This window comes from Elephas maximus, chromosome 18, assembly GCF_024166365.1.
Source record: "Elephas maximus indicus isolate mEleMax1 chromosome 18, mEleMax1 primary haplotype, whole genome shotgun sequence".
NCBI lineage: Eukaryota > Metazoa > Chordata > Mammalia > Proboscidea > Elephantidae > Elephas > Elephas maximus.
In genome coordinates, this window is record NC_064836.1 from 27,438,144 (window position 1) to 27,582,322 (window position 144,179).

The 144,179-nt window shown below is 43.8% G+C and overlaps 2 protein-coding genes across 3 annotated transcripts; both read right to left on the reverse strand.

Moving 5' to 3' along the window:
- Positions 1-49,314: 49,314 nt before the first annotated feature.
- Positions 49,315-118,047, reverse strand: MRPS6 (mitochondrial ribosomal protein S6). The gene is made up of 4 exons (XM_049858490.1): positions 117,997-118,047; positions 117,554-117,784; positions 66,594-66,733; positions 49,315-49,891 (listed from the first exon to the last, which is right to left on the reverse strand). The coding sequence occupies exons 1-4, from the start codon at positions 118,045-118,047 to the stop codon at positions 49,702-49,704; spliced, it is 612 nt and encodes a 203-aa protein (XP_049714447.1). The 3' UTR covers positions 49,315-49,701.
- SLC5A3 (solute carrier family 5 member 3) lies at positions 77,747-117,643 on the reverse strand. Of its 2 annotated transcripts, none has more exons than XM_049857813.1 (2): positions 117,104-117,193; positions 77,747-98,427 (listed from the first exon to the last, which is right to left on the reverse strand). In XM_049857813.1, exon 2 carries the CDS (start codon positions 98,085-98,087, stop codon positions 95,931-95,933), a length of 2,157 nt encoding a protein of 718 aa, XP_049713770.1. In that variant the 5' UTR covers positions 98,088-98,427; positions 117,104-117,193; the 3' UTR covers positions 77,747-95,930. The 2 variants fall into 2 exon arrangements, with proteins under 2 accessions (XP_049713770.1, XP_049713769.1); XM_049857812.1 differs by lacking the exon at positions 117,104-117,193 and adding an exon at positions 117,554-117,643 and having other exon boundaries at positions 86,964-98,427.
- Positions 118,048-144,179: the final 26,132 nt, after the last annotated feature.

Below are 144,179 nucleotides of genomic sequence, written 5' to 3' on the forward strand. Positions count from 1 at the left end.
TTTTAAAAGCAGCCAGGGAGAAAAGAAAGGTTTCCTTCAAGGGAGAATCAGTAAGAATATGTTCTGACTACTCAGCAGAAACCATGCAGGCAAGAAGGGAATGGGACGACGTATACAGAACACTGAAGGAGAAAAACTGCCAGCCAAGGATCATATATCCAGCAAAACTCTCTCTGAAATATGAAGGCGAAATTAAGATATTTACAGACAAACACAAGTTTAGAGAATTTGCAAAAACCAAACCAAAGCTACAAGAAATACTAAAGGATATTGTTTGGTCAGAGAACCAATAATATCAGATATCAGCACAACACAAGGTCACAAAACAGAACGTCCTGATATCAACTCAAATAGGGAAATCACAAAAACAAATTAAGATTAATTAAAAAAAAAATACACATAACAGGGAATCATGGAAGTCAATAGGTAAAAGATCACAATAATCAAAAAGAGGGACTAAATACAGGAGGCATTGAACGGCCATATGAAGAGTGATACAAGGCGATATAGAACAATACAAGTTAGGTTTTTACTTAGAAAAATAGGGGTAAATAATAAGGTAACCACAAAAAGGTATAACAATTCTATAACTCAAGATAAAAACCAAGAAAAACGTAACGACTCAACTAACGTAAAGTCAAGCACTATGAAAATGAGGATCTCACAATTTACTAAGAAAAACGCCTCAGCACAAAAAAGTATGTGGAAAAATGAAATTGTCAACAACACACATAAAAAGGCATCAAAATGACAGCACTAAAAACTTATTTATCTATAATTACCCTGAATGTAAATGGACTAAATGCACCAATAAAGAGACAGAGAGTCACAGACTGGATAAAGAAACACGATCCATCTATATGCTGCCTACAAGAGACACACCTTAGACTTAGAGACACAAACAAACTAAAACTCAAAGGATGGAAAAAAGTATATCAAGCAAACAATAAGCAAAAAAGAAGAGGAGTAGCAATATTAATTTCTGACAAAATAGACTTTAGACTTAAATCCACCACAAAGGATAAAGAAGGCCACTATATAATGATAAAAGGGACAATTGATCAGGAAGACATAACCATATTAAATATTTATGCACCCAATGACAGGGCTGCAAGATACATAAATCAAATTTTAACAGAATTGAAAAGCGAGATAGATACCTCCACAATTATAGTAGGAGACTTCAACACACCACTTTCGGAGAAGGACAGGACATCCAGTAAGAAGCTCAACAGAGACACGGAAGATCTAATTACAACAATCAACCAACTTGACCTCATTGACTTATACAGAACTCTCCACCCAACTGCTGCAAAGTATACTTTTTTTTCTAGCGCACATGGAACATTCTCTAGAATAGACCACATATTAGGTCATAAAACAAACCTTTGCAGAGTCCAAAATATCGAAATATTACAAAGCATCTTCTCAGACCACAAGGCAATAAAACTAGAGATCAATAACAGAAAAACTAGGGAAAAGAAATCAAATACTTGGAAAATGAACAACACCCTTCTGAAAAAAGACTGGGTTATAGAAGACATCAAGGAGGAAATAAGGAAATTCATAGAAAGCAACGAGAATGAAAATACTTCCTATCAAAACCTCTGGGACACAGCAAAAGCAGTGCTCAGAGGCCAATTTATACCAATAAATGCACACATACAAAAAGAAGAAAGAGCCAAAATCAGAGAACTGTCCCTACAACTTGAACAAATAGAAACTGAGCAACAAAAGAATCCATCAGGCACCAGAAGAAAACAAATAATAAAAATTAGAGCTGAACTAAATGAATTAGAGAACAGAAAAACAATTGAAAGAATTAACAAAGCCAAAAGCTGGTTCTTTGAAAAAATTAACAAAATTGATAAACCATTGGCTAGACTGACAAAAGAAATACAAGAAAGGAAACAAATAACCCGAATAAGAAATGAGAAGGACCACATCACAACAGAACCAGATGAAATTAAAAGAATCATTTCAGATTATTATGAAAAATTGTACTCTAACAAATTTGAAAACCTAGAAGAAATGGATGAATTCCTGGAAAAACACTACCTACCTAAACTAACACATTCAGAAGTAGAACAACTAAATAGACCCATAACAAAAAAAGAGATTGAAACGGTAATCAAAAAACTCCCAACAAAAAAAAGCCCTGGCCCGGACGGCTTCACTGCAGAGTTCTACCAAACTTTCAGAGAAGAGTTAACACCACTACTTCTGAAGGTATTCCAAAGCATAGAAAATGACGGAATACTACCCAACTCATTCTATGAAGCCACCATCTCCCTGATACCAAAACCAGGTAAAGACATTACAAAAAAAGAAAATTATAGACCTATATCCCTCATGAACATTGATGCAAAAATCCTCAACAAAATTCTAGCCAATAGAATCCAACAACACATCAAAAAAATAATTCACCCTGATCAAGTGGGATTTATACCAGGTATGCAAGGCTGGTTTAATATCAGAAAAACCATTAATGTAATCCATCACATAAATAAAACAAAAGACAAAAACCACATGATCTTATCAATTGATGCAGAAAAGGCATTTGACAAAGTCCAACACCCATTCATGATAAAAACTCTTACCAAAATAGGAATTGAAGGAAAATTCCTCAACATAATAAAGGGCATCTATGCAAAGCCAACAGCCAATATCACTCTAAATGGAGAGAACCTGAAAGCATTTCCCTTGAGAACGGGAACCAGACAAGGATGCCCTTTATCACCGCTCTTATTCAACATCGTGTTGGAAGTCTTAGCCAGGGCAATTAGGCTAGACAAAGAAATAAAAGGTATCCGGATTGGCGAGGAAGAAGTAAAGTTATCACTATTTGCAGATGACATGATTATATACACAGAAAACCCTAAGGAATCCTCCAGAAAACTACTGAAACTAATAGAAGAGTTTGGCAGAGTCTCAGGTTATAAAATAAACATACAAAAATCACTTGGATTCCTCTACATCAACAAAAAGAACACCGAAGAGGAAATAACCAAATCAATACCATTCACAGTAGCCCCCAAGAAGATAAGATACTTAGGAATAAATCTTACCAAGGATGTAAAAGACCTATACAAAGAAAACTACAAAGCTCTACTACAAGAAATTCAAAAGGACATGCTTAAGTGGAAAAACATACCCTGCTCGTGGATAGGAAGACTTAACATAGTAAAAATGTCTATTCTACCAAAAGCCATCTATACATTTAACGCACTTCCGATCCAAATTCCAATGTCATATTTTAAGGGGATAGAGAAACAAATCACCAATTTCATATGGAAGGGAAAGAAGCCCCGGATAAGCAAAGCACTACTGAAAAAGAAGAAGAAAGTGGGAGGCCTCACCTTACCTGACTTCAGAACCTATTATACAGCCACAGTAGTCAAAACAGCCTGGTATTGGTACAACAACAGACACACAGACCAATGGAACAGAATTGAGAACCCAGACATAGATCCATCCACGTATGAGCAGCTGATATTTGACAAAGGACCAGTGTCAATTAACTGGGGAAAAGATAGTCTTTTTAACAAATGGTGCTGGCATAACTGGATATCCATTTGCAAAAAAATGAAACAGGACCCATACCTCACACCATGCACAAAAACTAACTCCAAGTGGATCAAAGACCTAAACATAAAGACTAAAACGATAAAGATCATGGAAGAAAAAATTGGGACAACCCTAGGAGCCCTAATACAAGGTATAAACAGAATACAAAACATTACCAAAAATGATGAAGAGAAACCGGATAACTGGGAGCTCCTAAAAATCAAACACCTATGCTCATCTAAAGACTTCTCCAAAAGAGTAAAAAGACCACCTACAGACTGGGAAAGAATTTTCAGCTATGACATCTCCGACCAGCGCCTGATCTCTAAAATCTACATGATTCTGTCAAAACTCAACCACAAAAAGACAAACAACCCAATCAAGAAGTGGGCAAAGGATATGAACACACATTTCACTAAAGAAGATATTCAGGCAGCCAACAGATACATGAGAAAATGCTCTCGATCATTAGCCATTAGAGAAATGCAAATTAAAACTACGATGAGATTCCATCTCACACCAGCAAGGCTGGCATTAATCCAAAAAACACAAAATAATAAATGTTGGAGAGGCTGCGGAGAGATTGGAACTCTCATACACTGCTGGTGGGAATGTAAAATGGTACAACCACTTTGGAAATCTATCTGGCGTTATCTTAAACAGTTAGAAATAGAACTACCATACAACCCAGAAATCCCACTCCTAGGAATATACCCTAGAGATACAAGAGCCTTCATACAAACAGATACATGCACACCCATGTTTATTGCAGCTCTGTTTACAATAGCAAAAAGTTGGAAGCAACCACGGTGTCCATCAACGGATGAATGGGTAAATAAATTGTGGTATATTCACACAATGGAATACTACGCATCGATAAAGAACAGTGACGAATCTCTGAACCATTTCATAACATGGAGGAACCTGGAAGGCATTATGCTGAGTGAAATGAGTCAGAGGCAAAAGGACAAATATTGTATAAGACCACTATTATAAGATCTTGAGAAATAGTAAACCTGAGAAGAACACATACTTTTGTGGTTACGAGGGGGGGAGGGAGGGAGGGTGGGAGAGGGGTTTTTATTGATTAATCAGTAGATAAGAACTGCTTTAGGTGAAGGGAAAGACAACACTCAATACATGGGAGGTCAGCTCAATTGGACTGGACCAAAAACAAAGAAGTTTCCGGGATAAAATGAATGTTTCAAAGGTCAGCGGAGCAAGTGCGGGGGTCTGGGGAACACGGTTTGCGGGGACTTCTAAGTCAATTGGCAAAATAATTCTATTATGAAATCATTCTGCATCCCACTTTGAAATGTGGCGTCTGGGGTCTTAAATGCTAACAAGCGGCCATCTAAGATGCAGCAATTGGTCTCAACCCACCTGGAGCAAAGGAAAAATGAAGAACACCAAGGCCACACGACAACTAAGAGCCCAAGAGACAGAAAGGGCCACATGAACCAGAGACCTATATCATCCTGAGACCAGAAGAACTAGTTGGTGCCCGGCCACAATCGATGACTGCCCTGACAGGGAGCACAGCAGAGGACCCCTGAGGGAGCAGGAGATCAGTGGGATACAGACCCCAAATTCCCATAAAAAGACCAAACTTAATGGTCTGACTGAGACTGGAGGAATCCCGGCGGCCATGCTCCCCAGACCTTCAGTTGACACAGGACAGGAACCATCCCCGAAGACAACTCATCAGAAATGAAAGGGACTGGTCAGCGGGTGGGAGAGAGACGCTGATGAAGAGTGAGCTAATTATATCAGGTGGACACTTGAGATTGTGTTGGCAACTCTTGTCTGGAGAGGGGATGGGAGGATAGAGAGAGAGGGAAGCCGGCAAAATTGTCAAGAAAGAAGAGACTGAAAGGGCTGACTCAAGAGGGGGAGAGCAAGTGGGAGTAGGGAGTGAGATGTACGTAAACTTATATGTGACAGACTGATTGGATTTGTAAACGTTCACTTGAAGCTTAATAAAAGTTATTAAAAAAAAAAAAATCAGTTGGATTCCTATACACCAATAAAGAGAATGATGAAAAGGAAATTAGGAAAACAATACCATTTATAAAAACCCCTAAAAAAAAAAATACTGAGGAATAAATCTAACCAGGGATGTAAAAGTCCTATACAAAGAAAACTGCAAAACACTACTGCAAGAAACCAAAAGAAATCTACATAAATGGAAAATCATACAATGCTCATGGACAGGTAGACTCAACATTGTAAAAATGTCAATTCTACCCAAAGAAATCTACAAATACAATGCAATCCCGATTCATATACCAACGGCATTCTTTAAAGAGATGGAAGAACTAATCATGGAAAGGGAAGAGGCCCTGGATAAGTAAAGCACTATTGAAGAAGAAGAATAAAGTGGGAGGACTTATACTACCTGACCTCAGAACCTACTATATAGTCAAAAGAGCCTGGTACTGGTACAATGACAGATACATTGACCAATGGAACAGAATCGAGAACCCAGATGTAAACCCATCCACCTACAGTCACCTGGTCTTTGATAAGGGCCCAAAGTCCATCAAGTGTGGAAAAGGCAGTATTTTTAACCAATGGTGCTGGCAAAACTGGATGTCCATCTGCAAAAAAATGAAACAGGACCCATACCTCACGCCTACACAAAAACTAATTCGAAAAAAGGCCTAAATATAAAACCAAAAACTATAAAAATCATAGAATCAAAAATACAATTAATGCTAGAGGCCCTAATACACAGCATTAACAGGATATGAACTATAACTAACAACACACAAACTCTAGAAGATAAGCTGTATAGCTGGGGTGTTCTAAAAATTTAACACTTATGCTCATCAAAAGACTTCACCAAAAGAGTAAAAAGAGAACCTACAGACTGGGAAAAAAATTTTGGCTGTGAAAAATAGGAAAATGGTCTAATCTCTGAAATCTATGGGAAAATCCAACACCTCTATAACAAAAAAGACAAATAATCCAATTAAGAAAAGGGCAAAGGAAATGAACAGACACCACCAAAGAAGACATTCAAGCAGCTAACAGACACGTGAGGAAATACTGGCAATCACTAGCCATTAAAAAAAAAAAAAATTTTTTTTTTTTTTTTTGAGCCATTAGAGAAATGCAAATCAAAACCACAATTGGATACCATCTCACCCAGGCATTACTGGCACGAATAAAAAAAAAAAAAACAATAACAAGCGTTGGAGAAGCTGCGGGGAGATTGGAACTCTTATGCCCTGCTGGTGGAAATGCAAAATGATACAACCATATTGGAAAATAATATGGCGCTTCCTTAGAAAGCTGGAAATAGAAATACCATATGATCCAGCAATCTCACTCCTAGGAATACATCCTAGAGAAATAAGAGTCGTCACACGTGTAGACATATGCACACCCATGTTCATTGCAGAATTATTTACAAGAGCCAAAAGATGGAAACAACCGAGATGCCCATCAACAGATGAGTGGATAAACAAGCTTTGGTGCAAACACAAACACACAATGGAGTACTAAAGAACAATGATGAATCTGTGAAGCATCTCACAACGTGGATGAATCTGGAGGGCATTATGCTGAGTGAAATAAGTCAATCACAAAAGGAAAAATATTGTATGAGGCCACCACTATGAAAACTCATGAAAACGTTTACACACAAAAAGAAACAATCTTTGATGGTTACGAGGGGTGAGGATGGAAAAACACTGAATGGACAATAGATAACTGGTAACATTGGTGAAGTGTAAGATAGTACACAATACTAGGAGAGCCAGCACAACCTGTCTAAGGCAAGGTCATGCAAGAAAACATATGTGTGCTAATTGTTTAACGAGAAGCTAGTTTGTTCTCTAGACCTTCAACCAAAGTACAATAAAAAAAAAAAAAAGACTCTGAGAAAAATGGACAAAATGTCATCGTACAGGCTTATGTGGAACTTGCACATAGACCAAGAGGCAGTTGTTTGAACAGACAGGGGGATACGACATGGTTTAAAATCAGGAAAGGTGTGTGTCAGTTTTGTATCCTTTCACCATACTTAGTCTGTACGCTGCCAAGAAACAGGACTATATGAATAAGAACATGGCATTAGGATTGGAGGAAGACTCATTAACAACCTGCCTGCGATATGCAGATGACACAACTTTACTTGGCGAAAGTGAATTGGACTTGAAGCACTTACTAATGAAGATCAAAGACTATGGCCTTCAGTATGTATTACACCCCAATATAAAGAAAACACAAATCCTCACAACTGGATCAATAAGCAACATCATGAAAAATGGAGAAAAGACTGAAGCCGTCCGGGACTTCTTTTTTCTTGGATGCACAATCAACACCCATGGAAGCAGCAGTCAAGAAATCAAACGACGTATTGCATTGGACAAATCTGCTCCAAAAGACCACTTTAAAGTGTTAAAAAGCAAAGATGTCACCTTGAGGACTAAGGTGCGCCTGACCCAAGCCATGGTATTTTCTATCACCTCACATACATGTGAAAGCTGGACAGTGAATAAGGAAGACCGAAGAAGAATTGCTTCATTTGAATTATGGTGATGACGAGGAATGTTGAATATACCATGGACTGCCAGAAGAACAAATAAACCTGTCTTGGAAGAGGTAGAACCAGAATTCTCCTTAGAAGCGAGCATGATGAGACTTCATCTCATGTACTTTGGACATGTTATTAAGAGGGACCAGTCCCTGGAGAAGGACATCATGCTTGGTAAACTTAAAGGTCATCAAAAAAGAGGAAGACTCTCGACAAGATGGATTGACACAGTGCTACAACAATGGGGCCAAACAGCAACTACTATGAGGATGGTGCAGGACGAGGCAGTGTTTCGTTCTGTTGTACACCGGGTCACTATGAGTCAGAACCGACTCGACAAAGGCACCTAACAACAATAACAACATTCCTTTATTCACCAAATAACTGAGTGCCTATTATATGCTGTCCACCCTACTAGGTGCAGGGCATAGAAGGATGAACATAAAAGGCATAATTACTACATAGTACATAGCACAGGTAGTGCAGAAGGTTAATGACTCGGCTGCTAGCCGAAAGGGGCAATTTAAGTCACCCAGAGGTGCCTCAGAAGAAAAGCCTGCCTATCTACTTTTGAAAAATCAGCCATTGAAAACTCTATGGAGCACAGTTCTACTATGACACACGTGGAGTCGCCATCAGTCAGACCGACTCTATAGCAACTCTTTTTTTTAATATTACATAGAGAGGGGTTTTAATCTCAGACCCACAGATCCCTACTCATAATTAGAACTCCGGGGACCATGAACTTGGATGGAAAAAAAATTACAATTTTGTTTTCATTAACCTTAACCCCTGGAAACCATCGATTTGTTCTCCATCAGTAGAGTTTCATATTTTTACGATTTCACATAAATGGAATCATACAGAATGTAGAACTTTAGAGACTGGCTCCTTTAACTGAGAATAACGCCTTTGAGATCCAGGTTGTTGAGTGCGTCAACAGTTCCTTTCTTTTCATTGCCGAGTTGAGCGGTATTCCACCGTAGGGCTGTTCTGCACTGTATTCACCCATTCGCTGACTGAGGGACGTTTGGGTTGTTGCCAGTTACTGGTGTTTGTGAATAAAGCTACTATAAACATTCACGTACAGGTTTTTGTGTAAACATAAGTTTTCAATTCACTTGGGCAAATACCTAGGAGTGGGATTGCTAGGTCATATGGTAAGTGTATGTTTAACTTTATAAAAAACTGTCAAATGGCTTTCCACAGTGGCTGTGCAATTTTGCATTCTCACTAGCAATGTAGAGAGTTCCAATGACTTCACATTATCATGAGAGCTTGGTTTTGTCAGTATTTTTTATTGTAGCCATTCCCATAGGTGTATCATTACATGTCAGAGGGTTTTAATTTGCATTTTTCTAGTGGACAGTGGGAAACCCTGGTGGCGTAGTGGTTAAATGCTAGGGCTGCTAACCAAAGGGTCGGCAGGTTCAAATTCGCCAGGCTCTCCTCGGAAACTGTATGGGGCAGTTCTACTCTGTCCTATAGGGTCGCTATGAGTCGGAATCGACTCTACAGCACTGAGTTTGTTTTTTTGGTTTAGTGGACAATGATGCCAACAGTGTGCTTGTTCGCCATCTGAGTATTCACTTTGTTCAAGTGTGTCTGTTCAAGTCTTTTGCCCACTTTTTAATATTACAATATTGTCTCCAGGTACAGTGGTTAACAGCTTGGCTGCAGCTGGAATGCACCAGCCTCTCTGTTGAAACTTTATGGGGCAGTTCTACTCTGTCCTGTAGGGTTGCTATGAGTCAGAATTGACTCAAGAGCATCAGGTAATCTCTGTTGTTGTTGCTAAAAAAATAAAATAAAATAAAGCTGCCATCAAGTCGATCCCGACTCAAAGCCACCCCATGTGTGCAGAGTAGAACTGCTCCATAAATTTTCAAAACTGTGATCTTTCAGAAGCAGATCGCCAGTCATATCTTCCGAGGCACCTCTGAATAGGTTCAAACCACCAATCTTTCGGCTAGTAGTCAAGCACTTAACCCTTTGCTCCACCCAGGGACCCCTAACCCCTCTAACATCTTTTTAATTAGGCTGTTTGTTTTCTTTGTGTTAAATTTTGAGAGTTCTCTGTATATTCCGGTCTTTTGGTCAGATATATGATTTGCAAAATTTCTCCCCCAGTCTGCGGTTTGTCTTTTCATTCTCTTATCACAGTGTCTTTTGAAGAACGGAAGATGTTAATTTTTATGAAATCCGATTTACCATTTTTTTTTTTTTTGGTGTCATGTCGAAGGACTCTTTGCCTAACCCCCAAAAAAACGAATATTTCTCCTATGTTTTCTTCTAGAAGTATTATAGCTTAGCATCTCATATTTAGATCTATGATCTATTTCAAGTTCATGTTTGCAAAAGTTACAAGTCTTAGGTCAAGTTAATACACACACGTTGAAGTTATCATTTTTGCTTTCAACCATCAACTTTGATTTAAAGAACTCAAGTGGAGAATAGTCGGTAATAATTACCCAGGTATTTACCATTTCTGTTGCTTTCCTTCTTGCTCGATGCTTTCTTCTGGTGTCATTTCTAGAGTATTTGAAGAACTTTCTTTGGCAATAGGATTGGCGACAACGAAGAGCCTAAATTTTCCTTCACCTGAGGATGTCTTTTTTCCATCTTCGTTCTTGAAGGATATTTTTACTGGATATAGAATTGTGGGTTGACAGTTCTTTTCTCTCAGCGTTTTAAAATGTTCCATTTCCTTCCAGAGAAATCTGCGTTCATTTGACTCATGTGCTCCTACAAGTAGTGTGTTCTTTTTCTCTGCTTTCAAGACTTTTTCTTATTCTTTAGTTTTTATCACTTTGATAATGGGCATGGATTTCTTTGAGTCCTTCCTGTCTGGGGTTTCCTGGACTTCTTGAATCTGTAGTTTTATGTCTTTCTTCAAATTTGGGGAGTTTTCATCCATTATTTCTTTTAGAAAAAAAAAATTTTGTGTGTGCTTTAGGTGAAAGTTTACACTGAAAATTAGTTTTCTGTTCAATAATTTATACACAAATTGTTCCGTGACATTAATTGCAATCCCTGAAGTGTGTCAGCGCTCTCCTCATTTCCACCTTGGGTTCCCTGTTTCCACTTGTCCTGTTTCCCTGCCCCTCCCTGCCTTGTCACCTTTGCTTTGGGGTGAATGTTGCCCTTTGGGTCTCATGTAGTTGATCGTTCTATGGAGCGCATTCATCATGGGTGTTATTGTTTATTCTTAGGCCAGTCTATTATTCAGCTGAAAGGTGGCCTCCAGGAGTGGCTTCAGTTCCAAGTTAGAAGGGTGTCTTAGGGCAATGTCTCAGGGGTTCCTCCAGTCTCTATCAGACCAGTAAGTCTGGTCTTTTTACGGATTTGAATTTTGTCCTACATTTTTCGCCCATTCTAACAAAAACCTTCTACTGTGTTCCTAGTCAGAGCAGTCAGTAGGGGTAGCTGGGCACCGTCTAGTTCTTCTGGTCTCAGTTTAGATGAGGCTGTGATTTATGTGGGCCATTAGTCCTTTGGACTACTTGCTTCCTTGGGTCTTTGGTTTTATAATTTCTCTTTGCTCCAGACAGGAAGAGACCAATAGTTGTATCTTAGATGGCCACCACAAGCTTTTAAGACCTCAGACTCTACTCACCAATCTAGGTTGTAGAACTATCTTTATGAACTATGTTATGCCACTTGGCCTAGATGTCCCCTGAGACTATGGTCCTTAGCCTTCAAGCCCAGTAGCTCAGTCACCAGAAGGTATTTGGTTATGTCAAAAGTTCCCATAATTGTTCCCTCTATGTGCTCTATTTCAGCCATTATTTCTTCAAATATTTTTTTGCACCACACTCTTTCTAGGACTATTAGGACAAGATTGATAGATTTTTTGGTATTTTTCCACAGATATCTCAAATGCTGTTCTTCTTATTTTTTTTTTAATCTTTTTCTTTATATTATTCATAATTGATAATTCCTTTTGATCTATCTGGAAACTCTGGAGCCTACTGGTTAAGTGCTATGGCCGCTAATCAAAAGGTCAGCAGTTTGAATCCATCAGACTCTCCTTGGAAACTCAATGGGGCAGTTCTACTCTGTCCTATCAGGTCGCTATGAGTTGGAATTGACTTGATGGCAACAGGTTTTTTTTTTTTTTTTTTGGTTTTATTGATCTAATCTATCTAGAAGTTAACTGGCTCCTTCCTCTGTCATCTCCATTCTGCTATTGAGCCCATTCAGTGAGATTTTTATTTGGGTTATAGTATTTTTCAGCTCTAAAATTTCCTCTTGGTTCTATTTTTTTATCTTTTTTTTTTTTTTGAAGCATTCTATCCCATTCAAGAACATTTATTCTCACATGTTGGAGTGTTGTTATAACCCACCCAGTGCCATCAAGTTTTAAACTCTGTGTCACCACAGCATCGGCACTGGTTGATTGCATTTTTCTGTGCAAATTGAGAGTTTCCTGATTCTTCACATGTGCGAGTAACTTTTAATTGTATCCTGGACATTTTGATGATTATGTTAAGAGGCTTTACATCCTAACTCCTGTGGAGAAAGTTGACGTTTCTGGTTTAGCAGGTGTGTTAGTTTCTTAGTGCTGCTGTAACAGAAATACCACAAGCTGGTGGTTTAAAGAAATTTGTTTTCTCACAGCTCAGGAGGCTAGAAGTCCAAATTCAGGGCACTGGCTCTAGGAGAAGGCCCTCTATCAGTTCTGGGGGAAGATCTTGATCTCTTTGAGCTTTTGTTCCCTGGTTCCTTGGCATCTTCACATGGCATCTATACCCCCCCACTCCCCACCCCCCTACCCCCTGTTTGTCCTTGCTTGTTTCTGGGTCTAATCTGCTCTTTTTATATCTCAAAAATGATTGGTTTAAGATACATGCTGCACTGATATGACCTCATTAACACAGCAAAGAAAACTCTATTCCCAAATGGAATTATATCCACAGGTATCAAAACTAAAAACCAAACCAACCGCTGTCAAGTCAATTCCAACTCATAGTGGCCCTGTAGGACAGGGTAGAACTGCCCCATAGGGTTTCCAAGGCTGTCATCTTTATGGAAGCAGGCTGCCACATCTTTCTCCTGCAGAGCAGCTGGTGAACTCGAACTGTTGACCTTCTGATTAGCAGCCAAGTGCTTAACCACAGGTACGGGGCTAAGATTTACAACATATTTTTGGAGGACACAATTCAATCCATAACAGAAGGGAATCAACCTGGTTGAGTTCAGGTCCGAAGTTCCTATCAGTCTTCTGTGGGTTTTGGTTCCAATGTCAGTTCTGTTTTCAAAGCCTCAGAGCTGCCCTGTGTATGTGTTACCAGTCTGGGACCTGGGTGATTTTCTCTTTTGTAGTTTGGTCCTCATCGTCTATAGCGTGCTGTTTAGAGTCAGCTCCAAGCTTTGCATCTCAGGGGTGGGCCCAGAAATTCATAAACAACTTTACGGGGTTGTTTTCTCTAGCTCTCCCCTCTCTCTGGTACTTTCCAGTTCCCAGGGGCTCAACTTTTTGGTTCTATACCAGGAAGCTGGGCTTTATTTAGCCTGCTCTGCCATGCACGTCCCACAATTTCACTTGATTCCAGGGCCTGGTGGTAGGAGGACAGAGAGGAACAAAGAAGAGTGCCTCACACTCTTGGAATTACAGCTCCTCTGATCAGAAGGAAGATTCTCCTCCCTCAGAGCCTTAAGCTCCTTCAGGCTGTTCTGCCATCACTACCACAGGATTGCCTAGGGGCTAGGGAACAATAGAATGCAAAAAAGAAAGAAAAGGGGATTCCTCCACTCCCCCTGAGCATTAGGGGACCTACTTCCTGCTCCCTTGAGCCAGAAAGAGAGCACTCCTGGCTTCTCTGTCAGCACTGACACCCACTTCTGGGTTTTGGGCTATGTCGAAACCAGGCCAGGTGATTCTGGAGGGGGGAAATGGTAACTCACCACCAGCTGGGTGGAACTTCACATTCTCTCTCCTTTCCCAACCCACTGGCTACTGTTTGCTTTTCAGGGTCCTCAGACGGCTGCCCATGCATTCTGTCCAGGGTTCACAGCAGCATTCAGGATGGAGAGTGCTTACTCCATCTTGCCCAGAACTAGAATTCTATATGTCTTATTTTATGCGTTAAAAAACATGATTCTGAGATAAGATTCACAGGTTTCATCAGCTTCCAAAGAGGTTCATGGCACAGAAAGAGCCCTCAGCCTGAAGGGAGGGAAAAACATATGTTATGGATTGAATTATGTCCCCCCAAAACATGTGTTGGAATCCTAACCCCTATACCTGTGGTTGTAATGCCATTTAGGAATAGGGTTTTCTTTGGCATGTTAATGAGACCCTATCAGAGTAGGGTGTGTCCTCAGTCTAATCACTTCTGAGTTATAAGGAGCAACATAAGGCACAGAGACAAGAGAGCACAAACGGGAGAAGACAGATGCCCGTGAGGATCACCAAGGAAGGGAGGAATCTTCCCCCACAGACGAATGAAAGGCAGTGCCCTGAATTCAGACTTCTAGCCTCCTGAAGTATGAGAAAATAAATTTCTGTTCTTTAAAATCACCCACCTGTGGAATCTCTTCTAAGGCAGCACTAGGTATCTATAATACCTCAGCAGTCGCTGGCAAACCAGCAACAGGTACTCAACAAGAGCAGCTGAGGTCTTTAAAAGCCCTTGGAGAGCACCGAGGGTAGGCTGGGGTCAGGGGAGGCTACCAAGAAAGCGGGGTGGTGGGGTGGGGGGTGGAATGGGCGGGGAACGGGGGACAGAGTGTCCTAGGCAGAGGGAAGGGCGTGTCCAGAATACGAAAAGTAGTTCAGGGTGGCAGGGATATGAAATTCTCTTGGCTCCTGAGACTATAACATACAAACAGAAGACAGTCACGCTGTATTATTAGATAGCATTGGTGAACTATTCGATTCATTCTAAGTCCACCGGGAGCTGTCATATTGGCAATCGCCACTGCAGAATCCAACTCCAGACCCCCATCTCTGTTCTATACAGACTTTGCTCTATGAAGACCCTATGGCCCTGGTGGCACAGTGGTTAAGCACTTGGCTGCTAACCAAAAGGTCAGCAGTACGAGCCCACCAGCCCCTCCACAGGAGAAAGATGTGGCAGTCTGCTTCCACAAAGATTTACAGCTATGGGGCAGTTCTACTCTGTCCTACAGGGTCATTAAGAGTCAGAATCAACTTAATAGCAGCATGTTTGTTTTTTGTTTTTCTTACAGCGATTTAACTTTTGAATAAGTAACCCATTCATTTTGTGCTCGGCAACAAACTCTGTTATGGATACGCCTGCAAACCGTATAGCCATTTTAAACTATTTCAGAGACAGAAAATTTAATGAGGAAGGTGGAAGAAAAATACAAAAATAAAGAATACAAAGGGATAAAACAGCTAGAGGAAAATTTTAATTCCGTATTTTCATTATCGGAAACTAGAAGAGCAAGAGAAACTAGCTGATATAATCAGTACAATGTATTTCTCCGCGTTTTTTGATAAAGTCAAATTCGCAGAACTTGGGGCAGAACACAGAACTGAATACAACAAAAAAGAGAAAGTGCGTTAACAAATAAAAAAAGGAGCTACGTTCCCACGGAAGGTAAACCCAACATGCAATAGCATAGGTTCAATCCCCACAGACAACCACAGAGGCTCACCTGAGAGACCTGGTGGCTTCTGCATACAGAACGTGGACGGGGGACACATTTGCTCACCCCTCAACAGGAGGTTATGAGTATTTAGGGAAAAGACCACGTATTCCTGCCACGATCGTTACAGCTGTTTACAAAAACCAGAACTGGCTAAGCATGAACTAGACACTAAAGAGAGAATTCATGTAATTTATCTTAGGAAAGCACTTGGTTCCCTCCCATGCAACATAATAAAAAACCAAACCCGTTGCAGTCAATTCCTACTCATAGCGGCCCTACAGGACAGAGTAGAACTGCCCCATAGGGTTTCCAGGGAGTAGCTGGTAGATTCGAACTGCCAACCTTTTGGTTAGCAGCCGAGCTCTTAAACACTGCGCCACCGGGGCTCCCACGCAACATAGTCGGCTTGAAGATCAAACGGTGGGAGGAGAATAAATTGAGGGCATTCAACAGTCCTTTACTGAGCACCTGCTATGGGCCACACCTCCACCTAGTCCTGGTCCTCGGATAAAAAAACCAAACCCAAACCCACTGCCGTCTAGTCAATTCCAACTCATAGCAACCCTGTAGGACAGAGTAGAACTGCCCCATAGGGTTTCCAAGGCTGTAACCTTTACAGAAGCATATTGTCACATCTTTGTCCCGCGGAGCGGCTGGTGGGTTCGAACCACGAACCTTTCAGTTAGCAGCCGAGCATTTAGCCACTGCACCACCAGAGACCTTGGTGCTAGGATCAGAGGCTAATAGGCTTGTGAGGAAACAACCTACGGGCAAATAATAACACTCAGAGCACATGGTGGGCTGATGAGCAAGAGTGCAGGCTTGTGAATGGAGCACAGAGACGAGAGGTGATTCCAGGAGGTGACGAAGATGGCCAAGTTCAAAGACCATCCACACTGCTGCCGCCTTGAGAAACTGGATTCACCCTGGGATTCTGTGAGATTGACAATACCATCTGGGGTTGGCCTTGAGGTCTGAAGCTGCCCTTTTACAATCAAGGTGTTTGGATCCTCTTGCTTTCTGGGCATAAGCCATGCCCGAGAAATGAGCACAAAAAGTATGGGGTGCTAACCACATACATCCATTCCTCAGCCTTGAACTTATTCATGATTGTGTAAGTGTTGTTGCTGTTAGGTGCCGTCCTGTCGGTGCTGACTCATAGCGACCCGGTGTACCACAGAACGATATACTGCCTCATTCTCACAATCGTTGCTATGCTTGAGCCCATTGTTGCAGCCACTGCGTCAATCCATCTCATTGAGGGTCTTCCTCTTTTTTGCTGACCCTCTACTTTACTTGCATGATACCCTTCTCCAGGGACTGGTCCCTCCTGATAACATGTGCTAAGTACATGAGATGAAGTCTCACCATCCTCTCTTCTAAGGAACATTCTGGCTGTACTTCTTCCAAGACAGATTTGTTCATTCTTCTTAACATGGTATATTCAATATTCTTTGCCAACACCATAATTCAAAAGCATCAGTTCTTCTTCAGTCTTCCTTATTCATTGTCCAGCTTTCGCATGCATACAAGGTGACTGAAAACACCATGGCTTGGGTTAGGTGCACCGCAGTCCTCAAAATGACATCTTTGGTTTTAATACTTTAAAGAGGTCTTTTGCAGCAGATTTGCCCAATGCAATGCGTCTTTGGATTTCTTGGCTGCTTTATAAGTAAACTACTTGACTACTTGTGTAAGTAAATGAGCTGAATGCCAAGGGTAATTTGTATTAAGGTCTGAGGGAAGGAGCTGCCAGATCACCATAACATCATAATATTACCAGACTCTAGACATTAAGTGGCAGATTTTGCTTACTATTATTGTTACCCTAAGACTTGACCAGACCTAAGTAAAGAAGATGGGGGCAGCGGTGGGTCAGTGGTAGAATTTTCGCCTTCCATGCAGGAGACCTGAGTTCCATTCTGGGCCAATGCACTTCATGCACGGTCACCACCCATCAGTCAGTGGAGGCTTACATGTCGCTATTACGCAGAACAGGTTTCAGTGGAGCTTCTGGACTAAGATACACTAGGAAGAAAGGCCTGGAGATCTACTTCCAAAAAATCATCACTGAAAACTCTATGCATCACAAGGTCAGATCTGCAACCAATCATGGGGATGGCGCAGGACCGGGCAGCGTTTCGTTCTGTCATGCACGGGGTTGCCATGAATCAGGGGCTGAGACAACTGTAGCTAACAACAACAACAGCAAGTAAAGCAGAGAAAAGAGTAAACAAAAGCTTCAGAAGGAAATTAGGGAAATTTGTGAATGTTTCCCACAGTTGAAATACACAGTTTGTTCCCAAAACAGACACCTGCTTTGATAGTCATAGAAACATGTACAAGAAAATCGTTATCGTTTTATGGCAGGTACGATTTATTTTCGTCAACTCATCAAATACTTACAGAGTGTCTGTGCTGCACTGAAGGGAGAATACTGATGTTCCAAGTGCAGATTCTGGGGCCAGGGCTCTGGGTTAACATCCCAGCTCTATCGGCTCTTTGATCTTGAACCATGCTGGAAACTAATTGCAGTGTACACAATTTGCTAATCATGGGGCTTTACTGTGTAGTTGTAATATTTTTTCCCAAACCCACTGGATCACCTTACCCCCCACCCCTGGAAGACCACAGGTGGAAGACGTTGGTCAATATCTTGGTGGGCTTGCCCCTCCTGGCCTGCTGCTGTGACTGGTTGTTGGTCAGAAGCCCATTGGTCACCCAAGTGCTCCTGCTTGTTAAATGGCATCTTCCCAAGGGATCCAAGATCTCCTTCCTCCCAGACTTCTTGTGGCACCCACATATCTTTTCTCTTTGAAGTCCGGAAACCTTCCAGGGGTTGCCTGGAGTCCTCTAAGGTGGTGGTAGCAGAAAGTATCCCTAAGAAGGCCATCCTAAAGCCAGGCAACCTTCTGTCATACCTTGAAATAGGGTACAGGTTCATCAGCACAAAATTCTCCCTTCTCAAAAGCTGAAGTTCAGAGCAGAGTTCTCAAACTTCAGTGTGCACACAGATTCTGATTCACTAGGTCTAAGATAGGGCCTGAGATTCTGCATTTCTGACTAGAGCCCAGATGATGCTCCTGGTCCCAACCACTTGTTGAGTGGCATGTTGAATGCTGAGGGTATGGAGCTCACCAGTACACCCTGGAATTCAAGTCAGATGCAGAGAGGCTCAGCAAGGTCTCCCTATACCCACATGGGGCACACAGGGCCTCATGATTCTATGAGCACAGTGTTCTGGGTTCCCCATAGGACCCAGAAGTCAACTTGCAAAGAAATTGTGATGGTTAAGGTTATGTGTCAACTTGGCTGGGCCATGATTCTCAGTGGTTTGGCAGTTATGATGTAACTAGGCAGTAATGTAGTGATGTAGTCAACTCAATGATGAGATCTGCCATGAGCAGCCAATCAGTTGAAAGCGAGTTTCCTTGGGGGTGTGGCCTGCCTCCAGTATATAAATGGATGTGTCAGCAAGGCTCTCTCTCTGGACCTTGTGTCTAACTGATCATCATCTGACCTCAGGTTCTTGGGACTTGAGTTAGCAGCTTACCTGCCAATCTTGGGCTCATCAGCCCCTGCAGCTACGAGTAGCTGGAGAAGCCTCCAACCATATGCCTGACCCACAGGCTTGGAACTTACCAGCCTCTACAATCACATGAGCCATTTCCTTGAGATAAATCTCTCTCTCACTCCGTATACATAGGCGTGTGTGTGTGTTGTAAAAACCCTGGTGGTGCAGTGGTTAAGAGCTCGGCTGCTAACCAAAAGGTCAGCAGTTTGAATCCACAAGGTGCTCCTTGGAAACCCTATGGGGCAGTTCTACTCTGTCCTACATGGTTGCTATGAGTTGGAATCGACTCAACGGTAACATACATATGTATATCACACACGTATGTGCCTCACTGGTTTTGCTTCTCTAAAGAACCCAGCTAAGATAGGAATCCAGCAATTTATTTGTAGTTCAGCATTATATTTACAAATACATCAATTGGAGCCTAAATTATTCATCAGTCCAATATCGTTTTGTGCACATTAGTAAACTAATTTGGTTATCTTTCATATTAACCTGTCTTGGACTTTTGTTCTTAATTGTTTAACCTGCTCATCCCTCAGATTTTTTATCACAGACACATAGTTCACATTCAGACACGTTACCTGATAACAGTAGTGAGTAGAGGTGGTGGAGGTGGCCTTTGCCTTAAATCAGTAGTCCCCAACTCTGGCCACACCTTAGGATAACCTGAGAGAATTAAAAAACAAAACTATGTCCAGACCCCCACCCCAGAGATGAGGTTTAATTGTTCTAGGTTTTGGTACATTTTCCAAATCCCCAAGGTGATCCTAATTTACATGAATTTACATTTACAACCAGGGTTGAGAACTACTTTCTGCCCAGAATTACCATTTCTCACAACCCAAAGGCAGAGGAGGGAAAGGCGGAGCACGGTCATTGTCCCTGCCTCCCACCTGTGTGGAGAACACAGCACCAGGCATCTGGCTGCTGTGCACCTTCGGAAAGGATCTGGGAAAGGTCTGCCACAAGAAGGGCCAGGGGGAGGACTGACTGCTCACCCCTGCTCGTCTGACAACACACAATAGAGTTGCTGGGGTCATTTCCTCAGACCTGCACCTTTGAGAACCCAGACAGGCAGACAAAAAAAAAAAATTAAGGCTGGGCAAATCTGGGCTAAGTTTGTTGTTGTTAGTTGCCATCCATTCAGCTCTGACTCAAGGCGACCTTATGTATAACACAATGAGACGTTGCCCGGTCCTGGCTCACCTTCACGATTGCTGGTGTGTGAGTCCATTGTTGTGGCTCTTGCGTCCATCCATCTTGCTGAGAGTCTCCCTCATTTTTGCTGAGCCTCTAGTTTACCAATTATGAGGTGCTTTTCTAGCTTCTGGTCTCTCCTGATGACACGTCCAAAGTAAGTGAGCTGAAGTCTAGCTATCTTCCTTCTCAGGGGCATTCTGGTTGTGTTTCTTCTAAGACCGAGTTGTTCGTTCTTTTGGCAGTCCATGGTATATTCAGTGGAACCTCAATAATTGTTTGTTGGATTGAATTCAATTAAGTGGCCCCCAAATGGATGGACACCAAATGAATCAAATCTGGAGCTTGTCGCCTCTGCCTTCCATGGCTGTCCCCTGGTTTCCATTGCTATCCTTACCCTGTCTGCTCCCAAAACCTCTGGAAAAAAATTCACATACGATCCAGTGATGTGCACCATACAACCTAGAGTGCTTTGCCAAACACTTTGCTGGCCCCACCCCCAGACTTTCAGATTCTTGAGGTCTGCCATGGGGCTCAGAAATTCGCATTTCTAACAAGCTCCCAGGTGCTGCTGAAGCTGCTGGTACAGGGACCCCACTTTGAGGACCATGCTCTATGTATCATTGAGATTAATGATAACTTTCAAAAAGGACTAAGGAAAAAGCAATATGTAAAGCAGAGGAAAATTACAACAGTGATAATGCAATCATGAGGAAAGAGCCCATTTTCAGGGGGACCTTGGGGAAGCCCACCACGCATGGATTAACTAAGTGACTTTAGACCCTTATTTGCCATTTCTGAATTTCGGTTTCCTCACCTATGAAGCAGGGAGGGGAGGATGCTGAGAAGATGGTGACCTGAGCCCACATTGTTTGTTGTTGGTGGTGGCCGTCAAGTCAATTCCGACTCGTGGCCACCCCATGTGTGCTGGAAGCCTGGTCTTCTTGGTGCAGAGGGGACCATACTTGATCACATGGAGGAAAAGTAGCATTGTAGTTCATTTAAGGGAAATTAGAAAGTCCCCAGGTGGTGCAAATAGCTAATGCACTCAGCTGCTAACTGAAAGCCTGGAAGTTCAAGTTACCCAGAGGTACCTCAGAAGAAAGGCCTGGAGATCTTCTGAAAAATCAGCCATTGAAAACCCTATGGAGGAGAGTTCTACTCTGACACAGCGGGGTCGCCATGAGTCAGTGTCACCATGAGCCACTGGTACTTGCAGGAGGGTGGCCAAGATTAAAGCTGCCGTTGACATAGAATGAGTGGTTGAAACAGAATTTTTCTAAAGTAATGAGAATTGTTAAGGAGATCTGAGAAGATATTTCAAAGGTACCATCACATAATTAAAACAAAGTTAGGTTACAAATTTTAAAATTCAATTGATGAAAGGAATGAGAGGATGGATACTGCTGAAAATCAATTTTCTGATCTGAATGATCAAAGACAGAAACTGTCCCAGAACATGGAGCGAAACTTCAAAGCAAAGAAAATATGAGAGCCAGGGAGTACAGATTCAAGATGATTAGATATTAGGAGAATACTGACTAATGAGTATTGAATATTAGGAGTTCCAGAAAAAGAGGGGGGAGAAAAGATATGAAGAAGCAAAGCTGAAAAACAAATGGAAGAAAACTCTCCTTAAACCAAATAAAGACCAATTTTTGGACCAGAAAGTAAACTGCAAGTACTAAACAAAGTTAATAATAATAACTAAAAAAAAAAAAAAAAATCTCATTTGGACATAATCCAGGGAAATTCACAAACTTCAGCTACCAGAGAACTAGAACAAATTATTTCCAAAAAAAGAGAATTGCAAACCAGATTCCTCACCAGAAACATTTGAAACTCCAAGACAGTAGAGCCAGGTTTGAGGCTTTTGAGAGATAAAAAACTCTGATCCAAGAGCCCCGCCCACCCTTTTTTAAACTATTTTATTTTTATCATTTGGAATATACACAGCAAAATATAAACCAATTTAACAAATTCCACATGTACATTTCGGTGACATTGATTACGTTCTTCGAGTTGTACAACCATTCTCACCCTCCTTTTCCAAAATGTTCCTCCCTCATTAACATAAACTCACTGCTCCCTAAGCTTCCTCTCTAACCTTTCCAGGTGCTGTCGTCAATTTGATATTGTATAGATAGTTCTTTAAAACAGCACAATGCTTAAGGGTAAACTATTGTTTGCTTTAAAGAAGGCTTCAGGGGATATTTCTGGTTTAAGGTTTAAAGATTATCTCAGGACTATAGTTTTGTGGGTTCATCCAGCTTCAATGGCTCCAGAAAGTCTAGATTTCATGACACTTTGAAATTCTGTTCTCCATTTTTCCCCCTTTTGATCAGGATTCTTCTATAGAATCTTTTGATCCAAGAGTTCTTTGCTTGGCCAATGTCATCCCATGGGAGGACAGGGAAGGTGCTTTGGGACTTGCAAAGACATGCAAGAACACCACCCACATTCCATTTTTAAGAAAATGACTCAGGAGTATTCTCACCCATGGAAAGTCAAATCAGAAAAAGACACACAGGTGAACTTCCACTTAACCGTGAGGGTGGGGACAAGGTGGGAAAGAAGAATTAAAAATAAAATACTTGGCCAATCCAGGAAAACATATGAAAAGTGAAAAAGAGGAAGAAAGAAGAAAATTTAATAAATAATAAACAAACGATAAAGTGAAAAAATAAGATCAATTCTTGTCAGTTGCCTCAATAAATTTGACTACATTCAACTCCTCCATTAAATGACAAATATTTTGAAATAGCTTGAAAACAGTATTTGTTATATGCAATTTATGAAAAACATATGCAAAGAAAATTACAAAGAAAGCTTGAAAAGAAATGGATGGAAAATACATCAGACAACAGTAAACAAAATGAAATCACGGAGGCAATGTTAGTATCAGGTCAAGCGAAATTTTTAAGACCAATAGGTTGAAGTGGGAGTCTCTGGGTGAAACAAACAGTTAAGCACAGACTATTAATGGAATGGCTATTGGTTTGAACCCACTAAGAAGCCCTTCAGAAGAGAGGCCTGGCAATCTACTTCCAAAAGGTCACAGCCTTGAAAACCTTATGGAGCACAGTTCTACTCTGCCCATATGGGGTCGCCATGAATTGGAATAACGGCTACTGGTAGTTTTCAATGGAACAAAAAGGGGATATTTTATAACGATAAACAGTACTCTCCAAAGAGAAAATGAGTCATGAACCATTATATATTCCTTAATGACATAGTTTCTCAGTACCAGAATCTTTCAAAAATGAAAGAAGAAACTGACAAATCAACAATCATTGTAGAGTCCTTTAGCAAAGCTGTTTCAAAATTGACAGATTAAGTTGTCAAAGAAGTAGGATTTGGAGAAAATGAGTAACAAATAACAAGCTGACTCTGATAGATTTATACAGAACTTTGGACTAAACTTAGAAAACAAGTTCTCTTCAAACATTCACATATGATTTTTCAAAAATTGACTGTGATGGGGCCACAAAGAAAATGGTAAAAATATAGACATTCTAGCCCATGTGGAAGACTGAGATGGTAAGGAAAGAGGTCCTGCTCCAAAGAGATGGAAATGCTGAGTAAAATACAGCAACTTGTTTGTGTTACATAGCTGATCTCAAAACCAAACAGGGGGAGCTCAAGGACAAACGGGTAACGCAAAGCAACTAAAGTCTCAAGACAGGCCGAAGCCCCAGGAGGGTCAAATATAGGCTGACATCTGGGTGGGGTCCTGGCTGGGTCACGCGAGGCTGGGAGCTGGATCGGAGCCATCTACGTGAAACCAGGAGTCACATAGAGCAGCCTGGCTCCTAAAGCCAAGGCTTGACAATGCCAGCGCCAGCCCAGAAAGGTTGCCTGTGTCCAGCCTGAGCTGTGGATGGAAAAAGAGTTACCAGTAAAAAAAAACAAAAACAGTTGCCACTGAGTTGACTCCAACTGCCTGTGCTCTGTAGGGTTTTCAGAGGCTGTGGTCTTTCAAAAGTAGATCACCAGGTCAGCTGAGTTCTTAACTGTTTGTACCCACCGCTGTTTCAGCACCCCCTCCCCAGCCGCCCCAGGATTTCTATAATATACACCGTCGTTGTTGAGCAGTGGTGTGCCATCAAGTCAATTCCAACTCATAGTGACCCTGTATGACAAGCAGAGCTGCCCCATAGGGTTTCCTAGGCTGTAATCTTTATGGGCCAAATCTCCGAGTCTTTTCTCCCATGGAGCCACTCATGGGTTCAAACCACCGACATTTTGGTTAGCAGCTGAGCGCTTAACCATTGCACCACCAAGACTTTTTGGAAAAAGAGTTGTTGTCAGGTGCCGTCAAGTTGGTTCCGACTCACAGTGACTCTGTGTACAACAGAACAAAACACTGCCTGGTCCTGTGCCATCCTCACAAAGTAGAACTGCTCCATACGGTTTTCTTGGCTGTTAACTTCACAGAAGCAGATAACCAGGCCCTTCTTCCACAGCACCTCTGGGTGGGTTCAAACCACCAACCTTTAGGTTAGCAGTCTAGTGCAAACCATGCTGGCCACCCAGGGAACTAAAATATTTGAGTTCTGTTTATTACAGTGGAAAAAGAGTTATCCGTGAGCAATTAGAATGATGAATGAATATATCGCAGTCTCTGAGGGATCCCCCAGTTTCTTCCTCTCAGTGAACTCAGAGCCCCCTGTCTTCAGTATGAGAGCACAGGTACAAGACCTCTTCCACCTGGATCTGGTACTAAGTTCCCACGTTAGAACTACAGAGAACTGTGACTGTTTGCACAACCTGCTTCCTCACCTCGGAAAGCTAGCTGGAGAAAAACACAGCCACTTGTAGCTGGCCCTTTTCCCAGTCAGCCCTGCCCTGCCCTGCCAGCTTCAGCTCAAGTGCACCCCACAGGACATGACCTGCTTCTGAAAATACCACCACCGCCCAACTTCAAGGTGGGCACCGCACGTCTCAGAAACCAGAAGCAGGCGACTCAGTCTCGTGAAAAAGGCCGGGCTTTGGAGACAGAAGAGTTGGGGTTTTTTTTGAAAGTATTGCACTTTTTGGAACCTCATTTTCCTCATCTGAACAAGAAGGTGAGGATAACTGCTTTTGTAGGCTCTCCAGAGAGTTGAATGAGAAACATAGAACATAACTGTAATAAACTGGGGGTAGGGGGGTGGGGCAGGGAAACAGTTGCCATCTGTTGACTCTGACTCTTGGCAACCTCGTGTGTGTCAGAGTAGAACTGCGCCCCAAAGGGTTTTCAGTGGCTGATTTTTCAGGAGATCACCAGGTCTTTCTTCCAAGGGTTCAAACTACTAACCTTTCAGTTAGCAGACCAGTGCTTAACTGTTCGTGCCACCCAGGGACTGCTCTGTAATAAACAGGTTTTACTTTATTTCAGTTCCCCGGGTGGTGAAAATGGTTTGCACTTGACTACTAAAGGTCAGTGGTTCAAACCCACTCAGTGGCCATGGAAGAAAGGTCTGGCTGTCTGCTTCTGTAAAGATAACAGCCAAGAAAATCCTGTGGAGCAGTTCTACTCTGCAACACACGGGGTTGCTATGAGTTAGAATTCACTCCATGGCAACGGGTTTATATTATTACAATACAGGATGTTTAGGTACAAATAGTCTCCTTGTTTTGAAGTTTAAAAAAAAAAAAAAAAATGCCCCAATGGCTTTCTTAAAACTTTTGGTTTAAATATCTTGCTAGAATTCCTGACAAGATTTGTAATCTACAGACAACAGCTCAGTGCCTCGGAATGAAGAGGAAACATGTCTGGTGGCCTTTAAGCCTGTGGCCTTGTGGCTACAGAAGCGAAGGATTCCATAAGGCAGATATGCACGGCCAGCTCCACCCTGCCTGGAACTATAAACCTGTAGAGCCAGCCAAGGTGTCCATGGGTGGTGCAGAAGGTTAACGTGCTTGTCTGCTAACCGAAAGGTTGGAGGTTCAAATCCACTCAGAAGAAAGACCAGGCAATCCACTTGCAACAAGTCAGCCATTAAAAACCTTACGGAGCTCAGTTCTAGTCTGGCACACGTGGGGCACCGTGAGTCAGAATCGACTCGACAACAGGGGTTTTGGTTTAGAGACAGCCAGGGTGCAGTCTGAGGCAAGTTCTAGGTGGGCAGCAAGCCTGTTGGCAGAAGTGAACAGATATCCATCTGAAGTACAGGCACCTTCTCCTGCCCTCAGAAACACAAACACCTCGGCCTGTCTGGCAGGATCGCAATAGAGGGTCCCACACAGAGCGGGAGAAAAATGTAGAGCAAAATTAAATTCACAGAAAAGACCAGACTTACTGGCCTGACAGAGACTGGAGGAAACCCCCAAGTTATGGCCCCAGGACACCCTGCTAACTCAGAGCTGAAGCCACGCCCGAAGCTGACGTTTCAGCCAAAGATTAGACAGGTCTATAAAACAAACAGTAACAAGCGTGAGGAGCGTGCTTCTTAGTTCAATCAAGTATATGAGACCAATGAGCAACACCTGCCCAAAAACAAAGACAGGAAGGCAGGAAGGGACAGGAAAACTAAACGAATGGACATGGGGAACTCGGGGTGGAAAGGGGGAGAGTACTGACACATCACAGGGAATACAACCAATGTCACAAAACAATTGTGTATAAACTGTAAACTTCCACCTAAAGCACAATAAAAATTAAAAAATGCAACCCCCTCCAAAGACCTGTGCTGCAGGGAGAGGTCCCGGCAGCCTTGAGCCCCCACACACCTGTATTCCCTCAGGAGAGCTACGGTCAGCGGTCCAGGCAGCAGGCCGAGATGGCTTCCAGGCCCTCCCGTCATCTACCACATTAGCGTCATCAGCTCTAGGACTTGCCCTTTTATTTATTTTATTTTTTTAAATAACAGCTTACAATTCACCCATTCAAAGTGTACAGTTTGCATACCGTACAATTTACCCATTTAAAGTGTAGAATTCAATGGCTTTTAGTATATTCATAGAGTTGTGCAATCATCACCACAACTAATTTTGGAACATTTTCATCATCCCAAAAAGAAACCTTGAACCCAGTAGCAGTCGCTCCCCATTCTCTATTCCCCTTAGCCCCTAACCTACTTTCTGTCTTTATAGATTCGACTATTCTGGACGTTTTATACATTGTTATTAGGTGCCGTCAAATCGATTCCAACTCATGGCAACCCCACGTGTGCAGAGTAAAACTGCTCCATAGGGTTTTCAAGGCTGTGACCTCTTGAAAGCTGATTGCCAGGCCTGTTTTCCAAGTAGCCTCTGGGTGTGTTTGAATGCCCACCTATTGGGCTAGTAGTCCAGCACGTAACCGTTTCTGCTACCCAGGGACTCCATATGAACGGAATCATACATCATGTGGTCCTTTGTGGCTGGCTTCCTTCAGTTAGCGTAACGGTCACAGGTTTATCCATGTTGTGGCATGTATCAGAACTTCGTTCCTTTTTATGGTCAAATAATATTGTTATACAGATATATGACATTTTATTTATGGGCATTTGGGCTGCAACTACTTTCTGGCTATCATGAATAAAGTTGCAATGTACATTCATACACAAGTTTTTGTAGAGACATGTTTTCATTTGTCTTGGTTATATACCTAAGAGCGGAATTGCTGGGTTATACGGTAACTCAGCCCTGGTGGCTCAATGGTTAAAGCAAGTGACTGCTTTAACCGGAAGTTGGAAACCACCAGTGGCTCTGTGGAAGAAAGATGTGGCAGTCTGCCTCCACAGAGATTTATAGCCTTGGAAACTCTCTGGGGTCGCTATGAGTCAGAATCGACTCGACGGCAGTGGGTTTGGTTTCGGTGTGGTAACTCCACGTTTAAACTTTGGAGGAACTGTCAGGCTGTTTTCTGAAGTTGCTGCACCACTTCAGACTCCCACGAGCAATGTCAAAGAATTCTAGTCTCTCCCCATCTTCAGGAAGTTTTTTAAGCAAGCTGGTGAGCAATGAGCTGCAGAAGAATGGGATGTCCAGCGTCCCTGCCCCTCCTCTGCTGCTGCTTGTCTGCTAAAGATCTATCTGCCTTTGTTTCTAAAGATCTCTTTATCTGTACAAATTGAACTGGAAACCATAGAGTTGAACTAAAGTCCTGCTCCTGAGTTGTGGGGATTTCAGACAAGACGTTCAACCTCCCTGGGATTCCATTTCCTCTCCTAAAAATACAGACAAGGGCTGCAGGCCTTATTAAAGGGTCTAGTTAGCCAAACGGGGTAGAAAACACACTTCAGAAGTGAGGATTCAAATCTAAGTACTTAGGACATGGAACAAAACTTCAGAGCTCCTGGGTGGTGTGAACAGTTAATGCAGTCGGCTGCTCACTGAAAGGCTGGAGGTTCGGCTTCACCCGGAGACACTTCAAAAGAAAGGCCTGGTGATCTACCTCCAAAAAATCAGCCACTGAAAACCGTATGGAACACTGTTCTACTCTGAAACATATGGGGTTGCCATGAGTCAGAATTGACTCAATGGCAACTAGTTTAGGGGCAGTGGTGGTTCGGTGGTAGAATTCTCGGCTTCCATGCAGGAGACACAGGGTCGACTCCCAGCCAATGCACCTCACGTGCAGCCACCACCCGCCTGTCAGTGGAGGCTTGCCTGCTGCTATGATGCTAAACAGGTTTCTGCACAGCTTCCAGACTAAGACAGACTAGGAAGAAAGGCCTGGCTACCCACTTATGAAAATCAGGCAGCAAAAATCCTATGGATCACAGTGGTGCAATCCACAACTGATCTTGGTGATGGTGCAGGATCGGGCAGCATTTTGTTCTGTTGTGCAGGGGGTCACCATGAGTTGGGGCCCAAACTGGTGGCAGCTAAAACAACAACAAAACTTCACATAAAATACAACCAAGTCTTTTTCAAATCTGCTTGAACAATTAGGGAATCCCCTGGGATCTAAGAAGAGGAGTTTCCTTGTCCTCTTTCCAGGACTAAGAGAGTAAAGACCAGGGGAGCCAAGGAGGCTGGATGAACGACTCTAACCAGAATCCCTGGAGTGAAGCAGTGCTTTCAGCTGGTTTGGGTAGAGAGACAGAAGACAACCAAGTGAAGAGCACGCTCAGACTTCTCTCCCAAGCAATCACACTCTGCCCCGTTTGCCGCCTTGGAAAGATTTGTCAAGAATGAAAGAAATGGGCTTTGGTGTAATGCCTGAGGTTGGCTGTATTTTGAATCTTGCGTCCACTTCTGTTGAATTGAAAGAGTTCATACAGAGAGCTCTTCCAAGTGCGTAATGTAATTCTGTTGGTCACAGGAAAATACAACATCCTGGTACAGAACGACAAATAGGATGTACGTTGTTTATTCCCCACAGTTAACTACAAAGGAAAAAAACCAATGGGGTTTCTTTTATATGTTGCGTCCCCTCTGCAATTCAAAATGCAAGGCTGCAGAGCAATAAAATTAAATATGCCATAATGGAAAAAAAAAATGCCATGATAAATAAGTTTTATTACTCCATTTGAGCAAGAAAAAAAGGGAGCTGGGTGGTGTGTGCCACTTCCCTTTCAAAACCAAAGCATAATCAAAGGCAAACAGACTCAGAAACACAGCAGAGATAAAACTGGAATTTTCAGCTGTAATGGAGAGATACGTGGAGTGAATAGCCCCCCACAGAAAGTACGGAGAAGTGCGGTGTCTTGTTTTATTTGGGGCGATTATGAGAAGTTCAGGGCATTGCGGAAGCCCCTGGAATGGGGACCCGATAGTCTACAGCTGGGACCAGCACCTTGTCATGAGCAGGGGCCACGTTAGAAGCCCAGGGTGGGAGGGAGGAAAGGGGTTTAATCATCTGCCGATCTCCATTTGGATTATTAATTTCCTGTCACTAGTGTAAAAAAGGACCACACACTGGGTGGCTTAAAACAACAGAAATTTATCCTCTCACAGCTCTGGAGGCCAGAAGTCCAAAATCAAGGTGTTGGCAGGGCCACGCTCGCTCCAAAGGGTCTGTGGTACGATCCTTCCTTGCCTCTTCCTGGTGAGATGTCAACACCGTACCAGCTAGTTGCTGGCAATCCTTGTTCCTTGGCTTGTCCTGACATCACCCCAATCTCTGCCTCCATTTTCACCTGAGCCTCTTCCCTCTGTGTTTGTGGCTCTGTGTCCACATTTTTCTCTAGTCATTGCATTAGAGCCCACCCTAATCCAGTATGATCTCATCTTAACTTGGTTACCTCTGCAAAGACCCTGTCTGAGTCATCCAGTGCTGCTGGAACAGAAGTACCACACGTGGGTGATATCTCAGTTACTTAGTGCTGCTGTAACAGAAATACCGCACGTGGGTGATGTCTCAGTTACCTAGTACCGCTGTAACAGAAATACCACACGTGGGTGATGTCTCAGTTACCTAGTACTGCTGTAACAGAAATACCACACGTGGGTGATGTCTCAGTTACCTAGTGGTGCTGTAACAGAAATACCACACGTGGGTGATGTCTCAGTTACCTAGTGCTGCTGTAACAGAAATACCACACGTGGGTGATGTCTCAGGTACCTAGTGCTGCTGTAACAGAAATACCACACGTGGGTGATGTCTCAGTTACCTAGTGCTGCTGTAACAGAAACACCACACGTGGGTGATGTCTCAGTTACCTAGTGCTGCTGTAACAGAAACACCACACGTGGGTGATGTCTCAGTTACCTAGTGCTGCTGTAACAGAAACACCACACGTGGGTGATGTCTCAGTTACCTAGTGCTGCTGTAACAGAAACACCACACGTGGGTGATGTCTCAGTTACCTAGTGCTGCTGTAACAGAAACACCACACGTGGGTGATGTCTCAGTTACCTAGTGCTGCTGTAACAGAAACACCACACGTGGGTGATGTCTCAGTTACCTAGTGCTGCTGTAACAGAAATACCACACGTGGGTGATGTCTCAGTTACCTAGTGCTGTTGTAACAGAAATACCGAATGTGGGTGATGTCTCAGTTACCTAGTGCTGCTGTAACAGAAATACCACACGTGGGTGATGTCTTAGTAACCTAGTGCTGCTGTGACAGAAATACCACACGTGGGTGATGTCTCAGTTACCTAGTGCTGTTGTAACAGAAATACCAAATGTGGGTGATGTCTCAGTTACCTAGTGCTGCTGTAACAGAAATACCACACGTGGGTGATGTCTCAGTTACCTAGCGCTGCTCTAACAGAAATACCACACGTCAGTGATGGCTTTGATACCTAGTGCTGCTGCAACAGAAATACCACAAGTGGATGGCTTTAACAAACAGAAATATCTTTTCTCATACTTCAGGAGGCTAGAAGTCCGAATTCAGGGCACCGGCTCTAGGGGAAATCTTTGTCCGTCTGTCAGCTCTAGGGGAAGGTCCTTGTCTCTTTTCAGCTTCTGTTTCTTGGTTCCTTGGAGATTTTACATGGCATGGCGTCTATCTTCCCCCAACTGTGCTTGCTTGATTGCTTAACTGGCTCTTTTATATCTCAAAGAGATTAATTTAAGACACATCCTACACTAATCCTGCCTCATTGGCATAACAAAGACAAACCATTACCACATGGGATTATAGCCTCAGGTATAGTGGTTGGGATTTACAACACATTTTGGGGGGCACACACTTCAATCCATAATAGATCATATTTTCCAAATATGGTCACCTTCTGAGGTTCTGGGTAGACATGAATTTTGGGGGGACACTATTCAACCTGGAGTCCCTGGATGGTGAAAACTGCTATTGGCTGCTAATCAAAAGGTTGAAGGTTGAGTCCACACAGAAGTGCCTGGGAAGAAAGGCCTGGTGATCTAGTTAAAAAAAAAGCCATTGGAAACCCTATGGAGCACAGTTCTTCTCTGACACACATGAGGGTGCCATGAGTTGGAACCGATTCATCAACCTGGAAAAACAATTTTTTTAAAGTACCCCATCCAAGAGTAAAGCACAGCCCTGCAGGTCCAGAGGCCTCTGGCACTGTGTGTTGCATTCCAAGTCTTAAGAAGGTGATCACTTCCTCCTCAGGCTTCCACATCTGTAGACCCTGGATGGGGGGGTGGGGGGCTGTGTTCTGAGAAAGGCCTGGAATGAGATGCCAAACCCTTACCAGTTAGTGTCTGAGGTGTGCCTGTGTCCCACTGGCCGGGGTGGGGTAGGCGGTGAACTGCCCAGACACTGCCCGTTATGTCACCAGAATACTTTTAAGATGGGTGGGCCTCTCACAGCTGGTTACTTCCTGCATTGGTGCCTCTTATCCCAAGAATCGTTGGGCACGTTCAAAGTGCTGGCCTTCTTGTCACCAGTCCTCACCTCGTCACTCATTCCCACTGCAGCTCTGTGGCATCCCATGGAAAGTTCTCCCACTGCTGCCACTCCTTGCCCCTATTTCACTCTAAATCCTTTCTCTGTCATCCTCTGCCCACCTCTGACCATGGTGAGGCCTGGTTTTGCTCCTTCCTAGCAAACTAGAAGGACTGTTCCATCATGGAGGAGTCAGCGTTCCCAGGGGCAGCACCTCCAGCTCCCCATCCTCCCTTCCTGACTCCTCTCCTCCAACGAGCGTCACACCTCTACTTTACCCCCTTCTCACATAATCTTGCTGGGGATCTTGTCTTGCCTAGGAGTCCTCTGCCTCTGAAATCTTCATCTCCAGCTTGCCTTTTGCATCCATCAGGGTTCTGGTTTTTGGGCCCTAATTGTTATACCAGTCAGAGGTCCCTCCTTTCCACCCTGTCGCCTGGCTTCACTCACACCCTCACCGTAGACCTTGTTTTCAGCCAGCTGTAAATGTTGAGGAAAAAAAACAGTTACCTCCTGCTCACCAAGGGGTTGGCTAATCATGGGTTACATGAGACTTTCAATGACCGTATGTTTGTCTTATACAGATGAGAATCTATGTCATGCTCTTAAACCTATTCCCCTCAGTTTATCTCTGCTTTCTGTCAAAGTATTACTATTCAAAAGTTAAACATGGTGAACATGTGTCAAAAATTTATTTAACTCATTGATGAACAAACCAGTAGGATAGCTAGTGGTTAAGCATCAGCATAAATCCAAGCCCCCAAATGTGAAGATTAATCAAATCCTTGTTTTCCCACTTCTCCATCTTCTCTGACACCAGCTGCCCCCGTGGTTCTCTCTCTCCCCCTGCCTCTAGCCACCCAGAGCTGCTGGGTCAGAGCTTATAAGTTAAAAGGACACTGTCCTTCAGACTGCCAAATAGGCAGACGCCAGCTGCAAACTCGGGAGTCCACGTGACACCCTTACTTCTGGACTGCTGCCTGCAAACTTGGGGTTTTCCCACTGCCCCTTCACATGCCAGCTGCCAGCTCGGGGGCCTCCCCAGGGCTCCCTCATTTTCACCTGCTAGCTCCCACTACTCTGTTGGGCTCAATAATTCGTTGAAACAATACAGAGAATTCACAGAAAGCACTATACTTATCATTACAGATTTATTATAGCCAAAGGATACAAATCAAGATCATCATATGGAAGAGACCCAAGGGTGAGGTCTGGGAGGGTTCCCAGCGCAGAGCTTCCATATCCCAAAGAGGGTGCATCACCCTCAGTTCACCAACCAGAAAGCTCTCAGACCTTACTGTGTAGAACCTTTATTGGCTTCCTTACATAGTCCAGATTGAGGCTTCATTACATATACATGACAGGTTAAATCATGTCTCCTGCGGTTAGCTGATTATCAGGCTACCAAGTGGTCTTCCTGGTCTGACCAGCCCCCATTCATTAGCACAAATCCTCAGGTGTGGTCTGTAGGTTTTGGATAACAAAGTCACATCAATTACTCAGGAAATTCTAAGGATTATCTCTCAGGAACCAAGTACAAAGGTCAAATTGTTTTTTGTTTTTGTAAGGTGATTCCATTTTTGCAGCCACTGTGTCAATCCAGATCACTGAGGGTCTTTCTCTTTTTTGCTGGCCCTCTACTTTACCAAGTATAATGTCCTTCTCCAGGGACTGATCCCTTCTGACAACATGTCCAAAGTATGTGAGACATAGTCTCACCATCCTTGCTTTTAAGGGGCATTCTGGTTGTACAACGATTAACAACAATTGTGTGCATGGTACAGGACCAGGCAGTTTTTGTTCTGTTGTACATAGGGTCGCTATGAGTCGGAACCAACTCGATGCCACCTAACAAAAACAACAAGGTGATTCCTTACTACATAGATAGGAAAGATGATTCAACGAGGATTTGTGGAATTGGGTACTTGAAGACATTTAAAAACAAAATGCTAGAGTGGGGCTTCTAGGTTAGATACAAAACTGGTTAATGTCCTACAGGGGAATAAAACCATAAACTTTGCAGTCAACTTTTCTAAGAGATAGAAATCAACAGGTTAACATGTGCCTTTACTGTGTCTGGGCTTATCAACCAGTAAATAGTAAAGTCAAACATGCATGTTGTTACGGATTGATTTGTGCCTCCTCAAAAATACGTGTTGGAATCCTAACCCCTCAACTTATGAATGTAATCTAGTCTAATATAATGTAATCACTTTCCATAATGCAATCTAATGTAATATAATCAATCGGTTGAGGTTGCACCATTGTAGCGTGGCTTCTATATCTAGTCATTTATGAGTTACACAAACAGCAGCATAGATACAGAAATAGACACACACTGTGGAAGAAAGACGCTGTCTTCGTCGCCTAGTGTTATTCTAACAGAAATACCACAAGCAGATGGCTTTAACAAAGAGAAGTTTATTGTCTCACAGTCTAGGAGGCTCAAAGTCCAAATTCAGAGTGCCAGCTCCAGGGCAAGACTTTCTCTCTCTGTTGGCTGTGGGGGACAGTCCTTATCATCAATATTTCCCGGTCAAGGAGCTTCTCAGCGCAGGGACCCTGGGTCCAAAGGACACGCTATTCTCCTGGCTCTTGTTTCTTGGTGGTATGAGGTCCCCCTGTCTCTGCTCACTTCTCTCTTTTATATCTCAAAGGAGATTGGCTGAAGACGCAATCTAATCTTGTAGATTGAGTCCTGCTTCATTAACACAACTGCCACTAATTCCATCTCATTAACATCATAGAGACAGCATTTATGACACATAGGGAAATTACATCCGATAACAAAAGGGTGGACAATCACATAATACTGGGAATCATTGCCTAGCCAAGTTGACAGCAAGTTGACAGACAATTTGAGGGGGACACAATTCAATCCATGACAGACGCCATGTGAGAACTGCCGAGCAACCAAGAAACATCGAGGCTACTGACAAAGAAGTAATCGACACTGACTTGGACCTTTAGCCTTCAGAACCGTGAGAAAATAGATTTCTGTCCTTTCTAGCCAGCCACTTGTGGTATTTGTGTTGTAGCAGCACTAGGAAACTAAAACAGGTGTGTTCCCTTGGAGAGTTAAACAATCCTTGGGTGAGCCTGTAAGACAATGCCCTAGTATGACATTGAAAGGACATGGTCCTTTGTCTTAGTTCTAAGTTTAGACTAATTTTTCTTAATAATCTCTAAAAAAAAAACTCTAAACAAATGGTCTCAAAGTCTCTAAACTCATATCCTCCTGACCTTAACAACAAAAAAAGAAAACCATCACTCACACTCCCTTGGACTTTTGATGACCGAAGAGCAATTGTCACCTGATAGGGTTTCCAGCAGTGTGACGTGACACGGCAGTAGGAATGGGGCTTTGGCACCTGTTCAGTCATACAGCTGGCAACGAGTCCTAGACAAGAACACAGACACTTTGGGTTCCAGAATAGGTCATTCAGAAATGATTTAGGTGAGCTTACACCTTCATCAAAACATCATAGGTCTGTTAACCCAGAACTGAAACCATTCCCAAAGCCTACTCTTAGACAAAAATTGGACAGGACTATAAAAAATAATATACATGAGGAACGTGCTTCTTAGTTCAATCAGGTACATGAAACCAAATGGTTGGCTCCTGTCTGGAGGCAGGATGAGAAGGCAGGAAGGGATAGGAACTGGTTAAACAGACACAGGGAAACTGGGCTGGAAAGGGGGAGTGTGCTGTCACATTGTGGGGATTGCAACTGTCACAAAACAATATGTGTATATACTATCACAGCCTCCACCAGACTGAGTCCAGTAGAACTAGATGGTGCCCAGCTACCCCCACTGACTGCTCTGACAGGGATCACAATAGAGGGTCCTGGACAGAGCTAGAGAAAAATGTAGAACAAAATTCTAACTCACAGAAAAAGAGCAGACTTACCGGCCTGACAGAGACAGGAGAAATCCTGAGAGTATGGCTCTTGGATACCCTTTTAGCTCAGTAATGAAGTCATTCCTGAGGTTCACCTTTCAGCCGAAGATTAGACAGGCCCATAAAACAAAACAAGACTAAAGGGACACACCAGCCCCAGAGCAAGGACTAGAAGGCAGGAGGGGACAGGGAAGCTGGTAACAGGGAGCCCAAGGTCAAGAACTGAGAGCGTTGACATGTCATGGGGTTGTTAACCAATGTCATAAAACAATATGTGTACTAGCTGTGTAATGAGAAGGTAATTTGTTCTGTAAACAATGAAAAAACAATGTGTATAAAATTTTGTATGAGAAATTAACTTGAGCTGTAAACTTTCACCTAAAACACAATTAAAAAAAAAAGTCATAGGTTTGGAATGTCAAAGAACCTTCTAGCCAGCCGTCTCAGTAAAGTCTGTGCAAAATCTACTAAGACAGATGATGTCTCAGATCTCAACTCCTCCCAGGACTGAGAGAGTCCACTGCCAGCCCATGCCAGGGCTCCATCAGTCTGCCAATAGTCTCTTCTTCAAGTTCTCTTTTGATCAGTTAGGGTCATTTCTTCCTGTTCTGTCCTCTGTGAAAATGGTTAACAATTGATCAGTGTCTTCATTGAAAATATCTTCACTTACTTAACAATTTTTAAGCCATAATTTCTTTTAAGTTAAATAACCCAAACTGTTACCATTTTCTTCTTAATTCTATTATCAGCTGTGCTCCTCTGAGCCCTCTTAGGTCTCCCCTAAGACCAGAAAATGCATAATGAGGACCCCAGGGACAACGAATACTCAGACCAGGCCTACTACCTTCCAGATCACATTAGCTTTTTCAAAAAAAAAAAGTCTGGCGTTGCTCACACGTTTGCAGCTTCAGAAAGTCAGCTGTGATGACCCTCCGGGTTGTTTCCAACGTTATTTTGCTTGCTCAGTCTGTCTTAATTGTTACTGGAAATATTTGTGTGTGTGTGTGTGTGTTAGCACATGGTCATTGTTTAAAAAAAAAAAACTAGAAATTATAGTTAACAAAAAGAAGAAAATAAAAATTACTCATAATAATATTCCTCAGAGAAAACTGCTGCTCATATGTTGGCATTTCGGGCTTTCATCCTGATCATTTGTTGTTGTTGTTCAAGAAGAGGCTGAGGCTGTACTCTACTGCTCTGTGAGCTGCTCTTCACATAATAATATGTGTAGACAACCACGGTCCCACACTCTCCCCCTATTCAGGGTGGTCTCACCCCTCCTTGGCTGTTGGGTCACAGTATTAAGCGGCCACAATTGCTACAAACACAATTCCACACAAAAACAGCTCCTAGCCTCAGAACCAGTCCTGCCGCAGTTCAAGTCAGTGTAGAAGGCAAAATCAAATGGATCCACCGATGCTGAGTTATTTACCCTGAAGGGCGACCAGCTCAGTAAGTGGGGGCACAACAGGCCCTCAGGTACTCCAGAGGTGCTGAGGCGAGAGCTTTTGGGGCGAGATGTTTTTGCAAACCAAAAACCTCCTTTTGGTTCCCTCTGCTGAGTCCACCAGGTCTACACCAGGTACCCTCTTCTCACCTCCTACCTGTCTGTCAGTATGGTAGTGGTGGCTCGCATGTTGCTGTGATGCTGGAAGCTATGCCACTGGTATTTCAAGTACCAGCAGGGTCACCCAAGGCGAACAGGTTTCAGTGGAGCTTCCAGACTAAGATGGACTAGGAAGAAAGTCCTGGAGATCTACTTCTGAAAATTAGCCAATGAAAACCCTATGGATCACAACAGAATATTGTCTAATATAGTACTGGAAGATGAGCCCTCTAGGTTGGAAGACACTCAAAATACACAGTGGCTGCAACAATGGACTCAAGTAAACCACATTCCTGACGATGGCTCAGGACTGAGTAGCATTTTGTTCTTCCCCCACAGTGGGGTTACAGGGCTGCCTACGAGAGGGCCCAGTTTAAGTAGACACTGTACGTCATTACAGTGGAGTTGTTTGGGGTCCTAGGCTAGCTTACTTAATGCTTACCCAGTCCTTCTGTCTTAGGCTGGGTTCTCTAGAGAAGCAGAGAGGTTTATATAAAGGAAATGGCTCAAGAGGTTGTAGAGGCTGGAAAGTCACATGTCCGTGGGTCAGGCTGGAGGCTCCTCCTGACTCACATAGGCAGAGGTGCTGGAGAATCCAAGATTGGAAGTTCAGACAGCAGGCCTCTGGCTCATGAGCTGTGGAGGCTGACAAACACCAAGATCAGCAGGTAAGATGGCAGGTGAGCTGCTAGTTCAAGTCCTAAAAACCAGAGGTCAGATGAACAGGAGCCAGCTGCAGGATCCAGAGTGAGCAAAACCAGTGAGCCTTGCCAGAAAATTCACCTATATTGGATGCAGGCCACACCCTTAAGGAAGCTCCCTTTCAAGTGATTAGCTACTCACAGCAGATCCCATCACGGAGGTGATCATATTATATCAGATCTCACTATGGAGGTGATTACATCATTATACGACTGCCAAACTACATAACTGCCAAACCACTGGGAATCATGGCACAGCCAAGTTGACACACAACCTTAATGGTCACAGCTTCTTTGGGGATAACGCTCATGCTGGTTGGTTTTCTTCAAAATTGCAAAGCTAGTGATGATCCTGTGCTCAAAATTATGCAAAGAAGTAGACGGTCATTTTCTGCTACGTCCCATGAGTGCCCTTTGATACTAGACTGGCCCGTCTATGTTTTTACTCTCCTTGTAAAGCCGGTGCTCTTTCTCAGAGCAGAATCTGGACTTGGCCATAATGAGATGTGTGACCTTACCTCCCCTCTACCTTAGCTTCCTACATGGTAACACAAGGGCTTTTTGCACCCGTAGCACAGGGTGGTTATGAGGATGAAGTGAGTTAAGTCAGGGTTGGTAAAATACTTAGAACTGGGTCTGGCACACTCTGAACATTATACGTGTGTTTGTTACATCTGAAGAGCTGAGGGAGCTCAGGCAGAAGGCGCGCCGGTGCCAAGGGCGGGAGCGGAGCCTGCCTGGAGCCACTGTAACTGACGAGGAGTGGGGAGAGACAGAGTAGTAAGACGAAAATGAAAACCCCAACGAGCCAGGATTCCATCTTCTCAGAGATGCCCTCACGAAACATTCGCAGTCGCCCCAGGAGACATCTGCCAGCAAATCCACTGAAGCGCTGCTTGAAACATGGCAAAAGTGGAATTGCTGTCTGTAGGCAAGCTGACAAACTGTGATGCAGTCCCACAACGACGTACCCTACAACAGCAAAAATCTATGAACTTGATCTGCACATGGCTGCATTATCTCAAATTGACAGTGTCAAATGCAAAATGCTCATTGCTGAAGCCTACATACCGTGAATCCACTCAGGTAATTAAAAACCCACAAAGCAGTATTATAAACTGTAGTGTGTGTGTGTGTGTGTGTGTGTGTGTGTGTGTGTGTGTGGAGTATAAGTCCAAAACATGGATAGAAATGATACACTTACCCTTGAATGGTGGTTACCTCCCAGAAGGAGAGACTAGGATAGTGAGGGGTACAAAGGAGGACTTCAACTACGCCAGACATTTTCTTTCTTTCAAATAAAAAGTCTGAAGGAAATACAGCAAAAACATGTTGTTGTTGTTGTTAAGTGCTGTTGAGTCGGTTTTGACTCATAGCAACCCCATGTACAAAAGAAGGAAACACTGCCCAGTCCTGCGCCATCACAACCATTGCTATGCTTGAGCTCATTGTTGCAGCCACTGCAATAATCCATCTCATTGAAGGGCTTCCTCTTTTTTGCTGACCCTCTGCTTCACCAAGCATGATGTCCTTCTCCAGGGACTGGTTCCTCCTGAGAACATGTCCAAAGTATGTGAGACGAAGTCTCGCCATCCTTGCTTCTAAGGAGCATTCTGGCTGTACTTTCTCCAAGACAGATTTGTTTGTTCTTTTGGCAGTCCATGGTGTGTTCAATATTCTTCACCAACAGGTCCATTCAAAGGCATCGATTCTTCTTCAGTCTTCCTTATTCGTTGTTCAGCTTTCACATGCATGAGGTGATTGTGAATACCATGGCTTGGGTGAGGCGCACCTTAGCCCTCAAAGTGATGTCTTTGCTTTGTAACACCTTAGAGAGGTCCTTTGCAGCAGATTTACCCAATGCAACGCGTCTTTTATTTCTTGACTGCTGCTTCCATGGGTGTTGACTGTGGATCCAAGTAAAACGAAATCCTTGACAACTTCAACCTTATCTCCATTTATCATGATGTTGCTTATTGCTCCAGTTGTGAGGATTTTTCTGTTTTAAATACGAGGGGGTAGATACCTGAAGATTGTTGTGCTTTTATGTTTGAATTTTTTAAAAATAGAATGTTTCTAGTTTATCAATCCACGTGCAAATTTAGGAAAGTAGAGTGTGAACTGTAATGTAAGGCGGGGACAATCATCGTTAGAGCATCACATTTCATCAGGATGAAGATTAACCTCAAGACCATTCATCATGATGGGAAGGGATTAGGAAGTATTGAGCAGAGATTTCACTTACCCACATTAAATAACTTATTCCATATCATACTTTTATTAACAGATCGAGTTAGAGTTATATGGAAGAGGAACAAGCGTCTAAAATACTTGTCATAACTGCTAACCTTATAAAGCAGCATCTTTCAAATTCCTTGTGAGTAAAGCATGCTTTATGAACAGCCCTTGCCATTATTTTAAAGGTGATTAAATTCTATTTGATTTGGAGAGCTTTATGAAAATCCTTGGAGTCCCTGGGTGGTGTAAACAGTTAACATGATTGGAGGTTCGAGTCCACCCAGAGGCACCTCAGAAGGCTTGGTGATCTACTTCTGAAAAATCAGCCATTTAGAACCCTGTATCACAGTTCTGCTCTGACACACATGGGGCCACCATGAGTCCGAGTCCAGTCGATGGTAACTGGTTATGAAAACCCTTGAGATATTCTGGAGCCTTGAGTGGGGGGTTGTTGTACTATTTATCTAATTATCCCTTTGCATGTCTTTAACGCCCCACCAAATCCACCTACTCCTAAGGCTGGAGTATAAATGGAGAACTATGGCCAGGCTCTTCTTACATTTCTGGATCTTTCTGGCCACATCACCAAACCCTTCTGCCAAGGTGCTTTCTATGGGCTCCTTTTACAGAGAAGGCTCCTGGCTCATGTGGACATCCTAGCTCCTAGCTGGGCAGGAGCCCTTGGAGAAGAATGTAAGCACGTGTGGATGAGAAGGAGAGGTGGGATGGTGGAAGACAAACAAGCAGAAGAAAGGGGTTGGAAGAAAGAAAGACATCCAAAGGGTCCTCAGCAGAAAAATGAAGGACAAACCCCAGGGTCAGACACCAGTTAGCAGAGGTTGATATTTCTGTCAATGAGTAATTAGTACCCAGCCCTCCACAAAGAAGTGCTTACATTCTGGGATCCTTTCGGACAAAGAGTGCTATATCCAGGTCACATCATCTTGCTCAATAAGAGCCATATGGAAACAACGGGGTGTCCAGCTTCCTTGGGAGAGGTCAAGTCCACTTCACATAACCCTGACTTCTGGCGTTGTCCCTGAACCATGCATTCTTGTCTCCTCCTCTCAGAATACTATTGTCTCAAGGTAAACCTTCCTTCTCTGATGAAATCCCCGTGAATTCCCCAGAGAAGTCACAGCCCTGTACCGGTGTTCTGGGGAGAAGGATTCACACGCAATTTTGAATCCATTTTCAGCAACCAAAAGGACTTGAGTACTTCGGAGATGTGATTGGGCTTCGGGGGTTTGATTTTTGCTGATATGGTTGGGTTGGGTGGCACCTGGGAGTACGCAGGGTTATCTAGGTATTACTGCTGTTACTATAAAGGTCAGTTTGGGGGTTCATGGTGCAGCTCCCTAAAAACCAGAGTTTACTACCACCCGGGGATTTCTTGGTGACAACACTGTGTTTGTTCCTATGGATTCACAGAAGACCCCGTGCCTGTTTTTTGGCACTAAGTCCATGTCCCTTAAAGCATTGTTTTCAGAGAGCAAAAAGAATGCTGGCAATTTGAGCCCATCAAATGACTGTGCTGACCTCTGGGACTCCTTTTTCTGTTGTCCTGTGATTAAGGACAGAGCCTATTCTGCTTAGAATTAGCATAATAGTCAGTCGCACAGAACCCACTGGCAGGTTATGAAAACAATAGCCATGCTTATCAGAAAATGAAAAGAAGTGTGCAAGGAATAAGCCACTGAGAAAGTTCTTTTAACCCTTCGTCCTCTCTCTATCCTACCAGCTATCAGCAAGCCGAATCCCTGCTGGAATAACCCTCGGCAAACCAGCAGTGGGGCTCGGTCCACGGCATGACAGACTTGGAGACGTCTAGTTCACTGGCCATTTTCCACATAAGGCTGCTCAGGCTGACAGAAGACAAGAAATTGTCTTGTCATGCGGTTGGTGGGGAGAAAGCCAAGGCCATCGAGCAGGTCTCTGACCCAAAGTTCTATGCTCATTCCACTATTTTTTCTTTGTCAAGGTGACTAAAAATCCTGTAAACTGCTCTGGAGTCTTCTCAGCATGGACACATTTGTTCCCAGGTGCAGAAGGCGGGGCAGGGCAGGCAGGAAGTGCTACAGGTGGATTACAGGTGCAGTGATCTCTGCGGAGCTCTCCTAACGAACAGGACAGCTCAGACCACACTATTATTCTCCTTTAACTCATGCAATCATCTCTACCTTTCAAATGTTCCCACACTCAACACTTCAAAGCACAGGCTGTCCAGTTAGGGGTCACTGAGCAGCGGTGTACACTGTCTCATTCATGTCTGCCTACCTTCTTGTAGAATCTGGAAAACCCGTGTTCCTCTGGTGAGTCTTTATCTTCATTCCTTTCTTCACAAGTAGGTGGGCAGCCGGGGGCTTGGGCAGTTAGGAGGCACATTTTGTTATAAGTTTGTATGATGAGCACACATTCTTGGCTCTTTGAAACGATTCTTAAAAAAAAGGGACTCTTAAAAAACCAAACCACTTGCCATTGAGTTCATTCTAATTCATGGTGACTCCATGCTCCCTAGGGTTTTCAGTGCCTGTGATCTTTCAGAAGCAGATCACCTGGACTTTCTTCCAAGATGCCTCTGGGTGGGTTTGAACTACCAACCGTTTGGTTAGTAGCCAAGCACTTAACCGTTTGCACTACCCAGGGACTCAAAGGGACCCTTAACAGCCATTAACAAAATATCCTTAACACAGGCAATGACCTGATCCTGACCTGCCTTCTGCCTTTCCAGTCTTTCTGCCAAATAGTAGCTGCGGCTCCAAGCTCCGGGCTCTCTCCCACCACCACACCACACCTGCCCGCTCCCAGCTGCTCCCAAAGCTCACAGTGATGTTCTGCTAGCTCCCCGCTCCCTGCTGTCTGTGCTCTCCACCCCCCGCCCTCCCCACCCCTACCCCCGTGCTCCCCTCTAGCTGTTCCTATGCCGACTTCAATACCATCTTTGCTGGAAAGCTTTCCCACCTCGCCTCCCACTCCAAGTATCAATGAATCCATTTCTCCCCGTTTCCACAACACTCGGTTTGAACCTCAATTATTGTCTTTATTAGGCCTGTGTTTCAGATAGCTGGGTATTTCTGCCTCTCCTAACTGTGCGGCATGGGTCAGGGACACTGCCCATTTCAGCTTTGTATCCTGCCCGGGACAGTACCCACTCATGTGCTCCACACACACACCCTGGAGTGACGTGCAGAGAAATGGCTCTGAGAAATGAAGGAGCAGGGAAAAACTTGCAGAAAGGATGTCTGCCTTCCAGGTACACCACGTCTTCATCTGTGGTTCTCAGGCCTTCCCTTTCAAGACCTGAGACTGAAATGCTCCCAAAGAGTCCCAGGCCCTCTCCTCTGACAGCAGTGAAGCCTGGGCCTTGGTGCAGGTGCGATGGAAAGCGCCCGGGAGCAGGTCATTCAGAGCTGTCCCGCAAGCACGGCCTAGGGTGCAGTGAGCCAAAAAGGTCTCAAGCCCGACTCTTCCCATGGTGGCCTTGAACAAGCTACTAATTTTCCGGGCTCAGGTGTCTCACCTGTAACGTGAGGCTGACCCTGGCCTCCTGGGGCTGCTGGGATAGTAAAGGCATCCCATCCACACTGGACTCTTGCTGGAGCACTAGGTTGTATCCCTCTGGTGTGTTCGGGTAGAAAACAGCTCTTCAGACTTGGTAAGACCTAGAAGCACCGAGTGTAGCTCGCACTTCCACTACTCTTTTCTTCTAAATAGTGTTTTATTGAGTTTTGGGTGAAAATTTACACAGCAAGTTAGGTTCCCACTTTGCAATTTCCACACGAATTGTCCAGTGATATTAAGTTACATTTATTATAATGTGTCAACATTCTTTTTGTGCTGTTTGTTCCATTTCCAGTATTCTAGTTTCCCTACTGCCTTAACGTCTCATCTTTGCTTTTGAGTAATTGTTGACCTTTTGGTGTCATACAGATGATTTTTAAGTACAGCACTGATCTTACAGGTAAGGTCCTTTATTTTGTATGCCACTCTGCTCTTTTGCTAAAAGGTGATCTCAGGGATAGGATCAGTTGTAGGTTTCAAGATAGTTCTTCTGGTCTCAGAGTAGACAAGATTGTGGCTCATGCAGACTTGTTTCTTCTCTGAGCTTTCCATTACCTTGTTTTGCTCCTGGGGAAGAAACCCATAGTTGTATCTTAGGTGGCCATTTGCAAGTTTTTACGACCCTAGACACCACTCACTCCACAAAGATGCACATCATGATTTTCGTGAACTATGTTATGATAACTGACTGAGTTGTGCCACAACTTTCAAACCCAGAAAACCAATCTTGGAAGGCATTTGGTTATGTCTGAGGAGTATCCATATTTGTGTCTTCAATGAATATACGTGCCTGCACCCACATATCTGTATTTACACAAAACCCTGGTAGCATAGTGTTTAAGAACTACGGCTACTAACCAAAAAGTCGGCAGTTTTAATCCACCTTGGAAACTCTATGGGCAATTCTCCGTTGTCCTATAGGGTCGCTATGAGTCAAAATCGACTCGATGGCAATGGGTTTTTTACAGGTTATACTTCTGGAGCCCTGGTGGTGCAGTGGTTAAGAACTCAGCTGCTAACCAAAAGGTTGGCAGTTTCAATCCACCAGCCACTCCTTGGAAACCCTACTGGGCAGTTCTACTCTGTCCTATAGTGTCACTATGACTCGGAATCGACTTGATGGGTTTACAGATACTTCTATCTGTTCTCACCTATGTACGCACCTTACCTACCCATATACCAACATGTCTGTACCCATCCATGTGTGCTCAAACACTCACTTTACTTTGGTTGTGCTGTGCTCACTACATCCACATTTGGTGCCACATTCCCCATGACCAAGAAAAAAAAAGAAGAAATAAAATAACAAGTCTCTACAATTTCAAATATTTCATCTCAACCAAAATGAATTTGGTCTTTAGTAGAAATCTAAAAGACCCACTTGGGCTTAACATCCTTCTTTGTTTATTTTCCCTGGTACCGGACTTGTGTATCTATGATTGAGCTGAATGACTGCTTCCGTGATCTGTAAATGTCTCCAGGAAGCAGTCTCCCAGACCACCTGAGAAACTAGCTTCTCAGGACCACAGGCTCCATCTCACTCGACACCTCCCTGGGCCTACCTCCTGCACTGGCCCTCCTTCAAAAAAGCAAACAAACAAAAACACCCTGGCTTGTCCCCAGCCTGAACTGTGGCCACTGCCTCTGGACTCGGGCACTGCTGACCCCCAGAAACGCTGTCACAGGGGATTCCTGGGGCTCCCCTGGGGACCTCCGCCCTGATACTTGAATCATGCTTCCCTTCAGTAAGGTTGCAGCAGACTGGCTACAAAAATAATAAAAGTCCTTCAGGAAATGGTGGAAGGAGCAACTCTGAGCCCTCGGAGGAGAAAGCTGAGGACAGTGAGGTCAAACAACACTTATGTCCTCTACAGTGACCACTACATCTCAAATGGCACCTCGGTCTTGTGGCCACCTCCCAGCTCACTTCACATGCCTCCTCAAATGCAGATGAGAAGGCGCTTTCCCTCTGCAAGTCCAAGTACAGTGTTCTAAAGTACAGCTGGTCTAGCCAAGAATGTCAGTCAGATAAAACAAAGTACTTCTGGAAGAGCAACCCTGTCCAGAGCGGTCTGAAAACAAAGTTACAAATTCAAGGAAGATGCTGTTAGCAAGTATGTGAGCCCAATGGAGCATTCTAGAGTTGTTGCTTCACTTTGAGATCTAGCCTCTTGTGCTTGTGAGGCTCTTTTGACTTCAGACAACTCGTATCCCATCGTCTTTATTCCTCAGGGGGCCCAGATGGCACAGTGGTTAAGAGCTCAGCTGCTAACCAAAAGGTTGGCAGTTCGAATCCACCAGTCACTCCTCGGAAACCCTATGGGGCAGTTGTGCTCTGTCCTATAGGGCACAGACTCACTATGAGTCAGAACTGATGCATCGGCAATGGGTTTTTTTGTTGGGTTTTATTCCCAGGGGTCACCAGTCTTCCAGATCGGGCCCTTGACTGCTTGTTAGCTCCTTTCTCCCTTGCTCTGTTCTCCAGCACAAAACTGACCACCCTCACCTGCCTGGCGCTGGTCCTTCAGGTCCTCCAGCATGGACCTGACCACTCTCACCTGCCTGGCGCCTGGTCCTTCACGTCCTCCAGCACGGACCTGACCACCCTCACCTGCCTGGCGCCTGGTCCTTCAGGTCTCAGCTGAGGTCACCCCCCTCCCACATCCTCTTGGAGCACTCTGTACTTGCCCCTCACAGCACTACTTGCACTGGGCACCAGACGCCCCATCTGCTGTCCCAGCTAGACCGTCAGCTCCATGAGGGCAGGGGCAGTCTGCTCACTGAATCCTCCACACCAGAGCAGAGAAGGACCTAAAACATCCCAGCTTTGACAGCCAATGAACCCCTGGAAATCACCTGCACAGGTGCCCCACTCAAACACCAAGGGTTCTGATGGGTCAGAGGTGGTGCAGGCCCAGCTATGAGTCAGCAGCTCTGAGAGAAGCAGGGCTTCTTTTTGGAACTTCCAAGGAGGACAGCTGGCACACAGGCAGCTGTCCTCATAGCCAGCCTCCTCCTGGAATGCCCTCTATGCAGTGTTGGGCTCTGAACACTCACCTGACCTGTAATGCCCAATGGCATCAACTGTCTTCCCAGGGATGCAAAAGCATGGGAAAGATAGCACCAGTGCCACACCCAGGCTGTGAAGACAAACGCCACCACCTGAGTGGTAGGACTCCACCTCAAACACCCAGGTGACTGTTAACCTGAGAGAGCAAAGACACCCTCAGTGTCCTGAGATGGAAAATGTGCACAGCCTCGGCGTCCCCAGCACAGGTCCCAGCTCTGTCACTAGACGCTGTGGGTCATAGATCTGTTCTCTGGTGGGCTGAGGGAGTAAGAGTCTGAGGCACGTTGGAGCACGTGAGCTGTGTTCTCTTCTGTAACTCATGACGTTCTTCAGAGGTGACCCACCGCAGCTGAAGTCAGCTGCAAAGCCAGGATGCTGGGTACTGCCTTCCTTTCCTTCTTCGGCTTTGCTGTAGCATAACAGACCCTATCTGTGGTGGGCACTACTTAATCGTCCAGGTGGGTTACACTAAAGTTGCCAGATAAAACAGAGGACACCCAGTTACATCTAAATTTCAAATAAACCACATTTTTTTATTATTAGCATGGTCTATGCAATATTTGATCATTATTTAATCTGAAATTCAAATTTCACTGGGTGTCCTGCCTTTTTAGTTGCTAAATCTGGTAACCCTAATCATATTCATTTCCAGCATATTAAGGCTAGTTGGTTCTTTGACAGTCTCAAAAGTTATGTCGTTGTTGTTAGGTGCCATTGAGTCGGGCTCCAACTCACAGCAACCCCATACACAACAGAATGGAACACTGCTGGGTCCTGCGCCATCCCTCACAACTGTTTCTATGCTTGAGAGCCCAGTGCTACAGCCACTATGTCATCCATCTCGTTGAGGAAGACGCTCAAAAGTATAACACCCCCAAACTCAACCTCTCCCTCTGCTAAAAACAGTGAACCCTCCAAACAAAACTTGCTTTTTTTACTTCCAGGACATTTTAAGAAAAGAGATCTGATTATGAGAGAGAGAGAGGGAGTCTTCTTACAAGTCCTTTAAGTTAAGAGCTCAGCAGGCCACTGGTCAAGGTGCTAGGGGTGCTTGGGCATCCCCAGCTCGAAAGCAGCTGTCGGAGCCAGGAGGGCGGCGGGAAGAGCAGAATTCCAAAGCAGCAACACCCTCAAAGAGGCCTGCCCAGTGCTGAGGGGCAGTGGAGGAAGCAGGTGCTCATGGCAAAGAACGACAGAGCGGGGCCAGGGCCCAGCTGTCACATAACACAAACACCCGTAACAAATGCGTGCAAACAACAGCAGCCACCATGTGACAGGTAAGTTGTGAGAGGAAAGTTAAGGTCCCTGATGTTGAAAAATGCCCAGTGGCCAGGGACAGATACCCCCCAAGCCCAAGCCCTGCCTGTGTCCCCGTCTCTGAGCTTTGCTGGATGAGGAGGTAGGCCCTCCCACGCCCCCACCTGCAGGCCAAGCAAGACTGGAGCCTCTAGGGCCTGGGCAGTGCACTGGGTTAGCAGGCGAAGAGAAAAAACGCCTCCCTGAAGCTTTTAAAACTCAGGTTTATTACCCCGATCAAAAGTCAATCATATAATACAGTGGCTTTAAATTTTTATTTTTACATGGATACACAGTCTGGACGGCTAGCCTCCAATCCATGGCATGTTACAAGTTTTGCTCCACAAAACGGTGGTGGTGTTATGAGGCAGACAAATCAATGAAAAAAAAATTAAGACCGATATACAGAGTGACTGCAAGTGAGCTGTTTACCCACTTCTCATGCAAAGAGGATCAAGAGCCAAAAATACCTTAGAAAATCAAATGACATCTGTAACACACAACTACATAAAGACTGCAGTTGTAACCTATTAATGCCTGGTGCTCAAAAGCGAGAGAACCGAAAATAAAGCTAAAATCAGGTGGGTCTTCTCACTTCCTCTTCTTCATGAAATACAATTTCTCTTCCCGTTGGACCGGGACCATCCCGTCGCACTTGTTTACCTCCTGGGTCAGCGGGTGCCTCACCACATTCGGTCTGATCACATCAGTGTCTCGAGACAAGTGGTCCATTATGCTCTCAACAGTTGTTGTTGGTGCATAAAAATCCACCAAGAAATACCTGCAGTCCAAGCAAAAAAACACTGTGAGTTCTTGTATTCTGGAAAATAACAACTGCACTATTTTGGTCAATGTGCTCATTATATTCTCCCCCAGATAAAGACATCAACTACATACACCTTTGTCCACATGGAAACGCCCAGTTGGCCAGCCCCAATGTTAGTGGTAGTCCGTCCAACTGCCCTTTTCCTGTGGCACTTCCCTTTATACTCCCGTAAACATGTGAGTCCAGGCAGAATCTGAGGCAGCAAAGCTCCCATTACACGCCTGTGAACACATGAGTCCAGGCAGTCGCTAAGGCAGCAAAGCACTCTGACATTACTACAGGAAAGTATGGCAAAATGACAGGTACCAAAAAACACACTGCCGTGGAGTCGATTCCGACTCATAGCAACCCTGTCAAACAGAGTAGAGCTGCCCCATAGGGTTTTCAAGGAGTAACTGGTGAATTCTAACTGCCAAACTTTTGGTTAGCAGCATGAGCTCTTAACCACTGGGCCACAAGGAATCCAAAAAATTACAGAAACAAAGGATACAAAACTCAACAAAGCTGAATTTCTTTTCTGGTGAAAACATCTGAGCATTATGTATTCTTCTAATTTTCCAGAGGAGTTTACAAGTGACCTAATGCACCTGAGAGCCACTAGCCACACACACATCACAAACAAGGAAAAGACTGAGAAAGGCACAGGATTTGTCTAGAACTACCCTGCACACCACCACTCGTCTGTCAGTGTGCTTTACTGTGGTGCCCTGCGCACTGGTGTGATGCTGGAAACTATGCCACCCATGTTTCAAAAACCAGCAGGGTCACCCATGGTGCACAGGTTTCAGTGGGGGTTCCAGACTAAGGCAGGCTAGGAAGAAGGACCTGGAGATCTGCTTCTAAAAATACTGGCCAGTGAAAACCTTAAGAGCTTGGCTGCTAATCGAAGGTTGGCAGTTTGAATCCACCAGCGGCTCCTTGGAAACCTTATGGGGCAGTTCTGTAGGGTCACTATGAGTCGGAATCCACTCTACAGCACAGGTTTTTTTAATACTGTTCAGTCTTAATCACAATCTTGTGAAAGGGTAGCAACAGTTTTCAACACAGTATTTCAGATTTCAGCAGTGTTCCAGCTGGTCGCTGTTGCCAGCTGCCATTCAGTTGGCGCCAACTCACAGCAACCCGACGTGCAACAGGACAAAATGCTGCCTGGTCCTGCGCCATCTTTACGATCGCTGGCACGTTTGAGTCCGTCGCTGTGGCTACTGTGTGTTTTGAGTGCCTTTCAACCTGGGTGCTCATCTTCCAGTGCTTTACCGAACCATCGTCTGTCGTGACCCATGAAGCTCCCAGTGGCTTCTCATCAGAAGTAGATCGCCAGGACTCTCTTCCTAACTTGCCGTAGCCTAGAAGCCCCACTGAAACCCATCCGTCAAGGCTGACCCTGCTGGCATTTGAAATACCGGTGGCATAGCTTCCAGCATCACAGCAACACGCAAGCCACCACGCAGAACAAACTGACAGACAGGTCTAGCTGGTTAGGACGACCTTTTCCACGTCACTCTCTCAGTTCTAGCCACATTCTTCCCAGAACTCATAAGCATACTCCCATCCGAGGTCTTGGTGCTCGGTGTTCCTTCTGCCAGAATGCTCCTCGCACAGCTTACCCTCCACCTTGGCGTGTCTGCTTGTCAGAGAGGCCTCCTGGGACAGCTCCGCCTGAAGCAGCCCCCGCCCACCCCACCCACCAAGTGCCACCATTCTCTCTGCCCCTTTCTCACAGCACTCATCACCACTGATATAAAACTTGCTGCTGTCAAGGCGACTCCAACTCATAGAGACCCTACAGGACAGAGCAGAACTGCTCCAAAGAGCTTCTTGGGCTTTAATACTTACAAAAGAAAGAGCCCTGGTGGTGCAGTGGTTAAGTGTTCATCTGCTAACCAACAGGCTGGCAGCCCGAACCCACCAGCCACTCCACGGGAGAAAGATGTGGCAGCCTGCTTCCATAAAGATTACAGCCTTAGAAACCCTAAGGGACAGTTCTATACTATCTTACAGGGTTGCTCTGAGTCAGAATCAACTTGATGGAAATGGGTTAAATCTTTACGGAAGCAGACTGTCACATCTTTCTCCTGTGTAGCGGCTAGTGGGTTCTAACTGCCGACCTTTCAGGTAGCAGCTGAGCACTTAACCACTGCGTCACCAGGGCTCCTTCTTGATACAGCATATATTTGTTTACTACTTGTCTCGTTCCACTAAAACATAATCACCCTAAGAAGAAAGATGCTGCAGCTATACCTCTAGCACCCTGAACAGAGGCTAACATGTAGTAGGGTCTACAGAAAATATTTGACAGTGGTGACGTCAGCAGGAAATTCTCATAGACGATAGGAAAGACATAATTTAAAGTGAAGAAATCCAGCAAGGAGAGAAGTTATAAGAAAAAGGAAAGTATTTCACACAATTCCAAACAAACAGGGCTCAAAACTCTTAAGAAAACTTCCCCTGAGTGAGTATATACTCTTATGCAGCCCAGTGGGAAAGTCACTCAAGTAGACAATTAAAAAGTAAAAGGATGGAAAAAGATACACCATGAATGCAGGAATCAAAAGAAAGCTCAGGTGGCTGTGGTATTTATTATCAGACCAAGTAGACCTCAGAGCAAAGAAAATTACCATGGATAAAAAGGGACAATACATAACGAAAACACAACAACCCTAAATGTGTTTGTACCAGACAACAGAGTTTCAACATACAGGAAGTAAAAACTAACAGCACTGAAGGAGGAAGAGACAAAACCACAATTATTTAGCTGGAGACTTCAATATTCCTCTCTCAGTAATCAATAAAACCACCAGAGAGAAAATCAGCCAAGGATACAGAACAAGTGGACAGCACCACCAACCAACTGGACATAACTGACAGTGACATAATCCTCTATCCAGTAACAGCGGGACACATATTCTTCTCAAGTGTACATGGAGCATTTACCAAGGCCAATCATACCAGGCTATAAAACAAGTCTCAGTAAATCTAAAGGGATCCAAATCATATAGAAAGATCTCGGGAAAATCCCCAAATACTTGGAAACTAAATGACACGTATCTAAATAACTCATGGGTCAAAGAAGCAATCAAAAGGGAAATTAGAAAGTATCTTGAACTCGAAAAGAAAATGAAAACACAAAACATCCAAGTTGTGGGGATGCCACTGAGGCAGTGTTTGGGGGACATTAGGGCACTGCACACTCAGGTCAGAAAAGAAGGCCTCAGATCTGTGACTTCAGCTCCCACTAGGAAATCAGAAAAGAGCGAAATAAACCCACAGACAGAAGAGAAAATAATAATGATCACCGCAGAAATTAATGAAACAAATCAGCCAAACTAATCAGTAAAAAAAAAAAGAAGACACAAATGACTGATATCGGGAGTAAGAGAAGTGAAATCATTAGATTTTGCGAATGTTAAAAGAATAATAAAAGATCATGAACAATTTTATGCAATAAACCTGACAATTTGGATAAAACGGTCAATTTCCTTAAAAGACACAAACTACCTTGGCTCATTCAACAATAGATAACCTAAGGAGCCCTATCTCTATTGGAGAAATTAAGAAAACTCTAGGCCCAAATGGCTTCAACTGGTAAATTCTACCAAACATTTAAGGTCAAAATACCAATCTGACACAAATTCATCCAGAAAATAGAAGATGAAATAACACTTCTCAACTCATTCTATGAGGCCAGCAGTACCCTGATATTAAAACCAGACAAGATATTACAAGGGGGAAAAAAACCCAATATCCTTCACTAACATGTCATTGTTGTTGTTGTTGTTAGGTGCCGTAGAGTCTGTTGCGACTCATACTGACCCTATGTACGACAGAACGAAACACTGCCCAGTCCTATGCCACCCTCACAAGCATTTCTATGTTTGAGCCCACTGTTGCAGCTGCTGTGTCAATCCACTTCATTGAGGGAAAAAGAAATTTTCGCAAAACGACTAAAGGATAATACATTATGACCAAGTGGGGTTTATCCCAAGAACATCAGATTGGTTTAACATTCAAAAATCAACAAGCGTACTTCACCATATTACAATGAAAAGGAAAACCATAAGATCGTTTCAAGAGATGCTAAAAAATTAAAGCACTTAACAAATTCAATAGCCATTCCTAATAAAAACTTCAGCAAACTAGGAACAGAAGCGATCTTTCACAATCTTATAAAGGTCATGTATGAGAAATCTGCAAGTAACATCACACTTACTGGTGAAAGGCTGTTTTCTCAAGACTGGGAACAAGACAGGATGTCTGCTCTTGCCGCTTCTATTCAACATTGTATTTCAGGTTCTTTTGCCAGTGCAAAAAAGGCAAGAAAAAGAAATAAAAGGTATCGAGTTGGTAAAAAAAAAAAAGGAAAACTGTCTATTTGCAGGTGACAAGGTTATGTCTACAGAAAATACAAAGAAATTTGTTTTAAAAAGTTACCAGAATAAATGAGTTTAGCAAGGTTGCAAGATACAAGATCAATATACAATAGAATTGACTATCTACTCCCATCCAAGGTATTGGTGCTCGCTGTTCCTTCTGCCAGAATGCTCTTCACACAGCTTACCCTCCACCTTGGGTCTGCTTGTCAGAGAGGCCTCCTGTGACAGCTCTGCCTAAAGCAGCACCCGCCCACCCCACCCACCAAGTACAACCATTCTCTCTTCCCCTTACCACCCTTTCTCACAGCACTCATCACCACTGATATAAAACTTGTTGCAACAAACAACTGAAGCTTGAAATTAAATATGAAAAACCTAGAGATAAATCTGACAAAAGGTATGTAAGACCTACTCCAGATAGCATCACTGAGAGAAATTAAAGAAAATCTACATAAATGAAGAAAGGTGCCTTGTTCATGGGTCAGAAGACTCAATGCTATTTAGATATCAATTCTCTCCTAATTGATCTATAATACTATAGATTCAATAAAATCCCAATCAAAATCCCAGCAAGTTTTTTTAAGAAACTGACAAACTGATTCTAAAGTTCATATGGAAGTACAAAAGACCTAGAACACCAATTTCGATGAACAGTAAAGTTCAAGGACTTACTACCACCTGGTTTCACGACCTATTATAAAAACAGTAATCAAGACAGTATGGTATTGGCATAAAGACAGACAAAAAGGTCAAAAGAACAGTACAGAGTCCAGAAATAGACACACCTATACACACAACTCATTTTCAACAAAGGTGCAAAGATAATTTCGTGGAGAAAGGATTAGCCTTTTCAACAACAACAACAAAAAAAATTGATCCATCCACACCTCACCCCAGATTAAGAAAATAAGTCAAAATAGATCATGAAACTAAATATAAAACCTGAAACTATAAAGCTGCTAGACAAAAACACAGGTGAAAGTTTCTGTGACCCTGGGTTTGGCAAAGGCTTCTTAGACATCACACCAAAAGCACAATCCACAAAAGGGAAAATTAATACATTAGACCTGATCAAAATTAAAAATAACTATTTGATCCTGGTGGTACAGTGGTTAAGTGCTACAGCTGCTAAACAAGAGGTCGGCAGTTCGAATCCTCCAGGAGCTCCTTGGAAACTCTACGAGGCAGTTCTACTCTCTCCTATAGGGTCGCTATGAGTCAGAATCTACTAGACAGCAGTGGGTTTGGTTTTTTTGGTATTTGAAAGATAATGCTTAAGACAATAAAAAGACAAGCCACACAGTAGCTTTGAAAATCACAGGTCTATTAAAGGACTTGCATCCAGAATATGGAGCCCTGGTAGCACAGCGGTTAGGAGCTCAGTTGCTATAAAAAAGGTTGGCAGTTCAAATTCACTAACTGCTCCTTGGAACCTCTATGGGGGCAGTTCTACTATGTCCTATAGGGTCGCTGGAAACCCTGGTGGCATAGTGGTTGAGTGCTACAGCTGCGAACCAAAGGGTCAGCAGTTCGAATCTGCCAGGCACTCCTTGGAAACTCTATGGGGCAGTTCTACTCTGTCCTATGTGGTCGCTATGAGTTGGAATCGACTCAATGGCACTGGGTTTGGTTTTTTGGATAGGGTCGCTTATGAGTCAAAATCGACTTTTGGCAATGAGCTTTTTTATCCAAAACATATAAAGAACTCTCAAAACTTAAGAAAACAAACCAATTTTAAAAACAGGCGTAAGATTTGAACTAACATCTTGCCAAAGAAGATGTATGATGGCAAAAAAGCACAGGAAAAGGTGTACCACACCATCAGCCATTAGAGAAAAGCAATTAAAACCCCAAAGGATCCCTACTGGGATGGCTAAAATTAAAACACGTGTCCATACAACTCCCTGTACGTGAAAGTTCACAGTAGCTTTATCTGTAACAAGCCCAATCTAGAAACCCAAATATCTATCAATGTGTGAACTGCTGCTAAGCAATAAAAAGGATTAAATTACTGATACACATTACTGATGAATTTCAAAATGATTATGCTGAGTGAAAAACTATAGTATAAAATATGTACATATTGTCAGATTCTACATGTATGAAATTCCAGAAAACAAGAACTAATCTACAGTGAGAGAAGGCAGGTCGGGGACTGCTGTGGGATGGAAGTGGGCAGAGGGACATCCTGCAGAAGGAACTTTCAGGGTTAGCAAGTACATCTATCAGCTTGATCATGATTTCACGGTGTGTACATACGTCAAGCCTTACTCAACTGTACACTTTAAGTATATACTGTTTATTGTATGTCAGTTAAATCTCTATAGAGATGTTAATTTAAAAATGTTCTCACTGAATGGGTAGGATCTGGTGAATGACTTGATTATGGTGGTGGGAGGGGTAATGAGGGAGCAACTACCGCTGGTGAAGACTCCCAGGATTCCCTGAGAAATGAAATAAAAATGTTACTTCCTTGAGGCAGGGACCTGAACATTCACCCACTGATGAGCCCACCACTTGGGCTTGTTCTAAAAACTATACACCAATTCTGCCAAATTCTAAGGCTTAATTCAGCTGTTTATTTCTATTCCATAAAGCAGTCACTAGAACTACAATAAGGAGCCCTGGTGGCACAGTGGGAAAGCGCTCAGCTGCTAACCAAAAAGTCAGCGGTTGGAACCCACCAGTGGCTCCACGGGAGAAAAGGCCTAGCGATCTGCTCCCATAAAGATTACAGCCTCGAAGGCCCTACGGGGCAGACTTTTCTATACTCTGGGGTCACTGTGACTCAGAATCAACTCAGTGGTACACAACAACAGAGCTGCAATCATCCAACTTAAGAACTGCTCGTTTGTTCAACATTTAATTACTGATTACTTATTATCAGCAAGACTCTGGACTAGAGTTTAAAACACCTGCAGCCCCAGCATTTCCTCTGGTCACCTGGGGGCCAGACAGGGAACTCTCTTATCCAGCATGGCCCCCAGCATTTCTTCCCATTTATCCATTTATTCGTTTACTCAGTATTCATCAAAAGGTCCTTCCAAACCACCATGGACAAGTTAAGACCAAAAAAACCAAACCAAACCCAGTGCCGTCGAGTCAGTTCCAACTAATAGCAACCCTAAAAGTTAAGACCACACCGCCAATATTCATGCCTTACTTAATTTTATAGCCAGTAGCTTTTCTTTGAACTCATATACTTTCTCTGTAAGTTCGTTCTGCTTTCCTCAGTTCTTTAGGAAAATCTTCCTCTCTTGCTTTATTCCACTTTAAAGCCCTATGCCAACAACCTACAGACACGCTTGGGAGACATGCTGTTCACTGCACAGGGTACCGAGGAGGGAGGTGCTCAGCCAGGGCCCTGAGGGCTCCATCCAGCATTCAGCGGCCCAGGGAAGCACTCCAAGTCCCTCCCTTCGGCACGTCCACAGGTGTCTCCTGCTCTCATGAGCTAGGCCTGCCCTTCCTTGCAGTCAGGTCTTCGAGTTATTAAAATACCATTCCTGGGGTAAATGATACTGTTTGGGATAAACAAATGATGTTTTAACATCACTGCTTCCATTTTCCACTCAGCTGTACCATAGATTTCAGGGGCATTTCTGTGGGCTAGCCTGCAGCCCAAACATGTTTCAAGAGAAAGTTTCTAAGAGAAAGCATCTTCTCAGTTGCCAGCGACCAACTCTGTCACCCAGACGTTACTACGTCACTTCTCATGCGGCCTCCCTGTTCTCCACACACCTGCACTCACCAAATAATCCTGAGAAATACATCCAAGGCATCTGGATACTGCTTTGTGGTACTGCACAAAGGATGCCCACGGATGGAAGTTAGAGGCCAAACTTATCAGAAACCTCGTATGTCAGAGCTTAAGGGCAGTTTTCAAAGTGCCTTCTGAGGAAGAGGACCCAGGAGGAGTGGGAAGAGGAGGAAGTGGTGCTAAGCGCTCGTCTGGGCCCAGTAGCCCCTTCCCAGCAACTACTAACCTAGTGGTTTCACAGTGCCTTCCTACACATCACCTTCTTTGAGTCTCACATCTCCCGCAGTTAAGAGAGACTCAGAGACGCCAGGTTACTGGCTCAAAGTCATCCGGCTACTAAGTGGGCACAGTCAGGATTCAGAGAGCCGGTCTTTTGACTCCAGGACACAAGGGACCACATACCACAGATGCTGGAAAGGCCTCTAAGGACAACGCAGTCCAAACCCTTTCTCACGCTGCTTCTGAGGAAACAAAACCCCAGGGAAGGCACCGTCCTGCCTCCTCACAAGGTGAGAGGCAGACTCGGGACACCTGACTCCAAGGCACCTGGGTTTGCCTGCCCCCACTCTGGCTACCTAGTTCTGCGCATCCTGGAGGTCCCAGGCCTGTCCTAGACTCCTCAAGGGTAAAGGCCTGGAAACTCCAAGATAGTGCTGGAGGCTCCCCCTTGCTATCGAAACCCCGCTCACCTTTGGCCCTCTTTCACCACTCTGCCTCCCCTTACTGTTCTTGCAACCAAATCAAAACCGGAGCACTGGCCAAAACGCAAATAGGTCTGTGCCTACAGCTAGAACTTGTGACAGCTGTTTCATGCTTATCGCCCTGTTGATCTGCGCCTGGGGCTCCTGTGGGCAAAGGCTGCTTCCATTCCCATGCTCCTTGTTACGCTGTGGAAATTTCCACGAATAGTAAACTCCTCCGAATCAGAGAAGGGGGAAGTGGCTCAGAGATGAGATCTTACTGTATTCACCACTCTCAGCTGAGAGCCAAACCTCCTCCCCCTCCTCCACTGTCCCTCCCAGGGAACCAAGCTGTCCCTCCCCTTCGGGAGGGAACCAAAAACAAGTCCAGGGCAAGCCCAATCCCTGCCTGCTTCATGGCCCAAGCACACAGGTAAATGGGCCAGTTACGGCTTTCCCACACAAGAAATACTTTGACAACTCCTGGTTGCTTCCATGTACTCTTTTGTTCTCACCTATTTATCTCGGGCAGTTCTAACTGGTCAGTGAGCATCTACCAAAGGCAAGCCTCAGAAAGAAGCTACAGAGGTGAGGTACACACGGCCTTGTCCTCCTGGAACCTGTTTCCAGCTGGGGACAGAGGTCAGGCGCATGGAAAAAGAGGTCCCATGGGCAGCCCTGAAGCAGTTCAGAACGGAACAAGCAGCAGCAACGAGAGCCAGGCTTCCACTGCCTCAACAAGTCTGCCACTCCCGCGGGAGACCAGAGAATGTATGGCCAGGCGATCAAGGACACCTGCTGGACTTTTCTAACTACAGATGGCCTGAGGAACAACAGGCTGAGACTTTTGCAGAGGAATGAGTACAGGCCTGCATTTCCATTTTTACATGTGAAGAATGTGAGACCTGGAGACAGTCCACTTTGAGTTGTGGGTCTGGGCAGTCTCTGATGCCGGTGAGGATCCCTTCCCAAGACAGCACAGGCCCATAACGAACCTAGGCACTCCCTCCTACCCACTCCCTACATTCTGTTCAAGGCTGCCATGGAGACACCATTCAGAAAGTGAAGATGAGCCACTGTTCAAGGCAAGGCAGCCAGAGGAGGGCCCAGTACTCCAGAGGAAGCTGAGGGCCCTTTTTCCCCACCTTCATCCTGGCCCATGGAGAGAGAGGATCAAGAGGACCCAAAACCGCAATGAGGTGTCAATGTCTGCTTCTTCCCCTAAGCTAGGCAGAATCAAAACACAGGACCAGAAGTCATAACACATGTGAACTCTTTCTTATCTCAATCCTCTCAATAAGCTCCTCATTTAAGGTAGAACAGCGTAGAATTACGACCACCGTACTGCAACTGCCTAGACTTACCCAAAAGCTTACATGCCAATAAAAAAAAAGTTCTCCAAATAGCCGATTTCCCATTCTCTAATTCTACTCTAATCAGTGATTAAAATCAATAAATGGACAGCTCATTGTGAAAGGCTGCAATAATCAAAAGTCTAAATATCACATCATACGTTTCCAACACCTTCAGACTCATGCTACAGCAGCACAAGCCAAACAGTTTTTCGCAGCTGGAGGCCTGGGTTGACGGAAGCATCACACAGCCTTAAACCGGTGGGGTTCTAACTGCAGAGCTACCTCACCTGCACAGGCTGATCAGCTCTGACCAGGCCTCGGTCCAGCCAAGCAGCAAGCACCTGCCTTCTATTCCCTATAGCTCTGCACGAGAAGGAGCAAAGCGGCACTGGGCCGGCAGGTGAGGAGGTACACAGAGAGGTGTAGTACCCAATGTACTTCTCATTACAGACCCCAACGTTCAAAAGCTGGAGGGGTCGCCAACTCTCCTGAGGGCAGAAGCTGCTCACGAGCTCCTCACAGGGGAAAGAATCTGCGTTCCTTTGTATCTTTAAGACATTCTCACTCTATAAAGCTCTCCACTGCGACAACTGAAACCCCATCACACTCTCTGAAGTCCAAGGGAAGGGGCTCCCCCAGGAGTGACCTTGCCCCATGCTGGGAAGCCATCCCCCCAAGAACACTCCACCCACGCAGCGGTATCTCTAGTTTCTCCGGGGAAAAGCCAGCAGGCCCTCAGTGTCCCTTCCACTCCTCCCCTGAGGGTCCACACCCCCAGAATCACTCAGGGTCACCTTCTGATAAAGGCTACACAGACTGCCTGGGGTGGGGCGCTAGCCCCCATCTAGTTGTCCAGAGAGGAAGCCTGTGCTCTTGCAATGCTCCTAAATGTAAAGGCAGTATTTTTTATTTCACTTTTGTTTTAGCCCTGCATTTACAATCATTTTCCATCAAAAGGGCTGGCTTGCATTTGGGTTAGAGCCTTTGTCTCTCTCAGACACAGTCACAGGCGCCCTCCCTTCCCCCAGCAGACCAGTGGAAATTTCCACTCCAGGCTCAGTGGCTCACAGTAGGTGGGGTGGGGGCGGGGCGAGGCGGGGGAGGGCTCTACAGCCCCAAGCATCTCTGAGCCTTTCTGAAGACAGGAAGCAGATCCCCCCCCCGCCCCCCGACTGTAGACTGTATCCTCCAACCTGGCTGGCTGCAGGCTACACTGGGGCCTCAGTGGATTCTCTACCTTAAAACCCAGGCACCCTCTGCATGAAACAGCCCATTTCATTCCGTATCTGTTGGGTCTGATACATCTTAAAAACCACTAAATCTGCTGCAGGCTCCTACAAATCTTGGAGCACTGCCGCTGGAAAGAAACCTCGGACCGCAGCAGCCACCCTTGAAGCTGCTGTGGGGCACCGACACACAGTGCAGGATGCTGGCCTCGGCTGACTGCTGGCAGGAGAGCGCCCGGACGTGGGAATGTTCGCGAATGGGAAAAATACAGAGGAGAATCAATCTTCTCGAGAGAGGGTGCCAGCTCTCTTGGAGTAAGCTGCAGACACATTTGGGGAGCGAGTCAGTAAAATTCCACTGATTCACCACAGAGCCAGTTATTTTTATCACTGTGCTTACCCGTAAATAGAAGGGTAACATACATGTAGGCTGGCGGGTCTCTGCTGTAAGCACCTACCCAAATGTTAGAACAGATGAAAACAGAGAAAGATGGGACACAACACATAGAAGTACCTCTTTGACCACGTAAGAAAGAGTTCTCACACGCAGGCATTCTGACACGTGCCCATTTAACAAGTCTGCCTGCTCTCGCCACACTGAAGTCAGGCCTGGTAAACACAGAGCCAAAGCAAACCTGGGGCGTCCCTGTACAGGCAAGCAGGAGCCAGCAGGGACACAGGGACCTCGTCTCCTCTGTAGCCCGCTCTCCTCCACCAGCCATCAACCCGGCCTGGGTCCAGCCCCACCTAGTGGAACGTGTGCAGCTCTCAGAGAAGAAGTGGCTCTGGCCAAGGATGGCTGAGGCTGAGATTCAGTAAAACGCCTGCCACCTTTTCGGGACAGTTCTATGTTAGCACCTACTCCACCGCTCACTTCTCCATGGACATCCTCCCCTGTTAGACCCCGAGGAATGCAGTGAGAATTTTCCACACACCAGCCTTGCCTTTCCCATGGAGTTGATGACGGTGTTGATGAAGGTGTTGGTGCGCAGGGGGAGACAGTCTTGGAGAACTAAATGAGACCAAAGCAAACCCAGGGCTAGGAACACATCCCAGGCCTTCCAAGACCTGGCACCTGGTCACGACCCACCAGTCTCCCTCCAGGTGCTGCGTGGTGGGGACAGAAGCCACCATCTGGAAGCCAGCCCAGAACACCCAAACATCCCAGCCGCCCCACTTGGCCTACACAGTGGCAGGGGCACCTGGCCGACTCCTCCCTGCTCCTAAATTCCCATCGCCTGGGGGACAACTGACTTGAAAACAGACCTCCCTTGGAAAAGCACTGTCAATAAGTGACAGGTAGTCTGAGATGGCCTCCTTCTGCTACCAGTGGGAGCAGGACAGCAGCTAGAACTGATGGCTCGCCAACTCTATGGAACCGCAGTGATCCTGAGCTAAGTTTGCGCGCCGGCCGATGAGCGTCAACAAGTCGCTCCTCAGGAAAACAGGTCCCCAGTTACAAACAAAAGACTCAGAAGAATTCCTGGAACACAGCCTATTTCCAAAGTGCGGAGTGGCCACATTAACATTTGGGATATAATGACATAACTGGTAATAGGCTCGACATACCAATCAACACCAAGTACCATCCCCAAGCATGAGCCCTTCCTGTGGAAACTCTTCACGGACAACCCTGAACTAGCAGGCTCTCTCCCACTCCGCACCTTCCTGCCTACTTGTCCTTCTGGGCCGGCGCGTCATGTGTGCAGCAGGGAGATGGTCTGAGGGAGGAGCTGGGGAAGGGAAAGTAGTGGCGGTGGCCCCTCCACATGACGGGAAGTAGCTGCAGCAGAGACCCCAGGCGCTCCTCGCTGTGCTGGCCATCTCGCACTTATGCCCGTCTGTCGGAACCTAGTTAGCACTATGTTAACTGGTTAGAGCGACAAGTCCTAGTTAGCACTATGTTAACTGGTTAGAGCGAGCGACAGCGACAACTCCTAGTTAGCACTACGTTAACTGGTTAGAGCGACAATTCCTAGTTAGCACTACATTAACTGGTTAGAGTGACAACTCCTTGTTAGTGCTACGTTAACTGGTTAGAGCGACAACTCCTTGACACCAGGAACCACAACAATGCCAAGAATCATGGTGAGGCCTCTGAGTCCCACTAGGACATGCTGCTTCTCCCTATGAAATGAAAAAGCAGCCCATGAGGGTTGTCTGGGAGGTCTTCCCAGAGGGGGTTATACCCTAGAAGGAAGCCATACCTGGTGTTTATTATTCAAATAGGATTCAAATCAGCGCCTCACCAAAATTACAGTCACGTGTCCTGACCTCCAGGGCTGTACAAAGAGCCAAACTTTGAATGCTAAATCTGCAACTCACAAGTCCACCGTTTTTTCCTTAACCACCTGGTAACGCCTGGCACATCATTCGCTTAGTAAATGTTACACCTTTCAGTGCCTGCGTGTAAGGCACACAAAGATTTACCAAATGGACAAAATGCCTACCACAAACGTGGTTGGTGTCAGTGACTTGGGGGCCAGGTGGCTGAAGCCAGGAGGGTATCAGACAAAACTTCCGCTCCATGCTGCAAAATTCTGACACACTACTCAGTTCCAAATCTTTCTCCAAGTAACTCCAAAATATACTAACCCCTCATGCCCTCAATTTACCAAAAGTCACTGTGGAGAGTATTTACGGGGACCACAAAAACAAAGGGTAACACAGTCAAAAAGGATGAGAAATGAAGGTGCCTTGCTGAATGGATGCCATTTACATGCCAATGTGTGTCATGAAGCTCTAAAGGGATTCAGTTACGCAGGGCTTTCCCCCCGTTGACTCATCACAGACACCCCCCTTTTTTGGTGGAACATCTCCACAGAACGAGTGTTCCAGAGACCACACTGGACAACACGGCCTTGAACGAATGGATCCTGACCCTGATTTACCCCGGAATATCGGCTTCAAACATGAGCCTCCCCCTTTTCTTTCTGTGTCTATATAATGCACACATGTAATACACTTGAAGAACTTTGCCTCTCCTTTGCAAGAAGTCTGACATTAACTACATTTAGGAACACAATCGTTAAACGTAAATGAGCCAAGCGCCTGCGGCACAGTCCCAGGCAAGGTGGCAAGGCAGGTTCATCTTGCTGGGAGCCCAGGATGCAGGGCTACGCTGTTAGCATTGCTGGCTTGCTACCAGGCACATTCTCCAAGGACCCAAATTTATTCCATCTGTGAAAGGGAAACAGCATCACCTCCGACCTCCCCACCCCTCACCCCAGAGGGCTGGAAACTAAATGAGCTAATAGAGGGGATCTCAAAATGTAGAACCCAAAAAAGCAGCATCAGTATTACTCAGGCATTTGCTAACCAGTTACTGTCGCATCGACTCTGACTCATGGTGACCTCATGTATGTCAGAGCAAAACTGGGCTCCACAGGGTTTTCAGTGGCTGATTTTTCCAAAGTAGATCACCAGGCCTTTCTTCCGAGGTGCCTCCGGGGGGACCAGAACCACCAACCTTTCAGTTAGCAGTTGAGTGATGAACCACGCAGAGATTCCGGGCACTTGTTAGAAGTACAGATTCTAGGATGCAGGTCACACCAACCCCCGACAAGATCAAACCCCGTACTTGGAAGAAAGCAGGAGGGAGTGGTGTTACTGTACACCGTGTGAGCGCCACATGAACGAGGGCACTGCCACAACAGGGGACACCGCCTTCTCTCCTGGGTCAGTGCTATCCATCAGACTGCCTGGCTGATGATTCTTGGCCAAATCTATCTTCTCCTCTTAAACCAGAAAGGCAAAAGGGTCCTAGCTTGCTGTTAAAATCAAACACACATATAGTTAAATTAACAAAAAAGGTATGTTACACACACACACACACACACACACACACACACACACACACAATCTCCGTCCCTCATTGTTATTTTGATTGTGAAAGACGACCAGCCACTGTGCGTTTCACGCTGCCTTAGCAACGTCTCAGGCACACTCTTCAGCTGAACACCAGCACAAAACAAGATGAAGCAATCAAAGATGAAGTTTCCAGGACGTGCCACATCGCGGCAGAAGGTTTACATGTAGTAGGACAGCCTCACTGAGGTACGAATGCATTCTGGCCCCACACCGCACAACAGGACGTGACCAACAGTGCATTCATGTAGCTTCCAGCACTGTCTACAGGGCACGCCTGCAGAGATTATCTCACCTGATCCCTGGGACGACGGGACAGGAGACACCAGTTTAATTCAGGCCTCCAGGAAGAAAGAAGCTGAGAAGCTAAATGACTTGCTCAAGGCCACACAGAGCTGCTGGGTAGCAGCAGGAGAGCCAAGTCTTCTCCTGATCCTGGACATTTCCCACTATGCTAAAAACGGCCCCATCTTCTCTATCACCTGCTTTTAGAGAGACCAGTGATACAAGATCTGTTCCCCATACTAGAAAACATGGGTGTAAAAACGATACCCTCAGGGCTTAGAGAAGCTTTACACCAACTCAACAAACCAACTGGTCTCAAAGAATTTCTACAAAGTTATTGCTACAGAATCAAGTCCTTGAAGTATGTTTCAGGAAATTGCTGTATGGTGTGGGAGAAAAAAATTCATTATAGAAAACTGTGACTAGTAGCTGGAGTAGGTGAAACCATTTTTCTCTTGTGGGTGAGCTCTGGTTATGGATATTGTCCTAGGAAGCACATTTTGCTTGTTATCTGAACCTACATTTACAAAGGATGCAGTGAGTGTGAGAGAACACATGCCCACCAATGGGTTCTAAGGCAAAAGTTAAAGAAACGCTAGGGAAAACAGTGCTTAGGTTGACAGGAAAAATTTTCCAAAATCAAGAGCTTATAAACCTGCTGCTCCTGGAACGGCCTATTTTTGTACCCTGATTATAGTTTATTAAGGCCAGAATTGGGTCCCTGGGCGGTACAAACAGTTAATGTGCTCGGCTGCTAACCGAAAGGTTGGGTGTTCAAGTTTATCCAGAGGCGCACCTTAGAAAAAAGGCCTGGTGATCTACTTCCAAAACATCAGTCATTGAAAACCCTGTGGAGCACAGTTCTACTCTGACATACACGGGTCACCATGGTCGGAGTCGACTGGATAACAGCTGGTTTTAAGGCCTGAATAACCGCGGCCCATCTGCAGCACAACACGGCTAGGAGAGGTACCTGAACACCACCTTACAAAATGCTTCCAGGCACAATGAGATCTGACTGTGAAATTATAAAAATTCCTGAGATAAATTACACAGTACTCTTTACTGAGAGCATCGAAGATGTTTTTAAGTGATTCATGAAGCAACCTACCCTCCTCTCGTGTGCTGCTGATTGTGGGTGGACATCTTATAAGGAAGCGCTCGTTCGCCCAGGTTTTCCAAGTTCCTCACGATCGCCCCTCTGTCCATCAGGGCCTCTATCGTACGTTTCAAAGCAGCAGCAGTCTCTGGCTGTTTATGGTTTTCGTTTTTAAAGAGAAGAAAAAAACACATCAGAATCAAGACAAGAAACAGGATGTTTGTCAGTTCCAATCATAACAGTTCTACCGTAGGGCTCTTTGGTGCAAGCAACAGAAACTGTCTTTAGCTAATTAAAAAAAAAAGACAAGACATTTATTGTAAGGATACGAGATAGCTCACAGATATGAAGGGAAAGCTGAAGAAGCGGGCCTTGGAGGGGTCCAGGGACCAGAGCGGCTCCAGTGATCTGGCAGGCAGGAACTAACCAGTGGCTTCTTCTCAGCACCTCAGCCAGGATGAAGTGGCGCCAACCACTGCCCATCCTTGCGCCCCATAACTCAAAATCTAGACTCTAGGGGAGGCGCATTCCACTGGCAGGACACACCTTGGTTGACCAACCCACCAAAAACACAGCCAGTGGGAAAAGGGGTTATCCCCCAAAGAAAAACGGGGAGACTGTAACCGAAGGCAGGGAGGAGATGAATAAGACACACCTCTGCCCTCACGGAGCTTACAATCTAATAAAGGGATTAACACAAACACACACATAAAAAGACCAGAAGGCAGAAAGCAGAAAGGGACGTAAAGACTCAGCGGCCCATGAAAGGAGGGCTTCGTTGAGGAAAGCTTACTTGAGAGAAGCCCTGAGCAATGACAAATGGAGGAAGAAAGAATGAACTGGGCACAGAGTAAAGGGCAATAAAGTATGGGTACACTGAGGGAACACGGGGGCGTCCCACTAGATGAAGTGCAAATAAAGAAGGGTTGAGAAGTAAGACTGTAGGTTGGGTACAAGTACATAAAGGATGGATCCCTATTGCAAAAACAAAATTCAAACAATATACAATCCCATCACCCAAAGATAAGACTTTAAACACTGTGGTCAATTTCCTTCCAGATCTCTCTTTATGTCTATGCATGCACACCAAACATCAGAAGAAGACACCTTACAAGGGTACACCTGAAAAGATACAACTAAAGCAATGTGGAGGGTGAGAGGGAGTTGTGGCAGGAGGCCCCCCAGATATGCTGGCTGGGAGAATGGTAGTATCATTAACAGCTAAAGGGAGACCTGGAGAAGCTGACTGGGCTCAATAAAATGTGAGTTCTGTTTAAGATATGCTCTGTCTGAGATGCTCACAGCACCCCTGGGCTAACCTCTCAAGATGTAAACCTTATGCTCAGAACAAGAAGTGGGTTAGAAACACACATTTAAGAGTCTGCATAGAGGGGACACTGAAGCCCCAGGAGTGGGAGATACCTAGGGAGGGGGGTAAGGGAGGGCAGGGTGAGAAGAGTCGATGACAGAACCTTGGGGAGCACCAATGTGTAGGGGCTGACAAGAAGACATGAAGCCAGAAAAGATACATTCAAACAGGACAAGGAAACCAGGAGCCTGCTTGTCACAGAAGCTGAGGAAAGAGGCGGCCTCTGGGACGGCAGGGTAGAGGACGGGGATGCAGAAGTCACAGTACTGCCGCAGTGACATGCTCACTCGGCAAGCTGGGGCCCGACGCCAACTGCTGAACTGCTGAATGCAAGAGCAGTGAAGAGAATAAAGGGTCGGAACTTGAGGGACAAACAAGTTTGAGCAAAGGGTTTCAGAAGAGAGAAAACACGAGCAGGTTAGTAGTTAAGGGGAACAGGCCAGTCAAGAGGACAAAATGTAGGATTTTCAAAATAGCAACTATGATGACAAGACAGCTATGATTTATTGTGCAACAGCTATATGCCCACCACTGGTCTAGGGTTTTATTTTACATACTTAATCTTCACACAAACTGCAAAAAAAGAGCGAAGGTTTACCGATTTAGAAATTGGGTCTCTGAGAGATGATACAGACGCTGGTAAGTGGAAGTTTGATGCAAGGGAAAAGGAAATCTGACCAAGTTGGGGGAAGAGGCCAGAGGCTGATCGTGGCAAGGACAGGGCCACTCCTGCTCAGAGACGTAAGTGAAGGATGCAGATAAAGAGATCCTGGAGTACAAGGGGGAACCCAAGAAAGGGCCACTTTCTGGTAGCTCATTCTGGATCACACCAAAAAAAGCGTGTGTCCTGGTAACCAAAGAAGAACTACTACATTCCTGTAAGTTTCCTTTCTGTCACATAGTGCTAAAACACTGCAGATGCACTATTAGCTTGAGGCTTAGAAAATGTTTACTTTCATTTCACATTGTAGCCCCTAAGGCATTTACAAAATTCCTACTGAAAAGCTATGCCTATTTATATACTTAAACAATCTCATGACAAAACAAATTTCCTAAAAATGGTAAATGTAGGTGCCAGAATCTCTACCCATTAACACTAAGTAAAAAGTCCACAGCAGCTTCGCCTCAGGCTTGCATACCAATGTATTTTATACAGCTCTAATACGCATGCATGGAGCCCTGGTGGTGCAGTGGTTGTATGTTCAGCTGCTAACCAAAAGGTCAGCAGTTCGAATCCACCAGCCACTCCTTGGAAACGCTATGGCCCTGCCCCACAGGGTCACTATGAGTTGAAATCTGCTTTGCTGCAATGGGTTTATGGGTTTTGTAATGAACATGGAGACATTCTTCTCTCGACTCATTAGTTCACAAAGACATTTCCGTATTTCTTTAGAATCCTCGTGAGTAACAGCAGGATATTTCATATCATTAAGTATGTTTACTTCTTGACCTGGCATCACATCAATTAACTTACCATGAGACGGGTGAGCGAAGTCTATCCAAACAAAGTCTAGTTAAGGTTAAAAATCAACAACAACAAAAAAAACTTTGATTATTATTCCCTGATTATAATCATAAATTTTAATTTCAGTTCTCTCTGATTAAAAAGGGCTATATCTCAATATGTCTGTTCTTGTTTAAATTCCAACTGAAGTGCTTACAGTATGAAAAATGGAGCATACTCGCATACTCTTCTGAAGTCAGAGCTTGTGAAGTAAAGGTTTTCTTCTTACATCTGTCCAAAAAAGAGGGAAAGACTACCCACCAAGAAAGTAACTTAGAAACTCAGGTAACAAGAAAACACCGAAACACATTCTGTTCGACTTCGGTATGTCAAAGTCAAACCGTAGACTGCTTCAATGGCCACATTCATTTCACTGTAATTCCAAACTACCCAAAAGTATAAAAAGACGGAAACCAAAACCAAAAATCCCACTGCCATCGAGTGGATTCCGACTCATAGTGACCCTATAGGACAGAGTAGAACTGCCCCATAGAGTTTCCAAGGAGCGCCTGGCGGATTCGAACTGCCGACCTCTTGGTTTGCAGCCCTAGCACTTAACCACTACACCAGGGTTTCCAAAAAGACGGAAGGAGGGACAAAAATATTTGGTATTAAGGTTGCACAACATGTCCCATATACCTTACGCCTCATCGTTCTAAATCAGCAGTTGGCAAACTAGGGCCTGCAGGCCAAATCCAGCTCAGGATCTCTTTGCAAATCAAGTTTTACTGTAACACAGCCAGCTGTCATGCATTACCTAGTGTCTCTGGCTGCTTCTGTGCTAAAGGCAGAGCTATAATCACAACAGAGACTGTATGGTCCACAAAGCAGGCCCCAGCTCTGCAGTGTGGATGGGCTGAGGGAAACTGGCAGGGCCTCAATCCACTTACCCTAAGATGTGCCACAAGTAAAACCATGAGCCTGGCCCATTGCCTGAGATACAGAGGGTGAACCCCTCACAGGATGGGTTACCAAGCAGACCTGCAGGGCACCAACCTCATGAACATCACCAGCCTGGCTGCTCAGCTTACCACAGGCCTCAAAAGGCTGCTATATAGTCACCAGTCCATTCACCAGCCTCCTAACTTGTCAATCAATCCAGGTTACCAACTTCAACTTTCCCCATTTATTGAAACCCATAAAACCAAATCAAACGGACTGCCATTGAGTCGATTCCGACTCATAGTGACCCTACAGGACAGGGTAGAACTGCCCGTAGGGTTTCCAAGGCTATAAATCTTTACAGAAGCAGACTGCCACATCTTTCTCTCACAGAGTGGCTGGTGGGTTCCAACTGCCAACCTTTCTGTTAGCGGCTGGGCACTTTAACCACTGAGCCACCAGGGCTCTAAAAATCTATAAAAAAAAAAAAAATCTATAGATCTATTAAAATTCATAGGCCTGCAGGGGAAAAAAAAAAAAAAACTTCTGCTCAATCTAGCACAGTGTTCAATTTGTAAAAGTGTATGGTTTACAGGAAGCAAGTGATCTTGCTCCTATAATTTCCATCTACAAGGTCTCTCAACCATTTAATCCCAACTCTTCTAAGAGATGCTGTGTGTGCTTCCCAGAAGTTTCTCCCAGCTCAACTGAGAGCAGCTCCCTGAGCTTTCCTCCAGTCCATCATGTGGCGATGAAACACAATTTTGACTAGGGGGTTAAAAATTGTCATATGGAAAAAAAAATCTGAATTAACATGAATGGGAACGAGGAAAACGGACTGTAGTCCCAGCTCTTTCATGAATGAGCTGCACTACACCACCCTGTATAAATAATTAAAACTCTCATGTCTGTTTCCTCATCTGCTAAATTAGTAATTCTAAACAGTTTTTCTGTCTCTACAATCTTCACATAAACAACATTCATACCATAATCCTCAAGCTCTCCTGGGGGGCCTACAATGTTTGAGGAAAACTGTCTCTGCCATCTGCTCACTTTTACACAGCACTTGTGGCTTTCTGACCACCAGCATCATGAGTCTCACCTTCTGGAATGGACCTTCGCCCACCTTGTAGAGCACGGAGCAGGAGCCAGGAACAGTTGCCACGTGGGTTAATGCACCAACTGCATTTCCCTAACAGCTCTCTTTGCTTGAGGAAGCAACCCGAAGTTTCTCCCATCGCTAACGCAATTTGACACCAACTTTCGTATGTAACATAGCTCACTATCAGAGTAACAACCATAATACTTAAGCAAAATTACAATACTAGGCACACAGAACTACCACATGACCCAGCAATTCCACTCTTAGGTACACAGCCAAAAAATCTGAAGGCAGCAAGCAAAGAGACATACGCACCCCAATGCTCACTGCAGCACTATTCACAACAGCCAGAAGGTGGAAACCACCAAAACATCAACTAATGAATGGATAAACGAAGTGTGCAATGGAATACTGCTCTGCCTTAGACAGGAATGACGCATTCACACATGCCACAACATGGATGAACCTACGGATAAACGAAGTGTGCAATGGAATACTGCTCTGCCTTAGACAGGAATGACGCATTCACACATGCCACAACATGGATGAACCTACGGATAAACGAAGTGTGCAATGGAATACTGCTCTGCCCTAGAGAGGAATGACGTGTTCACACATGCCACGACATGGATGAACCTACGGATAAACGAAGTGTGCAATGGAATACTGCTCTGCCCTAGAGAGGAATGACGCGTTCACACATGCCACGACATGGATGAACCTACGGATAAACAAAGTGTGCAATGGAATACTGCTCTGCCTTAGACAGGAATGACGTGTTCACACATGCCACAACATGGATGAACCTACGGATAAACGAAGTGTGCAATGGAATACTGCTCTGCCTTAGACAGGAATGACGTGTTCACACATGCCACAACATGGATGAACCTACGGATAAACGAAGTGTGCAATGGAATACTGCTCTGCCTTAGACAGGAATGACGTGTTCACACATGCCACAACATGGATGAACCTACGGATAAACGAAGTGTGCAATGGAATACTGCTCAGCCTTAGACAGGAATGACGTGTTCACACATGCCACAACATGGATGAACCTACGGATAAACGAAGTGTGCAATGGAATACTGCTCTGCCTTAGACAGGAATGACGTGTTCACACATGCCACAACATGGATGAACCTACGGATAAACGAAGTATGCAATGGAATACTGCTCTGCCTTAGACAGGAATGATGTGTTCACACATGCCACAACATGGATGAACCTACGGATAAACGAAGTGTGCAATGGAACATTACCCAGCCTTAGAGAGGAAGGACGTTTCAACACATGCCACAACATGGATGAACCTACAGGATACTATGCTGAACAAAGTGAGTGAAGACACAAAAAGACATACGGTATGACATCATTTATATGAAATAAGCAAATACACAGCAACTAAAAGTACTTACTGGTTACGAGTGAGAGAAGGAAATAGGGAGTTTTAGCTTAGAGTGCACTGAATGTATGTTAATGGTGGTGGGGGGATAATTTGGAAAAAGATAGGGAGGATGGTTGCCTAACCTGAAGAACATAATCAATGCCGCTGAATTGTACACATAGAAACTGATGAATTGCTGTATGTTTTGCTGGGTGTATATCACTTAAATTAAAAAAAAAAAAATTACAATAGTAGGGCTTTTCTATTTATTTCATGCAGTCCCAAAATGCTGTTTTTAATACCACTATTTTTAAAGGATCTAGACTTCACTCAATAGAAGTGAAGCTAAATATTTCACGCATTTCAAAAATATCAAACTCAAATATAAATGTTAAACTTACATTACTGTTTTAATTGCTGGTAAGATAAACCTGTTGCCATCAAGTTGATTCCAGCTCATAGTGACCCTACAGGACAGAGTAGAATGGCCTCATAGGGTTTCCAAGACTGTAATCTTTATGGGAGCAGACTGCCACATCTTTCTCCCACGTAAGTGGACGGTGGGTTTGAATCACCAACCTTCCGGTTAACAGCCAAGTACTTTAACCATTGCTCCACAAAGGTTCTTTCGTAAGATAAAGTCCAAAAAAAAAAGAACTAGTCAGTACTTTAAAAAAGTTATTAATCCTGGGGAAAAAAACTGATCTTATTATTATTAATTACTGAAACTACTGATGTTAATCCTACAAAAGATGACTCAAGGAGGACCCAACCCCTAACTTCAAATATTTGTAGGGCTCCTCTACAAAACAAGATTATCTTACTGAACCCGAGAGTAGGCTGGGATCAAAGGGTAGAATAAAACAGAGCCCTGATTTGAAAACAATAACATGTTTCTGAAGATCCCCGCTGTGTAAAAATAAAAAGGGCTGCCTTGTGAAGTACTGACCTTCCCATCACTTGACACACGCAGATTGACGTGGGACGACCATTCCACTGGGTGGGAGACTGGACTCGATAACTTTTGAAGCCCTGGCCCAAACTAATTCCATTACTATTCTGGTGGCTTTTTTAGGCGGCAGAGAGTAGCTAAGGGAACAACACGCTGACTCAAGTTCTAGATCAGCGGTTCTCTAGTCTTAAAAACTATTGAGGACCCCAAAGAAATTTTATGTGGAGTTTCTCTTTTACCATGCTAGATATTAAAACTAATTTCTAACTATTCTAAAAGTAATGAAAACTATTTTTATTCATTAACACAAAATAAGTCTGCTACATGTTAATGAGTTTTTATGAAAAATAACTTTTTAAAACCAAAAATAAATTTAGTGAGAAAGTGGCACGTTTTACAATTTCTGCAAATTTCTTTAAAGTCTGGCCTCATCGCAGTCAGCTGGAGTTCGACATCTGCTTCTACCTTCAACCTAATGGAGCATACTGTTGTGATAGAAGTATCTTCAGTAATACCCAGCCTGCCACAGGTATGTAATCAGAAAAGGCAGGAGTCTTCGCAAGCTTTTTAGATAGTTACAGACGATACTACACCCAAAACCCAACAAGTGATGGTTTCTTAAAGGTTAACTCCAATGTGGAACTGGAAACCGTATCAGTGAACTTTCTATACCGCCACATGAAAGCCCACTGGCGTCTCCTGCACTCTGGATGGCTCTTCTGCACACCCACAGTTTCTGTATCATGCTCAGGTAATCTGGGAAACACTGCACATCTTCCAAATGCCGACCCGTATCATTAAAAAAATGCTTAAATAGCCACCTTCAAGAACATCACCACCAACCTCATAAGAAAAGTCTTTAAATGCTGAGAAGTAATCAATCTCATGTTGCAGATTCATGTTTTTCAAAGTTTTAATTTACACTTAAAAGCTTAAATTTAAAAAAGTTAATTTAAAAAATTTAAAAGGGTTACTTGGGAACCCCCAGGGCCCCAGGCTCAAATTTTATCATTGCAACAAATAACAGTCAATAGGTTTCTTGGAAAAGGTACTTCATTCGCTTTTGAGAAAATGTTGTCCAAATACCCAGTCTGTCAGTCAGCCGTTCTTTACAGTAAAAATGGTATTCCGTGAAACAAGTGACTCGTTCAGCTGGGGCAAGTGCTTTTCCTCAAGACAGCCACCACTCTTTGGAATGTACACGTCACACTTTGTTACACCGCACATGAAAAAGGAGTATAATCAAGAGTCAACAGTTAATAAAACTAATCATTTTTACTGATTCATGAAGGACATTCTGAAATCAAACTGCTTTTTTTAAAACTGTGATTGCATGGTGGTGGTGAGTACATTGACTACTAGTCAAGTCTGGGGCCACTCTCCAGATTTGTGCTGAGGTGCTGACTGTTCTACCCACTAAAACGGGGTCTGAAAGGGTTCCCTGGGAGCCCCCAAGGTCCCGAGCTCACATTCACAGCAGCAGTTCTGGAGGTTCTAACGGGCAAAGTTTGTACAATAAAGATGAGAGCAAAAAGGCGGGAAGAACAAAGGGAGGGGCTATCTCTACTTGTCCCAAGAATAAAGTGTCCACTCAGCAAGGCTATTTTGGCTAAAAAATCATGGGAGTGCCATAAATACCACCACCAGTCAATGACCAATGTTTAATCCAATTAAGCATATTTTCATCTCAGAAAAGAAGCTTGTCAACAAAATAAACTCGTAAACGAGGCTCTCTGGTGAAGATGGTTTTTAGCCAGGGGTGTGCCCAGCTATCACTACAGCATCTCACAGTCCACCAAAACCACACAGAATCTTCATCCTCTAGTGGCGCATGGCATTTTCCCACACTGCCCCTTTCTCACTTAGCAAGTAACTGTGGGACCCCCGGAGCTGGTGGGATTTAGGAGAAGTGGAGCCAGGAGAGAAAACTGTCAAAACCTGTGAAGATGGAAACGTGAGCACCTTCCCTATTCTTTGCTGTCTTAATTCCAAGGCTTATTTCCTTACCAAAAAAAAAAAAAAAAAAATTTTTTTCCTTTAAATTTCAAATAAAGGGTACATTCCTGGAAATTCTGTATTGAGAATTTTATAGCAGAAAATCTGTGCGCTCTAACCTCATTACTGGGACGTGGTGGACGTCCTGCCAGGGCAGACCTTGCAGGGTGGGGTGGACAACCCTTTGCCTCCAACAGCGTGAAGTGGCAGCCCAGCCCAGTGACATCTGCAAGGCCCAGCTAATGACTCTGGCTCCACAGGAATTGATTTATCAACTACTTTTACGGCCCTCCTTTGCTCTACAATTTGTTGAATCAGGAGCTGCTGTCCTCTGGGTAATTAAGGATTAAAAATTATCAACTGCAAAGTTATAAAAAAATTTTCAGAATAAAATTCAGTAGGGACAAGGCTAGAACATGGACTAAGTACAGACACATAAACACATGCTTAACCATGACTACAAACCTATTTGGATTATTACACACATACAACCTGTGGGGGAGTGACTACAGAAGTCACATTTATGGGTTTCTAAAGTTTTTAAAGGTCACAGACAGAAAGGCTTTTGAGACCTTGACTGCTCTACAATTCTACCCATGAATAACGCTTCATAGATCATTCCTAACAAATACAGGATAACTACTGAGCAAAGACTTCAACAGTCTAGAGAAGAAATAGGAGCCCCTATACAAAAATGTATTAGGGAAATAAATGTGTAATGCCATTAAAAACAAAAACAAAAAAACTTTGTTTATAAAGCTACTGTTACATGCTCTGCAAAAAATAAAAATTCCTCCGATTTTTAAAATAATGCTGGATTAAATGCCATGGATTTACAGCTCAGACTTACCAAGTGGTCACTTAACTGTTAAGGCTACAGAACGCTGAGAGAAGCCGGCATGCATATCAGGTGAAAAGCTTATGAACATGACAGATAATTTACACAGTCATTTCATAAGGGACAGTTACAGGGCAGGGACACCTAGAAATCGCTCCTGGGAAACCATTCTGAACTGACCACAGCACACATCAGGCATAGCAAATCCATGCCCTGGGGTCTGGAGCTAGAGAGAGACGGCAGGGAATGGTATCTTCTGGACCTACAAACTCCGTGAGTGTTAGAAATGGGCTGAACCCTGTGGAATTACCACCTTTGGGGGATCTAGAACAGTCAAACACTGACCATTTCTTATGGCTTGATTTAATGTTTACCCGGAAACAGCTGGAGAAATACTCCTCTCACAAAGTTTTCCTCCAGACAAGAATGTCAGAGTTGGTCCCTGAGAAACCCATCCCCAAAGAGGAAGCACAGAGATACCAAAGACAAAATCCCTCCCCTTAAAAAGCTGTGATACAGATATGGTAAAAGGCAGACAGATGTACGTAACTAAGAAAAGGCAGGTGGAAACACAGGCAAAACTGAAGTAAAAACAACAGTGCTATAGGAACTCAGAAGGAACAACTATTTCTGCCTGGTAGGTTAAGATGGCAGACTTCAGCCAGGCCCTGAAGGGTAAAATATCCTTTCAAACAGGTGGAAAGGGGTCTGGACTAACAGGACAGGAGGCCAGAAAGAATATTCTGATGGAATTTATATTTGGGGTAGAATCAGTGTGGGCACTGTGTTTGATGTAGGTAGAAGTCATGGCTTTTTTCCCACCAGTGGCAGTTTTTTGTCGAGAACATTAGGACTTTAGTTTTTTCAAGCACTCACTTATACTGTTAGTACAAACGTAAACTTTGCAGAGAACAATTCAGTCATACGTATTAGTTTAAAATGTATATACTTTCAATCCCAGCAAGCCCACTTCTAGGAATTTACTCTAATCAAACTATCATATCCGGGCCAAAGGGTTTAGCTATGAAGATGTTCATTACTGAGTTATCAGGATAGTGAATAAATGGAAGCCTAATTTTCTATTAATTGGAAATTGGTTCAATAAATTGAGATATTTTCACTGATTGAAGAAATACTATGCAGCCATTAAACAACAAAATGCTGATCCTTCTCTAATGACATGAAACCCGGGAGTATTTAATAATAAAGGAAGGGGAAAAATCAGCATATAGACAACATCCACACTTTCGTGCAAAGGAAAATAAACACTCAGGTGTGCATGGGTGGAGAAAAACCTGAACACACGGCAAGCTGCTGTTACCAGTTTCCCGAGGGCGTGAAATGAGTATTCCACTTTCTTTTTTTTTTTTTTACACTTGGCTTTAATATTTGATTTCTCTTAAAATGAACAATAAAAAGGTGCTTCACGTTTTCATCGCAAAGTGACCAACTTCTTTTTTTATAAACTCAGTTTTTCATCTTTTTTAGAAGAGTTTCTATGTTTTTTTTTTTATAGATACCATTAATTGTGAATTGAGTGTTCAAGCCCGGGATCCACGCCTGAACATTTAGTAGAACTTACTCCCGACTCCACATCTGTACAGATTTTTATGATCTAATAACCAAGGAAGTATCGATGGAGAGCTTTCACAGGCACCTGAGAGCCTTGCAAGCTCATACTTTCAGTATCATTATTAGTTGTTACAATGGGTTGCTGTCTTGTGGGGAACAGAGGCAACGTGGAATCTAGAAGCCAGGTGGAGCCCTGGTGGTGCAGTGCTTAAGAGCTTGGCTGCTAACCAAAAGGTGGGCAGTTCGAAGGCAGCAGCTGCTCCTTGGAAACCCTATGGGGCAGTCCTACTCTGTCCTACAGGGTGGCTAGGAGTCGGAATAGACTCAACGGCACTTAATAACAACAACAGAAGCCAGGTGACCGGAGATAACAGGTCCTGGGATCAGAGCAAACAAAAAAGATGTGAAAGGATAAGGCGAAGTCTAGCCCCTAGACCACAGAGGCCAACAAAGGCAACGTGAGGAGGAAACTAAGAGAAGCTTGCCTGTTCTCTGGCCACGCAGCCAGGACTGAGATTCTTGGAAACGTGGAAAATCTAACAGGAAAATGTATCCTCAGGGGCACATGATGAAAGTAAAACGAACCCAGGAAAGAAAGGAAGGGGAAAAAAATACGGAAGAGCAAGCGTCAGCACAGTGCGATGACTGATCTTCTGGGTTCAGCACCTGTTAGTGCTGTGCCAACACAGAGAGAGAGAGAGAGAACCCGTTGCTATGCAGTTGATTCCAACTCACAGCGACTCTACAGGACAGAGCAGAACTGCCCCATACGGTTTCCACAGAGAGGCTGGTGGATTTGAACTGCCCACCTTTTGGTAAGCAGCCAAGCTCTGAACCACTGCGCCACCAGGGCTCCGCTATGGAAACAGCAAGGAGTCATAAGGCAGCATGGCTGCATGTGCACATGCAAAGGCAGCAGGGTGACAGTAAAGTGACTTCAGCTGCAGGGCAGGCAGAATGCCTTAAGTCATAGCTAGACTTACCCTAAGTGCAACAAGCAGCCAAGCCCACTCTGAAACGTCAATCCCAGCACTGGTATCAAAGGCTATAAATGAATAAATATAGGAACTACCCACAGAGCAAAGGAAGCCCTTCTAAGTGAGATCCAATCTCGAACAAAATTCACGAATTGTCCTTCACTGGTGCACACAGGCTAACAGAAAATCCGCGTAATGTAATCGTAACGCAGTTCTGCTCCTTAATTAATCCACTCACTTCCAAGGTCTCAAGTCAAAGAATGTCATTTAAAGGACAAATGTGGCGGCTCACTTGCATACAACTAACCACCCCTTTCACGATTTAGGCAAGCACCAAGCCGATCCTCTGTGCACACTGGAGTCACCTGGAGGGCTTCAGCAACAGACACCGGGCCTCTCTTGCAGGTACTTTGATTCCATTGGCTTGGGGATTCAAAAGCTCCTGGGCACTGGGAACAGCTGAAGCTCTCCAGATGCTGACAAAGGTGAGAACCATACTCTAGCAGAAGCTGGCTGGCTTCTCTTCACCCCAAAGATGAAGGATTCTGGTTGAACTGCAGCTCATAAAGGACTTTCAGCAACAATCTCCTCCAGCTCTCATTTAGGGAACATAAAAAAGCTCCACTTTTTCTCACAGTAATAATGGAGTCCTCCCTGAGTATGAAAAACGGAGAGATGATAATCCTGACAGGTGAGTACTTGTGGTTACTACCACTTCATCAGCTGGCAACAAGGCCAAAATCAAGGCCCCCAGGCTTGCTATTCCCCATGCTGGGAGGTTTCCACTGCTGTTCTCCCCTCCCCTCTGCAGATGAATAAAAGAAGATGGGAGACAGGAGGACTGGCAGCAGTCCTGGTTACTATGGCAGCAAATACATGAAGCCAAAGTCCATGAAGCTGATAGTGAGAGCAAGAACCAGGTAGACACAACGGAATTACCTGTCTTGCTGACTGCGCTCCAGGCACAATCCAGCTCCCTGGTTTCCCCTTCTGTGTCAGCCTCTTCACAGGGCAGGAGAGGGGCCATGCCGGGAGGAGGGGGGCCAATGCTGGGAAGATGGGGAGCCAAGGGAAGTAAGAGTCCACAAAGGATTGTGACAGCAGAGGCAAATGGCTTACGAGGAAATTCTATTTAGATCCTGTGAAATCTACTACATGTGAGGGTAATGGTGTAGCAAAAATATCAGTTGACTGGGTTAAGACAAGTTTTAAAAAATAATGTATCCACAGGATCAGAAAATGAGCTTTGAAGAATAAGATTTGCACACCTTGATGAAAAATAGTAAAAAACTGTGTCTACCATCCAGGCCACTGCCGTGGTGCTTAAGTTCTAGCAGCTGGAGAAGAATCGACAACTTAAAGGATTGGTTATTTCCTCTACCCTGAAGAGCAGGTGGAGAAAGGGTATAAAGCAGAGGAATTAAAGGAATAAAAACACCCCTCAGGTTCAGCTATTCCTTAAGAAAATGTGCCCTTCCTCTGTAATCCCATGTGTATCTCTTATCACACACACATCTTGCAGGCAACATTACTTAGGAGTCCATCCTCTTCCCAAACTGAGCCCCTTCAAGGGTGCAGGTTACTCACCTTTACCGCAGGCTGGGGATATGGAGAACTGGCAGGCAGTATGTGTTCAGTAAGTGTCTGATGAATAAGTGAGTCAAAGGATAAACAGATGGCTGAGAGATGTAAACTGGTAACTGCATTTAACGCAACTACAAAGGAAGAAAGGGTTAAACTGAGTCACAAAATCTACGGCGAAATAAGATCTTCATTGCAAAGAGGAAAACAGCACTATTTTTGAAAGGCGGAGATGATTAATTAAGCTAGAGCAGGGCATATCCTGTCAGACAAAAACAGAGACGCACATTCAAGGAACCAGGGACAGACGGGAGAGAGACACTCAAACTTTTCAAGATTCTTGGGACCCAATCAAAAACCAATGGACACGTGACTCCTAGCGTGTACAGGGTGTACACTCTTATAAGAACAACAGTAAAACCAACAGCAAGAGCTACGAAAAATCCTGGAAACTGAGTCAGCCAGGTCCCATGCAAGGACAACAGGACTTTACGAAAGTCTGCCACAGGGTATGACAGTGAGATTTCAAACTAGAATTGGAAGGGGAGCAAACCCTAATTGAACTGCAGTTCTCATTTTGTTGCATGTATTTCTCATCAGTACAGTCTAACAGCAGTACCCTCCCTGGAATACCATATTCAACTCGGAGGCCACAATTTCAGGGTTATCAATTGCCTCAAAGTTGAGTTTAAGAAGGGGAATGTTTCAAAAACTGACAGCAGAGTGACAACAGCAGGAAGACACGTGGGGAAAAGATGATGGTGACCCAGTCTACAGTGTGGAGGCGGTGAGAACGGAAAGAGGGAGGCCAAGGGGGATAAAAACAAGGAAGGACACTATGTCCCCAAAGTCTTCAAAACATTATCCTGGACTCAATAATTACTTTTCTGGGAACCTTTCTTAAGAAATTAATCCTAAATACAAACCAAGATTTGTTCACAAAGATGTTCACTGCAGCAGCTCAAATGATTAGATAGGAACTTAGGGGGCAGTGAGCTATGTTAACGGGAGCGGAACAACTCAGAAAAGGAGGGTGAGAGTGGTTGTACAACTTGACCAATGTAATTAATGCCACTGAATTGCACATGTAGAGATGGTTGAATTGGTGTATGTTTTGCTCTATTTTCGACAATAACAACAAAAGAAAAAAAAAAGATGTTCACTACAACAATGCCAGTAGACACACTAACGTTCACAAGTATGGAATGAACAAACTGCTACATGAAGTTGTAAACGGGGAAATAATTAGATAAATGATGGCATGTCCATGTAACAGGTTACATAGTTGTTAAAATTTAGCTTAAATTCCTTCAGTAAAGAGGTAAGATGCTTATGATGTGATGTAAGTGGGAGAAACAATAAGATCAACAAAAGTGTAAAGAAAAAATGACTGGAAGAAAATATGGCGCCCTGGGTGCTGGGTCTATGGGTAATTACACTTCTCTGTTTTACAAACTGTCTACATTATTACTGGGATAAGAAAAGAGAAGACTGACTTCTTTCCCTCTTTTTTTTTTCAACCGTGAAGTCTGTTAAAACATCTGCTAGAACATAATTCTAGCAAACAAATGAAAACATCCTAGATGTCCAATAATAAAGGAATGGTAAAGTCAACTGATCAGTATCTTCTCTTCAAAATGGGATAGTACTGAGTTTTAAAAAATATTTAAGAGAAATGTGGAGGAAGCAAAAATTTTCAGGCTATTAAAGGAAAAAGAAGCACAGTGACTGTCTAAAGCTTGTCTCCTCTTTTCTTTCCTGTACTTCCTAGCTTTTCTTTAATGAGCAAGTACATCTTGTATACATACAATATAAACCCTTTGGTGACCCAATTATTTTCTGCTTTGCATTTTTTGATGATACATGTGTTTTCATTAATGGAAACACGCTTAATCACTGAGTGTGTCTGAATTTTTGGTAAGTAGTGCGGTTTGTTTTTTTTTTGTGTGTGTGCCCCCTCCCAAAAACCTACCCTAGGTGTTTACTGGTACATGCCAAGTACCACCACTTATACCTGAGTCTCTGCTGGGGTCTACTGGTACATATGTGTAACAAAAATTTTCTCAAAAACTATTTTCCTAACAAAAATCCAGACATCTCATACAATACCCTGTAAAAGTAGTAATTTGCAGCACACACCCATTTCTTCGGTCTCAAACATTCATAAAGGCCCCGGCCTCGTGGCAGCACACACTGTCAGTGGTATAGGAGCTTCCCAACAACCCCCAGAGGCTGAAAAAGTTCACGATCGCTGTATGTACTGCTAGGCATGAAAGGGTTAAAATTCGCCATTTGATTTGATTTGTTAAAAGGTGATAGTGCTTAATTCTCACAGTATCCTATTTTAACTTTTGGACCTGGCAGGAATAACCTCCAATGGTGTCAGGAAGAATTCAATCACGTGGATTTAGACCTTCGTAACAGGCCCAATAGGAAGACGGACATGAGACCACCTTTTCCCACACACAACGTCAGCCCAGAGACTCTCACATTTTGAGCCAGGATTAAAAAAAAAAGTCCCACCAACCTCATGCCCCCCAAAAACATGCGAACGCAAGGGGGAAAACGGTCCTTCTTTGCGTATGCGAGCCATCTCATCCTTCAGCCTAAGAGAAGTAGGAGTTAAGTTATAATTTAGATTACTAGTTAACATGAAGGAAAGGGTGCCATAGTAACTTAAAATATTAAGACATTTTAATCATTATTAAATGAAGTTGTAGTCATTTGGATAAAGCGGAGTTATAACCAGCTCAACAGCGACTAACAACAACCATAACCCAGATACCTTAAAAGGTAAAGAAACACCATCAATCAAATGCTCCCACATTTGTCATGCATACCTTGATTAAGAGGACACAGGACTCTCTGGCAACCCGTGGGCTGCTGAGCTGGGAATCTCAAGTCCTTCACAGGTATTCATTAAGCTCAGGAAGAAGCAAGCAGATAGGGGAGAAGATCCCTCACACCTTTAAACAAACAAAAAAGGGTGCACAGAATGCTATCTCCCTAATAGTGTTTTCGGCTTACTAGGGAACCCATTTCCAAAACCATAGCTTGTGAGGAACATGTGTGTAAAAGCAGCAAAAACACACAGGTCTGAAGAGACTCAATGACTGTTCCAGAACACTGCTCCAACACAACCCAAAGTGGAAGTTCTGAGGAACAGGAAAATAAGGCATCCAATTAACAGGACTTGGAGCTCTCAGCGAACACCACCAGGGCAGCAGGGAGGTGGTGTGCAGGGAAGGGCGGGGTCACCACTGCCAAGCTGAGACAACACATTCACTTCATAAATACGCACGGGGTACAGTGCCCATCCTCCCAGAAGGCTCCTCGCTCCATGTTATCAAGCAGGCTTGGCAGCATTCAGTGCTTCTACAAACCACACCAAGTCATGCAGAGCTGGACAGAAATGGCATATAAAACTGGATGTTCCTACATGTTCTCTTAGATAACTGAATTAACTCATTTATGCTTGATCATGAAAACCCCGATAGCACAGTAGTTAAGAGCCTGGCTGCTAACCAAATGGTTGGCAGCTCGAATCCACCAGGTGCTCCTTAGAAACCCTACGGAGCAGTTCTACTCTATCCTATAGGGTCACTATGAGTCGGGTTGGACTTTAGGGCAATGGATTTCTTTTATTTATTTTTTTGATTTATGCTTGATCATAAGCGTTGGACACTAGTGACAATATATTATTTTCCCGGGAGCCTGAAAGATCCATTCCAAAAACCTTGTCTGTCCCACAGGTCATGCGGACTTTACAAGAACTAAGAGCCAGTTAATGTCACAATAAAGGAGCCCTGGTGGCGCGGCGGGTAAAGCAAACAACTGCCGAAAGGTCGGCAGTTTGAAACCACCAGCGGCTTCACAGGAGAAAGATGTAGAGTCTGCTTCCATAAGGATTTATAGCCTTGAAAACCCTATGGGGTCACTAAGCATCAGAATCCACTCAACAGCGGCAGGTTTTTTGGTGTCATAATACGGCAGGTGTCGGCCAACTACAGCTCACAGGGCTGCCTGTGCAAACGTTTTGCTAGAGCGCAGTCATGCTCATCTGTTTATGTACTAGGGCCACGTTTACCCTACGAAGGCAGAGCTGAGCAGCTGCCACAGAGACTGTGTGGCCGGAGAAGTAAGAAATGTCGACTATCTGGCTCTTGGCAGAAAGTCTGCCGACCCCCGCAACGCAGCATGCACTCAGACGTCACAGACCTGAATTCAAAACCCAGCTGACGCAAGCTGTGTGGTCATCCACTCACTGTTTCAACATCTATTAAGCATCCACTGTAGACCATGCACTGTTCTAGAAAGACCAGTGACCACCACAGAGACTGCCCCCGTCCCTAGCCCGTAACAGAGAAAATCTGGCTCACCATTATTAAAATTCAGACCGTGTACACAGAGGTATTTTACACAGACGTCTCGATCACCTAACAGACAGGTACTCTTGGTACTCAGACACTTTCTGAAAAACGAATGAAAAAAAAATTTAATTCTAAGGAGCTTCAGGATTTAAAAAATGACTAAGTATAGTAATGTTAGGAGACTTGGCCCAGGTGGAAAAGGGAACAGAACAGGGGACAGGATGGGGAAAGGCGAAAAGAACCCTCCGGTGCTGGCTCAGACGTGTACTGTGTACGAATGTCACAGCTCTGGTATGCTGCAAGGGCCCAGAAGTAACAGCACCCCAGCAGCAATGAGCACACCCAGACCTGGATTTCTAAATACTATTTCCTATTGGACTGCCTCCCAGACTGGGGCAGGGAAAGTACAGCATGAGCCTGGAACAGCTTGTTGTGCTGGAAAACAAGGAAGGGTTCCAAAAATGGTGGAAATACAGGTTACAAAGGACCCCCTCAAAACCTGAAGGGGTCCCACTAGCTAAATCTGGAAATATCTGGGCAGAATAACGGATTATAACCCACTGAACAACCATAAGCTCACTCTGATGATAAATACAGAAAAAAAGTCAGGAAAAAATCGTCATTTTGCATCATCACAGGATAACTTCCTCAGGCAATAAGTACCCATGGATGCTAAAACTAGAGAGTCTTCAAATTTTATGAGGAATAGGTTATTTACATAGTTCCTAAGTGTTAGTGCTAGGTGCCGCTCAGTCAATTCCAACTCAAAGTGACCCCACATGACAGAGCAGAACTGCCCCATAGGGTTTTCTAGGCTGTAATCTTTATGGAAGCAGATCATCAGGTCTTTCTCTCCTAGAGCCGCTGTGTGGGTTTCCTTTTCAGTTAACCTTGCCCCATCAGGGCTCCTTAGTATCTCTACACAAATTGCTTATTACAAAAGGAAGAAAGAGTAACCTGTCAGTGGAGAAAGGTGATGGACACCACCTTACCAACTGACCAAAGTTAATGTCACCAATACTGGGACAAACCAACATCACATGCCTCCTGATGTAAAACTCGGGGGACATTATCACTTGTAATTCCTGCCAAAACTGCACAGCTTGAATCTAATCATAAAGGAAAATCCAAATTGAGGAGACTTTCACAAAATAACTGGCCTGTCCTCTTCGAAACTGTCAAGGCATGAAAGACAAAGACAGGCTGAGGAACCATTCCAGATTAAAGGACGCCAGAGACAAAAAAGCTAAATGTGGTGACTGGCCCCTGGACTTTAAAAAAAAGTTGCTTATTACTAGAACCAGTAATATTTTAAGTCTTTAGATTAAAATATCATTACTTTCCTAATTGTGATAATTATATTGTGGTTATGAGTGATTGTCCTTGTCTTAAGAAATGTACCCCAAGGACTTAGGTAGACGGGGATGTCTACAACGTACTCTCGAATGGTTGGGGAAAATATGTGTGCGATCAGAGAGAACGGCCAAGCCAATGTGGGCACTATCTACTACTGGTGAAATCTGATGAAGGTTATTCCTAAATTCTTAATGCTGCTCTTACCACTTTGCTGTAAATTTGAAAATGCTTCAAAATTACAAGCGGAAAAAAAACTAAAATTTTTAACCTACTGAACGTTTTGTCTATAACTTGATTCTCAGGCGATACCTGTGCGTTTACAGAGGGGTGTGAGTAAGTAACGGGCAGGGCAAACTCATCCGTGAGCCGAGAGGAGCAGCTCCAGTAGGCCCGGGACACAGGACACTGCGCGTTGTCGACGACAGACACATCTTCAGACTAAAAATACTCAGTCACAGGAATGGAAATTTTTCATTTTATTCAAAGTTGGTACAGAAGTGCTAACATTTCCATAAAATTATTACTATACTTCAGTTACAGGACAAAATACCACAGAAAAGAATGTATTTTGCAAGAAATGTAGTTCATCTTAAGTTTCCAAATACTTCTGAAGGCGAATGCAGCAGCTGGCAAAATAACACACAGTACACAAAGAACAGTGTATTTTACACCAAGTCAGTAAGGAAAACTGACAGATCTGTAGCAGAATTGCTTTTTTTTTTTTTTAACAGCAATAACACTTTTAAAAACACATTAAACCAAGATCATACATGTCTACAATTTTAAAAATCAGATTGTAGGTTAGAATAGTCAAGTTAGAATTGTCATCGACGGTTAACAATCCTAAATCTATAATTTCACTGTATTCCTTCCGATATGGAAGTAAAGGTTGACACCAAATTCTACTTTCTGCTTGCAACTAAAACACTGTACAGTAAGATGGACCCAATTAATTGAACTAAAAAATAAGCAGTGGGCGATGAAGAGTATATTGGAAATCAGTTCGTAATTCAAAAAACTCATCAATGACAAATTAATTTTCGACAACCGCTGAAAATCACGTTTGGTCTACAATGCATGATACACGTACACAATACACACCCCCATGTATTGACTGGTCTTTTACAGAAAATCTGAACAAAGCAGGCCACTGGAGAAAAAATGGTCTTCGATGTAGACATCTTTAAAAATGCATTAATACGTATCAAAATTACTACATAAAAGCAGCAGTACTTTGCTGACATTTGGCTTAAAAATAAAGGAATGAATAAAACAATTTCACAAGGTATTATTAGAAAAGGAATTGGTTTTCTTCTTGAAGAAGACTACTTACTTTTGCACAGCAACTATTTTTGATATCCACCTCATCAGAAAAAAAAAAAAAAGCACTGAGAAGCATAGCTCCATTCATGTGATTGCCGACATCAGTCTGCACAACAGAAGATAGGACGTCCACGAACATCCAAGGTCAATCCCTGTTTACCTCTGAACTCTGTTGGCAATCTATGAACTGGAGGATGATGGGGGGGAAACAGGAATAGAGATTCCACACCATCATTTGACACTAACATAATATGCCATTTGTAATAATAATAATAAAGCTTTTGCATCTACCAACTCTACAGAAAAATCTATGAGCAAAAGGCTTATCTGTCTGCCAACTCAAAAGTTAGAGATCTCACAGTGAAATCAGAAAATTTTCATTATACATATTTACACTGCTAGGACTACTTTTCACGTAGGCTAATTAAAGCAGTTTTCCATGGAATTATAAATGAAATGAAAGCTATTCATTCTGCCAAAGGAAATCTTCAAAGGCATTCTTTCTTAAAGTTCTTAGGAGCACAGAACACATAACACCCAGGGTCAACAGGTGGTAACTTCTCTGCATTAGCATATATACTGCTAGGCCGCAGACCTCCCAGCTTTTCCTTGTCCTGCATTCCTGGCACTCTTCTCCCCTGCCTCCCCCAGTCTGAGGTTGAGATTATAAGAGAACACTGCAGGTACACACACCAGGGGGGTCTCTTGGGTTAACTCTTCTAGAACATGTCACATCAGACCACACCAGCTATGTTCTTCATTCTGGATGCATCAGAGTTGACCAAGTCTCTCCCTAACAAGATAAATATACAAAATAGAGCATGGGAGCAAAAGTGTGCAGTGAGCTCCCATTCTGAGAGTTGTTTCCTTTAACATGTGGGCACGATTCCAGAGAGAGATGAATTTACTCTTTCCTGATAAACATGGACTGTTTCAGAAGTGAATCAGGTGAGGGGCAGGAGAAGGGCAATGCTGAGAGGAAGTAAATACATCATTTTCATCTATCACACAAACATTCACAGATTTCATCTAATCTAGTCCTGAAGAGGGTCAGGGGACAGGTAAGATAAGCCTTTAGTCTCTTACGGCCATTCTGAAAAGCATAGTAACTCATTTGGAAGACTTCTCTCAGCGTTAGCTTGATGCTCATGACACTTATGAAGCACAATCAAGCATGTGAAAAAATAAAGATAACGTCCACCTCGCTACGAGTTGAAAATGACTCGACAGCAATGGGTTTGTTTGTTTTGTTTTTGGTTTCTCACAGACAAACCTATTCAAAAATTAAAGACAAGCAGTACTTGCCCCGTTAAAATGTGAAATTTCTCCACGTTTTCTTAGGGCACTGCTGATGGTAGATAATATTTCCTAACAATTGAAGATAAAAAAAAAAAAATTCCAATGGCTCTACAGCTTAAAGCAGATGCTTGTCTACATAGTGTCCCAACCCCAAACCGGGAAGTCTGACCGTTTCTTTAGTTCCAGAGTGCGAGACAGAGTGCACAGGCTCCTTTAGTTAGTAACCCCAAAATATAATTGCAGCATTCTTGACGTTTGTATTCTCTCCCCCCACCAAAGTGGTGCAAACTTACACAGATTATGACACTGGATCGCTTGTTACTTAGGACCCATACCTCACTGCTCAGGGTTTTCAACACTGTGATCGTCATCATCACAACACCCGGTGGGCTTTGTGACTGGCACTTGTGGGATACTGAAAATACCACTAATCTTGTGCTTCCTACTGTGGAGACACGCACATGTATGAACGTGACTTTGTGCTTTCTGTGGACTTAAGCTTTTTCACCATCATGAAATATGAACTGTTCTCACAGGTGTGTTCTCAGGTATGCCTATCAAACCTGCACCAGGCAAGCCATAAAGTTAAAATAAACTCACAGAACTAATACGAGTTATTTTAAATGTTCAAAGATATAAAACAAATACAAATAAATAACATTCAAGCTACAACAGGAATACAGAACTAGCCGGTTTCCTTGAACCTACATAAAGGCTGCACATAAGGTATGTGAATCGAATTGTGTATTCTTACTCCCTCACTAGTTATAACAAAATTTAAAGGGGAACAATAACAACCGAGAGTTTCTATGAAGAAAGGGAAAGGTGCAAACTAGCAGAGTCAACAGTGGCAACCAGAAGGTACTAATCAAAACACACCAATCTCAGAAGCAGGTTATATTATGGATTACGCTGTATGTTAGCCTCTGCCCATTTGGGATTTCAATGTAACAACAATGAGCCTAATTTCAATTTCCAATTTTTATAGCAAAAAGTGAGCTATTAAGGAACATTCCACTTATAGGAGTCTGGGCTATATTGATAAATCGAAAAATTATCCAGACTAGTTTGTCCATCAAGGTAGAAAATTTAAACATTCCCAGACATTCTGCAGCTCTAGGGAGCTCGGTGAATTTACCAAGAAAAAAATGTCTCCAATGAGGTTGTATCTACTGTCAACTTCTTCTCTTGAAATCACTGAAACAGCTATGTCCCTTATTAGTCTTGAATGAGGGGGGCGGTGGGAGGGGTGATTATGGGCATCAATTAGAGCGCTTTTCCAAGAAGAGGAAAACCGTGGCTCCTACACGAAGGAGACTCTCAGAGCACACTATACTTTATCTTGTTGTCACTCCAGCTGCCTACTTTATTTTAGCAGCCCTCTATTCAATCACATTGTGAATCCAGGTAATCAAAATTTCAGTACAGAAAGGAAGGGTACTGGCTTAAGTCAGCAGCCTCAGGTTAAGTACAGTCCTCTTCTAGAAAGTAAAGTGTGTGGAATTAGTGATGACAGAGATACATCAAACCTGTTTGTTTACTTCTGAGTAAAAGACTACATGCCAACGGTTAAGACTGTTGGTTACCAGATAACGGGTGTGCTAGTCCCAAACAAAAGCTAAATCCACCCTTTATAAAGGATTTGAGATGGAAACAGAAACACAAATTACATAAACTGCCACACTGCTTTAAAGGTGAATCAGCAGTTTAAAGCCTTAATCCCAGCATTGGAGAGAGAAGTTCAAATAAATACATTTATATGGCTATGTGAAAAACGGTGGGAGACTCAATGCCGGCAAAGCCTATGAATTAGTGAAGCCCTAACTAAATTCTCTCCTAGGAGTGGGCACAGCTGAAGAGCTAGTCTTCCAACTGCGAGGGTAATCTGACAAAAAGCATACCAAACCAAGTGACACTGATGAAGGAAAGGGGCCTGCAGCCCTGAGTCAAGTCAACCAAGTCTAACTATCTCTCAGAAGACTATGATCATGCAATACAGCATCATCCCTAACTGTAGGGAAACCCGTGAGAACCGGAACTTGATGGCACTGCCTGGTTTTCTCAGGTCTCAAAAATCTGAGTTTTCCTTCTGGACAGGTTTTGATCTTACACAGGTTCTGGCTTTTGCAGGTGTTACTGCAGTACAAAAAGGTTTCTCTATGTGCCCACTAACAATTCACTTTTCTTTATTGCAAGAACAAGTCTTTCTGGCATCAAAGCTAACTTCACTGCCTCTCTGCATTGTGATAGCATCCTTTCAAAGGGACTTGTGTGTTCTCTTCCTAACTTTTGAAAAAAGAGTTTTAAGAATAAAATACTGATGAATTATTAGTGCTTCTATTATTAATTAACACAAAGTCTGAGAAAATCATTCTTGAGAATAACATCTTAAGCTAATAGAAATTCAGTACATTTAAACATAGTTGTATTTAATGAGTCCTCTGGATCTAAGTCCTCAGTAGTGGGGGCAAAGCAGCACTCTCATGTTCCACCACAGAAGCAAGCCTGAAGGTGAACACAGCTGCCAAAATACCAAAATGCAAATCTGGTAAGTGCTGAAAGAAAGGCTAGGTGAAGAGTGAAAGCAGCAGTATGAGGGAAGACAAATGCAAGGTAAGACCAGTCTCTGAATGGTGGGGCAGTACACGTGCACACAGAAATAGACCCTAGTTGTAAAGTCAGCTCAGGCTAATGTCAACACTGAAATGACTTTAGCAAGTTAACACCTGGCTAATGACAAATCTTATGAATACTGAAGCCTAAAAACTTTTTTTTCTACTAAATTATCACTATCTAATATCAGTCAGTTTAACCTCAAATGTGTTAATAAACTCATATTTCATAATATCTAACATCAAACCAGGGTTTAACCAGGCTGGATCTTACTCCACTGGTACTATCATCTACATGGGGTGGGGTATAAACCAGCAGAGAGCCAAGACACTTCAAGATCTAGAACTCAGCGAATACGATTCTAAGTTAGCAGATTTTAAACTAATGTTTGTCCTTTACCAACCTGTTAATGTCTGTACTACCCAGGTACTTCTCAGCACCTTACGCAGTTTCTCTGTTTTCTTAGGAAGATTTTGTCCTGTCAAGTCTCTGTAGTCATATAACCTAACAGGGATGGTCTTGTACACACCTTCTCCCAACCCAAACCTGGGGAACGGTGGCAACTGTCACTACCAGATATTCAGGTGGTACTTCCCAGCCATCATACCTTGATGAAAATGAGACAGGAGAGTAAGTAATAAGGGAAGCAAGCCTAACCTGCCAAGTGAGAACATTAAAGGACCTAATCTTTTAGCAGCTAACAATATAGCTGATCTAAAAAGCCACCAAACGCACCGCCGTCAAGTCAATTCTGACTCATAGCAACCCTATAGTGGGTCTACTGAGGGGTAAAGAAAGAAAATATCCCATAACATTAAATGATATTCAGGGAGAGAGGGCAAAGACCCATTCAAACAGCACAAGGAGCTAAGAACGAAGACTTAAAGGCTCTAATCTGTCCTGGACCTTTAAGCCCTACTGGGCCTCAGGCCTTGTCCAGGGCAAACCCTAAAAGATTCAATTCTTAAAATGTGAAGTTTCATGGAGAAACAGGCCCCTTCGAACTTCCTGAAGCACCATTCTTAATAGCCACGGCTATGGTGACCCCGGCCGGCCTCTTTGGGCAGTAAGACAATGGATCCTTTGAGGCAAGTGAAAAGGAAGCTCTGGGAGACTCCTGATTTAAGTGCCATTGCTACTGCAACCCTTCTCTACCCTAAAGAACAAGAGTGATCACCTCCCCAGAAAAGAATGCCTGGAGGGGAAGAGATTGCGTCAGTCGTTTGGAAAGCATCTTACTACCTTAGGGTGGCAGGACAGGACGTTCTGCAAGATGGAAAGGAGAATGAGAAGTCCCATAAAACAGCCAATAACTAGCTGCGCTTGCCAGAGAAACTCATCAGACCGAGACTAGGTAGCCTGTGAGGACAAAAATTTGAGAGCTGGGGAATATCATTAACAGCTGATAAGACAGTACTTCTCTCCACCTCCAAAGACCAGTGTCCTCACCTCATTTTGACTTTTAGCTATGTTAGTTACTATCAGTCAATTCTGCACCTTAGCTGAGCTAATATAAAAATACATACATGCGAACGTACAGAGACCAATGTCATCATTTAGTATGAACATTCTACTAGCTTAGGCAGACCATGTATCATTCCAGGAACAATCATTCTAGTGAAATACAGACTGAAGACTGGCACCCTGAAATGAAGTTGCAATCAGCAATTCACATACTTATTCAAGCACATTATCTATTACTGGGAACCAGTAAGGAGGACAAGCTTCAGGGACTTCCGTCTAAATAAAGCGATGTTTACAATGGCAAGAATAAACAACCCTAACGGATCTGCTAAGTCATTCCTTATTTACAGACCTTAGTACTCTAAACTTGACCTACTGCTATATACAAACAGACAGACACAAGATGATGCGCTTCATGTATCTTACAAGACAACAACGGAGAAGGTAGAGGGACCTACAAACTGTTAGGAGTCAACATTCAATAGAGAGAAAACCCACACACACACCCCATTCCATTTCTGCTGCAATAGAAGGGGTAGGAAGGCTGCCAGCCAATAGGCCAATTTACTCTGCTGAGTTATACAGCAATGTGCTCAGAGTCCAAAACGACTTTAATTCGTACAACTTAATGCCAACTTGAAAAACCCAAGACACTATTTCTTCCCCAAATACCAAAAAGTTGTCTCAAAGGAAGAACAGTTTAATGGGCAAACCATGAGTCCAGATTTGGAGACCTGGTTTCTCTTCTTCCCTGTTGTTCTTACTGAAGACTAGTAGCCTTGGACATGTCACAGTCTCAGCCTTCACACAAGAAAAGGGTGGTCCCTACCTTTTTGGCCCCCAGGTTATAAACCTGAAGAATGTAACAGAAAAAAAGTTCTACAAGGCACTCTAAGCGCTCTCAGAAATACACACTATTCATACATGAACTGTTTTCATCTACAGACTCAGTCCATCAGAAAGCCTCCTGGAGATGGGAAGACATTATGCTACTGGTAACTTCTAAAATCAACTTTGGACTAATCAAGTCCATCATGATGAAACTTGTTTACAGACTACAAAAATGTTAAAGTCATTAGGACTGAGTTTTGTTAAAAATCTACAAAAGTAGATATAAAAGTAATAATTTTCCTAAAGAATACAAGGTTAATAAAATCATGCAATTTAAAAAGTATCAGAGATTACAGAAAAGAAAGTAGATACACAATTAGCTTCCTTCATCTTTTATGGAGGACAACAAGGACAGCGCTGGCCACTTATGGACACATAACTACGTAACCTACAGCGCTTTTCTCTAGCATCTTTCACACCTTGTCCTCGCTAAGGGGAATCCTTCGCCTGTGAAAAACAGACTCCCTTCCATGGAAATATCCACTGAGTACCAAGCCGACAGAGGGTCCTATAATTATACAAGTCCTGTAATGTCCTCTACAAGACACATCACTATACCCAGAAATTCTTGCTCTGGTCCCTCTCGAATATGCCATCCGTTCTACAGAAAGCCTGTGCTGACACCCTGCCAATAGCAAAGCGTGGAGCTGGGCTGTTATTGATGGTCACTTTGCACTGTAACATCCTTGGGCAAAGCTGCTTAACTTTTTAAACAAAAATGTAGAAGCCATCTACACATGGCAAGTCTTTTGTGAAAAAAAATTGGGAAAAATTTTTATCAAGGATACAACATAATCTCAGAATTAAATTTTCCCTCTAAAAAGTCAACCTCAACAGACTATCATCTCATCAAGTAGGGCAACCCAGCACAAAGGCAATGTCAGCTTTTTTTTTCAAGTTTATGGACATTATCTTCCAACTGGGAAAGCATCTGGCTACTAAAGAATGTTACCAAATGGCAAGAACAATGCTAGGGAATTAGTGGAGTACGAGTAACCACCCGTTGAGCATAAGCTTATCCAACACTGCTTGGGGGCTACTGATTCCCAGGCTGTAGGAACAACCTTAATTTGGTCATGTGGATCATTCACAATGTTCACTTCATTTTCTCCCCCATACTCATTTAACAATACAATCATGACATACAACTTTATAAAAACAGAGTTGGTGGTCATTTGGGCATGGTTCATTCAAACTTGTCTCAAAGGAGGAAAAACAGAAATGAAATTAAAAAAAAAAAAAAGGCAACAGGAACAAAGTATTCCCCAACATCCTACAGCCTGGTGGTACATGAATCGCTACAGGAAAATATTCCTTTCTTTTGGCAATCAGAATCCACAGACTCGTGCTAACAAACTAACCTGTCCTCAAATAAGTACCACACAAGCACATTAGATTTTCCGCACGTAAGTGACTGTACAATATCTAGGAGATCAGTTTAAAATGGTAGTTGGGATTACAGAGTCTGAAAAAAACTTTGACATGAGCGAGTCTTCCACTTCAGGATTAGAAGGTCTACCAAGACTTGTCAGTGCAGACAATATACCTATTCGTGATATCGTAACATATATTCTGCTCTAAATGCTCTATGAGAACTGTTGGTCTCTCCTTACTTTGGTATGGAAAACTTTAAACCATGTTTGCACAATGCTGTCTGCTAAACAAGTTTTGCTTCATTTAAGTTGAAGAAGATTTACTTTCATTCATCTCTGGGAAAATAAAGTCTTGCAAATAGGTGATTTTCTGCTAAGTAAAATTTGGGTAAAACCTACAGCGTAAACAATGCCTGAGAGATGCAACAGTTACATACATAATTTTTTTCAAAGAACAGTATTTTCTTTAAGTTAGTGTCTCACCATATCCTTAAAAGTTCATAAGGAGAAATAAACGAACATGAAAATTCCAAGAGAACACACAGCAAAAAGTCCAATATTCAGTATTACTTTAACTTTTGGAGTCTCTTCCAACATTTGTAAACAAACAGCCTCCTCCTCCATCAGGTCTCTGAGACTCCTCTTGCTGAGGCTCTTACTTTTAAAGCCACAGAACCAGTCTATGAAATTCCAGTACCGGCTGCCATCCTCCATTTCTTTCTTTCTCTCTTTCTCACCCATGAGAGCTGCCTGCCCGTTGGAATAAGCATCCACTGGTGTTTCTGCCTCAGAGTGACCTAAGGAAGCCACTGGGTTGCCTTCCTCTCTGCAGGTCACCAACAGATTCACGTCTTCAGGCTGAAGGCCCTTAATGCTGTCTTCAGATTTCCCATTGGGAATGATGTGGTTGATGGCCTCGCTGTTCTCACTGCACCTCAGAATGCTTTTCTCTTGCATCTTGTATGGTTCATCCTTCGGGGAACAGCTCTCCTTCACCACCACACTCCTCTTAGACCAAAAGGTGGTGGTACGAATCTGTTCCTTCGTGGGAGGTGGTGTGAGAAGGCTAACAATTACAGTAATGAGTCCTGTGACCCAAAACAATGCTGTGGCCACATACATGTAATGGATGTCTTTGATGAAGCCAGGTCTGTTATCAGGCTGGTCACACTCTGGGGCACGGTAGGTAAAGGCCAGCGTCAAACGGATTGCTCCAAGAACAAAGCCTGCCATCCCACCATAGAAAGCCCCTTGCTCATTGCAACGCTTCCAGAAAATTGCCAGGAGGAAGAGGGCCGCAACCGGAGGTGTCAGGTAATCTGCTACCTCTTGAATGTAAAGGTACATCTGGCCTCCTTGCATCTCCACGATGATTGGCACCCAGGCAATGCTAATCACCACCATAAAAGCCACAAATATCCTCCCCACAATCATCAGTTCCCGAGAGCTTGCGCTCTTGCGGATGAGTTTGTACACATCGAGGGTAAATATGGTGCTGGCACTGTTAAAGATGGAGTCCAAGTCACTCATCAGAGCTGCAATCATCACCGCCATCATCAGGCCCCGAAGCCCCACAGGAACCAGCTTCATCACCAGGCGTGGGTAGGCAATATTGGAGCAGCCGGCTCTGCTTCCACACACCTGCATGCAGTGCTCTGGGTTGATGCAAGCTATGTCATCAGCAAACAGTATCCTGGAAATCATTCCTGGGACCACTATGATAAACATTGGCAGAAGCTTCAAGAATCCAGCCATCAGAGTAGAGCCTTTGGCATGGGCGATGTTTTTGGCTGCTAAGACCCTCTGCACGATGACTTGGTCAGCGCACCAGTACCACACCGAAGCTGGGGTCTGCCCAAGAATGAATCCAGGCCAAGGGACATCTTCATCTGTTGGATTCCGCAACATTTTCAGGGCATCTTTCTTAGGGTGGACATTACAAGAATTTGTGTTGGACAAGTTGTACGTTAACAAGATGGAAGTGACATTGGGCGAGGCCAACATGTACCTTCTCTTAACTTCCTCAAACCCGCCAATCTCCATCATGCTAATAACCATGAGAGTCAGTGCCCCAATGATCATGAGCAAAGCCTGCAGAGTGTCTGTGTAGATCACCGCAACAAGGCCTCCGGTGACAGTCAGCAAGGCAGTCATACCAATGAGCAGGATGACAGATACATAAAGGTTCCAACCCAAAGACTCTTGGATAAAGAGGGCACCTGAATACAAATCCACTGAGAGCTTGGTGAAGATATAGAGGATCAGAGACAAGGCTGCGAAATACACCTGAATCCTATGGCCACCAAATCGCTTGGACAAGTATTCAGGCATGGTGTATACCCCTGACCGGATGTAAATCGGGATGAAAACCCATCCCAAAAGTTGCAAAAGCAGTAAGGCATTGAATTCCCATGCGCCCACTGCAAATCCACTTGCAGCTCCAGATCCTGCCAGCCCAATGAAGTGTTCACTCCCAATATTGCTCACAAACAGAGAGGCACCAATTGCTACCCAGGTCATAGAGCGCCCCGCCAGGAAGTATCCACTCACGGTGCTTCTATTAGATTTCCACATGGCAAAAAAACCAATGCACATGACCAGGATAAAGTACAGGGCCACTATGGCAATGTCTGCCGTCTCCAGTACAGCCCTCATTTTGGTAACCTTGTGGGAAAAGGCTTCCAATGACAGAAGTGTCCGACTCTTTATTCACTTATTAGTACCCCCAGCCAAGTCTGTAAACTGTACGTGAACTGGACTACACAGAGCAACACAGCAGGTCAAAGTCTTTGTCCTTTGGTTTGCTGTCTTGATGGTGGTGGTTGTGATAAACTCTGAAGGAGACAGTTTAAATTTTCCTCCGCTTCTTAATTGGGATCGAGAACTTAGCTCGTACTCTTAATCCACTCTCCACAAGACCATGCAGCATTTACTCAGGTGCTGGAGGAGACATTCTGAGTTGCAGCTAAGTCTAGTGAAGCCTACTGTACCAACCCTGCAAGGCAGCAAAGACAAAAGACAAAGATTGAATTAGAGGAGGGTCTCACCAAGTGATGAGGACACGTTCAGTCTAGCAAACACACGGCGCAACAAGACATTCTTTATAAAAACAAAACAAAAACTTTTTAAATGCGCTTCAGTTCCACAGAAAGGGCAATCTGTAGTACCGCGGCTGATACTTAAAAGTCAGTGAGAATACATGTCATTTTGAAGTAAGAACAAAAATTCATTGACTTCATAACTAGGTAGGCCTAACTTCCCCAGAAACTAGGAACTGCCTACCAGGCTATTGCCCTTTCTTGTCTTACTGTGGTGGTCTCAGAGCAAACAGGCAACAAGATTTTAAAGCACCTAGAACGCTTCGGAGGGGGAAAAAAGAAACTATTAATAGTAAGTGCACCGAAATCAATCTTTGAGTACTACAAATCCCCACGGTAATGCATTTCATGGCCCAGTTAGGGTCCTATAAATAACAGGCAGGTGATGTTCACTAGGTGCTATCATCTATCTACACCCAGAGTTTTTAAACACAGATAACCAAGCATGGCCCAGCCTGTGCAAATCTACCGCCATGAAGATAAAACCTCTCTAAATTCTTGCCGCAAATGAACATCTGGGCTAATCGCCATACAGTAACCTGGAACTTGTGAGATGACTTCTAGCTTAAATGGAAACAAGGCATTTCACAATGGTAACTATGAACATACAACTTACTAAAAGACCCCAAAACTGTATTCTTTCTTCTGGTTACAAGGAAGGTGTTGGAAGGAGATAAAAAGAAATTTTTAAAGATGTAATTTCCTTCCTTTTCACTAGGCAATACATCCAAGAGAACTTCTGAGAGGATAAAAACACTGGCTCAAGGCTGAATTCTGTTGAGTTTTTTCCCTCTTAATGCTTTTTTGTTGGAGGGTATATAGGAGGGGAGGGAAGTTTTTTTGGAAGGCTGAAAGATAATGTGATTATCACTGTTATCTTCCAAACCTAAACAAAACAGACATTTGCCAACCATTAAAGACAAGTCATTATCAGTTAAGTCAGTTACAGTTATTTTTCAGTCCTGGATTAACATAATCACTGTGCAAAACAGACATTCAAATTTACCTAAAATCAGGTTGATAAATTTGATGGTTTTCTCCTGGAAAAGAGACAAATCCTCAACTTTTAAAGCAAATTATAATTGCAGCTGCTTGAGAACAGATCAGTGTGAAAAACCCTGCTTCTCAACCCAATGCCATCTACAAGTTAATGTCTACCTAATTTCTCCATTTATAATAAGGCAATCTCAGAGTAAATGTTTTTCTATGCTTGAAAAGGAAGTTCCTTGTTGATGAATGTAGGCATCTTCCTTTAAAATCAGCAGTAAACATAACTCCTATAAATGATACAAAAGCCATCGCTGTTCAAACCTGTTCATGAAAGGCTATAGTACTAAAAACCCGAAAGCACTACACAGGCAGCAGCGGCAAGAAGAAGAGCTGGAAGTAATGCCTCAAGATAGATGTCCTACCAAATCAGGTTATTAGGTCTAATTCACAAAGCTGCCTGGATAGAAACGTCTTTTTGCCTTTTTTAAGCATAAAGAGGTATAATAATTACGCTAAGAAAGCTGATTAAAATCCTTCCTCCTACAAGTCAGTGTCAACACCGAGTAGAATAAGTAAAATTGCCACAGACAAAAGCACGAAACGCACTAAGTTGGGATTTCAAACAGTCAAATCCTAAAACATTGCTCACATTTCTATGACCACCTTCCCCACCCCAAAAAACTTCCAAGTTTTTAAAGAAATTCTTCTCACACTATTTTAAAAGAGCCACCTAAACGTTGACTAACAGACCTTATTTAAAAGGGTACCTGTAATGTTTCAGCTAACAGACAGGTCTTCATTACAGCAAAAAGGCTGTCAGCAGCTCTGAAATTCTGCTTCACCGAGCTCTCCCTGGCCCCCAGCATCCCAGCCATACCCCTTCCACGCATTTCAAGTCACAGCGAAGCCCAGCTCACTGGTCAGAGGGGCCCTTTCAGATATCCATCTTCTCAATGACAGTAGCTGACTCTGTGTTTCTCCAAGAAGTACGGAAAAGCACCCAGGATTTTTTTTTTGCTTTTCTCAGAGGCAAGGGGGAGAGGGAGGGTAATGTGGCCACCACAGTAGCTTATCTGTTCAGAGAATAAACTGCTCAGAAACAAAATACTTCCTTCCCTGACACTAGGAAGCCCGACACCAGGCTTCTCCAGTAGTACCGTTTTTCACTGTCAAATGTGATTTACACAAGGCACCCATCTTAGCCATACTCTGCTCCATGGTGAATGCTCAATGGTCAGGATTCCGAGGCCATCCAACCCCAACTCCCCCAGAAAAGGAGGTAAGCTACAGGGACAAGGCTTGTTCTAACCATAAGAAACGGGGAGAGGGGGACAACCAACAGCTCAAGGCTGGGCCCTCTCGTCTCCTGCCTCTGCCTCCTCAGACCCTCCAAATGCCACAGTTGACAGTCCGCTTCTCACTAGAACTGGTCTTTTCCAGTTTAAACAAAAAATGTCCAGAGACCAGCACCTGGTAAAGATTGGGAAAGGAAAAAAACAAAATAGAACCAAAAATAGGTCAATTTAATGTTTAGAATGTTATAAAATGCTAAATTTCACACTCTAGTCATGAAAAGAGCTGGTCACAACCTTGAACTTCAACCTCTCAGGAGATAAGTTGCACGCACCCTAGAAATGGTTCCAAATATAATACATAAATCTTGTATATTTTATTCCTTTCTTTTAAAGTAGTAAACATTTCTACAACAAAAAAAAAAAACAATGAACACTGCCCTAGGCTTCTTTTATTTTTAGGAAGAATATACGTGGAAAATCCTTTTTCTTCAGCTAAGATGACGTTTTTAATTTGTATTTTCATATTTATAGGGCTAAGTTGGTTCACAGTTCAAATGAACTGCAAAAGTGAGAAACACAGGACAAGTAACAGAACTGTCATAGTTACGAGAAGTATGTGGGTTAGTTCCTTGGTAGAAAACAATTAGTTCCACAATGAGAGCAAGATTCCTAGAACGGATAAAGAAATAATCCTCTAGTGGCGATGGGCATATTTAGCCAAACCTCAACCACAAGGGTGTTTGTTTTTAGACTCCCCCAAAGGAGGCAACTTCCTTCTTAGAAAGTAATGTTTTATTGATAGTTTTACACAGAATTAGAATACAATTTTGGCATTGTTTCATGTATTTGGATGAACTGAATTACAACTAAAGAATTAACCCAGCTACAGAACTGTACAAAAGTATTTGCTGCAAGTGACCAACTGGAAAGAGGAAAAAAAAAAAAAGACCAAGTTAAGATCAGTTATTAAACTACTGAAATTATTCTGGGGCATTGTGGACATACCAGGGCTTATGCTGTTATCTTTGACAGGTGGATAGCCACCTGTCATAAATAACAACAACAACAAAAAAGAACAAGGAAAACAATCCCTAAACTCAGTCAGGGCTCCAAATTCAATGAGGCACCTGGACTAATGAAGGAGAGGATCTGTGACCCTAAAACTGACCAATGCTCTATTTAGCTTTGGAGTCGGTTTGAAAACAACACACTTGTTAGGGACTGAATTGTGCCCCCCCCCGCCCCCCCCCCCCCACCAAATGTGTGTCAACTTGGCTAGTCCATGATTCCCAGTACTGTGATTGTCCACCATTTTGTCATCTGATATGATTCCCCTATGTGCTGTAAATCCTATCTCTACATGTTAATAAGATGGGATTGGTAGCAGTTATGTTAATGAGGCAGGACTCCACCTACAAGATGAGGTTGTGTCTTAAATCAATCTCTTTTGAGATATAAAAGAGAGAAGCCAGCAGAAAGACATGGGGGGACCTCATACCACCAAGGACCAAGAGCTAGGAGAACAGTACTTCCCTCAGACCCAGGGTCCCTACGCTGAGAAGCTCCCAGATCAGGGGAAGATGGATGACACCTTCCCCCAGGGCCGACAAAGAGAAAGCCTTCCCCTGGAGCTGGCACCCTGAATTCGGACGTCTAACCTCTTAGACTGTGAGAGAATAAATCTGTGTGTTAAAGCCATCTACTTGTGCTGCTTCTGTTACAACAGCACTAGGTAACTAAGACAACACTCCAGACAGCATGTGAACAGGCCCAACCCAGCACTCTGTCAATGGTGACCTGACCAGTCTTGGTTATATTCTGATACAATGAAAAATATACACTTGGTCTGCTAGCAGAGTAAGGGTTATAGAACACAAACACCTCTGAAAACCTGACTGACTGAATTATAATCACTTTTCTAAAACCTACCAAAACCAAAAAAAAAATGGGCATATGCAAGACTTGGTTTTCTCCCACCCTATTCCCCAAATAGCAATATACAAAAAGCCTCTCACTACCATCAGACTTCACAGTACTATAAGGAGAAGAAAAATACAAAAAAAAATTAATAACTAAATTAATGTAAAATTCTACTTGCAGACTTTTCATACATGTTTTCACTTTTGTAATCTTGATTCAAGGCCCAATACAGCCAATCCAGCTAAGGGAAAAGACACATGATGCCTGCCGGGGTAAACACATACTCATGCGGAGCGGTCCTCAAATCCGCACTTGCTTTAAACATACGGAACGTGGATATAATAGCAATTAATATGTAAGCAACACTCGAAAGCAATGCAAGTTTCCCTAATACAACTGACACGAACTCCAGCCAACTTTAAATTACAAGTGGAGCTGAAGATAGCACGATATATAATTGTATAATTACATTTAAGGACTTTGCCCTTAAATCTCTTTAACAACACATTTTTTCTATCATACTTAAAACTTCAGCTGCTCAAGTTTTAAAAAGTACCTGAGTATACAAAACACTGACTAGATGTTAATGGCTTTCGAATGGTTTTCAAACACTATTCTGAAGAGAGCTCCTGGTACATCATCACAGAGGTAACAAGCGGAAGCAGAGGCGGCAGAACTTAAGCCTACCCCCCAACCCTGAGGAGCTCTGGTGGCACAGTGGTGAAGTGCCTGGCCGGTAACCAAAAGGTCAGTGGTTCGACCCCACAGCCACTCCATGGCTGTCTGCGTCAGTAAAGATTACAGCCTTGGAAACCCCATAGAGCAGTTCTACTCTGTCCTGTAGGGTCACTTTGAGTAGGAATCGACTCAATGGCAGATGTTTGGCCCCAGCCCTGTGCCCACCAGAACAGCCTGCTTTTTATCCGTTTCACCATGGAGATGGAGGGCAGAGGGATGGTTTCCAACATAAGTAAACCGCTTCTTCAAATGAAATCTTACTAACCTAGAAGAGTTTATAAACCATAAGATCTATCATTTCGTCCATACACCCTCCTGCTATTCTCCAAGAAATGCTTATTTTCATCCGCTTTTTCAATGTAGAGATTTGGGTCACAACTGAGTCTTTTTCTAAAATAGAAGTCTCAGAGAATTAAGGCCTCCTGCATATGTGAGCGACTGTTGAAACTACCACTGGTTTTAACCAATACATGGATGATACTAGGTCATGTACACGGAGCAAATGCTCATAACCTATCTTTGAGGAAAATGAAAACAGGAAAGCACTGAGCAGAAGGCTGTGGTGCTGTATCACATCATCCCGGTGATTAAACATTCGTGTAACTCTTAACAGGAAGAAGTCAAGAAGCTCAGCGCTTCCCACTTCTAAAAGGCTGGTTATTAAAGGAAAGTCAGGTGTAAACAATGGCGATGAAAAACAATTTTAAAAACTGACAGTGAGCTTGTTCCTAACACCTTCCAGATACTGTTTCTAGAACTCTGCATTCATTACTTTGATCCAAACAACAAACATGAGGTAAGTACAATTACGCTGACCATTTTACAGATGAGAAAACTGAAATCAAGGCAGTAGTGTAACTGGCCCCAGGAAGCAGTTATTGGAGTTTAAGCCAGAATTTGCACCCCCTTCCTGTTTTCTGTCTGGAAATTTTTTTTTTTTCTTTCTGTCTGGAAAGTGGCGTAGTGGTTAAGTGCTACGGCTGCTAACCAAGAGGTCGGCAGTTCAAATCTGCCAGGCGCTCCTTGGAAACTCTATGGGGCAGTTCTACTCTGTCCTCTAGGGTTGCTATGAGTCGGAATCGACTCGATGGCAGTGGGTTTCTGTCTGGAAACCCTGGTGGCATAGTGGTTAAGTGCTACGGCTGCTAACCAAAGGGTCAGCAGTTCAAATCCGCCAGGCACTCCTTAGAAACTCCATGGGGCAGTTCTACTCTGTCCTATAGGGTCGCTCCGAGTTGGAATCGACTTGACGGCACTGGGTTTGGTTTTTTTCCTATCTGAATAGCTTCTGTTCTTAATCACCACGCAAGACATATGAAAAGACATTTCTTTACTAACATGAAGAAATATTAATTGATAAAGATTATTCTACATCATCTATGGTTGGAAACTGCTTGCAGAGATAATACTGCAGATTGATACATAATGAGTGTGAAGACAGAGTGCCAACAGCACGTATAATGAACTCCAACTGAAGTATTTACGTAGGATTATGTGTGAACTGATAAACGTATGCACAAAAGGAAGAGACGCAAAGCAGAAGGAAGTTCCAAGCAAAGGTTTCCTAGGTAAGAAAATACACGGAGCAAAAAAACTCTGATGGCTCAACTACAAAACAGGGCTGAGTCCTGATCACCCAACTGCACCCTGGGCTGCAAAACGTCTGCCTTCCTTCTCTTTGTCAGTGTTGATTAGCCCTTCCACCAGAGAATGAAGAAATTAAGTCCCAACGTCTTTTCTATACTTGACCCTGTTACTACAGGCTACATGAATCCATCTAGGCCATCTTCAACTGCTAGCTTCCCTATCTTTAAGACGTTAGAAGAATTGGCTATATGATCTACAGATGTTTAAGTGTTCTTATTGTGAAATCTATGGAACACTGTTCCTACTGTTCGAGACCATCAACGGCACTGGGTGTTTTTTGATCCCTGTTTGGGGGAAAGATGTGGCAGTCTGCTTCCATAAAGATTTATAGCCTTGGAAACCCTATGAGGCAGTTCTACTCTATCGAACAGGGTTGCTGAGTTGGAAGGCAACCCCGTTTGTGGGTCTAAGAAATTTGTATCATTTTCCTTAAACCTAGTTTGTCTTCCCAGCAGGGAATGTCAACTCCATTCCTACAAGGAAACCTCCGTTATCCCTGACTGCTTGCTCACTTTCTCTCTCAGCCCACATCCAAATCCATCAGCAAAGCCTATTGGCTCTATCTCAAAAATATATCCAGAACGTGACCCCTCATCTCAGCCAGGTTTGAGATGGTCCAAATCACTATCCCGGGATCTCCTCCCATGAGAGTCCAGCCTTGCTACCTTCTCCATGCTCCTACCCTCGGCAGCTACAGGGCACCAACACAGCAAGCGGTCACCCCTTTAATCACAGATGCACCAACCACCAGATGTGGTCTTGCAGTGCCCAGTACATGGTCTTGCACGTTGCAGGTGCTCCAATGTTAGTTAAATCAATGAACCAAATATTAACACCTGAGTACCTGAGTAGGCGTGTTAAGCTTACTAAATATTCTACACAATCAATAGTTTTTTGTTTTTTTTTTTAAAGCACAAAAAGAGAAGCCAGATTAAAAAGGCCAAGAGAGAGTAGAGCTAGTTCCTCCCCCGCCGAAGTGATCAGGAATCTCAGAAAGCTCTCAACTGAGGATGTGTGGAATGACATGGCAAATCAGACTAGGCAAGAAGGCAGGCCCTTTGTTCAGATAAAAATCTTAATGAGCCAAGAACCATCATCTCATCCAACTCACCCTCCACTCTTCCCTCTTTCCTTTCTTTCACCAACTGATTGCTCAACCCTGCAACTGTCAACATCCGAGGATGCACACTGATAAGTCCACATTGTTCTTGTGTGTGTACCGCTTGCATCATGGTTGTCTCTATGTAGTCCGAAGGCCAGGTCAGTGTGGACAAGTAGCACTTCCTCTCTGGCCACCCTGTTCAAGTCCAAGCATTCTGCTGTCAACTCAGGAAGGACCTCTACCTTCTCCACCTCACCGTCACACTTGCTAAAGAGTGGACTAGTCCCCCAAAACTGGGAAAGTTACTTTAAAAACTAGTGTTTGTCCAAGACCGTGTACCAGGCGCTGTTTTTACACTACATGTCCTAAGTCAGCTGGTACTCACAAAACCACAGAAAGCAGGCACAATAGCTAATTCCCAGATGAAGAATGAGGATGGACATTTTAGAGTATTACTAAAGAAACATCCTGAGTGAAGATATAGAACGTGTCTTTTCACAACCCTTTTGCCTAAACCGGAAACAAACATGCAGCTAACAGTGCAGAGGAACGATGGACTTAGAAGATCCCACTGCGACCCCAGGCTTGGATCTGGGCAGCCAGTGACTGCCAGTATGTGCCAGAACCCCTGCTTAGGATGATGCTGATGGCATGTGCACCTACCAAGGGTTAATCCTCTCCCTAAAAGGCAGATGTATGTGCCTACTGTGATGTGACACCCATTACCACGTAAGTACCTTTGCAAAACAGAAAGCAAAGCAAAACTTGAATCTCATCAAATTTCTACCTACTGAAAGAACCTACTAGTTTACAGAAAATACCTGGAACAGAGGTACGCTTAAAACACCAGGAAGTGATCAGCCAAACTAGACTGTGGGGATCAAGGGGACAAATGATGCAATTTCTTGGTGTATGGTATTGGGAAAAGAGGAGAAAGGTGGGGAAGCTCCTGAAGAGTAAGAGCCTAGAGGACATCAAGTAAATGGACTGTCCCTGATGGGAACCTCATAGCAAAGGTTTCACAATAGTAACCTTCATCCAATTGCTTTCTCAAGACTGCTAACAAAACAGAAGACAGGCAGTACACTAGCAAAATGACAAAATCAGGACTACTGGGTCATTTACTTAACAGTCACACGTTAAAAACACACACACACACAAAATGAGGACACCGTCTCTGTAACATATGCCTGGCAAAGGCCCTACCGAAGTGATTCAAAACCAGTGTTAGACGGATGTTTTATATGCATGATTCGCACACGGGACACGCGAATGCAAACCGAGAACAGGGCAGATATCTGAGACTTTGCTTGGCTCTCCGTCCTTCTGACAGAAGCAAGGGACTGCCTGTGGCTCTCACACCAGGATCTTCCCAACAACTGGAATGTAAGCACAGTGCAGGTCTGCTCGCCACAATGAGAATTTTCTCATACTGGCTGTTATAGCTACACTCAGGTTTCTTCACCTGGCAAAGTTACAGCATTTAACAGCCAGGTAGGGATCAAGGAGAACGCTTTGAAAACTGAAGCCTGAACAGACAAAACCAGGAATGCTTGATTCTGGAGCCGGGGGAGAGAGACGCTACGACTACCATCTAGAAAGCTGGCAGGAACCAGTTTATGAGCACCGATGCCACCAGGTAGAGAGGGTTTGGTTAAGTCTATGCTTTTATTTACAATTTCATTCCTAAGCTCTCATCTACACCAGCTCTACTGAAGTCTTCCCAAACTAGTTAGGGGTCTCCTTAACTGGAGCCCTGTAAAAGCCTGCTGATCCTGAGAGCAAAGATAATTGGAGGGGGAGGGGAAGCAAAACAAGTCAACTGCACCCCGGGCTGCAAGGTACCCTGGGCTGCAAGGTACCCTGGGCTGCAAGGTACCCTGGGCTGCAAGGTAAGGAAGAACAAACCTGGGCTGGGCTTTTATTTGCAGTTTGCTGTTGGTTATCTGGAGTGGAAACAGCGGGTGAGAAGGACGAAAAGGGAAAGTGATTCAAGGTAGTAATAACGTGGCTTCCGTTCTACAGGAACATGTAGACTGATGAAAAATATTCATTCCCTTTTTCTGAACGTATCTAAAATTTTTCCACAGTTTCCAAAGATCATGGACACTATAAACTAATACAAACTTCACAGATATACCCTGAGCAAAAACAAGAAGCCCTTTTCTAGACAAAGCATTCTGCCTGGTAGTAGCATTTCAAACTCCTAAGAGTACAATGGGTGCATATCAAACATGATTTAACATGTGATTAAAGTAAGGAATCACCCAGCATTCCAAGGAAAAGCCAATGCCGGTTTCTGACGGCTTACACTGCTGAGTCGTACTCCAGTCACAGTGTAATCCTCTGAAGTCTCTATGTACTTACTGTCTGAACGGGCACACATAATTGAAACCGGAAGTTATTACTTTTAAGAATTGGAGGTGTTTGCTATTTACTGAGTAGCTATTAGTCCTACTGTAAATCAATGACCAATTAACAAGGTGGGTTTTGTAAACACGTGAGCAACAACTTCTAACACCTAAAGGCTAGAAGAGGTTAAAGGATGGCTAAACTTAATTAACTAATTCAGAAATTTAAAAATGGTATCCCACAGGCTACATCTGACCCCACAGATGCACTCGGCAATTTAATGTTTTTAAATTTGTTCCCAACACCTTAAATAGCAGATTTCCTGTAAAAATCTGGATTTCTGGTTTGGGGTGGAAGGGTAGAAAGAAGCTGGCAAACCCGGTCCCATGCTCCCTGGCAGTAATAAGCTGAAGGGGGTACTGCGCACCCATGATTCCCCACCTCCCACCTCACAGCATTTCCGTTTGCCACAGGACCCACCCAGCCTCCTTTCAGTCTGAATTAAACACTCCAACTGTGACAAAGCATCCGAGGCCAAGGACCATTCATACTTACCCGGACCACTGCAGCTCCAAGCATTCAACACACAGCCTGTCTATTCCTCAGGCAACTCTGTTAAACAGCTTTTACTAAGGCGTGAACACATTCACGCTTCACTCTGCCATCTCTTTCACAGAGGTTGAAATGGTTGAAGAGTCACCAGCATTGCTATTCCTCTTGGTCACATCCTTATTTTTTCATTCACTCGTTTCATACATGCACACACACTTTCCAAGTCAGCATCATCTGGTGTCCAAATCCCTATACCTCCCAATACCTCCCACTCCTAGTGTGCAGCTTCCGGGTAAAACAGTAATAATCAGGTACCAAAAAAGGCAAAGAAATGAAGCCTGAAATAAAAAGCTGGGTTTAAAAGGCTGACGGTTAAGTCCATGGAAAAATATGCTCTTGTGAAATGCCTTCTTTTGGACCTGGACTGCAGGTCCTCCTGGCTTACGACACAATTACTAACGTATCAGTAGCATCCCAGGAACGTATGCTATGGTGTGGAATAATGCTGTTTTATTTGAATTCTTAATAAAAATATGCACCAATAAGAATGAGACAAATCTCCTAAAATCACCAGTTAAAATGAAAAATGTAGTTTTATAATACTTTGCTGCACCAAAAATAAAATAAAATACTAAAGTGAAAAAACCATGCTGCAGCAGAAATTGACTGGACTCGGATCTCTTGATTCTACTGAACGATTTGGCAATTAAGAATGAAACTAAGTTTTTCCCCACCTGTGCCTCAAATCACCTTAACACACGTAACAGCTTATCTAAAGTAACTCTTTTTAGTGGATTTTCCCCATACCCAGTCTTCTCACCTAAAAACAAATGGAATCTGAGTACTAGTTAGTAAGGGTGGATGGGAAAGGATAAAGCCCAGACACAAAGGATTTAGTCCTGGATGAGGAGTTGGCCCAGAGCGCAGCTGGCCGGTACCTGCTGGGAGGCTATGAGATCCTGCAAACACACTACACCTCATAGATGCAAAAGCTGGCCGTTGCTTAATGAACACACAAGCTGCTGCTCAGCAGGGATCAGGTCTACTAATGCAAATATTTATTGGGCAAGTACTAATATTCCAGGTTTGATTCAGTCTGAGATTCTGAGAATTTAAACGTATAAAGTTCACCTTGTGGAACTTTATCCATAAAGTGGGAATACAGGAAAACCTGGGCACTGAAGTTCAGTAACTTGGCCAAGATCACAAAAATAATTTAACGGCACAATTGACCTGGAAGGCCATGTTACCACTTTATCTTCATCACTCCCATTTTACTGATGAGAGATTGAACATCTAAAAAGGTGAACTCATCCAAAATCCCTAGGTAGTAGGTGACAGGAACCAAAAGCAGGCTGGTCTGCCTCTAAAGCTTTCTGCTCTCCCAACACCAACTGTTTGTTTATTCCGCCATAACACAACCAGGATCTTCATTCAGGATCTCCCTGTCTTCCATTCAATGAGAAAACAAGGATCAGAGTACTTACCAAAGCAAAAGCCTTCATACCCAAAACAATCATACGCAAAAGTAGTAGGTAAGAAAAAGGGATAAAAGCTCAAGTGGGAAATCAAAGCCATACATACATACCTTAAACATTAAAGTTTAGCACATAAATGTACATTCATCTGCCAATCTTAAAGTGGGGCCAAAGTGCTCGGGGACTGGGGCTGATGACTGCCGCCTGGTCTCAACCCCGTCTATAAACATGGCATCTGCAATTTCTAACGTCACTGACGTGGAGAGCTTCAAGAGACCCTTGTAAAAAAGCCTACGCACAGACTCTTTGGACTGTTACTCTTCCTTACGGTTATTGCAGCCACACCTAATTCTGCCGCAATTCTTTTAGTGACTCACCTTTAACAAGTCCTTCCAAAGCATCCAACTTGATTTTCATGGGAGAAAAGTTTGCACTCATTTCATCAGTTACAATATTTAAATGATTACAAAAACAGGACTACCTGCCATGAAAGAGCCTTGGAAGCCAACACAACTTCTGTGAAGCACACAACTCACCCAGTGTGAGCCAAGTGCCCAGACTAAAGCAACCTCCTAGCACAAGAGGTCAGCACGCTCTATTACATCAAAGAACTGCTTGAGAGACAGAAGAGAGTACAGAGCCCCACAAGGAGCGGCGTGAGCACCTACCTTCAGTGCAAGCACTGCAGAGGACAAAAATGAAAGACTTGACTCTCAAAATATGTCACACAGCAAAGGAGGTGAGACACATTCATAAGTTAACTATAAGGCAGAAAGCAATCCATGTGCTAAGACAGAAAAATACAGGTTCAAAAGATTACAGTTTGCATTTCCAACAGTGCAGGTCCTCAAGTATTTGTTTAATGTACTAAGTGAGCAGACAAGAACCGCAAGCAGGTTTTCATGGAGGTGATGTGGCAAGGTGGAAAGGAGGCATTCCAAGCAGAAGAGCCCTGTGACACAGTCACTGAGGAAAGTGAAAGGAAATGGTATTTGCAAGATCTGCAGCTTTGTTCACTTGGCATATGGGACAGAGAATGAGGGAACTGCAGGGAAAAATAGGCTGGATCAGATCAGGGAAGGCTTGGGGATGGCAGGCTTCATTCTGAATGGCTCTGAAGTGTACCGTAACCTGGCGACAGCGTGGACACAACCAACTAGAATGGGAAGGCACTGAAGCAGTCAAGAAGCCACTACTATACCAGGCTGTGTATTATTTCCTTATTAAAAATGCATCTCCACATAATTCTCTTACAGTATCTCAAATGGAAGAGCATCTATTTTTTGCACCCCGAGAAGTACATTTATGGGCATTAACTACCTTCTCCTGAGCAGTACACCGAACCTGCAAGAGTCCAAGCAAGAAACATGAGCAGTTCAATTCGGACAAAGAAGAGGCTAGAGGAGCGGAAAGGATGTGCACAGCCCCAGGTGACGGGAGATAGAGAAGTCGTAAACAGAACTAAGTTACATGAGTTCGCAATGTCAGGGGAGAGCCAGGAGACTCTACCCTCACAAAGGAGGAAATGCCAGAGTTCTCAGCTTGTTACAAGAATGGCGAACCACCCACATGAAGGTCAAAGATGAAGTATGAAGAGGTGGGAAAAGAAGAATCAAAATCAGAGAACAGCACTGTAAGAGGCCAAGGAAACTACTGAACTTAGGAAATGATGTGTCTGTGAACTCTAAACCAGAGGGCAACAAATTTCTCCTGTTAAGGACCAGAGAGTAAACGTAAAATCAGCACAGCCGTTTTCCAATACAGCTCTATTTATAGACTGAAATTTGAGTTTCTTGTGCTCTTCACGTGTCATGAAGTATTCTTCTTCTTCTGATGTTTTTCCAACTATTTAAAAATGTAAATTCATCTCTTAGCTCACAGACCATACAAACATAGTTGGCAGGTCAGGTGGATGTGGACCGTGGACCAGCAAGCGTGCCAGACTATGCCCTAAGTCAACGGCCCCAAGGACGAGAGAACTGCATGCACCTGTCCTTCTCCAAACCTCTGATGGTAGCTTTTCCTTTACACAAAGTAACTTACCATTCACATGAGCAATTCCTTCACTACGGTTTCCTTAAATAATGGATAACTACATGTGTTGATATGGTTCCTACTGGTTAAGAATAGTGTCTTCTGCCAAAAAAAGGGGGAATTCCTTACCTTGAAAAGATAAACTCATAAGAATATTTGAAATGAATTCTAACACAAAGCCAGTAAGTAAGTGTACTAAGGAAATTCTGATATTTAAATAAACTGCAAAAGCTTTTTACAAAAAAATCAATGATCACACCATGTTTTATCGTCCCCTCTACCCTGTCTTTCACCTTGATATTTACCCACGTCTCTTGAGTTCCAGGTTTCTTTCTGGTAAGTTAGGCCTGGACCATGACCACCGCAAAGGCACTAGATGAAGAGCATCACTTTAGAACATGTCCCTCACTGACTACTGTCAAAGTCCTAGTGTGGCTAAGGTGATTTTATAACCTAAAAGCTGAAAAGATTGAACAGCTATCTCATATAAATACCAGACATAATCTAAATTTTAAAAGCCTATAAACATCAGCGTTGAATGCATGCGTCAAGAGTAAAGCGCAGACTATCACCTCCTGAAGAGCATCTTCATACATACAAACCATGTCTGCTGAGGAAGGACTCCTTCCCCCTCCAAGCCACTTCTCACACTTTAGCTGTAGCTCAGGGGCAGGAACAGGACTCCTTCTTCAACTACTTGCTGCAGCAATAAGCTGTAACCCAAGAAAACTTTAATACCAATGAAAATAGAGCACTGCCCACAAGGCTCAAAGCCTTTCATTATTGGGTACCTACTTTAAACAGCCGTGTGGCAGGTAGAACAAAGATGCTTCCGTTTTCAATGACGTTTTGGGACATCACCTGAGAGCAGAAATTTCAGTATTCCCTAGTTATCAAAAAGTACCAAGCAAGCTCCAATGACCTACGATCCCACGCACAAGTTCATTAGCACGCTGGTCTCCAAAAGGTATCAAAAATGCAAATATTTGCAGGTATTACCTTCAGAACAATTACAAAACTTTTGCCACATTTTCTAATCAAAAAGACCTGAATGAAGAGAAATAAAGAGACTCTTTTCTACACAATGAGAAAACTTGACTTTTACTTTTTATGAACTGGATTACCACTATTCCTGTAATTATCAAGTTATTAAACTCAGGTTACATTATTTAACTCTACCTACAAAGAACTCTTTTGGTGAGTTTTCTTAAAATATAATCTGCTTCTCAGCTAATCAAAAATAAAATGGAAATATTAAACATAAAAACTGCAACTTGTGAATCTTTTTAAAAAGAGGAAGTACTTAAGACTTCCAAAGGAGCTACCTTTTCCTTTATTCCTATTAGAAAAATATGTACGATAGTATATATCAACGCTCTTATTGTACACACGTGCATTTGTCTATTACTTAAACCATTAATCTTTAATTCCTCATGTAAAAATTCCTGAAATAAGATTTTGGGAACAAGTATTTTCCCAGGACTGTCACAACTCCAAATATGCCAATTGTGATCACTGTCTGGGCAAGTGGAGAATGACAATTAAACTCTTCATAAACTAAGTAACCAAAGAACATAAATGTACTGCAGAGTTTTGTTTTTCCTCCTTAAAATTTCTCTTCCTGTACCCACCACAAGTGTCAATACTGTCTACAAAGTTTACGCCGCTTTTTGTAGGTTTCTCTACACAGTATGTGGCTTAATCACTCATGCAATGGCAATTCCATCTTTTACCTAAATAAAATTAAATACCAATCATTTGATGCTTGTGCCTTCTTTAAAATCTACTTCTAAAATCAGCTACCTCCTCTATCTACCTGCACATTTCCCTGCTGAGGCACAGGGTGGAGGTGGAAAGAGAACTCACCATCTACAGGCCATCCACTTCCTCTGCAGTTGTTACAAAAGGTCTTCCTCAAATTGAGACGGGACTTGCCTGGCTGCCTGAGACTGCAGCCCAAGGTCCTTCCAATTTACCTCTGAATACTGTGTTTTCCAGGAGTGAACAGAACTCTTCCAATGCTACCTGATCAGGCAGGACTTTGACCTTTCTTATTCTGGAGACTCTTCTACCAATAACATCTTAAGACTGCAATGGCAACTACTTTTTCAAATGGCTCTAGTCACCATAAAGGTGGTGACTAGAACCATTTGAAAAAGGCCTGGTTCCAAAACTTTCATGACTTTACTATCAAAGTCTTAGTTCCGAATTTAACCACATTTTTACCTACTTTTCGTGCTAAATTAAAAGCAGAGAAAAAATAGAAATAAGATGAATTTAAAATATGCAGATTAAGATAAAATTCAAGTTAAATAGTACCTGCAAATGAATTTCTTCTTGGGAGACTAAATACGTTCCTACACTCATAAATGCACAACTTGGGAGTGCAACAAAAGCAGAGACATTATCAGTGGGTCAGGGAGCTCCCAATCTCCAGCTGAGAAGATGACAGCACCAGACCTTCTGAGTGACTCATCAACACACCACTGTGTAGTTCAACAAGGACTCATTCTGTGCACTGTGCCTGGAAAGATTTTTAGTGCAGACTCTCAAAAGTGATTCTGCTACAATGCAGTGGGTCTCCAAAACAAGAAGATGCTGTGAGAACCTCAACACAATATCCAACTTTTATATTTAAACGCTTTGTATGCTCAATTTTAAGGAGGCAAGCTAGGAGTCAAAGGAAATAAAACAATGAGGGGTAACACCCTCCAAGGAGGCCAGGAATGCTGTTGAGGCATACGGAGTACCACAGAAAAGAAACATAGGAAAACGACTCTGGGAGTCCAAGAAACAGCTGGGAAAACTACACTCAAGATCTTAACTTCCGTGTATGCTTAAGTGCTGGCTCTTAAAACAGAATATCTCTTCAATTCCAAGACACATAAATGATTTTTGGGGGTGCAAAGAGATAACCCACCACGTTACAGGCACAGATGTACACTTTTCAGAGTCTGAAAGTATAAAAAACATGCAACTTAGAACAGAGGCATTCTAATAGCCTTCCTGTGGCAGACTGACAAACTGCTCCAGGTGAGACTGAGGAGTCCCTAGAGCCTGCTAAAGGTGTGCAAGCTTACTGTGGCATTCTAAATTACACAAACGCAGGGCTAACTTTTTCATTCAGTTTTCCCCAGGTATGAACCCTATTTTAGAACCTAATTTTCCTAAATTGAAAGCAAGTGACACTGCCCAAAACCAGAAAATCTGTGTGTTTGCTACACATTTACAACCTCCTTAAAGATAAGTTTTGGACAAAACACTAGGTTTTTCTTCTTTGATTGTTGCATCTTATTTAGGTCAAGGACTGCCTCAACTTAACTCCACCACTGCTACAACATTCTGTCCACAGCCGAGGTGGGGCCTCCTTTTCTCGGAGTCAGAAGCTCACCTAGATTATCTGCTTTCTAAGGTTTCCAACCCCCCCCCTCCCCCCACCTCTTGCCAGGACTTCAAGGAAGGTACTGAATTATTATTTTTACAAAACTGCTCAGCTTGGCTTATCTGAACTGGAGTGAAAAATGTGGGCTGCACACGAAGAGTGTGAGTCCTGACTGTTGCAGGATTCAAAAAGACAACATGGTAAAAGAAATACATTCCACCAATATACCTGCAGCCATGCTAATCAATGTACTTAGCCAGCTATGCCAAAAACAAAGAATGAGGCATTCCCATTTCAAAAGTTTATGAAGCTGAATAGCCTATGTTTTGCTTTATGTTTTTACAATAAAAAAAAAAATTTTTTAAGTTTAGAGAATAAACAAATATTATGCCTACAGTTTTTGTTTTTGTTTTTTTTTTTTTGGTATGCCTATAAGCTACTTAGTGATCACCTGTTACCTGTTACCCTAGGACGAAAGTAAGACAAAAGAAATATTCCAAAAACAGGGTCTATAACATCTCCTTAAAAGCATGAGGGGTGGGGTGGGGGGCTGAAACCATTTCCCTTTTTAATAAGGTGCTTTTTATTTCGTGTTCCCATCCCATTTAAAGGTTTAGCTCGGTAAGGAGTGAGGAGGGCCTGGAAAAGGTGAATACTCAAAAAGCTAAACGATACCATTTGAGCTTCTCCCAATGCAGGGAGAGGAAGCGGAGGACCACGGTAAGCCCCGCCAGTCTCTGGACCTGATCAGCAGGCTCTGGTCTATACATGGGCGCTGGTTTGTAGGGACGAGGTATGTGACAGACCTTTCCCTCAATTTCCTCATGCTCGGTTGCTGCTTCTTTCCCCCAGTGGAGCCTGAACCACGATCCCAGGCTAAAGCCCAGCCAAGCTTTAGGACAGCTCCTCTTCAAAACTGACCCCAAACCCGACTGAGACCTAAAACGTGTGCACGCCTCTAGCACTGGAGAAAGGGACGCTTCCAAAGTTCAGACGTAGTAACTTTTATTACACCTGGAAAAAAACGGGAAAAAAAAAAAACAAAAAAACCCACAAAACAAGGCACCCACCACACTACGTTACCGCATTCGGGGAGGAAGGGGGCTCGCGGCGAAGCTCGCGGACCAGCCGGCCGGCCACACCGTCACCTGGCGGGAGCGGGCTGCAGGTCGGGCCATCCCTCCACACCTGAGAGCCCCACCTCAAGAGCATTCGAAAGCAGGGGCGCGCTGCTTCCCCAGGCGCAAAGCGGCCGCGCGGGCGGACGGACGGACGGACGGCCCTGGGCTAAGGCGCCCGCCGCAGGGCTGTCGCTGAAGTCAGAAAAAGAGAAGTCAGACAGGGTTTAATGGAGGCGGCGGCGGCCACAGCGCGGACGCGGCTTCGCGAGCTGCCGGGCCCACCGGCCGCGACGCTCCGCCGCCCGCGCCACCGGCCCCTCAGGCGGCGGGGAGGCCCGGGGTCCGGCGGGCGGCGCGGCCTAGCGGCTGCGGGGACGCGCGGGAAGGCGGGCCTGATGGGAAGGTCACTCACCCGCCGCATGGCTTTCAGGATCAAAGCCAGCTCGTAGCGGGGCATGCCCGAACGCACCGCGGCTCCGCTCCGAGCCGGCCGGGACGCGAACGAGGGCGACGCGGAGCCCGGGAGAGGCCGGGAAGCTGGGCCGGAAGGCTCCGGGCAGAGAAAGCGGGCTGTGGCCGCGCGAGCCCGGCTTAAAGGCGCTGGCAGCTGCGCAGACGGCGCGCCACGCCCCCGGCACGCCCCCTGGAGGGCACGCCCCCGCACCACGCCCCCTCCTTAAGGGGCCCCGCCGCGCCCCCGCCACAGCGCCGAGCCCTGCGGCGCCCGACCCCGCGGGGACCCTCGACTGGGCCACAGCTGACGGACAGCGGCGCCGCGGGCTCGTGTGACCACCACCAGCGGAGGCCGCAGTGCCCCGCCCCCGGCGCTGCGCCCGCTACCTAGGGTTCTCGAACCCTCTGGAACTTTCCATGCTTTCCGTCGCCTCCCGGGCGGCGGGTGCACATGCGCGTGCGCTGGGGTGCGGAGAGGCTCGCCCGTGCGCGCGCCCCTCGCCGGCGACTCTTCGGCGCGGGGGCTCGGCGGCCCCGAGCTCCGCTACGCGCCCGCTGCAGACCGCGCCACGTGCGCCCGCAGCCCCGGCTTCCCCGACGAGCTGGGCGCGCGCATGCCTCGGGGTCGCCGCGGGTTCGAGACCGGCTGCATGCTCGCCGGCTGCGTGACCTTGGGTAGGCTCCGCCTTCACGGGCCGCCCGCGTTCACAGGGAGTCGGTGCGCTTAACGCCTAGAGCCGAGCTTGCCCTGCACAGAGCGGCGCCGCGGTGCCAGCCCGGCCCAACCCACGTGTGGTTGTCAAGGGCAGGCTGGTACTTGGCTCAAACGGATAGTTTTGAAATATTTGTTCGGCGTTCGTTGCAGGATCAGCTGAGTGCTTGGAAGGCCATTCAGCCACCGTTTGTGATCGGAGTACCCCCAGTGCGGAGGGGGGGGGGTCTAATCCTGCGCTCCCCGGCCCTCCGTCGCGCCCTAGGGGCTCATTTCTGCCTCCGCAGCTGGCTGTGTCCTCCCGGCACTAAGTGTGCTAAATGCAGTTTTCACCAGCTCCTCACTTTAGAGATTGGGCCCCTAAGACTGTGGCCCTTCATTTGTCCCAGGAAAGGGGTCTGTAAGTGAGACGTTTGTCCTCTTCAGAGTGCCTTAACGACAACAGAGAAAACCAAACCCGTTGCTTTGGGTGGATTCCGACTCCGCTACCCTATAGGACAGAGTAGAACTGCCCCCTAGGGTTTCCAAGGAACGTCCGTGGGTTTGCCGACCTTTCGGTTAGAAGCCAAGCTCTAAACGACTGCACCATCAGGGTCCTTAATGAGCACTGGCTATGTATCCGGCACCACCAACAGCCTCACACACAAAAAAAAATTGTGTGGGGTTGGTTGATTTGGAGTAGAAACTGCTGTGACCTTTCAGATGCAGATCACCAGGCCTTTCTTCCAAGGTACCTCTGGTGTACCTGAACCACCAACCTTTCGGTTAGTAGCAGAGCACTTAACTCTTTGCACCACCCAGAGACTCCAACCTCACTTCAGGGATTAGGAAATATAAGCATGCAAAAGTTGTGTTACTAGTCCACATCACACAAATAGTAAGTAATTGAGACAAAATTTGGACCCAGACCATCCGAGGGCAGAACCTGTTAGCCACCAGCCGTTATTTCCAGCCTCCAATTCTGTAATCAAGGTGTTATTCAGTGGGTTATCCGGGTATCCCAACATCACCTCATCCAAAGAGCCTTACCATTCCACATCTCCTACCTTACATTCCCCTCAAAACAGGAGGATAGTTTGAACACAAGCTTTTCTGTGATAACTGGGCTTTAGCATTTTCTATTCTTGGAATTTTCCATAGCCCGTGTTCTTCCAAACAGAAACCACACAGTATTAGCCCAATACCTGGTTAGTGTCAGCTAATTTTACCTTTGGTTAAAAAGACTACCCAGTAACTAACATACTATAAATAATAAGAAAACCAGGAATTTCTGGACCTTCAGAAGTTAATTACAGATTCCCCAGGAAATGGTCCCTACTTCAACTGTCCCTCCTGTTGACAGCCACGTGTCCAGCTCAGGAACGAGAAAATACGACCTCACGGTACTATGCGACGGCATACCATGAACCAACTTCAGCTTTTAGCATTTCCTCTCAAAAGCTCTAGCCCTTTGCCCTGATGCCCAGGGACGAGTGAGGAGCTGGCTTCCTCTAACCCTCCCTCTCACCTGACGAGTGGATAAGGAAATTAGCCTAGTTGCACTATGTCTGGCTAGAATCAGAGTCACACCCCCAAACCCTCCAAATCCCGTGGCCCACTCATGAGCTCATCCCACTTCTTCCGGAAGAGAGAGGGAGAGCAGCTCCCCTGATTTTCTCCCTCAAACTCTTTTTAAAGAAAGCACAGCACCAAAATACCAGTGGCTTCGTAAATAAAACACTATTTCTTAAAAATTTCTACAAATTTAATGTCTTCTAATTCTAACAACAAATGTAAATTCACCCAACTCACACGTACTGTGTATAGTCAGGAAACCCTGGTGGTGTAGTGGTTAAGTGCTACGGCTGCTAACCTAAAGGATCAGCAGTTCGAATCTGCCAGGCGCTCCTTGGAAACTCTATGGGGCAGTTCTACTCTGTCCTATAGGGTTGCTATGAGTTGGAATTGACTTTATGGCACTGGGTTATATATAGTCAGCATTTAGAATTATAAAACATTGCTGTAAGATTTAGTACATTAGTTTAAAAATTTTATTCTGTAACTCTCACAGTCTCCAAAACCTTTAATATAGTATATGTTTAGGATTTAATTAACCAGAAATTTTGATAATTGTCAAGTAAGTTTTCGGGGAGGGGGGAGGAGAGCCAGGGGGAATAGGAAAGAAAAAAAAGAACAGAAGTTGAAATCTGGTCCTATTTTTAAAAAGTAACTTTAGGGTGTGCCCTGAGTCAGTTTTATCACCTTTATTTTATAGGATTGAACCGTGTCCTCAGAAAGATGTGTTGAAGTCCTAACCACCATCCCGAATCTGTGAAGGTGAGCTTGTTTGGAAATAGGGTCTTTAAATACATTGTCGGTTACCATGAAGTCCTACTGAAGTAGGTGAGTCCTAATCCAATGTGATTGGGGTCCTTATAAAAGATAAGAGACACAGAGGGAAGTCAAGCTAGATGAAGATAGTTCTTCTATAACCCAAGGAACTCTAGGCAACACCTGGGTATACCAGAAGTTGGGAGAGACAAGGCAGGTTCTTCCCCTAGAGACTTTAGAGGAAGCATGGTCCTTCCAACATCCTGAATTTGGATTTCTAGCCTTTAGAACTCTGAGACAATAAATTTCTGCCCTTTGAAGCCATCCTGGTTATGGTGTTTTGTTCTAGGAAATTAATACGCTGTATTTTTATAATGAGACTTAAAGTTGAGTCCAGGCAAGATCATCCATTCTCAAAGATGGCAGTTATTTCTGTCACTGGATCTAGCAGGTCTGGAGCTCTTGCTATGTGCCAGGGACCATTCAAAGTACTTCGCATGTGTTAGCATTTAATTCTCGCCACAAGGATGGGTATTATCACAGATGAGGAAAATGAGACTTGAGAGATATTCGATAACTTGCCCCAAAACACACAGAACTCAGAACCTGCACACTTAGCCCCAACACCACGCTGTACCTCAATATGTTCACTAGCCAGTGCAAACCGAGCAACTATCATCGGTCCATCCACAAACAGTTACAGAGGCCCTGCTCTGTGCTCCCCGCTTTGTGACTGCAGTCCCTACTGCCAGCGCCTGTATTACTGGTCCTCTGTTTTTCACTGCCGTGAGTGGACTACGACTCATTGCAACATTATATGCAATGGAATGAAACATTGCCAGGTCCTGCCCATACTCACAATTGTTGGCATATTTAAGCCCATTGTTGCAGCCACCATGTCAATTCATCTCATGGAGGGTTTCCCTCCTCATCACTGAGCCGCCACTATATCAAACATGATGTACTTTCCTAGGGATTGGTCTTTCCTGATAATATGTCCAAAGTAAACCAAGACCAAGTCTCACCATCTTTACTTCTAAGGAGCTATACTTCTTCCACAGATTTGTTCGTTCTTCTGGCAGTCCATGGAATATACAATATTCTTTGCCAACACTGTAATTCAAAGGCGTCAATTCTTCGGTCTTCCATAGTCACCGTCCAGCTTTCACATGCACATGAAACAACAGACATGCACATGACACGAAAGAAAACACCATGGTTGTTCCTAGACCACCCAAGCTCTTCCTCTGCACAGGCTCTTCCTTCCATCATTCACAGGTCTCTCCTAGCTAGAAAAAAGTCTTATCTTGGCCCTGTTGTCCTCTCAACTTGTCATTCCTCTCCGTTTCATCCTACAGCCTCATTTCTCCAACAGTGTGGAACCTGCCTATGTAGTCTGTCCCTCCGTGCCAACACTACTGGCAGCTATTGGCCATCCAGTGGCTGTTTCCCAGGCATCATTCTCAGTGACTCCTCTGTATCCTTGAGGGTCTTTCTTTGGTGTCCATGACCCTACATTCTCAGGGCTCTCCTCTGCCTCCTTGGTCCTCTTTCCTGGCTCCTTTTTCTCATGCCTGAAGGCAGCTGTTCTTCCAAAGCAAGGAAGAGTTTCACCAGCATGGATTTAAGACAGGACCTCTCATGACCCAATTTCTGGCACCTGAGGGCATGGGAGTTTGGCTCTGGGGAACTTCGTATTGATCTTTTCCGCCAGGATCCCAGTCTACCCTAACAGTACAGGTGGGAAGTAGAAAGTATATAAAATGGGTGATCTCCCCATCTGTAGGTAAGGAAACTGATGAGAAAACAGGGTGAATTATTTATCATAGGCCCTATACCCTGGGGCTGGATCAACTCAGAGAAAAAAAAAAAAAACCTCATTTACCAGATTCTAGGGTCGCTATGGAAACCCTGGTGGCATAGTGTTTAAGAGCTACATCTGCTAACCAAAAGGTAGTTAGTTAGAATCTACGAGGCGCTCCTTGGCAACTTTATGGGGCAGTTCTACTCTGTCCTATAGGGTCACTATGAGTCGAAATCGACTTGACAGCAACAGGTTTGGGTTTTTAGGTTTGATGCCCTATCTGGAGCTCTGGTGGCACAGTGGTTAAGAGCTTGGCTGCTAACCAAAAGGTCGGCAGTTCAAATCCACCAGCCACTCCATGGAAACTCTATGGGACAGTCCTGCTCTGTGTATAGGGTCAATATGAGTCGAAATCAACTCAATAGCAACGTGTCTGGTATTTTTCGTTTGTTTGTTTTTGGTCCTGTCCATGTGCCACGTGCTATGATACCTGTTTTAGTGCCACCAATGGATGCATCCCCCGTGAATGCAACATCCTGTGTTCTGAAGTTCTGATTATCTGCTAGCGAACTGCTTCCAGCACCTCTATCTATAAATCCCTCTTTCTCTGCCTGGCTGCTAACTGTGTATCTTTGTTCCTCAGTAAATGGCCCAGACCCAGGTCATTTCAAACTTATATCATTTTTTAGATGTTTCACCAATAAACCCAATGGCATTTTCTAAAGCCCCTACACACACACCCTACCCCGCCCTTCAGACCCATTTGGCCTAGGGTTGCTTTGAGTCTGAATCAACTCGGCAGCAGCGGGTTCAGTTTTTTGGTTTGGTCTGCCCTTGATTCTTTTTTCTCTTCAGCAAGACTCTACGTCCTTCCTAGACTAATTTTTATCTAGCTCAGCTTAAATCTGTTATTGGTTGTGTTCCGTGCAGAATGAAATACTCTATGGAACGTATGTTCTGAGGACAGGCATTTGGGGATCTCTTTAAACATTTTCTATATCTTTTAATCCATCAATTTCCAATTTTTTTTTTTATCAACTAGGTGCAAAAATGAGATAGAATGCATAAAGATCGACATCCTAGGCGTTAGTGAGCTGAAATGGACTGGTATTGGCCATTTTGAATCGCACAATCGTACAGTCTACTACGTTGGGAATGACAACTTAAAGAGGAATGGCATTGCATTCATAGTCGAAAAGAACATTTCAAGATCTATCCTGAAGTACAACCCTGTCAGTGATAGGATAATATCCATATGCCTACAAGGAAGACCAGTTTATACAACTATTTATGCACCAAATTTATGCACCAACCACTAAAGCCAAAGATGAGTAAACTGAAGATTCTTACCAGCTTCTCCAGTCTGAAATTGATCGAACATGCAATCAGGATGCATTGATAATTACTGGTGATTGGAATGCGAAAGTTGGAAACAAAGAAGGATCAGGAGTTGGAAAATATGGCCTTGGTGATAGAAATGATGCTGGAGATCACATGATAGAGTTTTGCAAAACCAATGACTTTTCCATTGCAAATACCTTTTTTCACCACCATCAATGGCGACTGTACATATGGACCTTGCCAGGTGGAATACACAGGGATCAAATCGACTACATCTGTGGAAAGAGATGATAGAAAAGCTCAATATCATCAGAACAAGGCCAGGGGCCGACTGTGGAATAGACCGTCAATTGCTCATATGCAAATTCAAGTTGAAACTGAAGAAAATTAGAACAAGTTGACAAGAGACAAGAGCCAAAGTATGACTTTGAGTATATCCCCCTGAATTTGGAGACCATCTCAAGAATAGATTTGAAAGAAGAAGAAAGTGGGAGGCCTCCCTCTACCTGATTTTAGAACATATCATACAGCCACAGTAGTCAAAACAGCCTGGTACTGGTACAACAACAGGCACATAGACCAATGGAACAGAACTGAGAACCCAGATATAAATCCATCCACATATGAGCAGCTGATATTTGACAAAGGCCCAGTGTCAGTTAATTGGGGAAAAGATAGTCTTTTTAACAAATGGTGCTGGCTTAACTGGATATCCATTTGCAAAAAAATGAAACAAGACCCATACCTCACACCATGCACAAAAACTAACTCCAAGTGGATCAAAGACCTAAACATAAAGACTAAAACGATAATGATCATGGAAGAAAAAATAGGGACAACCTTAGGAGCCCTAATACAAGGCATAAACAGAATACAAAACATTACTAAAAATGACAAAGAGAAACCAGATAACTGGGAGCTCCTAAAAATCAAACACCTGTGCTCATCTGAAGACTTCACCAAAAGAATAAAAAGACTACCTACGTATTGGGAAAAAATTTTCAGCTATGACATCTCCGACCAGCGCCTGATCTCTAAAATCTGTACGATTCTGTTAAAACTCAACCGCAAAAAGACAAACAACCCAATTAAAAATTGGGCAAAGGATATGAACATGCACTTCTCTAAAGGAGATATTCAGGCAGCTAACAGATACATGAGAAAATGCTCTCGATCATTAGCCATTAGAGAAATGCAAATTAAAACCACAATGAGAGTCCATCTCACCCAACAAGGCTGGCATTAATCCAAAAAACACAAAATAATAAATGCTGGAGAGACTGGAACTCTTATACACTGCTGGTGGGAATATAAAATGGTACAACCACTTTGGAAATCTATTTGGTGTTTCCTTAAAAAGTTAGAAATGGAACTACTATACAACCCAGAAATCCCACTCCTCAGAATATATCCTAGAGAAATAAGAGCCTTTACACAAACAGTTATATGCACACCCATGTTTATGGTAGCACTGTTTACAATAGCAAAAAGCTGGAAGCAACCAAGGTGTCCATCAAAGGATGAATGGATAAATAAATTATGGTATATTCACACAATGGAATACTACACATCGATAAAGAACAGTGATGAATCTGTGAAACATTTCATAACATGGAGAAACCTGGAAGGCATTATGCTGAGTGAAATTAGATGCAAAAGGACAAATATTGTATAAGATCAGTATTATAAGATCTTGAGAAATAGTTTAAACTGAGAAGAACATGTTCTTTTGTGGTTACAAGAGGGGGGAGGGAGGGACAGTGGGAGAGGATTATTTACTGATTAGGTAGTAGATAAGAACTACTTTAGGTGAAGGGAAGGGCAACACTCAATACAGGGAAGGTCAGCTCAGCTGGACTGGACCAAAAGCAAAGAAGTTTCCTGAATAAATTGAATGCTTTGAAGGTCAGCGGAGCAAGGACGAGGGTTTGGGGACTATGGCTTCAGGGGACATCTAAGTCAACTGGCAAAATAAATTCTATTAAGAAAACATTCTGCATCCGACTTTGAAGTCTGGTGTCTGGGGTCTTAAATGCCAACAAGAGGCCATCTAAGATGCATCAATTGGTCTCAACCCACCCGGATCAAAGCAGAATGAAGAACACCAAGGTCACAAGGTAATTATGAGCCCAAGAGACATAAAGAGCCACATGAACTAGAGACTTACATCATCCTGAGACCAGAAGAACTAGATGGTGCCTGGCTACAACCGATGACTGCCCTGACGGGGAGCACAACAGAGCACCCCTGAGGGAGCAGGAGAACAATGGGATGCAGACCCCAAATTCTCATAAAAAGACCAGACTTAATGGTCTGACTGAGACTAGAAGAATCCCGGCCATCATGGTCCCCAAACCTGTTGGCCCAGGACAGGAACCATTCCTGAAGACAACTCATCAGACATGGATTGGACTGGACAATGGGTTGTAGAGAGATGCTCATGAGAAGTGAGCTACTTGTATCAGGTGGACACTTGAGACTATGTTGGCATCTCCTGTCTTGAGGGGAGATGGGAGGGTAGAGGGGGTTAGAAACTGGCAAAATGGTCACGAAAGGAGTGACTGGAACGAGGAAGCGGGCTGACTCATTACGGGGAGAGTAAGTGGGAGTATGTAGTAAGGTGTATATAAGTTTATATATGAGAGACTGACTTAATTTATAAACTTACACTTAGAGCACAATAAAAATTATTAAAAAAAAAATAGATTTGATGCATTGAACACTAATGACCAAAGACTAGTCAAGTTGTGGAATGACATAAAGGACATCATACAAGAAGAAAGCAAGAGGTCATTAAAAAGACAGCCAAGAAAGAAAAGACCTAAATGGATATCAGAAGAGACTCTGAGACTTGCTCTTGAACGTCGAGCAGCTAAAGCAAAAGGAAGAAATGATGAAGTAAAAGAGTTGAGCAGAAAATTTCAAAGGCTGTCTGGAGACGACACAGTAAAGTATTATGATGACATGTGCAAAGACCTGGAGATAGAAAACCAAAGGGGAAGAACATGCTCAGCATTTCTCAAACTGAAAGAACTGAAAAAAAATTCAAGCCTCAAGTCGCAATACTGAAGGATTCTATAGGGAAAATATTTAATGACACAGGAAGCATCTGAAGAAGATGGAAGGGATACACAGAGTAATTATACCAAAAAGAATTGGTCATGGTTCAACCGTTGCAAGAGGTAGCATATGATCAGGAACTGATGGTACTGAAGGAAGAAGTCCAAGCTGCACCCAAGGCTTTGACAAAAAACAAGGCTCCAGGAATCGATGGAATATCGAGACGTTTCAACAAACGGATGCAGCGCTGGAGGTGCTCACTCGTCTATGCCAAGAAATTTGGAAGATAGCTACCTGGCCAACCGAATGAAAGAGATGCATATTTATTCCTATTCCCAAGAAAGGTGCGCCTACTGAATGCAGAAATTATAGAACAACATCATTAATATCACATGCAAGCAAAATTTTGGTGAAGATCTTTCAAAAGCGGCTGCAGCAGTATATCAACAAGGAACTGCCAGAAATTCAGGCCGGATTCAGAAGAGGATGTGGAACCAGAGATATCATTGCTGATGTCAGATGGATCCTGGCTGAAAGCAGAGAATACCAGAAAGACGTTTACCTGTGTTTTATTGACTATGCAAAGGCTTTCAACTGTGTGGATCACAACAAATTATGGATAACATTGTGAAGAATGGGAATTCCAGAACACTTAATTGTGCTCATGAGGAACCTTTACATAGATCAAGAGGCAGTTGTTCGGATGGAACAAGGGGCTACTGAGTGGTTTAAAGCCAGGAAAGGTGTGTGTCAGCGTTGTGTCCTTTCACCTTACCTATTTAATCTGTATGCTGAGCAAATAATCCTAGAAGCTGGACTATATGAAGAAGAATGGGGCATCAGGATTGGAGGAAGTCTCATCAACAACCTGCATTATGCAGATGAACTACTTTGCTTGCTGAAAGTGAAGAGGACTTGAAGCATTTACTAATGAAGATCAAAGACCACAGCCTTCAGTAAGGATTATACCTCAACATAAAGAAAACAAAAATCCGCACGACTGGACCAATGAGCAACATCATGATAAACGGAGAAAAGATTGAAGCTGTCAAGGATTTCATTTTACTTGGATCCACAACCAACACCCATGGAAGCAGCAGTCAAGAAATCAAAAGACTCATTGCATTGGGCAAATCTGCTGCAAAGGACCTCTTTAAAGTGTTGAAAAGCAAAGATGTCACTTTGAAGGCTAGGGTGCGCCTCACCCAAGCCATGGTATTTTCAATCACATCATATGCATGTAAAAGCTGGACAATGAATAAGGAAGACCGAAGAAGAATTTGAATTGTGGTGTTGGTGAAGAATACTGAATATACAAAAGAATGGGCTCAAGCATAACAACAATTGCAAGCATGGCAGAGGACCAGGCAGTGTTTCGTTATGTGGTACATAGGGTTGCTATGAGTCGGACAAGACTCAACGGCGCCTAACAACAACAGGTTCAAACTGAAGCCCTGGTAGTGCAGTGGTTAAGGGCTTGGCTGCTAACCAAAAAGACCGGCAGTTGGAATCCACCAGCTGCTCCTTGGAAACCCTATGGAGCAGTCCTACTCTATGCTATAGGGTTGCTATGAGTTGAAATCAACTCAGCAGCAACGAGTTTGGTTTAGTTTTTATTTAGATTCAAACTTGAGCCTGATTTATAAGAAGTAGAAAAAAATAAAAAGGTAAAGCAAGGGTTGGCCAAATGTAAGGTTTCCCTACTTTCACCCCTGCCTCAGTCTCCCCTGCAAAAAAATGATATGAGGTTTATGATATGTCATGTTTATCACAATATCATTTTTAGGAAAGAAATACTTACAGATTATTTTAACTCTATGACTTTAAAAAGGCAAAATAAAGTGTCCCCAGTAGCCTGTCTAGGGCCTCGAGCCTTCTTAATGTTAAGTGCTGTTGTGGAATGTTAAATTTTGTCCCCCAAAAAGATATGTTGAAGTCCTACCCCCTGACCTATGAATGCGACCCTGTTTGGAAATAGGGGCTTTCTTTTGTTAACGAGGCCATACTGGAGTAGGGTGTGTCCTAAACTGAATCCCTCCTGAGTGGTGCTGTATAAAAACGGAGCACAGACACATGGGGTGGGAGGACACTCAGTCTACAAGCCAAGGAAGGACAAGAAACGCTCAGGTCTGGCAGAAGCTGAGAGGGACAAAGAACGAATGGTCTTCTAGAGCAGACAGAGCAATATCCGGCCCTGACAATGCTCTGAATTCAGCCTCCTAGCTTCCAAAACTGTGAGACAATAAATTCCTGCTCTATAAATCCGCCCACTTGTGGCACTTTTGTTACAGCAGCTCTAGGTAACTAAGACAAAGGTCAATAATGTTGGAGGCATTAAACAGCTGTATGTTCTTTCTCCTCAACCGCAAAATCCAGAACACATATGGAAATGTTTTAAATTTAGTAAAAAGAACAAAGGCCACAAGCTCAAGAGGGTTGTAGGTGGATGAAATAACTGCTGTGGGAATCTTCAGGGGCCCAGGCTCCCCTGGGTAAGGAGCTAAACAAAGGCTCGAGGGAGGACCCCACAAAATAAACTGGGGGGATGGGGGCCTTAGGGTGAGCCAGAGGGGTTGGCAAGGGCCAGGCCATGCAGGACCTGCTTAGCACATGAAGGGGTTTTAAGGCTGGGGCCTGCATGAACTCAAGGGGCCCTAGTGTACATGCAGAGACCACCTTAGAGGGCATTGCAGCCGGCCCAAGAGGGCATCTCTTCAAAAGACTGAAAGAAGAAGTGTTGGAGATGGAATTCATAGGAACTGAGGACTGATGAGATGTGTGAAGGGCAGCTAGCAAGGCAAGTGTCCACAATGGCTCCTGGGTTCCTTCTCCAAGAAACGTTCTGGACTAACTTTCCTTTGTACTGGTCATGCCCTCGTTTACTATTTCCTCAGTTCCTAACTTACAAGGCTTATATTATAAATTCAGTTTATTAGTATTTCTTCTCAGGATGTTTTATCTTCATAAATCTTCATAACAAGATTGTAAACTTCTGATAAGCTGAGATGATATCTTTTATTGCTCTAAACTGTTGTTAGTTGCACTCAAGTTGGCTCCAACTCATGGCAACCTTATAAACAACAGAAGGAAATGTTGCCTGGCCTATGTCATCTTCATGATCGTTGGTATGTTTGCCCATTGTTGGGGCTACTGTATAGTGCCTTCCCACTTAGGGAGCTCACCTTCCAGCACTATATCAGACAATATTCTCTTCTGATACATAAGGTTTTCGTTGGCTAATTTTTGGAAGGAGATTTCCAGACCTTCCTTTCTAGTCTGTCAGTATGGAAGCTCCACTGAAACCTGTCCACCACGGGTGACCCTACTGGTGTTTGAAACACCAATGGCATAGCTTCCAGCATCATAGCAACAAGCAAACCACCACAGTAGGACAAACTGGTAGACAGGTGGTGGATTGCTCTAAATAACCTCTATATATTCAGGGCTTTAGCCAAGAGGAAGGTTGGAGTAGTCCCTAAATCTGCACTGGATCCACCACCTAAATGATCTGGCCACCCAAAGAAGTTAACAGTGGGGTGTCATGACACCACCAGGCAACACTTCCTGGTAAAAAGGCAGCATGCGAGGACCATCTCAAAGCACAGCCGTCTATGAGTATCATCCCACCCCCTGGCCCTATGGATCCATGCAGGGGGAATGCCCTCATCATAATCCAACAGGGTTGAGAAAATGAGAGATTTGGTTGAGGGGCCAAAGCTTGTAGGCTCTACATTACACCCAGTAGATATACAGCTCACGTTGGCTCAGGGGCCGGATCATGCTGACAAAACCAAGTGCTGCCCTTGATCTGAACTTCCCTAGACTTTCCATTTACCAAGGAGGAAGATGACAGGTAGGATCCTAAAGTATTCAGGAAGTAAATGAGCGTTTGCAATGAGGAAGGTGTCTGGAAGGAAGCCAACCCCTCAAAAGCAGGTAGGAGGAAGACCTTACAGTTTAGAATGTATCAGGACAGGATATGACATGATAGTACTAGTATGTATTTTGTCTGTCAATTTGTTCACATTTTGAAAAATAAACATAATATCAACAGTAGCAGCAGCTGTCTATGCTGGGGAAAAAATCCCTTCGGTGCAATTAAAATTACCAAGTAATTGAAGGCAATTAGATGATCCCTCCCACAATAAATCATCTTGAACTTTCAGCCTAGGTTTATTTACTAAGACCTTCAAAAAATATGCAGGAAATATCTTGGGAATTTAGCTCCCTACTTGAATAAAGAAACCCACCACTGACCTAACATTAAATCCATAATCACTAAGAGAACTTTAAGTAACCATGTTAGCCAGGTGTTCCTCTACAATGATATTGCAAATAGAACAAGTCATTTCAGGGATAAAGAATCATTACGTATGGTGTATAATACTATTATTAAGTGATTCTTATAAAGGGTTAACTGTCTTCAATGGTCAGTTATTCGCAGGTCCTTTTTTTTTTTTTCTACCCTTCCTTGCTCCAAAATGTTCAGAATCTAAATAAGCTGCCTTTGGGCCTAGGAATGACACTTTCTTCTTAATCAAATTTTGCCAGGTTGGTGTGAGAGAGCAACCAGCTAGGAGATCTTCTCCCGTTATTGATGACCAGCTGGTTAAGAAATGACAAGCCCCCAGCACCGACTGCTCTGACAGGGGTCACTGTAGAGGGTACCAGACAAAGCTGAAGAAAAATGTAGAACAAAATTCTAACTCAAAAGGAAAAAAAAAAAAAAGACTTACTGGTCTGACAGAGACTGGAAAAATCCTGAGAGTACAGCCCCCAGACACCCTTTAAGCTCAGTAATGTAGTCAACTCCTGAGGTTCACCCTTCAGCCAAACATTAGACAGGCCCATAAAACAAAATGAGAGTAAAGGGGTACAACAGCCCCGGGGCAAGGACTAGAAGGCAGGAGGGGACAGGAAAGCTGGTAATAGGGAACCCGAGGTCAAGAAGGGAGAGTGTTGACATGTCCTGGGGTTGGCAACCAATGTCACAAAACAATATGTGTATTAAAACAAAACACTTAAAAGACAAAAATAAAGTAAACAGAGAGCAATCTGTCAGAACAGTGAAGACCACAATACCAAAAAAGAAGAATAAGATTTAGAGTGCCAGCTGTACAATGTCTAACAGGAATCCTGGGGAGGGTGAAGAGTGGGAAAATAGAGGGAAGGAAATTACCAACAAAATAATTAAAGAAAAACTTTGGGTGCTGAAAAGGAATGTGAGTTTTCAGAACACTAGGAACAAAAGGAAGATCCTAAAAGTTTCAGTGGGAGATGGCAGGGCGTGGGGCAAGTTACCTGCAAAGGAATAAGAACCAAACTGGCATCCAGCGTTTCAGTAGCAAAGTCCAGATGGAAAATTATTTTCAACCTGGAATTCCATGCTCAGCTAAACTAGATTAAGTGCAAAATAAAGGTATTTTCAGATATGCAAGTGCTCAGAATATTTACCTCTCAATCTTTGTGAGGAACTTACTTAACAATGCACTCCAGCAAAACAAGAAAGCAGGCTTAGTAATAGGAAGACAGGAAATAGTGGTTACAACCCAGTATAACTGTGAAGGAATGTCTGAGAATGATAATTGTGTTGCACGCTGTTATGGGTTGAATTGTGTCCCCACAAAATGTGTGTTGTAAATCCTAACCCCTATACCTGTGGTTATAATTCCATGTGGAAATGGGCTTTCTTTGTTATAAGCAAGTATTAGAGTAGGGTGTGTTTTAAGTCAATCTCTTTTGAGATATAAAAGAGCAGATTGAGCAAGCACCCAAGCCAGTGAGGGGAGCTAGGGGAGAGGAGATGCCCTGTGACCGTCAAGGAGTAGAAGCTGCAAAGAGTCAAGGACCTTCCTCTCAGAGCCAACAGAGAGAGAAAGCCTTCCCCTAGTGCCGGCACCCTGAATTTGGGCTTCTAGCCTCCTAAAGTATGAGAAAATAAATTTCTGTTTGTTAAAACCAAAAATGATAAGCCCCTAGTGGTAGCATGCACAGAGCCAATGTATCACCCTTTAGGAGAGTAGGGCAGCTAGCCTGACCGGGAGGAAGCCCAGCCTCAGGCCATTAAAGTAAGGCCATTTAACTTGACTCCAGCCGCGGGCCCACACAGCTCCGTCTGGATTCGCACCCATGCCCTGGGTAAGCACCATAAGCCACACACTAAGACCCGTAAGACCAGGAACCCTTTCGTTTCCCACTTCACCACCACTCACCTGGTCACTGTGAGGCAAGTCCTCCAAAGGCTCTCTCTTAGACAATCTCTTCCCAGCTTACATATTTAAAGGTTCCCCGTTGCCCCCAGGGTAAGATCAAACTACTCAGGGGTTCCCAAGGCCCTTCCTCTGTGGGTGCTGTCCCTTAACCACTCCTCACTACGTCACCCCATGGGGTTTGCTGGTCCCTGAGCTTTGCACGAGCTTCCTGCTCAGCTTTTGCCCCCTGCCTGGAATACACTCCACTCCCTTCACCCAGCCTGCTCCCACTTCCCCCCCATCTTAAATTGTGAGATCTAGCATACAGACAGAGATTACACAAAACACTTAGAATTTAAAGAATAACTACAAACACCCCAGAATCCCCTTCTGTGCCTCTCTAGAAGTATAACCCCCCGCCAATTTTCCTTGCTTCTCTCTAGTCTCAGCATCTATGTGTGCGTTTCCTGAACGACAGCTTATTTCTGCCTGTTTTTGAATGTTGCATGAATGTCTTCTTCTTTCCATCAGCATTCTATCCATGAGATCCATCCAGGTCATTGAGTATAGCTGTAGTTCATTCATTTTCACTGCTGGTACTATGCCACTGGACAAATAAACCACTATTTATCCATTCTTCAGTTGATGAGCATGCGTTGTTTCCTTTGGTGGAGGGGCTACTGCAAATAATAATAAACATTCTTATACATGTAGACTGGTGTATATACAGACACATGCCAGAGTTTCTCCAGGGCCTGTACCAAGGCGTGGATGCAAAACTTCAACTTTTCTAGATGATGCCACATGTTTTCCAAAGTGGTGGCATCAACTCATGCTTCCATCAGCAGTGTGTGTGAGTTTGCCAGCCTCTACTCTCTGCTCAGGTCTCAGTTTTGACCTCTGTCCCACTGAAAGCTTACCCTAATCCTGAAAGACTGCCTGCTCCACCATCACATTAATCATGGTTTGTTTCCTGTATGTGACAAACGTGAAAACATGCTACTTGGATCTCCTGCTGCAAGGAGCATAAGGGACGAGCACCCCCAGACACTGTCCCTCCAGATCTGCCCCGTTAGTGCCAAGGCCACGCATCGCCTGGTCTGCTTCCAGCTAATGACCAAGCACAGCAGAGGAGGTACTGAAGCAGGCTCGCTTCTCTGACGTAGGAGTCCTCTGACTGGTGACTTTGGCTCAAGGACTCTGCAGAGGCCTGGCCAGACCTATCTTGGAATGCAATGATGTCTGAGACTCTTCCTACGCAACCCTCCTTCCTGTCCCATCATTCACAGGCATCGGACCTGCATTGCGTCTGAAGGTTCTCCTCACCTCCTCTGGGGCCCTCCCTTTAGCCTCCACAGGCATTTCCTCCAATAAATCGCTTCCACGTTGTATTAGTTTCCTAGGACCACCATTGCAAAGGATTACAAACTGGGTGACTGCAAACAACAGAAATTTATTCTCTCACAGCTCTGGAGGCCGAGTCTGAAATCAAGGTGTCGGCAGAGTTGTACTCACTCTAAAGGCTCTAGCAAAGAGTCCTATCTTGCCGCCTCTTAGCTTCTGGTGGTTGCTGGCAAACCTTGGTTCCTTGGCTTGTAGCTGCACCACTCCTATCTCTGCCTCCATCACACAGCTTTCTTCCTGCATGTCTCCTCTGTGTCTGCCTCCAAATCTCCCTCTTCTCTCTCTCATCAGGGCACCAGTCACTAGATTTAGAGCCCAGCCCTGGTGGCAAAGTGGTTAAGAGTTTGGCTGCTAACCAAAAGGTTGGCAGTTCGAATCCACCACCCACTCCTTGGAAACTCTATGGGGCAGTTCTACTCTGTCCTATAGGGACACTGAGTCGGAATTGACTTGACAACAACGGGTTTGAGTTTTGTCTAATCCAGTATGATCTCGTCTTAACTTAAAACCCTATTTCCAAATAAGGTCACATTCATGGATATGGGGGTTATGACTTCAACATATCTCTAGGGGGAACACAATTCAACCCACCACACACATCTAATCCCATCTCGGCATCTGCTTCTTGGAGAACCCAAATAACACAGTGTAATTTCCTCTTCCCTTGGTGGCCTTTCCAATTAATGTGCAAATTCTGAGAAAAGAAATTGCCGTGGCCTCAGTGTCTAACGGAGGGACGGTCGTTTGGTAGGTGCTCAGTACCACAGTACATACGGTGAGTGAATGAATCGATGAGATGCCCACTTGTGTGCTCTGTATGAACATGTTTCTGTTGTCATCTCAAAGACAGAAAGACTGCTTGACCCAACCCTGGTACTTCCCTTCTTTCCACATGCCAAGCCACAGGCTGTGCCTCCTACTTAAACAATGTGGCCAGTGCACAATGGTGGGTAGAGGAGCACACTCAGATCTCACCGTCTTTCCATGAGGGGGAAGTTTCCCATAAGGTCATAACCAAAAAAAAAAAAAAAACACCTAAACCCATTGCCATAAAGTCAATTTCGACTCATAGTGACCCTGTAGGACAGAGTAGAACTGCCCCATACAGTTTCCAAGGAGCACCTGGTGCATTTGAACTGCCAACCTTTTGGTTAGCAGCCATGGCTCTTAACCACTACACCACCAGGGTTTCCCATAAGGTCACAGACTTAGGAAAAACCTCCACTGGCTCCTCATTCCATAGTTGAGAAGCCTCAGACCACAGACCACAGACCACAGACTTGGGAGAACCCAAGTGGCAAAGGGCAGAGGGCCTGTGGTGAACAGCTTTTAAGATGGCATCCAATGATGTCCACTTCCTGGTATTATACCCACATGGTTCCCTGTCTTCAAGTGTGAATGGCATGTAGAGGCTTGCTTCTAACACATAGAGTGTGGCAGAAGTGATAGGATGTCACTTATCAGATTAGGTTATAAAAAGGCTGTGGCTTCTTTCTTGGAAACCCTGGTGGCGTAGTGGTTATGTGCTACGGCTGCTAACCAAAGGGTTGGCAGTTCGAATCTGCCAGGTGCTCCTTGGAAACCCTACGGGGCAGTTCTACTCTGTCCTATAGGGTCGCTATGAGTTGGAATCAGTTCGAAGGCACTGGGTTTGGTTTTGGTTTTTTGGGGCTTCTTTCTTGTAAGTTGTCTCCCACTCTCACTATTGTTCTTTCTCCCTCAGAACCCTTGCTCAAGGGGAAGCCAGCTGCCATGTTTCGAGCAGCCCTATGAAGAGGCACACTTGGCAAGGATCTGAAAATTCCAGCCAAAAGTCATGAAAGTGAATTTGGAAGTGGATCCTTCCCACCTGAGTCTTGAGATGACGACAGCCCGAGCCAACACCTTGACTGGGGCCTCATAAGAGACCCTAAGCTAGAGCCACCCAGCTAAGCAGCTCCCGGATTCTGACCCACAGAAACTAAGAGATAACAAATATTTTTTGTTTTTCAGCAGCTAAGTTTTAGAGTAGTTTGTTACACAGTAATAAATAACTGAGACAGAGCCACACTGCAGAATGGACCTGAATGTCCACATTTGAAGCCCTGCTTAGAAGCAAATCTGTGCACACAGCACGCTGGCTTTGAAACCCATCACTGTTGGATAAAAAGAGGCAAACAATGAGCCAGTTTAACTTTGACCTGGAGAGGCACACTTGAGGCTCCAGGTTGTTGGTTTGAAAACCCTTGAGATAAATATGGGCCCTTCCATCAGAAAAGGAGAGGAGAGTCTCTGGGACATATTTTTTCCAGAGATGCCATTTCCAACCCACACTCTACATCAGAGATGCTTTTCTCAAGAGAGGACGCAGTAAGGAAACATATCCCCAGCAATCCTTCCTGGATATTTCTTCCTGGATCTGAGGGTGCAATGGCTCCATCCATGTGAGACACGAGCCCAAAGTTGTGAGGGAAAATTGGGGTGAAACTAAAAATGAATATTCATTGTATAGGGAATGATCATTCCTAACTGTCACTCGGCCTGAGTGACACTTTGTGTGGATTTGACCTTGGTGTGGAAATGATTGGTAAGGTAGAACCAGGGCTTCCTTGTTACATCTTTCACAAAACCAACAAAATGAACCTATTTCAAAGCCTCCTCTCCTTTCTTCCTCCTAACATGAACCCCTCCTCCCCTTTCTTCCTCCTAACATGAACCCCTCCTCCCCCATCTGCCCTTGTTGTAGAAGTTTATCCAGGGCATGGGCCAGGCTTCTCTGGATCCCTTCCATGGTGTGGTGGTTTCACAACATGGCTACAAATTCTTGGATACTCCTCTCATTGAGACATGGGGATCTATGTCTTCTCCTCTTGAATCTGGGTGGGCTTGTGACTGCTTTGACCAAGAGAATACAGCAGAAGTGATGTGATATGATTTCCAAAAAGGCTCAAAGGCTATGCAGTTTCTGCCTTGTTGGCTAGAGACACTTGCTTTTGAAGTCCTGAGCTACGACCTGAAAAGACTGTCTACCCTGAAACCTCCATGCTTGTCCACGTGTGGTGCTCCATCCACAACCCAGGGCTTGTCCTTTAGCTACTCTAGCCTAAGTGCCAGACATACAAATAAAGAAGCTATCTTGGAAGTAGATTCCACAGTCCCAGCTGTTACTGCCACCAGGTATTTAGGTCAGGCTAGCTGAGGCTCCAGACATCATGGGACACATGAGGTCCTTCCTACTGTATCTGTCTGAATTCCTGACCTACAGAACTGTGAGCAGGATGGGATAGTGGTTGTTTTCTGCCATGACTTTTGGGGTGGTTTGTTGCACGTCAATATATAAACTGGAACACCAGGCTGCTGTTTATGGGTCCACTCATAGATTCATCCATCCCTTCTTTTAAGCTCTGACCCAGGTGAAAATGAATAATAATATGCCTTCATAAATAATATGCCTTATTAGTGGAGTGGGAAAAACACTGGGTTTAGAGCCAGGAGACCTAAAGATAGCCCTTATCTGTGTGGCACTGGCCAAGTCACCTCAACCTTCTGAGCCTTAGGTTCTTATCTGCTAAATGGGAATGATAACACCTAAATGACCCATATGATTTTTTGTGCAGGAAATTATATATGAGCAAACTTCTATTGTGTGTTCTTCTACATACTTTAAAAAAAATAAATATATTTAATCCTCACAGCAATCCTATGGGTGGTCTTATGGATTGAACTGTGTCTCCAAAAAATGTATGTCAACTTGACTAGGCCATGATTCCCAGTATTGTGTGGTTGTCCACCACTTTGTGATCTGATGTGATTATCCTATGTGTTGTAAATCCTAACCTCTATGATGTTAATGAGGCAGAATTAGAGGTAGTTATGCTAATGAGACAGGACTCTATTCTGTTTCTATGAGCATCGCCTACAAGGTCAATCTCTTGAGTCAATCTCTTTTGACATATAAAAGAAAGAAATGAGCAGAGAGGAGAGGGACCTCATACAATCAAGAAAGACACTCCAGGAGCGGAACGCATCCTTTGGAACCAGAGTCCCTGCATGGAGAAGCTCCTAAACCAGGGTAACGTTGATGACAAGGACTTTCCCTCAGAGCTGACATAGGTAGAAAGTCTTTCCTGGGAGCTGGTGCCCTGAATTTGGACTTCTAGCCTCCTAAACTATGAGACAATAAACTTCTGCTTGTTAAAGCCATCTACTTGCGGTATTTCTGTTATAGCCGCACTAGATAACTGAGACAGACAAATACTGTTATCATCCCCCATTTTATAGATGAGTAAACTGAGGAACAAAGATATTAAAGAACTTATCCAGAACAAATCAGCTGGGCAGTGATGGACTTTGCATACAAACAACCTGGCTCCAGAGCCTGTGCCATGAAAACAACTTTCTGTATCTAAGCGTGAAAGCACTTTCTCTAAAACATTATAGGAAAATAAATCATGCAGTCATATTGGCTTAAAAATAGACAATGATCAAAGAAACAGAACAGTGTGTCCAAAAATAAACCCACACACACATACGGTCAACTGATTTTCAACAAAGGTTCAAAGGAAATTCCGCAAAGAAAATACAGTCTTTTCAAGAAATGATTCTGGAATAATTGAATGTCCGTATGTAAAAAAATTGAACATTGATTCATCTCTCCCAATATATGCAAAAATTCAGGCAAAGTGGATCATAGACCTAAACATCATTATCTGCGTGGCACTGGCCACATCACTTCATTTCTCTGAGTCTTAGGTTCTTTACCTATTTTGCCTCTTTAAACCAAAAACTATGAAACTTCTAGAAGGAGAAAAGCTTTATGATCTTGGGTTAAACAAAGATTTCTTAGTTACAATACCAAAAGCACAATCCATAAAAGAAAATATTAATAAATTGGACTTCATAAAAATTAAGGACTTCTGCTATTGAAAAGACATAGCTAAAAGACAAGCCACAGACCAGGAGAAAATACTTGCAAATCACAAGTCTAATAAGGAATAGAGAACACTCAAAACTCATCAGTAAGAAAATTATTCCATTTTTTTAAGTCGGCAAAATAGTAGAAATGGCAAATATTTTGTTATATATATATGTTCTATCACAATAAAAGTTTTTTTTTTAACTTTTTAATGGGCAAAAGATTTGAACAGATACTTAATCAGAGAAGATACATGAATGGCAAACAAACACAAAAAAATATGCTCAACATCATTAGTTGTTAGGAAAATGCAAATTAAGACCACAATGAGACAGTACTACACACCTATCAGGATGGCTAAAACTAAAAAGTCTGACATGACCGAGTGTTGATGAGAATATGGAGCACTGCTGATGGGAGTGTAAAATACAAAATCATTTGGGCAGTTTCTTAAAATGTTATACATACACCTACCACGTGCTGCAGCCATTCTACTCCTAGGCATTTACCCAGGACGAATGAAAGCATATGTCCACCTGTACACAACTGTTCACAGTAGCTTTATTTGTGATACCTCAAAACTGGAAACAACTCAAATGGATATCAACAGATAAATGGATAAACAAATTGTGATGTGTCCACACAATGGAACATGCTCAGCAATAAAACGGGATGAACTACTGATACATGCAACAACATGGATAAATCTCAAAATAATTATGCTAAGTGGAAGAAACCAGACCAAAAAAGAATACATACTGAAGAACTCCACGTACATGAAATTCTAGAATATGCAAACTAATGTATAGTGACAGAAAGAAAATCTGTGTTTTTTTGGGGTGGGAGCAAGAAGAGGTGAAGCAGTATAATTACGAAGGGGCATAGGAAACTGGGAGGTGATGGATATATTCATTATCTTGATTGTGGCAACAATTTCTGGAGGGATCCTGGCTGAAAGCAGAGAATACCAGAAAAATGTTTACCTGTGTTTTATTGACTATGCAAAGGCATTCGACTGTGTGAATCATAACAAATTATAGTTAACATTGTGGAGAATATGAATTCCAGAACACTTAATTGTGCTCATGAGGAATCTGTACATGAATCACGAGGCAGTCATTCAAACAGAACAAGGGGTTACTGCATGGTTTAAAGTCAGGAAAGGTGTGTGTCAGTGTTGTATCCTTTCACCATACCTATTCAACCTGTATGCTGAGCAAATAATCCGAGAAGCTGGACTATATGAAGAAGAACAGGGGATTAGGACTGGAGGAAGACTCATTAACAACCTGCATTACGCAGATGACACAACCTTGCTTGCTGAAAGCGAAGAGGACTTGAAGCACTTACTGATGAAGATCAAAGACCAAAACTGTCAGTATGGATTCCGTCTCAACATAAAGAAAACAAAAATCCTCACAACTGGACCAATAAGCAACATTATGATAAATAGGCAAAAGACTGAGGTTGTCAAGGATTCATCTCACTTGGATCCACAATCAACACCCAAGGAAGCAGCAGTCAAGAAATCAAAAGACTCATTGCATTGAGAAAATCTGCTGCAAAAGACCTCCTAAAAGTGCTGAAAAGCAAAGATGTCACCTTGAAGACTAAGGTGTGCCTCACCCAAACCATGGTATTTTCAATCACATCATATGCACGTGAAAGCTGGACAGTGAATAAGGAAGACTGAAGAAAAATTGATCCCTTTGAATTGTGGTGTTGGCAAAGAATATTGACTATATCATGGACTGCCAAAAGAACGAACAAATCTGTCTTGGAAGAAGTACAACCAGAATGCTCCTTGAGAAGCAAGGATGGGAAGACTACATCTTACCTACTTTGGACATGTTGTCAGGAGAGATCAGTCCCTGAAGAGGCACATCGTGCTTGGTAAAGTAGAGGGTCAGCAAAAAAGGGGAAGACCCTCAATGAGAGGGATTGACACAGTGTCTGCAACAACGGGCTCAAGCATAGCAACAATTATGAGGATGGCGCAGGACCAGGCAGTATTTCGTTCTGTGGTACAAAGGGTCGCTGTGAGTTGGAAGCGACTTGATGGCACCTAACAATAACAACATACATATATATGTCAAAACTTATCAAATTGTATACTTTTGTATATCAATCATCCCTCAGAAAAGCTATTAGAACATAAATCATACACATTACCGTGATGCTCTGAGGAAAGTCAATAAGGTCATTGTCTGATATACGTTTATCCTCACCTTCCCCCACCCCCACTTCCTCACTTCCAGGATAAGGGGTCAGGACCACACCCACTTTTGGTATTAGAATCAATTAGGGGGAAAAAAAGTCCATGTGGAAAGAATTTTGTTAAATTCTACAGAAAACGCAAAAATGTATAGGAAATTGTCCATATCCTCAAGAAATTATAATCTAGGCAGAGAGAGAAGATACAAGCATATCTAAAGTGCAATTGTCTAACATGATTTAAATATCGCTTCTAAAAAATAAAAACATGTAAAAAGAAAGTGATTAACTGCCTAACGAAGAGTACAGCAAAAAATTCCAGAGAGAGATTGCTTTGGGCTGGGATGGCTCGAGAATGTTTCGTGTATGGTGTGGGATTTGAGCTGGAATGTGAAGAATGGATAACATTTGGATAGATGAGAGGAGGGAAGAGATTAAGCACAGGATGTTTTGGTGGGGTCAGAGGATGGTGACATTGCCTAAATAGGTTTGACAGCAGGAAAGCGTTTATGTAACAGAATCACAGAACTTACCTCTACAAAACCAGGGTCAGAGTTGGAGGGTCTTGAGTGCCAGGCAGAGGATCTAAACTCTCCAGCCTTTATTTCATCTTAACAAGAAGAAGAACTTGTAGGATAGTGAATCTTCATCACTAGAATGTGGTAAGAAGATAAGTCCTTGGAGAGACAAGTTCCTTCCCAAGCCTGAGACTCTGGTCCCAGTTTTGAAAACACTGGAGGTAACTGGACATTTGTCTGATAGCATCTTGGTTCCTCTTGGCAGTGATGCCTGACCCCCATACCGGGGTCAACAAGGCCAGATTTTCCCCTACTCCACCCCATGTTCAGCCAGGGAAAAGAAGACAACCCAGGAGCTACTGATCAGACTCTCTCCCATGGTTGTGAATCCTGAATAAATGACACAGTGACATGAGGAAGAGTTAGAGGTCATTCCTCATGTTGACCAGACCCTTCCTGCTCCATGACTGCTATGCCTATGCTTCTAGCTAACCAGTCTTCTAGAGTACCCTTGGTTCCTGGCCAGTCTTCTGGTTTCTGACCGTGTCTGTGATCCCCCAAATATCATTTCAGTAAGTTTCCTTTTTTCTTAAGATAGTCAGTGTCTGTTTCTGTTGCTTGCAGTCATGAACCCTGACTGACAGATAACTCTTTGGATCTTAGCTGTCCAGTTCCCCCTGTAACTGTAGATCTTAGTTCATCCCCCTGGGGCCATATGGGTCAAGTTCATCCCCTCTTTCACACAAGCTCTTCATATGTCTGAAGACAGCACTCTGGGTATCCTGAGCCTTCCCTTCCCTAAGCTAAATGGCCTCATGTTCCTTTGGCTACTCCTCACCTTACATGGGCTGGGTGGCTTTGCCAGCTGGACACTTTTTCTAAGGGTGCTCAGCTGTCTATAATCAGACCTTTGTGATCTGCCAAGGTGGTCATGAGAAGGCTTTGACAGTTTTTTGAGTAGGTGACATCACCCATGCAGTGATGTAGGACGTTCTTGCGTGGGATGAATTGGAAAGGGGTAAGTTGGTGGGCAGAGAGCCAATTATCTAGATGGGGAGATAAAGACCTTAACTCAGGTGGTAGCTGTAGGAATGAAATGAAAGAGGAAGATGCAAGAGACTTAATGCAAGAAGATCAAAACTGATCTTAGATGGCTAATACCTGAGCTCTATCTGAAGTGAGCTCTATCTGATGGCTAGAAGAATGAGAGTATCAAAAGTCAAGAGAGATGTCAATGAAAGATAATGGGGCCTTGATTGATTCTGACATCCAAAATTGGACAGTAGAGCATTCCAACATAGTAGAGCATTAGGAATGTAGGGGGAACTCTGGGGAGATTATGGCTGGAGAGGTCAGCTCTAACTACTCTAACTACTAGCAACCTTATGTTCAACAGAACAAAATGTTGCCCAGTCTTCTACCATCTTCATTATCCATGATCCATAGCTGAAGAAAGTGATATGAAAAGTGTCCCCACAGAGGCCACAGGAGAAGCTATAGAACACATGAAGACTCCAGGAGAGAGTGTAAAGAAAGGAAAGCAGAAGGACAAGGTAACCTTCTCAGGAGACATCTCCAGTCATTCCACATCTGGGTCTTAGTTTCCCCATCATATATTAGAAACATATATTAGGTGATCATTACAAAGTGCTTTAAACTACCACCAGTAATTGGAAGGTTTTTTTTTAGATTCCCTCAAGATTTTTAAAAATGTTTCCTTATAGATCGTTTCAATCGAAACCCTTTTCTAGGGCTGAGAAACCCATTTCTGTTATCCCTAGTCCCAGCTTGGTTTGCCTATATTATAAGAAAGGCACAAGACAGGCATTGATGGTTCAATGGTAGAAACCTCTCCTTCCATGCAAGAGACCCAGATTTGATTCCTGGCCAATGCTCCCCATGTGTAGCCACCGCTGGTCTGTCGGTGAAGGCTTGTGTGCTGCTATGATGCTGAATAGGTTTCAGCAGAGCTTCCAGACTAAGACAGGCTAGGAAGACAGTCCTGGTGATCTACTTCCAAAAATCATCCAGTGAAAACCCTGTGGAGCACAATGGTCCAGTTCCCAACCAAACCTGGGGATGGTGCAGAGCCAGGCTGCGTTTCCTTTCATTGCACATGGTGTAGCCATGTGTCAGA

Excerpts from the sequence above, each read along its gene's own strand:
- SLC5A3 (XM_049857813.1), bottom strand. The coding sequence starts at position 98,087 with ATGAGGGCTGTACTGGAGACGGCAGACATTGCCATAGTGGCCCTGTAC.
- MRPS6 (XM_049858490.1), bottom strand. The coding sequence starts at position 118,047 with ATGTGCACCCGCCGCCCGGGAGGCGACGGAAAGCATGGAAAGTTCCAG. Across the intron at positions 66,734-117,553 it reads TCCTGAAAGCCATGCGGCGG|CCAGAGACTGCTGCTGCTTT; the intron begins GTGAGTGACCTT and ends AACCATAAACAG. Across the intron at positions 49,892-66,593 it reads CAGCAGCACACGAGAGGAGG|GTATTTCTTGGTGGATTTTT; the intron begins GTAGGTTGCTTC and ends CTTGGACTGCAG.